This window comes from Erythrolamprus reginae, chromosome 2 (genome assembly GCF_031021105.1).
Source record: "Erythrolamprus reginae isolate rEryReg1 chromosome 2, rEryReg1.hap1, whole genome shotgun sequence".
Classification (NCBI taxonomy): domain Eukaryota; kingdom Metazoa; phylum Chordata; class Lepidosauria; order Squamata; family Dipsadidae; genus Erythrolamprus; species Erythrolamprus reginae.
In genome coordinates, this window is record NC_091951.1 from 157,652,334 (window position 1) to 157,796,512 (window position 144,179).

Below are 144,179 nucleotides of genomic sequence, written 5' to 3' on the forward strand. Positions count from 1 at the left end.
GACTGTTCTGCGGCTGGAACTGCTCACATCACCTTCATTTTCAACATTCGGTGACTGTTTTCTAGTCTCACAATCTGTTGCTCTCTTCCCCAGGTAGCAGCATTCCTGCCTGCTGAGGAAGGAAGGAAGGAAGGAAGGAAGGAAGGAAGGAAGGAAGGAAGGAAGGAAGGAAGGAAGGAAGGTTTTCTAATTCTCCCTGCCAAATTCCCATACAGAAATTCAATGGGGAAACCAGCAGGAAATCAGAAGTTGCTCCCACTCCCACTGCTTTTTGGGCTGCCCTTGGTCATTCTGTTTCTTTTTAACTAAGGAAATATCTCTGAAACGATGACCCAATAGGTCACAGGCTATCTAGCATTTTCTAGTTGTATACTTTCCAGACAGAACAAGGGGACAGGATTATATAAGTCCATTAGCCAAGTTCATTATGTTCAGTGCTTGAAGAGAAGAAAAATTAATGGAGTCCTAAGGTCTCAGCTGTGGCAGTGCCCAATTCAATGACCTGAAAATCTGTCATCAACTGCTCATGCCGCACCATGATTTTGACCTATTACTTCATGCTGCCTTTGCAAGCAAACACATGGACATCTATGAAACTTTAGGATAATTGTAACAATACAGGTGCAAAGCCAGCTCTTATCCTCATTAAGGCATTGGTTGGTTGAACAGGTCCTTCCCGTAAGACTGCAGTAAGTTCCAGACACACCACAGTCACAAATCAAAGAAGCAATCTGCTCCATGTGTCATCTTCAGCAGTTCCAGACATTTTGAATACACCAAGTGTGAAGATACCGCCTGGTCTCTCTAGCCAAGAACCATTAAATGAATGTTCTTTTTATGAATCGTATCAATCTTCTCTCAGGCAAAGCTATCATAATATTGACCAGCAATGTTCATTCAACTCGGTTATGCCGATCATGATGATCATTCTGTCTAACCTCCTGCAAACACAGAGCACAAGATTTATACTGCAATTAAGACATTTCTTTCCCAAGGAGTCAGAAAGCGGCTGCCACTCCCAGTTGCTATGCTAATTTTACTACTTCTCACAAAGGTGGTCAGGTAATTGCTCACTGGGATGGATTTGATTCTCCGTCTATTGAATTCTCGTTTTATCACATAAGCCAAACAGCCTTGCAACAAGAGTTGAGTAGAAGACTTATTTATTTATTTATTTATTTAATCCACCCATCTCAATAAATGATTCTGGATGGTGAACAATATTAAAATAAAATTAAAACCGTTATGACCCACAATACAAGATTAAAATAGAATACTGCAGAAAGAAAAGCACTGCTATTATTATTATTTTTGAAAGCAGTCTGGTATTTAATAAACATTATCTATCTATAGCCCTAAAAAGTGACAGCGTTTTAATTATGGCTGATATGTGTTGGTGGCCATAAGATTCTGCAGCAAGAATAGGCTGAAGTGGAGTCCAAGCAAGAGGCATTTGTTGATTGTTCATTGTGGTTCCCTATTCACACCAGTTTTATTTATTTATTTGTTTTGTCAAGTACGTATTGGTGGTATGCAAAGATGTAACAATATTTATATACATGATACTAGTAAAAGAGAAACATTAGGACAGGAGACGGAAGGCATTTATGCACGTCCCTTTGGAGAGAGATGCCCTACCTGAGAAGGGGCAAGTTGGTGATTTGAGGTCCTTTTAAATTCTTGGCTCCTACTTAAGTGGCAGGCAGAAGCCATGGTTGGAGACGCCTCTACTAGTGTACCAATTATGGTTTCACTTGGTGCAGGGGGACTAGATATAATGCTACGGGAATCCTAGGAAATTGGGCTGCCCTTAGACTATTCAGAAACAACAACTGGTTAAGAAGGCAGTGGCTTGTATGTCAACTGAGAAAATACTACACTAATATTGTGTACTTTCATTAATAATTGGTTTCTAGGTACAGTGATACCTCATCTTACAAACGCGTCATACAAACTTTTCGAGATACAAACCCGAGGTTTAAGATTTTTTTGCCTCTTCTTACAAACTATTTTCACCTTACAAACCCACCACCGACACTGGGATGCCCCGCCTCCGGACTTCCATTGCCAGTGAAGCACCCGTTTTTGCACTGCTGGGATTCCCCTGAGGCTCCCCTCCATGGGAAACCCCACCTCCGGACTTCCGTGTTTCTGTGATGCTGCAGGGGAATCCCAGCAGGGGAATTCCCAGCAGCACAAAAACGGGTGCTTCACTGGCAATGGAAGTCTGGAGGTGGGGTTTCCTAGCGAGGGGAGCCTCAGTGAAATTGCAGCATCACAAAAACACAGAGGTCCGGAGGTGGGTTTCGATGACTTTGGTGTTTTTGCAATGCTGCAATTTCACTGATGCTCCCTTCACTGGGAAACCCCACCTCCAGACTTCCGTTGCCAGCAAAGCGCTCATTTTTGCACTGCTGGGATTCTCCTGCAGCATCACAAAAACACGGAATCCCAGCAGCTCAAAAACCCGTGCTTCAGCTGGCAAGAGGGGTGAATTTTGGGCTTGCACACATTAATCGCTTTTCCATTGATTCCTATGGGAAACATTGTTTCGTCTTACAAACTTTTCACCTTAAGAACCTCGTCCCAGAACCAATTAAGTTTGTAAGACAAGGTATCACTGTACAATTGAAAACTCCTTTTTAACTTATAAAGCCATTTATGGCTTGGCACTTGGATACTTCCAGGACTGCCTACTTTAAATTGAAATGGCCCAATCTACTAGATCAGAGGTCCCCAACCGCCGGTCCGCGGACCGGCACCGGGCCGTTGGGAGTTTTCAGCCGGTCCGCGGCGCCAGGGCCCCCTCGGCCTTTCCGCACCACCAGCGGCGCTCCCCCCGCCAGCCAGCCAAGCCCCGCGCCCGCCGGAACCGGCTCCTTGCTCTCCCCCCGCCGCCCGCCACGTTTGCAGGAGGTGGGGAGGGTCGGGCGGCCCGCCAAGGCCAGGAGGGACGCCGCTGCCCCCCCTTCCCTCTCTCCGCCCGCCGCTGCGCCTCCTTGACGCCGAGAGGAAATGCCGGCAAAGGCTTTTCTCAGCGGAGGTCTTCAATGTCGGGGGCGCACGGGCGGTTGCACGCGCTCCCTATCTCCCTGCTAGCCCACTCGGAGTATTCAAAATAAGAAAAACCTTTGCCGGCGAAGGCTTTTCTTATTTTGAATATTCCGAGTGGGCTAGCAGGGAGATAGGGAGCGCGTGCAACCGCCTGTGCGCCCCCGACATTGAATATCACCTTCGCCGGCCCCACCTCTCCTGCAAACCCCCTTGCTGAGAGCCCGGGGCGAAAGTGCTCTCGCAAAGGTGAGGCGGGCAGGGCGTGCGCGCGTCACCGCTGAGAAGAACGGAGAACGAGAGTGAGTGATAGCAACAGACAGCAAGATAGAGAGAAAGTGAGAAAGAGAGAGTGAGAGAAGGGGGGAGAAAGAGATAGCAAGAGAGAGAACAAGAGAGAGAAAGAGCGTGAGAAAGAAAACAAGAAAGAGTGAGAGAGAGAGAAAGCAAAAGAGACAGAAAGAAAACAAGAGAGAGAAAGTGAGAAGAAGAGAGAGAAAGAGGGGGAGAGAGAGAGAAAGAGAGGGAGAGGGAGAAAGAGAGAGGGAGAGGGGGGAGAGATAGCAAGAGAGGGAGAGAGAGAAAGAGAGAGGGAAAGGGGGGAGAGATAGCAAGAGAGGGAGAGAGAGAAAGAGAGAGGGAAAGGGGAGAGAGGGGGGAGAGAAAGAGAGAGGGAGAGAGAGAGGAGATAAAGGAAGAGGAGAGAGAGAAAGGAAGAGAAAGAAAGAAAGAGGGATAGAAAGAGAGAGAGAGTGAGAGATGCTCAGTAAGCCTTTCTTTGAAGTTGCCTTTCTTTCTTTCTTTCTCTTTCTTGCTTTCTTTCTTGCTCTTTTTCTTTCTCTCTTTTACCTTCCCTTCCTCTATTTCTTCTTTTCTTTCTCCTTCCTACCTTCTTCCCTTACTCTCCCCTTTCATAAGTTTCCTTGCTTCCTTCCTCTGTTCCTGTCCCTTCCCCCCTTCTTTCTTTCTTTCCTTCCTTTCCTCCCTCCATTTCTTGCTTTCCTTTTCCTTCCTCCCTTCTTTCCTCCCTCATTCCCTTCTTTCACTCCTTCCTCTCTTACTCTCCCCTTTCACACCTTTCCTTGCTTCCTTTGCACCCTTCTTCTGTTCCTGTCCCTTCCCTCTTTCCTTCCTTCCTTCCCACCCTCCGTCCATTCATTCACCCATTCCTCTCTTGATCGCCCCTTTTACGGCGCCGCTGACAGCTAGCTCCCCCCCCCCCCACCGGGCCATGGAAAACTGGTCTAGCTTAAAGCCGGTCCTTGGTGCAAAAAAGGTTGGGGACCTCTGTATTAGATCATCTACAGAGAGGCTCCATCTAACTAGTCCCAGACTTCTCTGCTATGTAAGGAGTAAAATCAGGAACTTCAGACTAGTTCCTTCCTGAAGGCTTTTAAAAGGATTTTAAGCACTGAGATCTTTCAAAGAAGATTCCAGCTAAGTGTATAACTCTTCTTTTGTTTTTGTGTCTATTTGTTAAAATGTTGTTGATATGGTTTATTGGCTTTACATTTTAAAAACTCAATATTTAATATTTGATATTTTAATTAACCTTTTCATGCCATGCAATAGTCTGCAGTAATTATAGATCCACAAATAAACAATACATTTTTTCCCTACAACATCATATATTTTCCCCTTATTTTGCTAGACAGAGTACAATCTAACTGGTGCTATTGCTAACTATCCAAGAAAGACCCTGTTTTCTTCCAAATGTATGACTACAGTACCTGAAGAAGCCTTCTAGAGTTTCTGCAAACTTCTGTTTATTTTTAATTCCAAGGAGAATAATGAGGAAGGGTAGGGAAACTCCTTTGTTGCAAAAACAATATAATGGAATGGAACAATGAAGAGCAGCTTATCAGCACATTTATGATAAGAGCTGTTTCTAGGACTGTAGTTATTTATAGTGAAAAAATTTGCTTGTAGTGTTTCTATGTCCAAGCAAGCAGAATCACTCTTGATAGATCTTCTTCTTGAAGGAAAAAGTGAAGTTAGTTATGTACAAAGCAATTCACCTTCTCCTATTTGGAAAGAGGTGAGAAATATGCAAGATATGTTAGGGGCAAATGAGGTTGCTTGACAAGAAACTCCAGTACTCTCTTGTTACAACTGGATTTAAGGTCCAGTTTTTTAAAAAACTAAGATTCAGCCACACAAACATAACCTGTAATATTTGGATTAAATGTATATACCATATTTTTGGAGTATAAGACGCATGGGAGTATAAAACGCACCTTAGTTTTGGGGGAGGAAAATAGGGGAAAGAATCTGCTTACCAGATATTCATCTGGCTAGCATCCTTAGTCTGGTCAGTTTCAGCACCTTATTTTATCCCTTGGTTAGGGCTTTAAAAAAATCTTATTTGGAGAGAGTAACAATAAAGTAGCTTGCAAGCCAGTAAAAGCTGGGAACATTGTTAGAACCTGGTTAGGGCCGGAAAGAAAAATTGTGAGCAAGTAGAGCAATGAAAAAAAACTGCAAAGACTTGGAAAGCATTCTTAGCAGAGAGTGACAATGAAAGATCTTGCAAACCAGTAAGAGCTGGGGACATTGTTAGCACCTGATTAGGGTTGGAAAGAAACATTCGGAGCAAGTAGAAGGATAAAAAAAACTACAAAGACAGGGCTTGGGAAACATTATTCACAGAGAGTAACAGTGAAAGAGCTTGCAAGTGGGTAAGAGCTAGGAACATCATTAGCACCTGGTTAGGACTGGAAAAAAAACTTTTGGAGCAAGTTAGAGCAATGAAAAAACCCCCTGCAAAGACAGGACTTGGAAAACATTCTTAGCAGAGAATAATAATGAAAGACCTTGGAAGCCGGTAAGAGTTGGGAACATCGTTAGCACCTGGTTAGGGCTGGGGGGCGGGAGGCTTTAAAAAAAGCTGCATTGACAGTATAAGTCACACCTGAATTTTCAGCTTCTTTTAGGGAGGAAAAAGGTGCATCTTATACTCCAAAAATATGGCAATTACATCGGCATGCATTTGAGGACAACCCAGTCAAATTGTTGTGTGTGCATCACTTCACACACTGGTCTTAAGTCTATTGGGGTGCTGACGCATCCCAAATACCAGGTACAAAAGGAATTGCTGCCAGTTTCCCTTTCTTGTCTCTTCTGTTCTTGCGGTTATTCTTCCGTTCCATTTGCTGTTTGTATCTTTGTGTTTTTAGGCATATGCCGCTGTTAATGGCACTTCTGTCGTTTCATCTGCTGGCAGAGATTATGCTATCATGAGAACTCTCTCCATGTCAGAGTTGAGACCTCCAGCCTTAAATCATCAATGGGGAAAAGTCAAGCTGCTGTAGAGGGAAAACGTGGAAGACGTCAACTTTACGCTTGTCGGGTTGTATAATGACGCCTCTGGCAATTGCAATCCAGGGGTAGACCCCCAGAAACATCTGCCATGGACTGATACATTGCTCTGTGTACATATGATGGAATGAATGGCATGATGCGAAATCAAGGCTTAAAATATAGTTGGACTGACTGGTTTACTACATTCACAGTACATGTTACTGACTTATTGTAAAAACCGAAGGAAAATAAAAAGGTGTTGCATAAAAGAAAAATGGATGGATGACATTCTTAGGATGTTTGATACAACCTGTTGAAGGAAAGAGCTCATATTGGCAGTCTAAGGTTCCTTGTTGTTAGTTTAAACAGCACAACCACAAAGATGGGGCTTTCCAAGTGGAAACACTGTTATTGTAGAAGATCTACACCTTATTGAACAATCCAAAGATGCTAATCTACCATGAGAAACAGAACAGTGCAGGATCAGACCAGCATATTGGCTTCCCCCACATCGAAGTCACACTAACACCCTCTCATCCATGTTTCCAGTAATGGACACTAAGAAGAACATTGTTCCCAGTATTAAAGGCTATATGCAGCCGTTGTATCGGCGTCTTATAGCTTCATCTCCTATGAAATTGTTTAATTACCTTTTAAAGTCATAGAGGTTGGTGCCATCTTGTGGTAGCAAGTGCCTTTGTTTAATTATGCACTATGTGAAGTATTTCCATTGTATTCTTCTGCCATTTAATTTCATCAGGTAATCAAAAATTCTCATATTCCAGCAATGCATATCTAAATAGTCTTCTATCATGTCCCTCATTCATTTTTTTACAACATTTGTATAATCTGAAAGACCTGGTATATCTTTTCTAACAACGGGTATTTCTAGTCCTTTAAATCACTTTTTGCTGCTTTTTTTGGTATCTTTTAAAACACCGTAATATCCTTTTTGAATTGCAGTCATCAGAATTGCACATAATATTCCAATTGTGGTCACAGCATGCCCTTTTATAGCAGCAGCACACTGGGCTGACACTTTCATGAAAGCTATGCACCACAACACTAAGATTTCTTTCCAGCTAGTTAATGCTAGCTCAGATATTACTCTCCATTTGCATATGCATTTGCTATTTTAGTCCCCATTCCCAATCTGCAGAAATTCCTCTGGAGTTCCTTGCTATGCCCTTTTAACTTATCTCTTATTCCAACTAAACAACCTGTGTCCAACTGGGTCAACATTTCAGAGGTATTTTCCTACTTAAGCAGAGAAATATAATGACTACTGGAGGGTTTTGTGGGTTTTTAAGCAATGGGAGCAAGAGAATGTCTAACTTCCTGTAGGCTTTCCTATTGAGTTTCCTTGTGGGAAGCTGGTAAACACCAATGGAAATCCTTCCTTCCTTCCTTCCCTCCCTCCCTCCTTCCTCCCTCCTCTCTTTCCCTCCCCTCCCCTGCCTTTCCAAATAACTTTACTTGTGAGAAGCCTGCAAGAGAAAGTCAGTGGAGAAGCCAGGAGGAAGTTACAAATCAAATGCCAGAAGTTAGGCAGGAGCAAAGGATTGCCAAAGTGGCTGGGAAACTGTCACAGAATATTGAAAATTAGAATCTCATTACCTTAGCAGCAACCAGGCAATGCTGAAGCAGCTACGATTTCTCCAATTTTCATTCTCTAGGGCCTAGGCAGTAATGAGTCCTGGCATTATTAAACTAAGCCCATTTGAGGTATCTTTGTTGACTATAGTTTGCCCTATGGTACACCTTTTCACCACTCGTGGGATTCCAGTTGCTAAATTGTTGACTCCACATGCCCCATTTTGGCTCCTAAGGAGGCCTCTTAGGGCCAAAATGGGGCACGGATGGTGCATTACACCTCCCTGCAGCCCGTTTTCATTCCCAGGAGGTTTCAGGGAGGATTCCTAGGCCCAAAACGGGGCATGTGGGCAGTGCCCTCCATGGCCTGTTTTCACTTCCAGAAAGCTGAAGAGAGGCCTACTAGGCCCAAAATAGGGCGGTATATGTGTGTGTGTGTATTACAGTTCCTTCCCCCCATGGCCCAGGAGGCTGCAGAGAGGCCTCTAGGCCCAAAATGGGGCATGGGGGGCATCCCCCTGCAGCCTGTTTTTGCTCCCATGGGGGTGCATAAGGCCAAGTGCTGCCTGTCACATCCCATGGCCACACCCATGAGGGCCACACCCACCCACCTGGTCATTAGGCAGAGAACCAGTTGTTAAATTATTTGACTCCTACCACTGCTTTCCACCCCTGTTAAAGGTTACAGACACAAAAGTTTTAGCAGATAGATTTTTTAAAAACAGCATTAATATAATATATTTTTGAGGAAGCCTTTTATTTACATGTTTGCTAGGAATGGCCATTGACTTTTGTTCTTTGTTCTCTACTTTCTGTGTTTTACGTTTGTTTGTTTGTTTCTACCAGTGAGAAATTTGTTAATGGAACCTGTTTACTGTGTCTCCTCATAAGTTTTTGATGAGGGATTTTGTCTACAGCAACAACAAATCTAAAAAGTTCAAGTCAGAGGTCTTGAAAAGAAAAGTCAGAGAACTTTTCTGTTCTGATTAGGTCAGTCAGGTTTTTGACAGCATGGTATAAATACCCCTACCAAACGGTTGCCACTATTCACCTATGTATCAGAAAGGAAGCCAGGATTGTGCTTCTGGTGATCTATTTTAGACTTTTTCCTATTTTTTAAGCTGGCCTACTTTCAAATAAAGTACTGGAGAGAAGACACCCACCAGAATCTTGCCTAAATATATGCAGCCTAAACATTCTTAAATAATTAAACAAATATGGTGTTAAAGGCTATAAAAATAGGTTTTGAGGGTTGGGAGGAATCATTTGAGGGTTATGCTGAGAAAAAAAAGAGGAGGTGTATGGATATGATTACGGCAGAGAGATTATTGGCATGTATTTGACAGTTAGGAATTATTTCTGAGCACAGATCAGGATGATGAGAATCGGTCCATGTAGTCCAGCGTTTCCCAACCTTGGCAACTTGAAGATATCTGGACTTCAACTCCCAGAATTCCCCAGCCAGCAAATGCTGGCTGGGGAATTATGGGAGTTGAAGTCCAGATACCTTCAAGTTGCCAAGGTTGGGAAACACTGATGTAGTCCACAAAGTTCACACACACATACATACATGGCACCTAATTAAGAGCAGGGAGCTCCAGGAGAGTGGCTGTATTTCCGGTATCCATGAAAATCGCCCTCATCCAAATAAATACTGTTTGCTGTTTTAAATGGGCAGAACCTCTTCTCAGTTTTTAAGTCAAAAGAGCTTGTTAGGATTCGCCTGTGCTCTAGCATGGATATGATCCTGCCTTCTACATTAGAAGAAGACAAGCTACATCTGGCACTTTCAGCTGAGCATATTCGTGAGTCAGCAGAGCCGCTGCCTTTCAATTAAAATGAACTGAAACACCTCAGACGCCATCTTTGAATTTACACCCTTCCCGAGTTACCTAAAATAGAGAACCCATAACTGAGAAGAGGAGAAGTTGCTTTCTCACTCATAGCAACCAGCCCAGAATAATGATAAATAAGAGAAACAGGATTAAAAAAAACCTCCACATTTTTCAAAACAATGTGTCAACATGAAACCATGTAATCTAGTTTCATTAGGCCCGGTTGTTCCAGAAATTCTTCTGCTACTACTGGAGAATAATTTCTCACCAGCAACTCCCTGTTTCCCTCATCCTTCCACCACCAAACACTCCTAGCAGGGAGAGAGAAAGGTTTGATGCACTGAAGCAATTCCAGCTAGGACTAGCATTTCCACTGCATCCATCATTTGAGCTAGGAGCCTTCAGAGGCTACAAGAGTGATATACAGGTCTCAGTGCTGTCCTCAATGATTTATTAAAATATCACCCAGATGAAATTTAAGAGGCCAAGAGCACCAATTCACAACAGGTAAGGGACAGGAACTAAGTAGAATGATGCTGATGGAAGAAATGAGAGAGGGAGATGCTTTATTGCTCAAATACAGGGCGTATAAGATAGGGAGCAGCCCCAACTCCAAACCCCTTCTGAAGTTACAACATGCTTTAAATAGAGTACATTCATAGCTGCTGCTATATTGCTTCATGCAGAAAGCTCATACATACAAGAAACACACTACACACAAACATACAGAGAGAAGGGGTGAGGGAGAGGGAGGGAGATAGAGAGGGAGAGAGAAGAAGAAGATATATATGCAATATAAAGTCCAGAATAGAGAACCAATTATTTCTACTAAAGCTGGACAGTGATTATTCATTCTCAAATCCCCTTCAAATATCCGAGGCTTGCAATTGCATATTGTCAATGTTGAATTTATCTCCTATTTCTGAAAAGACATAGGAAGGTTCCAGCATGCATTGCAACTAAACACAGATTCTGCGGATGCTACGGGTCAAGGCTCCTATATTTCTAGAAGTTTGCTGCTAAAAGAAAAGGAGAAAGAAAATAAAGTTTTCTGCATGTGTATTTTGAATTTCAATCAACTGTGAATCATGTAGTTTAACAAAGCCACATTAAATAGTGTAAAAAGATCCCTAGATTTTTCAAACAAATATGAATCAACACCGCTGACTTCCAGAAGTAGTATTTTAGTATGTATGAAGCCAGAGAGTGCTTCAGTCAGTAAACTGAAGATCAGGATATTCACCAAATTGAAGAACACAAGATATTCACCAAATGCAGCAAGTATTTCTGCACTTTTAGGATCATTCATTCACTCCTAGGCCACCTTTATTGTTTTTATAAATGATTCATGGTGAAAAACACATACCTCCTTCTTCCTTCTCTTTTCCCCAGTACAACAACCTTCTGAGGTAGACTGGGCTGAGAAAGAATGCCTGGTCTAAAGTCACCCAGCTGTTTTCATATCTAAGGTGGGATTAGAATTTACAGTCTCCTGGCTTCTCCTGGTGTTTAACCACTAGACCAAACTTTTGAAGGTTCAGCTCTCTGAATTATTTGACCAAAGATTAATATTGTTGATAGTGCTAGACAGCCACTGTGGCCTAGATATGGAGCTCTTGCCTCATAATCAGGAGGTTGTGAGTTCAATCCTAGGTAGGGGCAGATGTTGGGTCTCCTGCTTGGGCAGGGGGTTGGACTAGATGACCTGCAAGGTCCCTTCCAACGCTGTTAATCTGTAAGATTTTTGCCATGCATAGTTTTTCTTTTCACACTTTTTCTATCCAGTCAATCTTGCAATCTCATTGCCTGCCTAGGAAGGGAGGAAGGAAGGAAGGAAGGGAGGAAGGAAGGAAGGAAGGGAGGAAGGAAGAAAGGAAGGAAGGCAGAGGGGCTGAAATGAGCCTGGGATTCTGCAACCACAAGTGTCAATCAAGTGTCATCCTTCATAATGTGCACCATGGAGCTTTGCTTAGACATTTCCTTTAAGGATGGTAAAGAAAGCCATTACTGTATTTTCTGCACGGAGATACGGAAGGTGCCTAAATAAGAATAAGAGACAGATATATTCTTTCCTGTATCCTATTAGCCCATTCAGTTCAGTACCTCAAATAACTGATGTCAGTCAGTAAGTCTGTATAACTTAATTTGTTACAAAAACGTTAGCACTTACAGGAAACAGCCTGGGGAACTGAGAGATTATTTGAGTGACTGCTCATCAACAACCAGTTATATCCTTTGCCATGTGAACATTAAGATTCTGAAAACTGAGCAGAATGTGTGAAACATGTTCCAAATTTAAGCTGTCAACTATTTTCAGAAGTCAGAGGTGAAGTCCCAAAAGTGGAAATAATAGAATCAAGGGTGACGGGACTTTTCTCCCCATTCAATGATGTCAACATGTAGACTGGAGTTCCTTCCATAGAAATATTTTCAGTCTTCCCAAATCAGCAATAAAACCTGCTTTTAATTAAGCACAGCATCCTTTGACATCCCATGAAAGTCTACTCAATTTTACCCAATACAAACTGCCAGGCAGGTAGTCTTCCACTTATAACAATTCATTTAGTGACTGTTCAAAATGGAAACAACACTGAAAAACTGACTTATGACCATTTTTCACACTTACTACCATTGCATAATTGCCATGGTCATGTGATCAAAATTCGGATGCTGGGTAACTGATTCCTATTTAGGACAGTTGCAGTATCCTGGCATTATGTGATGAGCTTTTGTGACCTTCTGACAAATGAAGTGAATGGGGAACTCAAATTCACTTAACAATTATGTTTCTCAGTCAATAACTACAGTGATCCACTTAAGGGGAAAGGTTGCAAAATAGGACAAAATTTACTTAACAACTACAGTGGTACCTCTCCCTAAAATTGCCTCTACTTACGAACTTTTCTAGATAAGAACCGGGTGTTCAAGATTTTTTTGCCTCTTCTCCAGAACCATTTTCCACTTACAAACCCGAGCCTCCGAAACTGTAACTGGAAAAGGCAGGGAGAAGCTCCATTGGGCCTCTCTAGGAATCTCCTGGGAGGATACCGGGCGAGAAAAGGCAGGGAGAAGCCTCTGTTGGGCCTCTCTAGGAATCGCCTGGGAGGAAACAGGGCCGGAAAAGGTGGGGAGAAGCCTCCGTGGGGCCTCTCTAGGAATCTCCTGGGAGAAAACAGGGCTGGAAAAGTCGGGGGGGAAGCCTCTGTGGGGCCTCTCTAGGAATCTCCTGGGAAGAAACATGGCTGGAAAAGGTGGGGAGAAGCCTCTGTGGGGCCTCTCTAGGAATCTCCTGGGAGGAAACAGGGCCTCCACCCTCCCTGTGGTTTCCCCAATCGCACACATTATTTGCTCTTACATTGATTCCTATGGGAAAAATTGCTTCTTCTTTCAAACTTTTCTACTTAAGAACCCTGGTCATGGAATGAATTAAGTTCGCAAGTAAAGGTACCACTGTATTTTGGGTCAATTATGGTTGTAAGTTGAGAACTATCTGCATCTGATGCTGCCTTGCAAGTAGTTATAAAAGGTTGACAATGAAGGCCATTGAAGGCAATGTGGGGGACATATACAATGGCTCTGTATATCCTTATTAGCTTCATCTTACACATGGCAAATTTCTACTTTCTTTTACAGTACATAGGTTTAATCTAAAACATTGGTATATTACCTCATGATGACAGACCTGAAATGGAATTCTGATTTTCAAAGAATTTATTCCTTGTAGTTGTTTTTTCCCCTTCTACAATGGAACAATTAGTGCAAATGAATGTGCACCTTTATGATTTCACCAGCAGTAAACTATGGTTGTAGCCAGGGGGTAATTTTTATTTGCTGGCTAAATTAAGCCATCAAGAATGAAGCATTTTAATTTCATTGGGTAAAGCTGTGATTAGTCTTTCCAAAGGGGTTTTTAACTTATCTTCCACATTCTATATTATAAGGTAGAAATTTGGGCTCAAAAGGAGAAAAAAGGAGGAACAGCAAGCAGGAATTACTAAGATTTTCTCAATACATTCAAAATGGTCAACCATTCTGTCTACAATAAATTCTTGTGCTTGTGAACTTGTGCTGAAATTCAAAATCTTATTTAAGGAGTTAATATGTAATTCACTTAGCTAGGTTAATTAAATTGATTTAGAAGGATACTTACATTTGTGGTTTTGGGTATGTGTGTGTGTGAATTGGGCCCTTCTCTTAGTTTCCCTCTCTATATACAGACATTTGGCTTTGAAAGGGAATTTCTTAACAAAATGTTCATTATATGTGCAAAACTACAAGGTTACACAGCTGTTCATTGTATTTTATGATTTACATGCAAATTGTTCTGTATTTCTGGGCTTCGGGCAGGAAGAAGCAAAGGAGCTTCCTTTTAATTTTCCCTAGGGCGGGACATAATAGAGAAGGGTTGTGAATTTCCTTAGGAGAAGGGCAGGGGTGCGTTCCTCCTGGTTTGGACCAGATTGCCTGAACTGTTAAGCAACCTGCTGTTGACCTGTAGATGGCATCACATATCCGCTTCTGTCTGCGCCGGTCTGTGCCTGTCACCATCATTTTTTCCAGAATTTTTGGTGGTTTTCAGTGTTTGGATGGTTTCTCCTAGTACTCTGCTTTGAAAAAAGTCCCATCACCAGCTCTTGGGTTAATACATGACCTTTATTTTTTTGCCCAAAGCACAGGTGAGCAGCTCCTCAACTGTCTTCAGGGCTGAAACCACCTTCTGAGCATGTGCGGAAGTGAATTCGCACAAGATGGCGAAGATAAGTGGAACCCATCCCTGGAGAAGGGTTAAGAATAGTTAGGAATAAGGATTAAGGAGAGTTGGAAGTTTCAGCCTAAATATTGAGAGCTCAACATATGCAACTTCTTGGGAACTTGGGAACCTCTTGTGAATCCCTGTGTGGGGGGGGGAGGAAGGTCTTCGGTAAGATTATCAGTTATTCCCTCTTGTATATTAGAACCAGGGTGGCACAGTGGTTAGAGTGCAGCACTGCAGGCTATTTCAGCTAACTGCTAGCTGTAGTTCAGCAGTTCAAATCTCACCACCGGCTCCAGGTTGACTCAGCCTTCCATCCTTCCGAGATGGGTAAAATGAGGACCCGGATTATGGGGTCAATATACTAACTCTGTAAACAGCTTAGAGAGGGCTGTAAACGAACTATGAAGTGATATGAAAGTCTAAATGCTATTGCTATTGCTATATTAGTACAGGTAGTCCTCAAATTTCAGCTATTCATTTAGTGACCAGACACTTGGCAACTGGTTCATAGTTATGACAATTGTCGTGTTCTGGGGTCATCTGATCACCATTTGCCACCTTCTGACAAGCAAAGTGAATGGGGTAGCCAGATTCACTTAACAACCATGTTACTAACTTAACAACTGTGGCAAAAGATTGTAAAATGGGGCAACATAAATTTTGGGTTTAATTGTGGTCGTTAAAGTCCACCTAATAATCAGCAATAACTACCTGCACCATTTTGTTTGAACAGAAGGGTTCTCACCCTTTGGGAGCTGATATGAGAGTCTTAAAATTTTGAGCATGTGCTCAAGGAGGATGCTTGGTCATTTACAAAAGGATTGTGATAAGGAGAGTTACAAAGCTGTAATTTGCTAGAATGCTTCTTGCCACCCTCCACAGAATCTCTCCATCCTCCCACGCTGCCAGACAGGTACACAATCTTTTAAACAAAACACCGGGGGAAGAGAAAACTCTTTTTTAAATTTTATTTTCTGAGAAAATGCATTAGACCTATTTGGAGACATTCTAGGGAATGTAGGCAATGTTGGGGGATCAGACTTTACAATTGGCTGGCTTTTCTTTTTCTTTTTTTTTAATTACAAAAGTTAAAAGTTGGGAAAGAAATGAGCTTTTATTATCCTTTTGTTGAAGTAAATAGGGCCTGAGCTCCATGCATTAGCCAGATGTCTTATGTGGCATCAGTTTAACCTCATATTCAAGTCAGCTGGGCCGATTTGGGTTGTTTATGCAACCTTCACATAAGCCTCCTTCAAAAAATCCGAAAAGCCGGCTAGGGCTGAGAAAGGGAGTATGAATTTGGGGCAAATGTTTGTTGTGTGCCAGTGGGTGGTGTGAAATTTATTTCAGTAGGACAAAACAGAGTGGGTAGAAGGACATTTGGTTGTGAAATAATTTTCATTTTTCTGGTAAAGTTTCTCTGCGGAAAATAAAATATACGGAATAGATTAGGAAAAGTCTTCATCTTCAACATCTTTATCAATGACTTGGACGAGGGGATAGATGGGGAACTCATCAAATTTGCAGATGACACTAAACCGGCAGGAATAATCAACACCCCAGAAGATAGGTTCAAGATACAGAAGGATATTGACAGATTTGAACATTGGGCGCTATCTAACAAAATGAAATCCAATGGTGAAAAAAATGAGGTTCTACAAAATGCACAGGTACAGTATATGTGGTACATTGCTCAACAGTAGAACTGTGAGAAGGATCTTGAAATCCTTGTGAACAACTATTTAAATATGAGCCAGCAGTGTGAAGCAGCTGCCAAAAAAGTCAACACTGTCCTAGGCTGCACAAACAGAGGGATAGAATCAAGATCACATGAAGTATTAATGCCACTTTATAATGCCTTGGTAAGGTCACAATTGGAAAACTGCATTCACGTTTGGTCGCGATGATGCAATAAAGATGTGGCGACTCTAGAAAGAGTACAGAGAAGAGCTACAAAGATGATTAGGGGACTGGAGGCTAAAACATAAGAACAGTTGCAGGAACTGGATATGTCTAGTTTCATGAAAAGAAGGACTAGGTGAGACATGATAGCAGTGTTCCAGTATCTCAGAGGTAGCCACAAAGAAGAGGGAGACAAATTATTCTCCAAAGTATCTGAGGGTAAAGCTTTGACATCATGAAGACGTCCTTCCTGGCTGGCCGAAATGTGGACTCCAGGAAGGACGTCTCTGTGACGTCAAAGCTCCGCCCATGGAATTCCCTATTGGGATTCCCCATCTCTGTTTGAGCCTCCCAACCGGCTGACAGCTCCATGGCTCTTCTGGCAAGGTGACAGCTGGGCGGCGGCGCTTCTTGGCATTCTCCTGAACCCGAACACTGAACCCGAACTTTTGCCGAACTTCTGGGTTCAGCATTCAGGAGAACGCCAAGAAGCCCCCCCGGCTGTTTCAAAAGGTGACAGCTGGGCAGCGGGGCTTCTCGGCGGCTTCCCGAACCTGAACTTTTGCCAAACTTTTGCCAAACTTCCGCCGAACGTTTGGCGAACTTCCGGGTTTGGCGTTCGGGAGAAAGCCGAGAAGCGCCCGGATGTTTCAAAAGGTGACAGCCGGGCGGTGGTACCCAGTGGAGCACCGTTTTTGCGATTTTTTTGCTTGCACGCATTAATCAGTTTTACATTGTTTCCTATGGGAAACATTGTTTCATCTTACGAACTTTTCACCTTACGAACCTCCTCCAGGAATCAATTAAGTTCGTAAGACGAGGTATCCCTTTATTTTATATCTTTGTATTCTACCAATACGTACTTGACAAATAAATATATTTAAAAAAGTATTCAAAAAAATCTGTCAGTTGCAAAAGGCCATTGTACTTGGATCTGCGCACATCATACAAAAATACATCACACAGTCTGAGACACTTGGAAAGTGTTCGACTTGTGATATTGTGGTACAAAATCCAGCATATAAATCTCATTTGCTGTGTATTACTATTTTTTGATCATCATCATCATCATCATCATCATCATCATCATTTAAAAAAAGATGGCAGCATCCACAGACTGGCACCAAAAGAATTGGTTCCATGATGTCACCAGTGGTTTGCTACCAGTTCTATAGAACTGGTGCGAACCAGGAGGAACCCACCTCTGCCTTAAATGTTCTAAGGGCTGACACCGATTAGAGAAAGTGATAGCCCAGTGCCAAGCCATAAAGAGCCATATCTCAAAAATAGCACCTTAAATGCTACCTGGATATCAATAGACAAATAGTGCAGGACCCACAGAATTGGAGATGGAAACCAAGTCTCCACATAGGCTGCTACATTCTGGACCAGCTGCAATTCCTGAGTAGCCTAAAAGCACAACTTCATGCAAAATGTATTGCAACAGACGGACTGGTTGACAATGAGGGCATGAGTTACTGTAGCTAAGCTCCCTGTGCACTAAATCAAGTCGCAACTGGTACACCAGCCAAACAGGAACATAGGAGCCACGAGTCCAGAATTATCCCCAAATTGCCAGCCTGCTCTTTCACTGCCCCTAAAGAAATATTATTAGTGGAAACTTAGAACCTCATGGTACTAACATTAACAACAACTTCTGCTTGTTTTCTCCCTCCCAGGCCTTTTCAGTCTCCAGACAACATGAAAGGATATCAACTACTTCTCTCTTACAGCCCCAAGTCATGATGTACAATTGGTTATGATCAGCATACTGATTGGTAGCTAAAATATGGCAAGCCCCAGGCTGGACAAACTGCTCTCTCTTTTAAACTGAATTCAACCCATACAGGGTTGCAACTTCGGGATAGTACTTCTTTCTTCATAGCAGTATGATGTGGTTTGCTATTGCCTTCTTCTGGGATTTCCCCCCTCCCAATTTCCCAGTCTACAGCTCTGGGGTTTCCTGGGGGTCTCCCATCCAAATGTATCTGATCCTATTTGGCGTTTTCCACCCGTCATGGTAGGGCAACTTATTTTTAAAATAGGCATACCATCGCAAATGTGAACAAATAAATTGAAACCATCTAGTTCATATTTCTGTCCCTGAAGGCTTGAGAGCCAATTTGATATAACGGTTAAGGTACAAGGCTAGAAACCGAGAGATTGTGAGATGCAGTCTTGCCTTAAATGCAAACCAGCTGGTGAGCTTCAGTCCTCCTAGGGCTTGGAGTCTAAGCCCTAAAAAGGAAGAGGCCAGGGGGAAGCCATCTTTGAAATATTGCCAAGAAAACTTGCAAGGACTTGTCGGGACAATTACCAGGATTCAACAAGGAAAAGAAAATGCTTCAATTCCTTCCTTCCTTCCTTCCTTCCTTCCTTCCTTCCTTCCTTCCTTCCTTCCTTCCTTCCTCTTTCTTTTTCGCTTCTTTTTTCTTTTTCTTTCTTTTCCCACTTTCTCTTTCTTTCCTTCTTTTTTCCTTTCTTCCTCCTTCCCTTCCTCCCTCCCTCCTTCCTTCCTCCCACCCCCAAAAATAGAAAGGGGAAGAAGTTTCATTGTTCATTGTGGGTTCCTTTTTTTTTCTTCCCTCTTTCCCTCCCCTAAAAGGCTTCTTCAATGCCTGCTCTGCCCTTCTTTTAGCATTATCTCCCCACTGCTCCTTCCCCAGGGAAGCCAGGGGTGGGAAGGGAGAAATCTGGCCTGACAAAGTGTGCCTGTGGTGGCAAGGCAAGGAACCAGGGTGATCTATGACGGGGATCGCGCCAGGAGAAAGGTGAGGTAGCGCAATTGGCAGGGGCTGAGTATAAATCCTGGAACTCTGACAGGGCCACAGATGAGCTGCTTAGCTTTACGGGATGAGAAAGAGAAGTCGGAGTCCGATTCCAATCTGCCAGCAGGCAGGAGAGCTCCACAGAGAGGAAGAAGGGGAGGACAAGCAGCAGTCAAACACTGAGGCTTCAATGGAAATTGGGGGAAATTGGGTTAACGATTCAAGCGGACAGCCAGTGCTATTTTTCCCAAAGTACTCTATCTATCTTAGGGCCTCTGTGGGAGTCATTTTGAAAAGGATGGGGGCTTTCTTTTCCTAAATCTCTTGATACACACAGAAGCCTGTATACCCACAGGCCTCAAGCCCTCCAGAAAAAGCCTCCCCTGACAGAACTGGGCAAGGAAACACGTAGCCTGAACACTTTTAAGGAATAATAATGGTGAATGGGAGGGGGAGTCCTTGCCTCCCATAAGGTTTCTATTAGGATGCTTGCCTTCTGCAAGCCCGTTGACCGGAAGAATGCCAGATCCAAACGGAATAAAATTAAAACCATCACATCCGCCTGGTTATTTGAGAACATCACCGATCCCCAACAGTCTGTGGCTATGTGATTCAGACAAGACACAGACTTTATGGACTTTGAAATAACTAAATTTATCAGTAAGATAGACCCATGGATTGCTCTCTGGTGCACCTTTTTACTGTGGGAAAGCTGACCCTACGTTTGAGCGCATTCTTACTGTGAGACTTTGAAAGGAAACAGAATTACCTGAACCAAGGACAAAATATTCTGTAGCAAGGCAAATAATTAACTTTGAAAATAAGTGATGTCTGGGTTAATATTACTCATATACAGTAGACACAGCACCCAAGAAGTGTGCCACATATTATGAGGTTGCAGCTTGCAAAGCAATTATCCTATATTTAAGTTTTTTTTAAAAAAAGTGGGCAGATCTCCCCATGGGGGAGGAAACATAGGTCTTATGGGATTACTAGATGCTCAACAGGATGGAGGAAGAACTTCCTCTCACATATGAAACCCCAGCGTAATCACACGATTTAGGTGAAGTTTCAAAGGGGGAAGCAGGAGGCAAGTCAATTCCACAATGAATATCTAAAGATCTCTGACCTATAACCTGTTTCTTGTTTACCAGCTATTTTGCAGAAGTTAGCCCTTTGGAAAGTACCTTGCTCACAGCATCAGTGAAGGAACATGTTGTAAGAGGCCTACCAAAAGTATTAGATGGTATAAGATAAATATTGCAGGGTGGTGCAGTGGTAGAGTGCAGTATGCAGGCAACCAAAGCTGACTGCTAGATCTGCAGGTCAACGGTTCAAATCTCATCACCGGCTCAAGGTTGACTCAGCCTTCCATCCTTCCGAGGTGGGTAAAATGAGGACCAAGATTGTGGGGGCAATATGCTGGCTCTGTTAAAAAGTGCTATTGCTAACATGCTGTTATGCCCTTCGTTGAAAGATTATATTATTATTAAATAAAACATATTATTATTATTATTATTATTATTATTATTATTATTATTATTATTATCATTATCATTATCATTATCATTATCATTATCATTATCATTATCATTATTATTATTATTATTGCAATGCATGTATGGAACAAATGATAATATGTATACAGTACTTCTTTATTTCTATATAAGAATATGTTATCTATTATGATGCATTATTGGTAGCTCAAAGTAATGCCTCGGGTGTGGCTAGGATTGTGAAAGGCATAAAAGTAACACCTTGGGTGTAGCCTGGGGTTCAGAATTTGCTATGCTAATGTTCTGGAACTTTGCGCAATTAAACCTGAGTTTCTTCTACTCTCCGTGGTTTTCTTTCCTGAATTGGTAAGCAGAATCAGCTGCAACACGTTGAATATTGCTGGTTTCACCTATAAAGATTCTTGTAGCCTAAGATCTGATTCAGTTCCTGAATTGCTTTTTCTCAGAAGAACATCCCAAAATTTTAAGATCAACTCTTGGTGGCCCTGACAGCTTCTGATATTTGAGCAACTCCTTAGTAGGGCAACCTTTTTATTATATGGTCCATCACATATGGATATATACATGGAGAGGAAGGAAAGGGATAACAAAAGAGCAACCAAAATGATTAGGGGACTTGAAACCAAGACTTACGAAGAGAGATTGCGGGAACTGGGCATGGATAGCCTAGAGAAAAGGAGGGCCAGAGGGGACATGATAGCTGTATATAGGTATATGAGGGGTTGCCACAGAGAGGAGGGGGCCACTCTATTCTCCAGAGCACCAGAGGGCCGGACGAGGAACAACGGCTGGAAGCTGACCAAGGAGAGATTCAACCTAGAAGTAAGGAAGAACTTCCTGATGGTCAGAGCGATCAACCAGTGGAACAACCTGCCTGCGGAGGTTGTGAACTCCCCAACTCTGGACACTTTCAAGAGGAGATTGGACTGCCATTTGGCTGGGGTGCTTTAGGATTCCTGCTCAGACAGGGGGTTGGACTTGATGACCTGCATGGTCCCTTTCAACTCTAACAATAAATAAATAAATAAAAACACATATACGTACACTTCAAAAAATTAGATTTTCTAGAAACCTTGCAATGGGCAATACATAATTAGAGAAAAGCACATAGTAAAAAAAATTGTATGATTCTTTTAAGGTTTTATCAACTATTTTGCTTTTAACTGATAAGCCAATATTTTTGGTAGTGTATATTTTTTATTATAAGCGTATAACATTTAGATTTTGTGTATATGTACACACACCTACACAATGTTATATATATGTGACTATATAAAGCACAAGAACCTGCCATCTTTTCCTTTTCTTCTAGGGAAGCTAAAAATACCCTGTGCAATGTTTACCTGGAAATAAATTAAGGAAATGAGTTAAACACTATCCTCCTATAAAGTTGCCATGCTGAGCTAATCTACTGCACAGCTTTTACAATAAAAAGTCATTTGTTCCATTTCTAAGTCATACTCACACGCCACATTTTCTCCCCCATTACACATTAAAACAAATCTCATGAAAACAAAAAAAAGCAAACCAGACAATAGTACAATAACAACCAGGGAGCTTTAGGACAAAATGGAGATAAGAACTCTGTCTTCACAAGTTGTGTTAAGGTGCTACATAGATCACACAGCACATTTATTCTTAGTTGTAGGGAATCCAAACTCAGAGCTGTATCTCAGCCCTTTATTCCATTCCAAAATACAAATGTGAACCACTGACAGAAATAGAGTTGATACACCTTCATGCTTATACAGGGTCTCCAGGGGGAAAGCATTTTGAAATTCCCTGACATTTCCCTGTAACTTGTGATCTAGTTAAGGCGTGGTCATAGATGACATCATACAAAATGGCTAAGCTGTGGAGAAATATCAGTTATGCTCCTTTTTGCTTGACTCTGCCAGGCAGCGCGATCCGGGTTTTTCTTTCCACATGATTTCCCCCTGGTTTTTAAACATTTTAATACAGTTTGTTTTTTTTTCACTGATTTATTCCATTTTTTTCTTAAATTCCCTGATAATTCCCTGATATTTCCCAAACCACCGATTTCCCTGATAATTCCCCGATTTCCCTGTTTTCCAGGTATGCTGGACATCCTGTTATAAAAGGAAAATTTGGGTCAAGCCCTAGGACATCAACTGAAATCCCATTTTTTACTGTGGGAACTGCCTTCAAGTAGGGGTTTCTGCTCAGGTAGGATGACTGGAAGTGGCACCTGGACAGTCCTGGATAATAATGGAAGGTGAAAAAAAGGAAGGGGCACTAAACAAATTAGGCATGGAATATAGTCCAAGTTGTATGTGGTATATTTCTTTCATTGATATGTTCTATTACTATATCTTATTTTCGATTCTTTCTTAGATATATTTTACTATGAGTATCTCCTCTATAACCATCATCTTGTATTTTACTATGTGTATATGTATGTAGATTGTTCTGAGTTCTGGTTTTGCCCCGTGTAATATTTTGAGTGTCTATGCGACGTTTCGGTGAAATCACATTCACCATCATCAGGCTGAAGTTGAAAGCTTCGTGCTGCTGTAGATATAGTTAACTATATTTAAATAACTAAATAACTATATCTACAGCAGCACGAAGCTTTCAACTTCAGCCTGATGATGGTGAATGTGATTTCACCGAAACGTCGCATAGACACTCAAAATATTACACGGGGCAAAACCCGAACTCAGAACAATCTACACACACACACACACACACACACACACGTATGTATGTATGTATATGTATATGTATATGTATATGTATGTTTTCGTAGATTTAGTGGGTATATATATATATACCCACTAAAACCCTCATTGTGTATTGGACAAAATAAATAAATAAAAATAAAATAAATATGTGTATGAAAGTGAGTACCTGTGTTTTTGTGTGGGGGAGAGATATTTGTGTTTGCACATGCGCATGTGTGTGTCTTACCCACACCTTCCCCAGTGATGTGTCAGAATGATCAAGTACAGGATGCTTGCACCGAAATGGTTTTATCAACTTAGCTCCTTTTTATGAGAAATTTGTTCTGATCGCACTGCTCTCCCTGGCCGCTGTCACCATAACGAATGCCAGTGCAGAAAGAATAATCATCACAGTAAGAAAACTTCAAAGCGGAGCAAGAGGCTCCCCTGGGAGAACGGTATGGTGGAGGAATATAAGGAAAGGATCAGAAGATTAAACTGCTCCTGCAGCAACCTCAAAGCTATTCCAAGCTTAAGTACCCAAGTGCCCCATCACTTAACTATCTAGACTTCAAAAATAATAATCAGGGCTGATCTCGTTTTGATTATGTATGGACACCTGTAAAACTCAGGAAAGAACACCTACGGCTTGGAGAACATACCGAAACTCTTTCGTTGCCCCAGGAGCACACTAGACAGAATGTCAGGTATGCTATGTTGCAGTTGCGTTGGGAGAATTGCCATAATGTTCAGCCAGGAACGTCAGTGGCTGGTTATTACTGGAGTTGTAGTTCAGTGCTTCTGAAAGACTTTACATTGGGGGAGGATGCAACTGAACAAGCCTGAGAAGAAGCACAAAGCAATCTTACTACCCAAATTTATCATTACTTTATTTTATTTATTCAATTTTTATGCCGCCCTTCTCCTTAGACTCAGGGCAGCTCATAACATGTTAGCAATAGCACTTTTTAACAGAGCCAGCCTATTGCCCCCACAATCCGGGTCCTCATTTCACCCACCTCAGAAGGATGGAAGGCTGAGTCAACCTTGAGCCAGTGATGAGATTTGAACCGCTCACCCATAGATCTACAGTCAGCTTCAGTGGCCTGCAGTACAGCACTCTACCTGTTGTGCCAACCCGATTCTCTTTGTTTGGAAAAGACTTTTTAATCCTACTTTTTTGATAGCCATGCTTGGTTCTTTCAAATTACCTTTCATACTTACGGTATTTTTCAGAGTATAAGATGCACCTTAGTTTTTGGGGAGGAAAATAGAGAAAAGAATATGCTTACCATATATTCATCTGAATAGCATCCTTAGCCAGCACATTATTTTATCCCCTGGTTAGGGCTTTAAAAAACTTTATTTGGAGAGAGTAACAATGAAAGAGCTTGCAAGCTGGTAAGAGCTGGGAACATCATTAGCACCTGGGAAAAAACCCTTCAAAGACTTAGAGCTTGGAAAACATTCTTCGTAGAGAGAAACAATGAAAGAGCTTGCAAGCTGGGAAGAGCTGGGAAGATTGTTAGCACCTGGAAAAAACCCTTCAAAGACTTAAAGCTTGGAAAACATTATTCGTAGAGAGTAACAATGAAAGAACTTGCAAGCTGGGAAGAGCTGGGAAGATTGTTAGCAGCTAGTTAGGGCTGGGGTGGGAAGCTACATTCAGAATATAAGATGCACCCAAATTATCAGTCTCTTTTAGGGAGGAAAAAGGTGCGTCTTATACTCCGAAAAATATGATACATGCAAATAATTGGATTGTTTTCAGTCTGCCAAGCCCAAAAGATCCCAGATCTTGGATTCGTGAATACTATTGGCTGATGTTATAGGATTGATAATTATTAGGTGGGGGCAGGGAGGAAGCCTCATGGGTAGATTGGGCCAAGACTGTTTGCTCATCCAGGCATTTACATCTGCATAAACCTGGGGTGGTGAACTTATAGCACGCGTGCCGGAAGTGACATGCAGAACCCTCTCTCCAGGCACCAGAACCATCACCCATTGCTCTTCCGCGTTCCAGCATGCTGGCCAGCTGGTTTTCACACACGCGGGAACAGCAGAAACTGGTCTTTGCGTGTGCGTGCATGCCAGAAACCAACACACCAGGTGACCATCGCACATGCGCGTGCCGGAAACTGAAAGATCATCTTCCCTGCACTCACACTGGCATAAATTGTCTGCCAAAAATAACATTCACAGACCTCAAACTGGCCCGTAGAAAGAAAAAGTATCTGCATCTCCACAAGGGAACCTGAGAATTGCCATCTCTCATCCAACCGCCTAAGTGATCAGGACTAATTACAAATCTAGCTTTTTCACAGCTTGACTCTGCCACGGAGATCTTGGATGTTCAGATTTACTGTTTTCAATGTTCGTTTTTAAAACCTATTTTATATTCAGAAATAGCTGGAGATCAGTAATCCACAGGCTGGCCATTTGTGATGAGATAGCATGATCTCCAGGATTCTTACCACTCCAGAAAAAAAGAGACTATTTTTAATTAGGCACCCTGTTGCAGCAGAGGGATTCTCTTAGGTTAGGTTAGGTTAGGTTTATTGGATTTATATGCCGCCCCTCTCCGCAAACTTGGGGCGGCTCACAACAATAATAAAAAACAGTACAGTACATAATACCAAATCCAATGCCCACCCATCTAGTTACAATTTAAATTAATAATCTCATAAAAACAGCCCCGAGTCTTCGGAGAGGGGCGGCATACAAATCTAAGTAATAAATAAATAAAAATAAATATATAAAAAACAGGCACACAGTCAATCAATCAACAAAACAACATGGGCAAAGAGGAGGTGTTTTAGTTCCCCCATGCCTGACGGCAAAGGTGGGTCTTAAGGAGTTTACGAAAGGCAGGGAGGGTGGGGGCAATCCTAATCTCAGGGGGGAGCTGGTTCCAGAGGGTCGGGCCCCCCACAGAGAAGGCTCTTCCCCTGGGTCCCGCCAGACGACATTGTTTAGTCGACGGGACCCGGAGAAGGCCAACTCTGTGGGACCTAACCTGTCGCTGGGATTCGTGCGGCAGGAGGCGGTCCCGAAGATATTCTGGTCTGGTGCCATGAAGGGCTTTATAGGTCATAACCAACACTTTGAATTGTGACCGGAAACTGATCAGCAGCCAATGCAGACTGCGGAGTGTTGGAGTGATATGGGCATACTTGGAGAAGCCCATAATTGCTCTCGCAGCTGCATTCTGCACGATCTGAAGTTTCCGAACACTTTTCAAAGGTAGCCCCATGTAGAGAGCGTTACAGTAGTCAAGCCTCGAGGTGATGAGGGCATGAGTGACTGTGAGCAATGACTCCCGGTCCAAATAGGGCCGCAACTGGCGCACCAGGTGAACCTGGGCAAACGCCCCCCTCGCCACAGCTGAAAGGTGTTTCTCTAATGTGAGCTGTGGATCGAGGAGGACGCCAAAGTTGCGGACCCTCTATGAGGGGGTCAATAATTCCCCCCCCCCAGGGTAATGGACGGACAGATAGAATTGTCCTTAGGAGGCAAAACCCACAGCCACTCCGTCTTGTCTGGGTTGAGTTTGAGTTTGTTGACACCCATCCAGGCCCCAACAGCCTCCAGGCACCGGCACATCACTTCCACTGCTTCGTTGACTGGAGGCAATCTATCAAGTCATTTTTCCCCCAAATCAGTAAATATTTGTTCTCTCTTTCCCCCCCATTGCTGCTGGAAGGAGCAGCAGGAACAACAGCCACCTCTACCACCTTTCCTAGGCAGCTGACACCTTGGCAAAATCTTTGGTTTTCTTGTTAAATTCTTGTTCGTGCAGGAAGAGCAGCAACCCGACAAGAACAGAAAAAGATGAAGTCAGCCTCCCTGGACTGTTTGCACATTTCATGCTACTTTTCACAGTTCTTTGCAGGTATCAGATATTGTAGATTTGCACACTTGCATCCCCGGCTGCCCTGTACATATTTGTTATGCACGTTCAGTGACCAGCATCCCTGAGAGAAAACCAGAGAGGCAACATACTAGAATAGCTCTCTGAGCCCAGACATTAAAATCTCTACAAATAAAAGCCTTTTATTTATGACAAGCATTAAATGTTGTACCCCATGATTCTTGACAAATGTATCTTTTTTTTCATTTTTGTACACTGAGAGCATATGCACCCAAGACAAATTCCTTGTGTGTCCAATCACACTTGGCCAATAAAGAATTCTATTCTATTCTTTGTTTGTTTGATTGGCCTTTGTTGAGAAGGGCGTTGATGGTGTAACCTAGTTTGGGTAATGAAACGTCTGCAAGAAAACCCAGCTCAGAGAACACCAAGGAGCCCCTCATTTCAACCATGAACTACAAATATTCTTCTTTGTTGATTTCTTTATGTTGTCTTTTTGGATTTCAATTACAGTTAGCCCTAGCCAGCATGGACAAAAAGATTGGAAGATAGGATTTCTGGCCCAAACCTCATTTGAAGCACTGCAATCTCCCCATCTATGAATATTCTTGGGGGGAGGGGGACATGGAACAAAACTACAGTGTACCCCAATAAGCACTTCCATACCATGCAACAATATTGGGATTTTCTCATAAATGAACATGCATGTTCCTTGCCCAGGATAGGGCAAGAAGCATGCCCTATTTTATTTTATATATATATTTTAAAAAGTTTTATTATTTTTCAAATATAATTGGAAACAGACAAACAAGCAAACAAACAACCAACAAGAAAAAAAATAAATGAAAAAGGACAAATAAAAAACAACAAAAAAGAAATTTTAATATCAGCAAACACCCAATATTTCTGCATTGCTACATTGGATATTTCATTAATTCCTATAATAATATACATATTAATATATATATGATTATAGGGGAAACCCTCTATTTTTATCCTGGCTAGAAATTCATCCATAAACTAGTCCTAATCATCAATAAAGAGCACATGTTGTCACCACCCCACAAGGCCATCCTCCTACCATTAGACATAGTGGTCTTGCCCTTCACTCAAAATAGGCTTTTGGACAAAAGGAATAGCAACAGAATTGTCCTCCGTTTGCTTTTTGAAGCTTCTGCCTGCCTTTAGTTAATGTGAAAACTTCCCCAGTTTGCCTTTGAGTCAAAATGTGCCAACGATGAATTTGCATGTCTTTGCCACTTCTGTTTCTACTTATCAATCTGTCTTTGTGGTTACATGGCAAGCAACAGGGAGAAGAACTCTGGGATGATATAACAGTGCAATGCAATTCAACCTCGCGGACTTATGAGTAACCAGGACAATCAAGTTTTGTTTCTTTAAAAAATATCTGGCATCTTGAGGCATCAAGTCTCCAAATTCTCCTCCAAGCGAGTATTTGCCATATTTGTTGTATGGATGCCATTAACAATGTCTAAGTCACCGTGTAAGAAATGTCTCGCAGTAAATGGTTCTCATAGTAACAATGGTTATATTTTTGAAGTCATTAAAAAAACCAAAGTAAATTAACTTTTTTTCCCTGCTGTTCAATCATGTTTGACTCTCAAGAGATTGCTTGGACAAATCCCTGCCATTTGGAGGGGCAGCATTTTTCAAAAGTGATTTGCCACTGCCTCCTTCTCAGAGCTGAGAGAAAGTGACTGGCTCAAAGTCACCCAACTGGTTTCATGCCCAATGGAGGGTAGGATCTCTCAGTTTCTACCTCAATTTGATCTTCTAATTGTTTCTTAATTTAACACCTAAAGAATATTAAACATGTCCCTCTCATGTATGGCTTTCCCTGGAATATTGGTATCATGAATGGTTGACATTATGAAGCAGAAGAGCATGTCTCCAACTCTCTTTAAACTGAGAATTTCAGCTCAAAGCATTCCATCTAATGCCGTGTTTCTCAGCTTCACCATTGCTGGCTGGGGAATTGTGGGAGTTGAAGTCCACACCTCTTAAAGTTGCCAGGTTGAGAAACACTGATTTAGTGTACAGTGTTCCCTCGATTTTCACGGGTTCAAACTTCGCGGATAGCGTATACCACGGTTTTTCAAAAAATATTAATTAAAAAATACTTCACGGGGTTTTTTCTATATCACAGTTTTTCCTGCTCAATGATGTCATACATCATCATTAAACTAATAATTTTTGCAAATAAATAACAAAAAAAAAATTATTGTTAATAAATAATTATGTTTATAAATATCAGGATCACTAAGTGTCTTATTCAATGGTGAGTACCAGTAATAATGGTGAGTAAATGGTTGTTAAGGGAATGAGAAATGGTAATTTAGAGGCTTAAAGTTTTAAGGGAAGGCTTGTGATACTGTCCATAGCCAAAAATGGTGTATTTACTTCCGCATCTCTACTTCGCAGAAATTCAGCTTTCGCGGGCAGTCTCAGAACGTATCCCCCACAAAAATCGAGGGAACACTGTACCTCTAAGCTTATTAAAATTCACTATTTTGAAATCTGCTGTAAGTGTATCTTTAAAACTATGGTCCAATATATTGTTAGCAGGCTTGATTCATGCATTGTGCTATAAGGCATAGCTTATTTCATTGTAGTTTACTGAATAAATCGTAATCTGGATTTCACACAGGGGCGGGTGACTCCCGGAGCGGTCTGGTACGGGCACTCCGGTAGCAGCCCACTGATGATGCAGTTTAGGTGTGACGGCTCCAGTGCCATCTTTCCCAGTTCATCTGTGCCACCATCATTTTTTTGTAATTTTCTGTGCTTTTTTCCTGGTTTCGGCTTGAAATGCCCTTCTGCGCATGTGTGGAAGTAGAATTACATGGTGGGATGCCTTGCGATGCCCACCGGTAGCGAAAGGTGATGGGAACCCACCGCCAATCTCACATAATGTTAAGCCATAAACGCGTTATCAATCATCCTGGCTGGATTCACTTTAAGCATTCTCTATGCTATATAATCTAGGAGGGGGGCGGGGAATTGAAGCCCATACCCAGTGAATTTTAAAGCCCAATGCAAATTCTGTTTGTCTAACTTAAATCAAACCAGATTAATCCCAATCAAATCCCGAATTCTGTTTCTGTTACTATTCAAGCTAAATGGATAATTAAGCAACAACCTGAGTGCAAACATTCTTGAAACAAGTTTTTTTAAAGAGTAATTAGTAAACAAGATGAACTCAGTTATGTTATGCTTCTGTTGCAAGACTACAAGTAAATTAGATTTTTAAATAGCTCTGCAGAAGTCATGCGTATATACATTCCAGTGTAATTAATTCATCCAAAGATCATGGGTGTCTCAATGCAGCAAGGCAACAAACACAAGCTCTGTCAAGGCATCTCACTCCTACTTGGAAAGAAATACAAAAATGTCATGCCTCAGAATTATCCAGTTCTTAGTCTTCTGTGCAAAACAGAACAAATTTCTGGTCTTAGAAACCCACACATGGCTGGTTTGAAAATTCAAGGATAAAAGCCTGAATATGTGCCCCATCTATATAGAAGGTGAACACAGCTGCCAGTTTTTGAGATGGAGAAGCAAGGCTTTTTCAGTAATGGCACCTAAATTAAGGCTAAACACCTGTGTATTTTTGAAAGGTGATACATACTGGGCAAAAAAATGTCCATTACTTTGGCTCTGTCACAAACGTATTGGTTGCTATGTTTTATGAATAGTGATTCCTCAGAGTTTGCTTTGATGTCACAGTGGCAATTTTATCTCAGCTGCCACTGGATTAACTTCTCTGATGTCACAAGGTTAGCTGAAGAACAGCTTAGTGCTTTTTTAAAAAAAATTGGTGGCTGCCTTATCTTTTTCATATTTATCATAATCTTCTTATTAAAATTTTAAATCTCTGGGATCTTTGGTGCCTGCTTTCTACAACCTATCATTCTGCTGGCCCTAAACTCATTGTTAAATCCCATCTGCTGTAATGTGTTTCTAAAGATGTCCTCTGGCTTAGCAGAAACATTTTTAGCCAGGTAAGAGGAGCAAGAATCCTTTGTGATGTGTGTGCAACCAGACTTGGAAGGTCTGATCTGTATTAAAACAGCTGGGCATTTTCATCAATCTAGCAGCTTCTAATTTTTAGACACAGTTAGGAAGAAGAAGTCTCTCTAGAACCAACTCTCAAAACCCTGAGGTTTTACCTGTGTGTATTGCATTCACAACTGAGGCTGGATTTGAACCTGGTCATAGTCCCACATCTTAACCACTCCATCACTTATTGGTTCTTGAGACAGTTTCTCGAAATACAGTCACATTAGTCTGTTGCAAGGAAAAGAAAGGAATCTCACAGGCATTAAAGGCTAGAAGCGGCATTATGGGAATAAACTTTTCACAAACAGTTTTGTTTATCTTCAAAATGTCACCATCAGACTTTTTCGCTGTCATGAGATCATAGGTTTTATGTATACTGTGCCACACTGTCTCGCCTTGCTTACTTTTCATAGCGCTCTGTTGGCTGAACCATTTTTAGTACGTTTCGACAAAAGGCAGGCAACAAGGCTGTGATGTGGGGAGGGAGACGGAATTAGGTCTCCTCTGAGGGTGGCACCACTTAGGGGGAAAAAACTGCAACCTATAATCTATCTTGGGTAATTAAATGTCTGGAAGAAAACAATCTATAGCACCAAGGATCCTTCATTTCAATCCTGAGCTACAAATATTGGTAGAGTGGTAACTCTACTTAAGAACTTAATTTGTTCTGTGACCAGGTTCTTAAGTAGAAAAGTTATTAAGTAGAAGCAATTTTTCCCATAGGAATCAATGTAAAGGCAAATAATGCATGCAAACCCATTAGGAAAGAAATAAAAGCTTGGAATTTGGGTGGGAGGAGGAGGGGGAAGAAGAGGAGGAGGACAGTTGCTGAAGGAAGAAGGTGAGGTGAGGGGAATAAAAAAAATCCAAAACTTTAAGACTTAAAAAAAAAAAAGAGGGACTCTGAGGTGAGGGACTCTGAGGTGGCGAGGAGGAGCACGCGCCTCCCATACATCTGGCACAAAGGTGCCTCCCATGCACTGCACCAGAGAGAGAAACCTGGGGGGAATGGCAGGACACTGGCTGGCCCTTCATGCCACTCTCAAATTTTCTGGGAAATTTTTCTGGGTTTGGGTTATTAAGTAAAAAATGGTTCTTAAGAAGAGGCCAAAAATCTTGAACACCCAGTTCTTATCTAGAAAAGTTCTTAAATAGAGGCGTTCTTAAGTAGAGGTACTACTGTACCTATACAGTGATCCCTCTATTATCGCGAGGGTTCCGTTCCAAGACCCCTCGCGATAATCGATTTTTCGGGATGTAGGGTTGCGGAAGTAAAAACACCATCTGCGCATGCGCGCCCTTTTTTTTTCTATGGCCGCGCATGCGTAGATGGTGGAGTTTGCGTTCCCCGCCGCCCACGCAAAGGGGCAACCCGATTCGGCTCCTCGCTGCTGCTGCGCTACCGAGCAGATCAGCTGCTGGGCGGCCGAAGGAACCTTCCCTGGGTCTTCCCCCTCTTGCTGGCGGGCGGGCGAGCGGCGGGCATCAGCGAGGAGCCGGGGTTTCCCCTTTGCGTGGGCGGCCGGGAAGACCCAGGGAAGGTTCCTTCGGCCGCCCAGCAGCTGATCTGCTCGGCGCAGCAGCAGCGAGCAGACGAAGATCAGGGTTTCCCAGCCGCCCACGCAAAGGGGAAACCCCGGCTCCTCGCTGATGCCCCCGCTCACCGCCCGCCGCCCGCCAGCAAGAGGGGGAGAGATAGAGAAAGAGAGAGAAGGAAAGAAAGAGATGAGAGAGGGAGGAAGAGAGTGTGAGAGAGGAAGAAGCAAGATAGAGAAAGAGAGAGAGAAAGAAAGATGAGGAAGGAAGAGAGTGACGTCATCGGGTGGAAAAATCGCGATATAGCGTTTCGCAAAGATCGAGATTGCGAAACTCGAGGGATCACTGTAATCTATTGGTACTTGTAATCCATTGGTACCTCTTCAACAGGGAAGACCAAAAGGGTCGCTGGGTTAGAATTAAGGATTGCACAGGCTGTGCGATCAAGAGGCGACTGCAACACCCACTGCTCTGATCGTCAATGCTGCAAAAATGAAACACACGCACAAAAAGAACAAACAACAACAACAAAAATCTCATCAATTCTACAGACTCTTGTCAATTGTATCACCATACATCACTTGCCATGCCAATAAAGTATCAGCGAAGTACACCACTTTATTCCCACACTTTGCCCTTCCTGACTCCTAAAAAAGAAAGAAAGAAAAAAATAGCAGAAAAGAGTGCTCAGCCAATTTCTAGGCAGGACCAGAATTCATAATAGTCAGGGCTTTGGGGCGCACGCAGCTCATGCCAATTGCTGCTGCCACCAATGTTTCAGGACTAAGTAAGAGGAGAAAAACAGAGAGCACACGAAAGATTGGAGTATTGATCTTGGAGCTCACTGCCTAAATTGGAAGCTCAGCTGTGTCTGGGTGGGGGAAGCGAAGTGGGCCAGTGGCACCGTCTGACTATTGAACAGGAAAAGCCATTGATTGGTGCTCCAAGTCTCTTGGCAGGCATCACAGGGAAAGAAACCAAAGGGGGAATTAGTAGAAAGCTGGAGGTATACATTCTGAAGTCATGGCCCAAGTGATACATGCACACCCCTCCTTGGAACTCGAAAAAGGTGCACAGAAGCTGAATTGACGGAGGAGGATAGAAAATTAAATTCCTGAGAGAAGAATGTTGCCTGCCCTTCAAATTTAACCTTCCAAAAGGTCTTCATGGGCTAGTTCCACTCTATCTTTCTGTCCTTAGCTCATAAGCGTTCCTCCCTGCGACCTTTGCTCTGGCAATTCCACTCTTCTCAGCCACCCGAAGGTCTCCTGTCATCTTAAGCTATTTTTCCTGTCCTGCCTGGCCAATAGCCTCCTCCCTCCCGTCTTCAAATACTTCATAAAATTGACAATTTTCAAGAAGCTTCTGGCTCTCCATCATTATTCCTAGGGGCTACCTGGGTTGAAGTACGTACTGTATAATGTGTTCTTGCATTAATCTGGTTGCGCTATTTGCATGTCACGGCTGCCCAGCTAGATTTTCAGCTTATTGGAGTAGGGACCTTGCTGGTTTTGCATATAAAACAAAGAGAAATATTTATTTCTGTCTTTCTTTCGGTCCCAATTAGAACTTTCCTTAGCATGAAAAGTCCCGCACACTGAATATTTTTGGAGAAATGTTATTTGTGTCTGCCATTGTTAAAAGAACCCATTTTAAGTCACTTTTAAGGCAACCAATCATTCCATAGGATGATCTGCGTACATGATCTGCATACACAATTCTCCGCTTGCTAAACCACATCTGGGAATGATTGAAGGTTACAACATGAAGTTCTTTTTCACATCTTCCCCTTGCCTTTTCCATTTTTTTTTTCAGTTTAAATAAACTGCTGCTGGCTATTACTTTCAAATAGAGAATATTGGTTTAGGGACTTTTACTTTAAAAATCCTGGCTGATAATTTAAGACTAAATCTCATTTTGCTATTTTGTATATAGCAGTTATGATTTAATTAAACAGAATATAAGCAGAGAAGAAGGGAGGGATGAGTGAAGATTATACAGTCACATCACTAGTTCTTGGCTGCCAAACTATGATTTAGCAAACTAAGAACTGAATGCCATATGTTGCAAGTCATTTCCCAGCTATAACTAGATACCATAGTATTCCTTTGGATCTCATTCAAGCTATAAAAATGCAATTACGGAAGGGATGGAGGGGGGGAGGGAGGGAAGGAAGGAAGGAAAGAAGGAAGGAAAGAAGAAAGGATCGTGAGTAAGAGAGATTAGGACAATTGATATCAGTTTTGGAACACATGCCAAATGCATTTTTTGTTGTTGTATATAGTAAAATAGTAAATCCGAATGCAGATTTAGAAGCTGAATAATTTGATCTTTTTCCAACAAAGTGCTTTGATACACTAGAATACAACTCCCATGTTCCTCAGCCTGCTTATAAATTAGCAATATTGGTCAGGAATTATTCACAATACAGGAAGCAACAAACCCACAAGCAGAAGGATACTGCTTGGGCATGAAAGGGTGAAAATATTAATTAATCAACCATGTTTACTACTTGGAGTGCCTTTCTCACAGGGGTATGGCAATTTGCATTGAATGAAGGCCAAACAAGGAAAATGTCTAATCTTCTACAAATAAAGTTCAGAAATATTAAAAGATAAAATAAGATTATTTCTGTTGTTAAGCAATATCTTTATACAATATTACATCAGTAAAAATTAATAAAAATAAAAAGATAGAATAAAAATACAAAGTGTTATAAACAAAGAAAACATGGAAAAATAGGAAAGAAAGAAAAAAGAAATATTTTTTAAAAGTGGCCTCCCCTTCATCATAACAAGTATGTTCTGTCGGGCTCTCGGGTAGAATCCTCCCAAAAATTCACAGGTACAAATTTCAGACACACACACGTTTGAAAATTCAAAACAATGTTCTTTATAATGAAAATTCACTTGAACCAAGCCCTCTTTTGGAATCGCAAAGAGCACTCGTCTCCAAACAAACTGGTAATTGGTACAAGTCCCTTATCAGTTCTGTGATATTAGCTTGCAGCTGTGAGGCAATTCACAGTCCTTCTTCTTTCACAAAGTGAAACACACTTTGCTCTGGTTTAGTTTCAAAGCGGGGAACAATCAGCACACAAAAAGTCAAAGTCAGTAAAATAGTCACGAAACACAACGATCAGATAATCCTCCACAATGGCCAAACCCACAGGCTGTTATTTATACCACAGCCCCACCCAACCACAGGTGGCCTCATTTTCTTTGATAATAATCTCTCAGTTGTTGTTGCCTATGCATCGCTCTGCCTGGCTGTATCATTAACTCTTGTTCCGAATCCAAGGAGAAGCTAGATAATTGATCTCCTTCTGAGCTGTCTGCCCCACTCTCCTCCTCCCTGTCACTCATGTCTTCTTGGTTAGAGGAGCCTTCATCATCAGATTCCACCGGGGGCAAAACAGGCCTGCAGCATGTGGATGTCTCCCCCACATCCACAGTCCTTGGGGCAGGAGCTGGGACAGAGCTAACCACAATGTTCATCTTCTCTTAAAATATAATTTCAATTCTCAAAATCCCCCAGCCAGTATGGCTGCTTGGGGGATTCTGGGAGTTGGCATCTGCAGGTTTTTAAGTTGCCAAGGTTGAACACCCCTGCATTACATAACAACATAACTATTTTAACCTGGATCAAATAAGACAGCTTTATATTCTTTCCCTTACTCTGAACAATCATAATCTTCAGTCCTTTCAAACAATGTCATGGGACTTGATTTCTTTTCATGTTTTTCTTTGTGTCTTCTAACACGACTCTTCTGCTTTTTTTAAAAAGGAAATTATTTTAAAAGCAGATTCAAAAAGATAGAACGGAACTGAAAAGGATTAAGAGTTCAGCAAATAGAAACTGCAAATGAGCAACATTTCCTAGCCAACTGGAACATCCTTCCCAGTCATTGTCAACACAGAAAAGAATTTGTCAGAACAGAGATATTATGAAGTCCATTTTAGCATCCTTTGGCTATACATTAACCCATCTGAGGTTTCCTTCAGTCACAAAACCCAGGAGATTCTCTCTTGCTGTGGAAAGCTTATTTTTCAAAGCAAAGAAACTTTCAAAGAAAAAAAATGCTAATAGGACCCAATGAGAAGAAAATTGCCTGTCATGGCTATCTCACTCTCCTTGTTTGAGTGCTGCATCATGAAAGTTCCACAGCAGGGAGTCACATGGTAATACCATTCCCAGAATTTTTGAAAGGAACAGGATAAAGTACTCCTACGTAATTTTTACATGACATCAAGTTATCCGGTTATGGTATCAGGACTAGACAGATGTATTTGTAGACCAGCAACTGTCCAATATATTTAGGAGGCAGTAAATTAATTAGATTTTACAATGACTGTCAGGTTTCACCAGCCTGAAAGCAAGTCACTTCAGAAAAGTACTATAATTTTTAAAAAGCCCAGTTTGCGGAACCTCTCTATCTGAAGCCCAGATATTTTTGTAGAGGTCATAAAACACAAATATTGAATGTCAAAACATTAACTGTTTCTTTCTGTTACCTACTGCTAGCCAGCTTTTAAGTTCCAAGAGTGCATCATTTTTTGTTCCTGTTTTATTGCTTTATCTTCACAAGAAAACAAATAAGTTCCCTTTCAGGGGAAAAATATGCTTCATTTTGCTTGCTAAGTGTTTGATATTGCTCATGTACTGGATTAGACACACACAAACACACACACACACACACACAATTTAAAAATGGAAAGCAGGCGCTATCAAGCAAGAAACTTTTAAAAAGCAGACCCCCGACAGGCAGTAGAAATTCCTTTCTGGTTCTCTCCCTGTGCAAGTACAGATGACCTCAGATGATAAGTATAAAGAAATAAACATGCCATCTTTGAACCTTTGCTTGTCAATAGCACTGTAAAGGATCAGAACAGGGATCACAAAAATATATGTTAGAGAGAAAGTCCTGCAACCATGGCCACAACTCATCTTGGCAAAAGGGGAATGAGATGGAGACCGAACATCATTCCTTAGAAGCTGAAAAACGATCCATCAGTCTGGTTCTCTGCCCAAACTCTTTGGGATAATGTCTTGCTGAGAGAGTTCTGCTTCCTAGACAAGATTAGGATAATGGCTCCAAATTTATATCAGCAACCTAGCTTTTAAAGAGTGCCGATAGACATGGAGCTCATGCTTTGACCTTTGTGTCAATGCCTTGAGACAGAAAATTTGCTTCTGACTGAGTAAGAAGGCAGCACTATCAAAATGGGCTGTCGGTTTGGGAAACTAGGAAGCCAAGGCACCCAAACCTGACCATTGTTTACTTCTGGCAAGTGATGGTGGTAGGGTAAATAATAACTAAAGTGTCCATCCTTATAACCTCATCCTGAACTTTTCAGCTGTTTCTGTAGACAGATGGGTTTGTTTTTGCAGCAGAGGCATGGTAACAACATGGACACAAAGAGCTGGATTTAAAATGGTTAGGTTAGGTTAGGTTTATTGGATTTATATGCCGCCCCTCTCCGCAAACTCGGGGCGGCTCACAACAATAATAAAAAACAGTACAGTACACAATACCAAATCCAATGCCTACCCATCCAGTTACAATTTAAATTAATAATCTCATAAAAACAGTATATATAAAAAACAGGCACACAGTCAATCAATCAACAAAACAACATGGGCAAGGGGGAGGTGTTTTAGTTCCCCCATGCCTGATGGCAAAGGTGGGTCTTAAGGAGTTTACAAAAGGCAGGGAGGGTGGGGGCAATCCTAATCTCAGGGGGGAGCTGGTTCCAGAGGGTCGGGGCCCCCACAGAGAAGGCTCTTCCCCTGGGTCCCGCCAGACGACATTGTTTAGTCGATGGGACCCGGAGAAGGCCAACTCTGTGGGACCTAACCGGTCGCTGGGATTCGTGCGGCAGGAGGCGGTCCCGAAGATATTCTGGTCCGGTGCCATGAAGGGCTTTATAGGTCATAACCAACACTTTGAATTGTGACCGGAAACTGATCGGCAGCCAATGCAGACTGCGGAGTGTTGGAGTGATATGGGCATACTTGGAGAAGCCCATAATTGCTCTCGCAGCTGCATTCTGCACGATCTGAAGTTTCCGAACACTTTTCAAAGGTAGCCCCATGTAGAGAGCGTTACAGTAGTCGAGCCTCGAGGTGATGAGGGCATGAGTGACTGTGAGCAATGACTCCCGGTCCAGATAGGGCCGCAACTGGCGCACCAGGCGAACCTGGGCAAACGCCCCCCTCGCCACAGCTGAAAGGTGTTTTTCTAATGTGAGCTGTTGATCGAGGAGGACGCCCAAGTTGCGGACCCTCTCTGAGGGGGTCAATAATCCCCCCCCAGGGTAATGGACGGACAGATAGAATTGTCCTTGGGAGGCAAAACCCACAGCCACTCCGTCTTGTCTGGGTTGAGTTTGAGTTTGTTGACACCCATCCAGGCCCCAACAGCCTCCAGGCACCGGCACATCACTTCCACTGCTTCGTTGACTGGACATGGGGTGGAGATGTACAACTGGGTATCATCGGCATATTGATGATACCTCACCCCATGCCCTTGGATGATCTCACCCAGCGGTTTCATGTAGATATTAAATAGCAGGGGGGAGAGGACCGACCCCTGAGGCACCCCACAAGGGAGAAACCTCGGGGTCGACCTCTGATCCCCCACTAACACCGACTGCGACCGACCGGAGAGGTAGGAGGAGAACCACTGAAGAACAGTGCCTCCCACTCCCAACCCCTCCAGCCGGCGCAGAAGGATACCATGGTCGATGGTATCGAAAGCCGCTGAGAGGTCAAGGAGCATCAGGACAGAGGACAAGCCCCTGTCCCGGGCCCGCCAGAGATCATCCATCAACGCGACCAAAGCAGTTTCCGTGCTGTAGCCGGGCCTGAATCCAGACTGCTGAGGACCTAGATAATCGGCTTCATCCAAGGACCGCTGGAGTTGAAGTGCCACCACCTTCTCGACAACCTTCCCCATGAAGGGAAGGTTGGAGACTGGACGGTAGTTATTAAGCACGGCTGGGTCCAGGGAAGGCTTCTTGAGGAGGGGGCGCACAACCGCCTCCTTATAAAGGGGCGGAAAGGACCCCCTCCCCAAGGAGGCGTTGACAATCTCCTGGACCCAGCTCCGTGTCACCCCTCGACTGGCCGAAACCAGCCAAGAGGGACACGGATCCAGTAAACAGGTGGCGGAACTCACAGCTCCAATGGCCTTGTCCACTTCATCAGGTGTCACCAAGTCAAACTCCTCCCAGACAGATGGACAAAGATGTTTAGCCCCAGTCACCTCGACTGACTCATTGTCAGTCGACTCTGTTTCACAATTGGAGTCGAGGTCCGCTCGGATCCGGGCGATTTTATGGGTAATTTTATTAATTAAATGTGCATAATTTATTCAAATAAATTAGCATAAATTAACTATAACCCTAAACAAGGACCTGCAGGGTCAAACAATTGCTTCCGGGGCGGAAAATGACGTCAGAAAAACTTCCGGGGCAACTTATGGGCGTAGCTCCATGCTGATCCAGGTGAGGGGCCACGCCCTCACCTGACTCACTGCCATGCACTTGCATGTGGGAGGTCCTACAAAGGGAAGGAAATGGGCGGGACCCAAAGACAGGTTCCCCCCAATTGCTCAGGTCGTTTCCACCATGAGCCTTTGGAGAGAACTTGTCAATCATCCCCAAAGATGTCCAACAGAGAACACGCAGTTGCTAAACACCACCCAGTTTTCTGCCCCTAACCTGCCTACCCAAATGACCAAAGGTAAGCCAATTAACCTAAGTGGGGGGCGAAGCACCCCCTAACCGCATATCCGTCACCGCAGTGTGGAATAGGAGAAAAAACGGTCGCAGGAAATCCCGAGACCGCGAAAAATTCCTATTCGGCCCCCCTAAGGGCGACCCACAGTAGCACACTGAAAGATAGGGAGGGCGGGTGGGTGTTCGCTCCATTGTCCAGGGCGAAAAGGAGGCCCTGAAGCCTGTCCAGCCCTTTTATAGGGCTGACAGGCTCCGCCCCCTGGACGACGTCATCGGCTAGGCTGAAGCCTGCCGAAGCCGGCTGAGATCTTGCGAAATCTCGTGAGATCTCGGCCTTCCAAGATGGCGCCCCCCGCCGAGGGCCGTGTCTCCCTGGTCCTGCAGCAAAACGGGCTGGGGAGTGAAGCACCGGCCGGGTATTCTGTGGAGGTAGGGGTATTGTTTTGAGTTATGGGGAAATAAGATGATTGCTAGAGTGGGGGGAAGGGAGGATAGGAACTTTGGAGTTGTATGAGAAAAGGACATTGTGACATTGATTGTCTTTGCGTGGTTTTTTTAAATTGTGGCCTAGCCATGAAAGCCATGTTATCTGCAACCTTTCAACAAAAGGATGCTGCTTCTCAAAGCCAAATCATTATTTGGAAAAATACTGCTTACACAGGACATGATTCTGAATGAATACAGTGGAACCCCGACTTACGAGTTTAATTGGTTCCGGAAGGAGGCTCGCACGTCGAACAGCTCGTATGTCGAAACATTGTTTCCCATAGGAAACAATGTAAAAGCGATTAATGCGTGCAAGCCCGAGGGCTGAGGGGAAAAGACGTCGGCTGAAGCGGGGAAGTTCGCCAGGAGTCAGCAAAGAAGCCCCGCGTGTGTTTTAAAACATCGGAGCCGGCATGGGGAGGCTTTTAATCAGCCCCCGAGCCCCCAACCCGGACTCCGGGGTTGATTAAAAGCCTCCCCATGCCGGCTCCGATGTTTTAAAAGACACGCGCGGCTTTTCTGCTGCCTCCTGGCGAACTTCCCCGCTTTAGGAGGCAGCGGAAAAGCCGCGCGTGTGTTTTAAAACATCGGAGCCGGCATGGGGAGGCTTTTAATCAGCCCCCGAGCCCCGAACCCGGACTCCGGGGTTGATTAAAAGCCTCCCCATGCCGGCTCCGATGTTTTAAAAGACACGCGCGGCTTTTCTGCTGCCTCCTGGCGAACTTCCCCGCTTTAGGAGGCAGCGGAAAAGCCGCGCGTGTGTTTTAAAACATCGGAGCCGGCATGGGGAGGCTTTTAATCAGCCCCCGAGCCCCGAACCCGGACTCCGGGGTTGATTAAAAGCCTCCCCATGCCGGCTCCGATGTTTTAAAAGACACGCGCGGCTTTTCTGCTGCCTCCTGGCGAACTTCCCCGCTTTAGGAGGCAGCGGAAAAGCCGCGCGTGTGTTTTAAAACATCGGAGCCGGCATGGGGAGGCTTTTAATCAGCCCCCGAGCCCCCAACCCGGACTCCGGGGTTGATTAAAAGCCTCCCCATGCCGGCTCCGATGTTTTAAAAGACACGCGCGGCTTTTCTGCTGCCTCCTGGCGAACTTCCCCGCTTTAGGAGGCAGCGGAAAAGCCGCTTATTTTTTCTTGCTTATTTTTTCCCGCCACTCGCAGCGAAAGTGCCCCGGTTTTTTTGCCGCCCCCCCCCCCCGCCCGCCTCTCGCAGCAAGTGCTTGTCCGGGCGTTTTTTTGCCCCCTCCCCCCCCGCCCGCCTCGCAGCAAGTGCTTGTCCGGGCGTTTTTTTTTGCCACCCCCCCCCGCCCGCTTCTGCACCCCCAGCAGAAGCCAAGGACTCACCAAGAGCTGGATACTGAGAAGAGCCGGCCTGGCTTGCTTTGCTTCCGAGCTGATGCAGAGCCGAATAAAGCGTCACGCCCCCCTGACGCTTTTGGCGGCAAAAGAGCCCAGCATCGCTTCGGAAGCCGCCGAAAGCGTCAGAGGGGCGTGACGCTTTATTCGGCTCTGCATCAGCTCGGAAGCAAAGCAAGCCAGGCCGGCTCTTCTCGGCTCGTATCCCGAATGGAAGCTCGTGAGTCGAACAAAAATTTCTCTACTCTCCCAGCTCGTATCTCGAGTAGCTCGTAAGTAGAGCTGCTCGTATGTCGGGGTTCCACTGTAATAGAATATGTTAAGAACACGATCTTTGAAATATATAGGCTTGGACCGGCCTTCCCATGGGTAACAGTTAATCCAAGCTTTTCAACGTTCTTACCCCTGAATACAATAGTAAAGCTATTGGCTGTTGGAATTTTAAAAAGGAATCTACAACAAGAAAATTTCACAATTCCACATAAGCAACTTGCTTTGTTCCTTCTTTCCTTCTATTTTGCTCCAATTTCTTCATCCCTATTTTTCTCTTTTTCCAAATATACGCATATCCTCGATTCTTATACTGTACATCTCAATTATATCTGACAAGTTTCTATTTTTTGGTACTGCACTGTTTTTCTAATCTGTACATATCTGTCTCCCACTCTCCATACATTAGTGCTCAGGTTCTCTCTCCAACACAAAACTCTGCTCTGCAAGTAAGTCCAAGCAGCTGCTGGGTCCTAAAAACACTTTCTTCTCAATTGCTCCTGATTACAAAATTGTTTTTATAATGTAAATCAGCCCCAGAGTTTTCAAGTGATAATTCTGCCTTGTGATTACTGTTCAATCCCTTTGATTCCATAAAGATCGAAAGCCCAACTCTGGACACTGTATTCAGTTTTTGGCACCAGATTTTAAAAGGAGGATTCGTTCTGACATGTCGGGGCAGATTCAGAGAAGAGCAACCAAGTTGTCTAATAGTAGCAAATACTAATTCCTGTTAACAAATTGGGATTTGCATTGAGAAGTGGAGCATATATATTAGCAATTTTCAAGCACCTAAAAAGACGTTACGCAAGTGCCTGCTTTCAGCCCAGAGGATAGGATGCAGCATGCTGGATTTATGTTAGAGACAGAATTTGGTTGACTGTAAGGGAAAATGTGCTACCGGTAACTGTAATTATGGAACCATTTCACCAATGAGATAGCAAGCTTCCCTATAGGGCAGTGTTTCCCAACCTTTTTTGAGCCGCGGCACATTATTCATATTTTCAAAATCCCGGGGAACACTGAAAGGGGGGGGCGGGGGGGGGGCAGGCTAAAGAAAAGTTTGAACAAAAAAACCCTCTCTCTTCCTCCCTTTCGCTCTATTTCTCCCTCTTTCTCTCTTTTCCTTCCTTCCCTTCTTTCTCTCTCTCCATCCCTCTTTCTTTTTCTTCCTCTCTTTTTTGCTCTCTTTCTCTCTCCCTCCTTCCCTTCCTCTATGTCTTTCTCTCTCCCTTGCTCTCTCTCTCTGTCTGTCTCTCTTGCTATCTCTTTCTTGTTTTTTTCTCTCTCTTGCTCTCTCTCTCTTTCACTGTCTTGCTATATGTCTCTTTCTTTCTCTTTGCCTCTCTTGCTATCTCTCTTTCTCTCTCTTTCTCTCTCTCTGTCTCTCTTGCTATGTCTCTCTTTCTTTCTCTTTCTCTTTCTCTCTCTCTCTGTGCCTCTCTTGCTAAGTCTCTCTTTTTCTCTTGCTATGTCTCTCTTTCTTTCTCTCTCTCTCTGCCTCTCTTGCTATGTCTCTCTTTCTCTCTCTCTTTCTCTATCTCTCTTTCTCTGCCTCTCTTTCTTGCTCTGTCTCTCTTTCTCTGCCTCTCTTGCTATGTCTCTCTTTCTCTCTCTCTCTGCCTCTCTTATATGTCTCTCTTTCTCTCTCTCTCTCTCTCTCAGCTGACTGCAAGCTGGAGCCCTGACGGCGGCAGCTGAACACCGTATATGCCAGGCCCGCAGCGCCAGCATGTACGACGTCCAGCAGCACGTCCAACCGCCACCGTCAGGGCTCCTGCTTGCAGTCAGCTGAGAGAGAGAGAGAGCGCGCTCCGTCTTGCCGCCGCCATCTCCCCGCGACTGCCTGCGGCCGCTGCGGCCACCCCCCCGCTCCCATCGCCAGTGCCCTCCCGCCGGGCCACAAAGGACACTTGCCGTCGACGCCAGAGAAGCTCCAGCTGGGTGGGGCGCTGCCGGTACTTCCGTCCTGGGGCTCCTGCTCGCAGCTGTCAACCGGCTCCTGCTCGATGCCGCGGTTTTCGGCGCTCTCCTGCTGGGCCCCGAAGAAGGAAGGCGGGAAAAGGGCGCGAAGAATTGAGCTCTCCTTCTTCCTGCCTTCCTTCTTTGGGGCCCAGCAGGAGAGCGCCAAAAACCGCGGCATCGAGCAGGAGCCGGTTGACAGCTGCGAGCGGGAGCCCCAGGACGGAAGTACCGGCAGCGCCCCGCCCAGCTGGAGCTTGGCGGCACACCTGGCCATGTCTCGCGGCACACTAGTGTGCCGCGGCACACCGGTTGGGAAACGCTGCTATAGGGGATGTATTCAAGGAGAAGCTGGCAGCCATATACAATAGATGCTTTATTTTGGGTATTGGCAGAGAACAGGAGTTTGGACTAAACAACTTAAAGATCCCCATGCAGTTCTATGATTCTTTAACCTAAAGCAATGACTCAGGGTAACACAAAGACCAAAATAATAACATATTCCCAAGAATTAACTAACTAAAGAGGAAGGAAAGGAATCCTTGCAGATTTTTATTCCGCTAGTCATAAAATGAATACAGAGGGTGGCGCTCATCTCCATTTCAAAGGCCGCTTAGCCAGTGCTGTCCGAAGACATTTCCACAGTCCTTTGAGTCATGGTGATGGCTCAGTGGTTAAAACACTGGGCTTGTCGGCTGGAAAACTGACAGCCCACATTCAAGACCTGGGCATTGTGCAAGGAGGCGAGTCCCCATCTCTGCCAACCTAGCAGTTTGAAAGCATGCAAATGCTAATAAGCAGCGGTGGGCTATGAGCCGGAACGCTAAATTGCGCTCACCGCCGTGGCTCGTAAGTTCTTGCGGGGCCTGCACAATTTTTCTTCTGCACCCGTGGAGGTAGCAGAATCGCGTACGGAGCCGCAGGTGCACCCGTGTTTCAGCGAGGTTTTACCTGCGGCTCCATGCACGATTTTGCTACCTCCCCAGGTGCAGAAGCAAAATCGCCCTGGCCCCACAAAAACTTATGAGCCACAGCGGCGAGTGCAATTTGGCGTTCCGGCTCATAGCCCACCACTGCAAATAGGTAAATATACACACCTATTTTGGTAGAGAGGAAATAGCTAATAGAGGAAAGTAGACTATGTATTCTTTACTTAAAGGGAGAGAGGGGAGCCACAGCATAGAAAAATCCTCCTTTGCTGTCATCCACATGAAGAGCATCAATCCTTCTAATAATATACAAATGGCAATAGCATTTAGACTTATATACAGCTCCAGAGTGCTTTTACAGCCCTCTCTAAGCAGTTTACAAAATCAGCATATTGCCCCTAACAATCTGGGTGCCCATTTTACCTACTTCGGAAGGATGGAAGACTGAGTCAATCTTGAGCCGGTAGTGAGATTTGAACTGCTGAAATACAGCAGTTAGCTGAAGTATCCTGCAGTGCTGCACCCTAACCACTGTGCAACTCTGGTTCTTTGTAAGTGCCATTAAAAATGTAGTCAGTGCAAACAAAATGATGATATAATGTATGGCTTTTATGGCTTCACAGAATTAAAAAGATAAATATATACTTTTAAAAAATCCTTAGCTTCAACACGCCCTGAGGACATTTAATAAGGATTAAGCCATCTCAATATCTTTTTTTTCTTTTCTCTAGCGTTAGCTGGAGAAAAAAATGGAACATTGGCAGTGGTGTGGGGGAGTGGAATGACCTGCCTTCGGTTCTTTATACTGTCCTGGAGGAGGGCAGAGCTGGCAGGCAGAAACACAGAACATTGTGTATCAAACCTTCCATGTTCCCTCTGATCTTGAATTCAAATGACCGGTTACTTATCCATTTGGAAATGAAAGGCGACTACTGACAAAGAAGACAGTGGCTGATATACCTCGGCTTAGAACTTTGAAAATTAAAGGGGGGGGGGGGGGAGAGAATAAAAGAAACACCACAGGAACAAAGATCCTTAAGGATCTGGAAATTATAAGTTCACAATGAACATCAAACTTCAGTTTTGATTATTCCTCTCTCTATTTGGACAGGGAGTCTTTGCTCACAGTCACTCATGTCCTTACCACCTCGAGGTTTGACTACTGCAATGCTCTCTACATGGGGCTACTTTTGAAGAGTGTTCAGAAACTTCAAGTTGTCCAAAATGCAGCCGCGCGAGCAGTCTTGGGCCTTCCAAGAAATGCCCACATCTCACCATCACTCCGCGGACTGCATTGGCTACCGATTAGTTTCCGGGCACAATTCAAAGTGTTGGTTATGACCTATAAAGCCCTACATGGCACAGGACCAGATTATCTCTGAGACCGCCTTCTGCCGCACGAATCCCAGCGACCGTGAGGTCCCACAGAGTTGGCCTCCTTAGCGTCCCATCGACCAAACAATGTCGGTTGGTGGGACCTAGGTGTAGAGCCTTCTCTGTGGGAGCCCCGGCCCTCTGGAATCAACTCCCCCCAGAGATTCGCACTGCCCCCTCCCTCCTTGCCTTCCGAAAGAGCTTAAAAACTCATCTTTGCTGCCAGGCTTGGGACTTTTAGATCTTCCCCTGACCACTGAATGCCTTAAGTATGACTGCTGAATGTTTGGTTAATAAGTTAATTTTTTGGTTAATTTTTTTCTTTTAATTGTTTTTTAAATTGTAGTATTAATTGGATTACATTATTGTCCTGTTTTTATATATGCTGTGAGCCGCCCCGAGTCCTTGGAGAGGGTCAGCATACAAATCCAATTAAATAAATAAATAAATATTAGTTGATGCACGCTGCCCAATCACAGGCAGATGAAAACTGCCTTTTGCTGTTCTTTTCTGTGGGTAGCTCTCATCTGGAAATGGGCTCTAAAGTAGTAAAAGAAAGGGTACTTCTGCCTCTTCTTCCTGGCCCTCCCTCTTTCCCACTATCCTATGTACCTCAAGCTACAGTATCTTCCCAATAGCCATGGTCAGAATTGAAGGAGACTGTGAAGTGGGGAAAATACAGTCTCCATCACAGTCTCCTGATGGAGATAAGTGGTGCAGTTAGACAGGCAGAGGGAATCCAGGAAAGGGCCACAGATGATGAGGATGACAATGATGATGGTGGTGGCAAAGCTTGAAGTGTCTTGCAGTCTTCATCCTGCCTCCAGGACTAGCTGTCCTAAGGACCTCAATTTTCTCATGTACAATGCAAACTGCCCAATAGATGGCTAGAAAACCAACAACTGAGTGAAAATTCAGAGAGAAGGGGGGGAGGGGGGAGAGACAGAGAGACAGAGAGAACACACAGACAGCAAGAAACTTGGCCTCATCTGAGCATTCTTTCAATTACTTTTCCCAAAGAGAACACAACCCAGCAAATTGCAATTTACCACCCTATATCCAAAGAAAGCCTATGAAGTAAATCTATAGTTGGGATACAGACTATTAACTTTTAACCTCTCTCATGTACAGTAATCCCTCGCTACTTCGTGGTTCATCTTTCACGGATTTGCTACTTCACGGGTTTTCAAAGGGGTTTTAAATCCATTAAATCCATTGAAAATTTTAAATCCATAAAAAATTCATAAATTTCTTCTACAGTACTACTGTACTCTATTAAAGAAACATGTAGTTCCAGCTGAGAAACATTATAGAATGACTGTTTAATGCAGATGGTGGGTTTTTAAAGTCCGAATACTTGTTAAATGCATTAAAAAATATCTTTCCTTTACTTCACGGAAATTCGTTTTTCACGGGTGGCCTTGGAACGCATCCCCCGCGAAAAACAAGGGATCACTGTATATCTAAAAAACCTATGAAGCAAATCTATAGTTGAGATACAGAATATTAACTATTAACCTCTCCTATGTACTCAGTGATGTAGCAATAGCAGGTATTCAATTCAATTCAATTCAATTTATTAAGATTTGTACCCCAACCCTCTCTGCAGACTCAGGGTGGTATGGGCAATAGTGGGTTCTAAAGCCCTTTACTGCCAGTTGGCATGTGTGCACATGATGCTCTTGCGCTAGCGCAGAAGTGTCCTGGGTGGATGGACAGAGCCTCCCCTTACTGGTGCTACTGGTTCTAAGAACTGTTCCGAACTGGGAGCAACCTACCGCTGCGTACGGGGCAGGGGCAGATTCCCAATTCCGCCACTACCTGTGTGCTGTGCGCGCAGCTTTGCTTCTGCTGCAGACATGATGCGCATCCCAGAGAGATTTTGCCTCTGTGCATGCGCAGGAAGCCAAATGTCACAAGGGGAAGTGCACATGTGCAAGTTTTCAGGGGATTTTTTGCTTCTGTGCATGCGCAGATGCAAAAAATTCCCAAAATCTCTCTTTTGTGAGCATCCACTCACGAAATTTTGTTTCCTGCGCAGAAGCAGAGGCAAAATCTTGCTGGGATGTGTCCACTCACCCGCAGCAGAAGTGAAGCTGTGTGCGCAACTCAATTTTTGCTACTGGTACGCCGTCCTTATCCGTACCGGTAGCAACCTGATACTGGTACGGGGGTGAGATGACTAGCTTTACAAATGACAAAAAGACCTGGAAGGAGCAAAAAGGATATGATTTCCTGTTTTTCCCCATTCTCCCGGAAGGAACAGATATCAATCATCATTTTTGTGGGTCCACTTAATCAAATTCACATCAGCCCTATCTTCCATTATCCTGGCAGTTCTGTATTAGCAAAAACTTCAGAAGAGAAGGATTTAGGGGTAGTGATTTCAAAACGGGTGAGCAGTGCGGTCAGGTGGTAGGGAAAGCAAGTAGAATGCTTGGCTGCATAGCTAGAGGTATAACAAGCAGGAAGAGGGAGATTGTTATCCCGCTGTATAGAGGTGAGACCCCATTTGGAATACTGTGTCCAGTTCTGGAGACCTCACCTACAGAGATATTGATAAAATTGAACATATTGAAAAAATTGAAGGGGTCCAAAGACGGGCTACAAAAATAGTGGACGGTCTTAAGCATAAAACTTATCAGAAAAGACTTCATGAACTCAATATGTATAGTCTTGGAAGACAGAAGGGAAAGGGGGGACATGATCGAAACATTTAAATATGTTAAAGGCTTAAATAAGGTTCAGAAGGGAAGTGTTTTTAATAGGAAAGTGAACACAAGGACAAGGGGGCACAATCTGAGGTTAGTTGAGGGAAAGATCAGAAGCAACATGAGAAAATATTATTTTACTGAAAGAGTAATAAATGCTTGGAACAAACTTCCAGCAGACATGGTTGGTAAATCCACAGCAATTGAATTTAAACATGCCTGGGATAAACATATATCCATCCTAAGATAAAATACAGGAAATAGTATAAGGGCAGATTAGATGGGCCATGAGATCTTTTTCTGCTGTTAATCTTCTATGTTTCTATCCTGCCAACCCCCTTCCTGTTCCTTTCGATTGAACCATACTGTTTGCCATCAGTATTTCTGATGGCAGACTTCCAGAGGTCAGCTGTAGTGTATGAGAAAATGTTTTTCTCTTGTTTGTTTTAGGCCACCTACTTGTCCTTTCCTTTGGGTGCTTTCCAACTCAGGTATACTATGGCAGGAGAAAAACGAGCTTCCTAATCACTTCTCATTTCTTTATAATTTTAATCCGATTTATTATTTGGGAGGGGGGAAATCCTAATCCCCCAAACACTATTCTATACATATGATCCTATAAAGAAAGGAATGGGTAATTCATAGGTATAGCTGATATAGCACCCCAATTTTTGATCATGCTTGCCAAGCGGAGTAACAAAATTATAAATTGTTTGTGGTATGATTGGCAGAATGTAAGAAGGCTTCTTGGATTAAACCCAAGTTGATATAGTGGCCAATCATTTGTTCCCTGCTCATGGCTCCTGTAACTGTTAACAGAGATACAGGTCAGTGGTGAAATCTAAAAATTTCCCTACCTTTTCTGTGGGCTTGGCGATCATGTGACTGGGTGGGCATGGTGCTAAAACCAACTATCACACTTTTCACAAAAATAACACAAAAGCCACACAATTGATTCACACACAATGCAAAAGCAGCTGAACTTCATACAAAGTGGCCCTTGCAAGAAGCAGGAATCTCACAGACAGTCCCAAAACCAACTATCACACTTTATACAAAAATAACACAAAAGCCTCACAACTGACTCACACACAATGCAGGAACAGCTGGATTTGACACGAAATGGCTGCTGGAACAGGCAGCAAACTCACTGAGTCACTGTTCTGGTCAAATAGGTAGTAAAATGTTTTTTTAAAATATTTTTTTAAAAGGTTCATCTTCTGTGACAATCAGTTATGCTGATCATTGGAACCTTTTTCTTTTTTCTTTTTAAAAGCATTTTTACCACCGGTTCTGTGAACTGGAAGAACATGTTACCACCGGTACCAGCAAACTGGCCCGAAACGATAGAATTTCATCCCTGGTACAAATATACATCTTGCCTGCAAAGCAAGTAGTACTACTTAACAATTCTTAGCATTTCATCATCACAAGCTTTTCTTTTCTTGGTAACCGATTATAATGAGCAGATTGTCAGATTTTCTTTTTGGTTAATCTGTTACTCAGTTCTGCATATGCATATAACGTTAGAACCTCTTTGTTTGCATTTAGCAACATTCTGTAGGAGCTAAAAGGTCTTTCTGAAATTTTTCACAGGCTAATTTGGATACAACTGTCTCAGTTTGTCATCCATAAATCAATCAAGTTCAATCAATCAAAGGGATTAAATTAAAACCCAAGATTTCCCCACTTTTTATCTGAAGGCAATTTAACGGTATACTGATTGATGCCAATGCAATATTGTGGATTCTTAGTCACTGGGGCATGAACAGTGGTATGGAATCTATATTAGCTAGCCATTTAAATTAGTATGTTTCAATAGAAATGGTGAGAGTTCTGATACTTTTTGGTAGTCATAACTTACTTCATGATATAAAAGTACACAATTAAAAAATACACACACACATCCCAAAGAGTAGCAGCAACTGATCGGGTGAGTAGCCTTAAAAGTATGGGTCAAATATACACTGCCCCCCAAAATAAGGGGAATGCTTAAACAACACAATATAACTCCAAGTAAATCAAACTTCTGTTAAATCAAACTGTCCACTTAGGAAGCAACACTGGTTGACAATCAAGCAATTGTGCACATTCAACTTTGTACAGAACAAAGTATTCAATGAGAATATTTCATTCATTCAGATCTAGGATGTGTTCTTTGAGTGTTCCCTTTATTTTTTTGAGCAGCATATATCCCTACCCACATAAGGGGAAAGTCAATACTGTGCATTTGGTATGGATTTCTCAGTAGTTGCTGAGCAAAGAGTTATAAAATACAAATTTTCAAGAGAAAGACCTCAATTCTCTAAGACATTGTTTCCCAACCTTGGCAACTTGAAGATATCTGGACTTCAACTCCCAGAATTCCCCAGCCAGCATTTGCTGGCTGGGGAATTCCGGGAGTTGAAGTCCAAATATCTTCAAGTTGCCACGGTTGGGAAGCACTGCTCTAAGATACCATGACCAGCATTAATAACCTCCGAAGTATCTTTAATCTTGATTATTCTTCAAAGGGAAAAAAACAACAGCAACAATACATTAAGTCGGGACTGTTCAGCAGACCACAACAAGGACTCCTCAGATACATTTATAACACAGTGATAACACAGATTCCCATGGCAATGCCCAGTGGAACAGATGGTGGCGTGGGCATTAGGTACCAGCCTCCTGGCAATTTGAACATCTGTTCCCTTTAGAAAATGCTAATTGCCATCAATCAGGACAGCACCTACCCACATTTACATGCTAATACACACTCACTCACACAAAAATTACATCGACTTTTCTCTGGGCACAATGCTTGCTGCATGTTAAGTAACTATCATTGCTCAGACACCGCAAACCTTCCTGATGCCAGATATATATCCCGTCAGCCAGCTCACAGGAAAGCATTATTAGCTGAAGGGATAATTCGTTCCATTCCTTTTCCTTCTTTTTCCCCTTAAAAAGTAAACTCTTAAATGGGATGGACTTTTCTCGGGTGAAACTGGCATTTTTCATCGCGATTAAAACTGAGATCAGTCACCAAGCCCAGTCTAGATGTTTTATAACAAAACATTTCCCGGAATCCAGAATGGGAGCCAGATTTGGGACCTCCTGTACCGTGGAGAGGGAAAACCAGAAACAAATGGCTCTGAACTGAGTAATATATTAGAGCAGTGTTTTTCAACCAGTGTGCCGCGAGACATGGTCAGGTGTGCCGTGGGGAAATTAAACATGGGTCCCCAAACTATGGCCCGCATGCCGGATATGGCCCACGGAGGCCATTTATCCGGCCCACCGCCAGCCGCCTCCATCCAAACATAAACATTCCCCTCATAATCCCTCCAGCTAGAGTGGAGGCACAGGGAACGTTCACTGACCAATCACCTTCTAGGATTCATCCCTACCACTAGGGATGAACCAATAGCAGGCCGCCTCTCATCCACACCCAGGAAGGTCCCCGCTTGTGCTGCCGCGCATTTGTCATTGTGTGGCCGCGGTGAGTAGTTGAAGCTGCTACTCCTCCCCATGGTCCCGATTTCTAATCCTGGTCAGGACTGGAGGTAAATGTTGCCACCACTAGATGAAGCCTCAGCCTCAGCTGGTTATGTCTATCCTGATGATGAATATAGATATTTGACATTTTTCTTTTTATAAGAGGTCCCCGCAGAGGGTGATATACAATGCATCACAATGATATCTATATTGTATATTATAAACTATATGTATAATATGTCCGGTGTTAGAGTGTCATTTTGTGTTATTTTGGTTGGTCGTTTGCCCCAGGATTTTGTAAATGTAAAAAATATGTCGCGGCTCAAAAAAGGTTGAAAATCACTGTATTAGAGCCTAGTAATGTAGACATGGAATATGCTAGAACTATTCATTGAGACATTCCAGTCCATCAATGAGTAGCAAAGCATAATATATTTAAATATATTTAAATCACAGGCATAATAAACAAATTCTATTCTTAGAGTCCCTCTAGGAGGGAGCTGGGAGGTCTCTAAATATGATGAGTGAAATATATTTAATACAATATTTATTAAATATATTTAAATCCTATGGTAAAGTGGCATGCAAACTAATAGAAACAAATGAAACACAATTTTAACAAGCATCCCATAATAGCGGTTAAGCTCCCGACTCCCTGCGATGCTGCTACTTCAACCATTATTTTGGCACTGGTGACATCTTGGCAGCAAACACCGATTGTCATTCCATGGCTGGTTTCCAGCCATAGCCCATGTGTCTTTACTCAGTAGCCGAGGGAATCGCTGGGCACAACAAGGTCATGGCAGGGGGAGGGGGGAAAGCATGCACGCCATCTGTCCAAGAGACACAGGTCTTCCCTCCAGAGAACATCTCATAAGTTTTGAATTAGAGCAGCTTGACTGACCAAACTATCCATATGCATAAGGGAGGAGGCCTATTTCTTGCCTGTATTTGAACAAAGAATATCTGTTCCTTGTTAAACAAAAAACCTGTTTATAGCAGTGCTAGCCAATATGGCAGAACTAGATTCACATAACATGCTAAGTCATAATGTGATTTGTTTGGTTTTGGCTTAGCATGCTTGCTAACTACGTCTATTTACGGGTAGTTTCAGGAAGACGTGATCAAATACAATACTGTATATGCACAGTGATTATTTCTAGCACCAAACTACATCATAAAGTTTTAGGTTTGAGAGCTCTGAGCAAACCCAAGGTCAGCTAAAGATAGTTCTTCTATTCATGAATAAGACCTTACTTGTCAACAGAACCAAAATAATGATTTCCTGCTTTTGGCTTTTCAAATAGGCAGTCCCCCCTTTTCCTAAAGACTATACTACCTGAGATTCGGAACAGTGGACTACTTAGAAAAGTGTGACATTCGTCCAGATGTTATTGACAAATGCTGCGGAAAGAAAACCATGGCATTAGGATAAGATACTTCTGGATGCAGTGCCAAAGAAAAGACTCCAGTTCAAATAGTCACTGCAGTGCCAGGTGGTCAACTGAACCTATTTTTCTTTTGACATTGGCATTCTTTCGACATCTGACACTCCACCAAATTAGGTCTGAATTCAATTTCCTTCTTGGAATTAGGGGAATATTCTCTACATCCTGAGGAAACACTCCCAAAGGAAGACACAACTTTGTAAACTCCAACACTTTTGTAACAAGATGGTCTTCTGGAATTCTTTAAAATTTCAAAATCTTGCCCTTTCTAATCCCCAAAAATTCAAACAGACATGAAGTTATTTATGTCAAAGAAACCTTACCATCTTTGAATTATCAGTCAAGTTGTTCTCAGATCATAATGTGATGCCTGGTGACTATATAGACACATCCCTGCTGTTTTCTTGACAATTATAGAAATGGTTTGCTGTGACTGTTTTCTAAGATTGTTGTTTTGATTTCTTTTGTTTCCCTTCTCAGTCTATATCAAGACCTGTGATTTCTTGATGGTGTTCTACTTAACTCCTAATCATACTTGATTCCACTTTGAGAACAGCCAAGTTTGTTTGAGTACAACCACCTGCTGAGTTGATGTAAACTAAACAATCCTGATTTAATGGATTTTTATACCACTTCTTTGGTTTACTGCTATTTGTTCCCTAATTTTCCAGATTGTCAAGACCTTTCACCACTACAGTATATAATATGGAATCGGTCTAGAAACAGTTTCAAAAGGCCACTGGATTTTGTCCACTATGGACTGTGACAAGGTAGGCAAGAGAAAACGCATATATCTCTCAGCAACCTCAAATCTGGCAGCAACCCCCCCCCCCCCAATCAAGCTTAAGTCCCTCACCTCCCACCTCCACAAGCCAGGAAAATGGTCTGAAGTCATGATTTCCAAATTTAACCATCTGGGCACTGAAATTGGACATCAGGGTTTGGGATTACTTTCTGCATTTGGGGAGGTTTAAGGGTGGATTGGAAGCCATTTGCCTTCTTAACTACCCAAATGGGCAATTACCCTGTTTTCTGTATCAAAACCACCTGCAAATAAATCCGCCAGAAAACTAGCAGCAGAGACCAGATTGCAGCTCCCAGCCCCTCAAACGTTGCCTGCCTTCAACTCCAGGAATGACAGTCATTCTCAATTGAAGGTTAGAGCTTCCCTATTTTGCAAGCATTTGGGGCTCCTGGCTTTAGCTTCTGTTGTGTGCTCTCTCTCGCCTTCCCAACTGCACATGGGATCGTGCCGCCTGCCAGCAGTTGTACTTAACACCGCATCTGAAAACTCTTTGCACCCTTAATTGTTCTTAATTCTTTAACACACTGAGCGATTACTAGACACTAATTGGGCAGATTTAAAGCAGGAGCAAGATGTACAGAACTGGTCTGTACCCCTCCCCATCAGATCCAAATCCTTATCATAGCAAAAATACAAAAAAAACCAACAACAACCAACCCTTCTGTTGTGGTTAGCTCTGGCCCAGTTCCTGCCCCAAGGACTGTGGATGTGGGGGAGACATCCACATGCTGCAGGCCTGTTTTGCCCCCGGTGGAATCTGCTGATGAAGGCTCCTCTGACCAAGAAGACATGAGTGACAGGGAGGAGGAGAGTGTGGCAGACAGCTCAGAAGGAGATCAATTATCTAGCTCCTCCTTGGATTCAGAACAAGAGTTAATGATACAGCCACGCATGCGGAGAGCGATGCATAGGCTGCAACAACTGAGAGATTATTATCAAAGAAAATGAGGCCACCTGTGGTTGGGTGGGGCTGTGGTAATTAGTGAGGCTGCTATAAATAGCAGCCTGTGGGTTTGGCCATTGTGGAGGATTATCTGATCCTTGTGTTTCGTGACTGCTTTACTGACTTTGACTTTTTGTGTGCTGATTGTTCCCCGCTTTGAAACTAAACCAGAGCAAAGTGTGTTTCACTTTGTGAAAGAAGAAGGACTGTGAATTACCTCAGAGCTGCAAGCTAAGTATCACAGAACTGATAAGGGACTTGTACAAATTACCATTTGGTTTGGAGACGAGTGCTCTTTACTATACCAAAAGAGGGCTTGGTTTAGGTGAATTTTCATTATAAAGAACATTGTTTTGAATTTTCAAACGTGTGTGTGTCTGAAATTTGTTGTACCTGTGAATTTTTGGGAGGAGTCTACCCGAGAGCCTGACAGAACACCTTCCAAGGGAAGATAAATATTGAAATCGAGGCTGTCATTTGAGAAGGAGCAATGTAATGCTAAAACGATAATTTCTTTAAGGTGATGCTAGATGAAGTTTACCGATAAGATGCTTAGCAGCAACATATTCTGAATAGGCCAAATCTTCCGTATAGTTATGATCTCAATAATCCCATCAATGTCCCATTACAGTATATAGTCAGACACGTCTCAACACTCTCAACATCTTGATCACCTTCACTCTTTCCTGCCAAAGTGCCCTGAAGTAGAGTCTCTTACACTGCTGTTAAAAAAAAATAACAACACAGCTTATCCTAACGCTGCTGTTTTCTTTCACATCTGCTTTGGAAACGTTTGCTAATAACGGGAAGAATGCTGCCCATTTCGAGATGACCTGCTGGCCTGAATCAGTGTCTCAGCCAATTTAATCCACGAGAACGGCTTTGGGAGGGCGGGGCTGTGTAACCAGAGGCTGATAGTTATCTGTAATGGGTTTGCTGATTCTAGATCAGCAGGTAATAGTATGCTCATATCTTCTCTTTCCCCTTCTGATTTCCTACTGCAGTTGTTTTAAGGCTTCCTTTATCTGAAAAATAAATAAATAACCCACCATAGAGATATGTCGGTTTTACACTACACAGAACTTTGCACCTCTCTGGATAGCTGAAGGATTGATGCAAAATGAGTGGCCTCTTTTATTCCACCCTGTCCTGGGTGCAGGGTTCTAGGAACACATGGTTGTTTATTGAAAACAGACCATCCTAGGAAATAGACACATATCTTGTTACATGACAGATAAGCCTCACTGGGCATGTTTCCTAAAAATCCACGGGTGCTTATGATGCAAAACGCTCATCTGCAAGAGCTAAAATTAAATCCACCATGAAGAAACGCCACTTTCAAGCCTGACCCAATTTATTTCCTGGGGGTGGAATTGGGAGGGTAAAGAAAAGAGAAATAGCCTTCATGGTTTGTAGCCATCACTTTATTTATGACCTCCTTCTCTTTGCAGGCACATTTCCCGCTCCCCTCCTTCAGCTGAGACTTTGAAAACGAAGGTAGGCTCCTTTTTATATCTAAGGCAATCTAAAGGCTTCTGTTCGCTGGAACAAAATTACCTTCAGGGATCCCTTCTTCTCTGCTGTTTTCTTCAGGGTTTCCTTTAAAAAGTGCTTCCCCTCCCAAAAGGATTTCTGGATGACAGGAAACATGTCTGCAGGCAGCGAATTTCATGGTGTTCTCTCTGTCACTGTAAACCTCTCGGTTTTCTGTAATACAGGCCCCAAAGTGTCCTCATTTCTTAAAATTAGCACAGCTGTGACGCAATAATGACAGATATCTTCATGGCAACAGGGGAAGTGTGACCAGAGAGACCCAGAGCTAAGGAAGAACACCAAACCCTGAACTTTCACTGGAAAGGCAAAGAAATTAAGACTAATCAATCTGTCTAGTAAAACTGGATAAGCTTGTTTTCCTCCCATTTTCAAGAAACATTATTCATTGCTTTTATGTGGGCAGAGAACTTTGGACATCTTCCAAAATATATATATGGAGAAACAAAATTTGTCAGGTTTACAAACAAAGGCAAGCCAATGATTTAGACATCATCAACAAGCAATAACAGATGAGCAATTGTCATGGGTGATGAGCATACACCGATTCACCTAAAGCAACCCGTGGCTGGGGTGGTTTTCCTTTTTCATAATACCATATAACTGCCCATGCAGAAAAATAATAACATAATTATGGTGCAGAATTGCACTTCTCTATTATGTAGACACACACACAAGCAAATGTGAGAATGGCTCACACGTTTCTTTCAAAAGCTTGTTCTGGACACTTGTTCTGCTAGCTTAGAAGCATCATAAACAAAGCATCCACTCTTGGGTTTTGAAACAGAGGATCATCCCTGGAGAACCCAGGCATTTATTTCTTGCACTCCTGTGCTGATACATTTGCTAATGGTTAGAGCTGTCTTCTAGCATCAGGCTGCAGAGCCATCTATCCAAAGGAGCTCTAAAAGAATGTCTCTCGTACAGCAGGGAACAAGGAACATAAACAGCCAAGAGAGACATCTCCACACACCAGCCAATCACCACTAGTTTAGGTCTCCAGGTTGTACACCTCAGTGGCTCAGGAGGAAACGGAGTGGTAAGTCTTAAGTACCTGATGAGATTCCAATCTCAGCAAAAAAAAACAAACTATGATTCTAATGATACTGGGCATTTGGTACAATAAGTACAAGACAATGGATTCTTATAACATTTAAAATGGGGAAGAAGACAATCCCAATAAAGTTGAGTCAACTGATAAGATCTCTTGCAGCGATTGAGTTTATACATCACAGTAAGCCATGGCTTGCTACAAATATAGTTTATTAATAACTTTATTTATTTATTTATTTATTTATTTATTCATTCATTCATTCATTCATTCATTCATTCATTCATTCATTTATTGGATTTGTATGCTGACCCTCTCCATGGACTCGGGGCGGCTAACAACAGTGATAAAAACAATATGTAGCAATCCAATAATAAAACAACTAAAAAACCCTTATTATAAAAACTAGACATACATACTAACATACCATGCATAAACTGTAGAGGTCCAGGGGGAAAGAATATCTCAGTTCCCCCATGCCTGACGGCAGAGGTGGATTTTAAGAAGCTTACGAAAGGCGAGGAGGGTGGGGGCAATTCTGATCTCTGGGGGGAAGTTGGTTCCAGAGGGCCGGGGCTGCCACAGAGAAGGCTCTTCCCCTGGGTCCCGCAAAATGACATTGTTTAGTTGACGGGACCCGGAGAAGGCCCACTCTGTGGGACCGAATCGGTCGCTGGGATTTGTGCAGCAGAACATTATGTGGAAATAAGCTAAACCATAAATACTGAGTTACAAACTATAGTGCTTAAATGCATGCATCACACCGAGCCAAAACAGCTCAACGTATTAGCATACTAAGCAACCTTAACCATTTTTTAAATGAGTAACTGCTTCCTTTTCTTTGAAGGGCAATATGCAAAATTCTGTTTAGGATAATAAATAATTCACCATCATCACCTCCTGCATTTCCGAGAAAGTGGCTACTCCTCCTTGGCCCAGAAGCATTAAGCTGTATTTGATACGAACTTAACTCATTATTTGAAATCATGGGCAACCTCAAGTGGGCAGAAGCTGTGATCGTCATGTTCCAATATCAAGGTGCTAAAACGCTCATAAAATATTAACCAATGTAGCTTGGAGTTTTACAATGTTTTTAATCAGTTGTCTTCAAAACAAAATCAATTATCCAAGTCTAAAACAATTTCAGACTGTGTATATATATTGTGCCAACCCCCTCCCCCCCCCCCAAAAAAAAATCCAGGTTTACAAACCAGGTTGTTCTGCATAGCATTCAAATGATAAGATAAACTTAGTCATCTTCCAAATGCTACCCTACAACAGTGATGGCAACCCTTTTTCTCCTCGGGTGCCGAAAGTACGTATGCACAGGCTATTGCGCCTGTGTGAGTGCCCACACCCATAATTCAATGCCCAGAGAGGGCAAAAACTGCTCCCCTGCCCCTCCGGAGGCCCTCTGCAGGCTAAAAACAGCCCATTTCCCAATTTCTGTTGGGTTTGGTAGGCCTATTTTTCACCCTCCCCAGGCTCCAGAGGCTTCCCTGGCACCTGGGGAGGGCGAAAAAGCCCTCTCGCGTCCCCTCGGAGGCCCTCCAGAAGTCAAAAATGCCCTCCCAGAGCTTCCATGTGAGTGTACATACGTGCTGGAGCTGAGCGAGGGCCACAGCTCACGTGCCAGCAGATATGGCTCTGCATGCCACCTGTGGCACCCGTGCCATAGGTTCGCCATCACTGCCCTATAATTTGTAATACACGTGAACACTGATGTGCTTGCTGCTACCCTACCTGTGTAAACCTTTTGAAAAGGGTATATGCAAAAGGGCCTTTTTTTGAACTAATAAAGCAGTTCCATTTTTTTCCATTCTTGTGCTGCTGTTCTCTAAACTGCTTTCAACCGCGCCTGTGTGCCTGTGAGGCGAAGTAAGGTGGCTCGGGGCACCCACGCATGCAGAAACAGAGAGGACCAGTTAACGAAGTAGCCACACAAGAGTAGAAAAAGATGCTGCTGCTTGTTTTATCGATGGGAAAATGGTGCTTATTTTTAAAAAGATGCTTTCCAAAAGATAGGGAAGAATCCCATTTCAAGTCTGTAAGCAAAAGATAAGATGAGGCGTAAGAGACATTGAAAAATCTGATCAATAAACGGCTCAAGACAATAAATCAGGTAACAAAATACAGGAAGGTCTAAAGCAGTGTTTCCCAACCTTGGCAACTTGAAGATATTTGGACTTCAACTCCCAGAATTCCCCAGCCCGCGAATGCTGGCTGGGGAATTCTGGGAGTTGAAGTCCAGATATCTTCAAGCTGCCAAGGTTGGGAAACACTGGTCTAAAGAATACTCATGCACTGACAAGATGCGTGGACAAACAGGTGGGAAGTTCGCCTAATACCTGCCCAGGTAATCACTGCCGAAACCCAACGGGACTGGCTCTTTCACTGGCTTTCCTCTTCTCTCCTCGTGAGCAGTGCAATTCTCCGTGAATTTTTGGAAGGATCGCAAAGCTTCTAGATGATACAGCAAGTTTGGCTTCCTTGAGACTCATTATAATGCAACGGAGAAAATATGGCCAGGCTGCCTTTTCAGAAAGAGGGAGATGCTCTTTAATTTTTCTCTCAGGATGACCTCTGGTCTCGACGGAGAAATGAAAATTTCTGAGGAAGGGGAGGGAGGGCGGAGAAACCAACAACTTTTCTTATTTTATCCTCTTAGGGTATGCATCCGCACACTTGGGAGCAATGAAAGAATAGGGGAAGCAATCATTCCTTGGTGGTGTGTGTGCGGGTATGTGTGTGAGCGTATTCAGTTGTAGAGTTTTCTTCAGCTTGTGATGCAGCTGCAGGCTTTGGTTCCCCTAAACATAAGCTGTAATCTCTTGCTGTTACCCCAAGGGAGCAGAGTGAGAAGTCGTACATACCACAGACTGGCTCACATTTCAAGAGCATCTCTATTTGTGGTCTCTCCATCTATCCTTCAGAGAATGGAGTCAGCTTCGTTAAAACAACCAAAAAAGCACCCAAAAACAAAGTACATTTCTGCCCTTCCATTGAGAGAAAACTATTGTTACATAGCCTTGGAAATTTAAATTTATAAAACTAAATTTATAAAAATTGAACGGGTCCAAAGACGGGCTACAAGAATGGTGGAAGGTCTTAAGCATAAAACGTATCAGGAAAGACTTCATGAACTCAATCTGTGTAGTCTGGAGGACAGAAGGAAAAGGGGGGACATGATCGAAACATTTAAATATGTCAAAGGGTTAAATAAGGTCCAGGAGGGAAGTGTTTTTAATAGGAAAGTGAACACAAGAACAAGGGGACACAATCTGAAGTTAGTTGGGGGAAAGATCAAAGGCAACATGAGAAAATATTATTTTACTGAAAGAGTAGTAGATCTTTGGAACAAACTTCCAGCAGACGTGGTTGGTAAATCCACAGTAACTGAATTTAAACATGCCTGGGATAAACATATATCCATTGTAAGATAAAATACAGGAAATAGTATAAGGGCAGACTAGATGGACCATGAGGTCTTTTTCTGCCTTCTATGTTTCTATGTAAGGATCCCCCCCCTCTCAATAGCATCCTCTAGCCTTCAGTTTGTTTTCCCTCATTTTTTTTTAAAAGGAAGCAATGTCAGATCAAGAACGCATGATTAAGAAGTATATATCTTTGTCATCTTTCCATGGTCCTTTTTATTTCCTCGTCGCCCTTGATCTTTGCTGTTTACTATCCCTTCTGATTTATATGGTCTATACCAGTGATGGTGAACCTTTTTTCCCCTTGATAATGCATGCACACTATCGCACATGGGTGAGTGCCCACACCCATAATTCAATGCCTGGGGAGGGCGAAAATAGCTTATCTCACCCCCGAGGCCCTTTGGAGGCCAGAAATGGCCTGTTTCCCAACTTCTGGTGGGCCCAGTGCGCACGTGTTTAGATTCCATGGGCTCCAAAGGTTTCCCTGGAGCCAGGGGAGGGTAAAATCGCCCTCCCCTATCCCTCCGGAGGCTCCCTGGAAGCCAAAAATGCCCTCCCAGAGCCTCTGTGTGAGCCAAAAACCAGATGGCCCGCACACACAAGCACATTGGAGCTGAGCTACAGCAATGGCTCATGTGCCAGCAGATATGGCTCCGTGTGCCACCTGTGGCAGCCATGCCATAGGTTCACCATCACTGGTCTATACGATTGTATATTTTCTCTCCGATTAAATTTTTCAGGATCCGTGTTTCTTTAAAGATATAGTCTCCTCCTTATTTGGATACTTGGAAGCTGTTGTTTTTATCTCTTTTTTTCATTTAATAGGTTTTTATTGTAATTTTCTTATTTTGATTGCTGTGAGACATCCTAAGTCACTAGGAGCTGGTTAGTATACAATTAATAATCAAACAAGAAATGAGGGGAGAAATATTGCTTAAGCCCAAACAATGAAGTAAGTATGCATATACATATTAAATTGAGAGGGAGGGGAATTAATTTTTCCAGGGGACACATGGAAATCTAACACTGTTGTGTAGAGCCAAAAGCCAATTGAGCTGTGAAGGTTCTTGGCAGGCATACACATGTGCAAACTGAAAAAAAAAAGTTGCCTTTAAAATAAAAGCAATGTGTTGCATGCATGATGTACACTTATTTAGATTTTATTTCTAATTTCTAGTTGACCTTCTGCAGGCCAGAAAGAGACAGTCAGAGGGCTGAATGTGGCCCAGGTCTGTCTTAGATAAACAGTCCCCAAATTTAGGCAGGTGATAAAGCCTACTCCTGTGATGGCAAACCTTTTTTTGCCTAGGTGCCAAAAGGGCATGTACACACGCGATAGTGCATGCTATGCCCACACCCATAATGCAATGCCCTCCCTCCACGCAGACGTATTTCTGAACTTCCGGTAGGCCTGTTGGGTCCATTTTGTATCATCCACAGACTCTGGAGCCTTTCCTGAAGCCTGGGGAGTGTGAAAAATGGCCCAGTGGCCCAACTGGAAGTTCGTTTCCAAACTTCTGGTAGGCCCATTGGCTCCGTTTTCTGCCATCCAAGGCTCCACCCACTCTCCGGAGGGCCGAAAATCAGCTGGCCAGCGTGCAAATGTGCACTGGAATTAACATAGGGCAACACCTCCCGTGCGCCCAGATATGGCTCCATTACGGGCCTACTCTAATCAGACTTGCAAGATTCATAACCAATCTTAATAATATTCATTTTAATTTTAATGTGAAGTTTCATTCTTCGAGTGATGTACATGTGGGGGCTGGCAGATGATGACAGGGAGACTCTGCTGCTAATTGAAGTCAGTGTCCCATTGTGAAGCAGAGTTGGTAGTATTGCAGAATTTATTTTTGTTTACCAGCCTGCCTGTTGCATAACATCACCCTACCTGAGCGACACAACCCAGTTGCAGGGTTGGTATTGGGCTACTTTAGCCCTACATGGCATCGGACCAGAATACCTCTGGGACCGTCTTCTGCCGCACGAATCCCAGCAGCCTATTAGGTCCCACAGAGTGGGCCTTCTTCAGGTCCTGTCGACTAAGCAATGTCGTCTGGCGGGGCCCAGGGGAAGAGCCTTTTCTGTGGCGGCCCCAGCCTTCTGGAACCAACTCCCCCCGGAGATCAGAACCGCCCACACCCTCCTTGCCTTTCGTAAGTTGTTGAAAACTCACTTTTGCCACCAGGCATGGGGAAATTGACACCTCCCCTAATTACTGTTTTATATATGGTTTGATTGGGTTATGTGATTATTTTATTAATAAGGGCTTTTAAATTGTGTTTTTAGATATTGGATTTGTACTTTGTTATTATTGTTGTGAGCCGCTTTGAGTTCTCCGAGAGGGGCGGCATACAAATCTAATAAATTACTATTACTATTACTATTACTATTACTATTTAGATTGGAGGACTTCAACTCACCTGCCAGGAGGAGAAGCAGTGAAAGGCTACCAAAAATTTTACTACCACACTGTGGGTTTGGCTTATGCAGGACGCCCTGCATTTTCTTTCAACATCTTTCAGTGCAAATTGGGTGTCTGGGGTGGGGCTCCATTTTTGCTACCCCACTGCGTTCCCAACCATCCGGGCAGTAGCCCACCCCTGAGGAGAAGACAAGAAACCTATGAATTCCTGGTCACTATGGCCACGATTGACTTATCCCAAGTGTTTATACCATGGAGGAAAGCTTTCTTCAGACACTATGGGCTCATTCTCCCTCAGCTGATTGTTTACCACTGTAGTTTATGCATATCAGCCCACAACTTCCTTACTGCATTTGCACAGAATTGTGAAAGCATTTTCAAAAGGACAAATAAGGTCACGCTACCTCAAATGGCGGCACATCAGAAACTGGTTAAAAGAGCATTACTTAATTCTTGTTTTTAATCTTCTGACACGAATCCTGTAGGCTGGTGAAAGTCTCTAGAAATAGCACAGCATATATGTTGTGGGAACAAACAGACTAGGCAGTCCAATGTAACTAGATGGCACAAAACTGGGGGAAATTAAACTTAATTCTGTTTTAATCAAAAGGGCTGGACCCGTGCAGCCCAGGTCTATGCCTATTTACTTTACTCAGCAAAATTCATTTCCAAATAAGCTAAGAGTGTAGTCTTAGCTTTTAGGTATTTAAACTTGCTCTGCAGCTTTGTGTATTTATTAAGAAAGTCAAAAGAAACAACAAGCTGGTCTCAAGTCCTCCGGATGCCATAGAATGATCAAAGGCTAGGGGTAGGCAAAAGTTGGCTCTTCTATGACGTGTGGACTTCAATTCCCAGAATTCCTGAGCCAATTATGCTAGTTCAGGAGTTGAAGTCCACATGTCATAGAAGAGCCAACTTTGCCTACCCCAGTACTAGGCTTTTAGTTGGTGCAAAAGACCTTATTTTGTTCAAAGTTGCTTTGGATAGTAAGATGTGCCAGCACATCAAATTAATAAACAAATATATAAAATTGCTTAGTTGAAGACTAGTTATATTTTGGAGAAGTATTAGCATGGTTTTGTATTCAAGAAATATATGCATAATAAGAAGTATTATTTGTATCAATAATGTAAAGTAGGGATTCCCAACCCCTGGACCACAGACCGGCAGTGGTGTGCGGTACATCAGAAACATCTCCATCCGCACATGTGTGGTATGCAGGCAGCATGATAAACCATGTTCCCTCTAGTCCACGGAAAAGCCTCTCTCCACGGCACCCAAAAGATTGGGGACCACTGATGTAAAGCACTTGTTTTCTTGGTGATATATGTTATTTATTTATTTTTGTTTACATGCGTACAATAGTTGAAAGAACCTAAAGTAAGTCTATGGTCTTGTCTGTAATGCTAAGCTTCTTAATGGTAACCAACTTACAAAAGTTAGAAACACCCTTTTAATAGGAGTACAATTCACCAGAAAATTACATGCTTCACCTGCATAGATTCAGCTCCAGTTAAAAATCTACCACAGCAGGTGACATACAGCTTTCATATCCAATTCCCCAGAGAACTGCAGAACTGCCAGTGTAGACAACATTGTTAGTCTCAAAATAATATGTTTTAAGCTCATTCCAAGGGACTTCCTCTAGCCAAAGGTATACAGTGGTACCTCTACTTAAGAACTTAATTCGTTCCGTGACCAGGTTCTTAAGTAGAAACATTCTTAAGTAGAAGCAATTTTTCCCATAGGAATCAATGTAAAACCTAATAATGCATGCAAACCCATTAGGAAAGAAATAAAAGCTCGGAATTTGGGTGGGAAGAGGAGGAGGAAGAAGAGGAGGAGGAGAGTCGCTGCTGAAGGAAGAAGGTGAAGTGAGGGGAATCAAACAAATCCAAAACTTTAAGGCTTAAAAAAAAAAAAGAGGGACTCTGAGGCGGCGAGGAGGAGCACGTGCCTCTCATATACCTGGCGCGAGGCCGCCTCCCATGCACTGCCTCCTATACACTGGCTGCTGCTGCTGCTACCTGCTGCCTCTTCCTTCCCATGCTGAAGGGCTCCCCTCTCCTCTCGCTCGCTCGCTCGCTTTGTAGCCGGCGCCTTTCTTTCGCTATGGTGACTTCTCGGCTGCCCAGAGAGAAGGGAGCATTTCTTTTCTCTGGGCACTGGAAGAGGTTTATTCCCTGTCCAAGTGCCCAGAGACAGGAAAATGCTTTGTTCGTTCTGGACTGCCAAAAACTCCTTAAGCGCCACCAAAAGGCTCCTCTGGCAGCCCAGATGGCTGGGATTAAAGGGGGAATGGCAGGAAATTGGCCGGGCCTTCGTGCCGCTCTCAAATTTCCTGGGAAATTTTTCCGGGCTCAGGTTCTTAAGTAGAAAGTGGTTCTTAAGTAGAGGCAAAAAAATCTTGAACACCTGGTTCTTATCTAGAAACGTTCTTAAGTAGAGGTATCACTGTATAATATCTTTCCTTTGCTTTCGTCTCAAATACCCTTTAACTCATTGCTAAATACTCTCTTCAGGTCTGTCCTTTAAAGTTGGCTTTTTCAGATCTGGGATGGCAGAAAAGCATTATTGGGAAGAAAATGTGCTTCTCTCCTTTCAAACAACATGTGAAAGGGATGAGCCCTTCTTCTTGCCATCAATGTTCCAATCCATTCCAATCCCATCAACTTTTAGTTTTAAAAAGTTGGCAACTGCTATATAAACATATCTAGCTTGCTCTTTGAGACAACTTAAGCCAGTAAAAAAACAAAAATAGTTTCCTGATAAATTAATGCTTTAAACAACAGAAGCCTCTCTGCATTTAAAGGAATAATACTAAGGAACTGAAGGTGGGAATTTTGATGGAGAAATTGGATGCAATACATGTCTTTTTGTGGGTGAAGTACAAAGGATTCTTGCTAAGGGTTATAAGTTTATTTCTTCAAATATTTAAAAATATTCTTGTTATGCAATCTAAATAGCTTGCATCCAGACCATATTCAATGAAATAGATGGACTTAGGTTACTATCAAGCCAATAACCACCACAGTCGTAATAATGAAAAATTAATACCATCAGACAACATCATTTGCCTACCCCAAGTCCAAGGACTTGATAGGTGAATAAAGATGCCAAATCCAGTCTAAACACCTGGCTGACTTTGTGACCAACCATAAGAATAATATAATATAATATAATAAACCCAAATTCCCAATGGACAGAAATAGCCTTTGAACACTTTCAGTATCATTTCCTTTCATGTCTCTCAAAAATCTTTATTGAGGAAATATGTGTATATTGCTGTTAGGCTGACCTACACAGCTAGCAAAGGCTAGAATAACGTTGGCTTCAATAAGGTACAGAAAACGGTGCAATTTACTTCTCTGTTTCAACATAAAATAAGAAAAAAATAAAGCAGCAATTAAAACAGATACATTTATCCCTTCTTAAAAGTGTAAATGAATTGTGTAGTTAAATCACCAAAAGGTTTAAAGAGTGCACGACACATTCATCATGATTTATGGTTTGACACATGAATGGGGCCCCTTTTGTTTCTTCTCATTGCCCCATATGGCTCATTACTGGCTACCACTGGATTGTTATGGCTTGTATGTCACCTCCAAAGGACTTCTGCCTGTCGTTAAGAAAATAAGCACACCTAAACTGATCTATATATTCTTGTTGGTTTGCCTTTTGAAGATTCTTCAGCAGATAAAGCAGTGTAACCATAAACAAGCCAGTGGCAGCCATTGGCAAACTATGCCAAAAAATGAGAGAAGAGTGAGCTGGACCACTGTGGCTTGAACCAGGATGAAGATTAATTGCCGTATACAGTGTTCCCTCAATTTTCGCGGGGGATGCATTCTGAGACCGCCTGCGAAAGTCGAATTTCCGCGAAGTAGAGATGCGGAAGTAAATGCACTATTTTTGGCTGTGATCAGTATCACAAGCCTTCCTATAACACTTTAAACCCCTAAATTACAATTTCCCCTTCCCTTAGCAACCATTTAGATTATTACTCACCATGTTTATTTATTAAAGTTTATTAAAAATATATTTATTAAAGACGGATGAAAGTTTGGCGATGACATATGACGTCATCGGGCGGGGAAAAATCGTGGTATAGGGAAAAAAACACAAAGTATTTTTTAATTAATATTTTTGAAAAACCGTGGTATAGGCTTTTCGCGAAGTTCAAACCCGCGAAAATCAAGGGGACACTGTAAAATCTAAGCTAGGGAACAAAAATCATCACATTTAATTTCCAAGTGGATCCAATTAAGAGAAATGACACTTTGTGCTCATTCCCCGCACATTTAACTAAGAGCAAAAGAGAATATTGTTTTGGCTGGCCTCTATTTTCCTCAGAGATTTCCCCCTACGCTGCTTTTCCTCCTTCGCTGCAGTCACACGATTTCACTTCTCCCTCCTCCAGACCATGTTCAATATGGATTACTTTGTGGCTGTTCCCTGAAAAGGTCAGTTGGGCAGCCAGTTCTTTTGAGTGTGTAGGCATGTCCTCCCACCAATTCCTGAACTTGAATTCTCCAGGACCTGCACCTGCCATTTCTTGAGACCTTCAGTAGATATACTATCCATCTCTGACAGAATCCATGGCTGAATTACATTAGAGCAATGTTTCCCGACCTTGGCAACTTGAAGATATCTGGACTTCAACTCCCAGAATTCCCCAGCCAGCATTTGCTGGCTGGGGAATTCTGGGAGTTGAAGTCCAAATATCTTCAAGTTGCCAAGGTCGGGAAACACTGCATTAGAGAACAAGGCAAGGCAGATCAGTGTCACAACGTAGGGAGGGATTTCACTAGGCAGTAACAAAACTGATATCCAAAACTGCAGGTTCTGCCCTTTCGTAGTAAACAGAAGGTGCCAAATAAAGAGCAGAAGCACCACTATATTCAGCAGTCTGAAATACCCACAAGGGAGCTTGCAAGACTCTTAGCTAGGCAAGCTTTTTTTGGGATGATTGACCCAAATCTCAGCTCCGTATTCGAACTTTCCTGCTTTAAGGATTGCCAGACATTTTCATCAGATTTGGATAGTCTGCTCATTCCCCAGAGCCTTAATATCACCTATAAAGATGTACACCTCAAAAACCAGCATATGTTTCATTCAGAAAAACAAATGTTTCAATTGCAGCTATTTCCCCTTCTTGGTCCCACTGGAAACTCTCACCTGGAATACCAAAGGGCTGCGTCACTTCTGGTGGAGATTCAGAAAATCTAGTGCAGCTATAAACACTGTATGGTGGAAAGCAAAGCCATCGGGTTCTTTATACCAACTTTAGCTCCTTAGTCTGAAAGAAAGAAAGAAAAGAGAACAGGAAATAAGTTATATCCTGACATGAACATCAGACATCACAATGGGTTGTCGATGCAGGTGGCAAACCTCTTCCCCCTTTAGAATTGTCCATAGGGAAGCCCATAGGAGCTGATTTGGAAGCATTGGTTTACCCAAATGTTCTAGAATTAGATAAAATAGTTACATACAATGAATTATTAGATGAACAAATCAAATCAGGAATTAACACAAGGAATTAAAATAGATTGGTGGCCCTATATACAGATCCAAACAAAATATAAAAAGGACTCGGAGCAATATGGTTTTCAAAATGAACAACAGAAATTAATAAAATATTAACAGGTATGGATGAAAAAATGATTACTAAGATATATAATTGTTTGTTAAAGTGTAAAATGGAGGATGAAACCGTAAAAGAAACAATGATTGTGTGTAAAAAACCTTTGGGTATAATATCGGCATCTACCACCAGTGAGATGAGCCAAAATATTCAACTATACCACCCAATTGTTGGAAATGAAATCATATACAAGGGACAATCTACAAATGTGGTGGACATGCCCCAGTACAAATAATTTTTGGAGGAAAATTTAAAAATGGATTGAGGAAATAACAGAGCACAAAATTGAAATGAGGCCAGAACTATTTCTTCCAGGAATAATAAAAGAAAACATGAGAAATTAACTATTCAATATATAATTATTGTAGTGAGAATTACATTCACCCAAAATTGGAAAAAAGAGAAAATACCCTCAAACGCAATGATTATTTAAAAGGTGCTAGAATGTGCAGAGATGAGCAAACTAACAATGGAAGAGAGAGAGAGGGAGAGAGGGAGAGAGAGAGAGAGAGAGAGAGAGGAAGCAATGCATTACAAAATATGGAATAGATGGTATAATTGGCTTGATAGAATAAGTAAAATTAATGTGTAAAGTAATATAAAATGATGTAACAAAATTAAATAAATGTAATTGAAAAATGTAAATAGATTCAATGTAATATACAATAAATATAAAACTGTACTTAGAAATAAGAATTTTTAAGTTAAAAACAATAGCCTAAGATATGGTAAATGTAGAATGAAGAACAAACTTCCAATAGCGACAAGCTGTATTAGTGGAACTATGTTTTGTCTTTTTAATGTGGGAAAAAAAATCAATAACAAGTATTTTTTTTAAAACGAATTGTCTAAATGAAGGAATTTCAGAGATCACATCCTCTGGAAGGAAGCAGAAAGGAATTGTATTCCAAGCCAAACCTCAACAAAACAGCACAAGCCCATTTTCTGACTGCATATTTAAATGTTCTGCCTAGCCTGTTTCCCTCCAAATAAGACATCCCCTGATAATAAGCCCAATCGGGCTTTTGAGTGCATGGCAATAAGTCCAAGCGCTTATTTCACGGTTCAAAAAAATATAACACAGGATCTTATTTTGGGGTTATTTCACAACAAAAAGAATCAGTGGCTTTCATTATGTCTTTCGAAAATTCAAAACAACCTGGTTAAAATTTAAAACTTTTCTTATAGTACTTGGACCAGATCAATAGCGAACATGAAGAACTGATAACTCTAAAATTAAGCTCCAAGTGGCTATGCCCAGCTCTTTCCAGTTTAACCTTTGTGAAGTGTGAAATGTAGCAGCAGGGAATATGAGTAATCTTTCAAGAGACATATCCCTTTGATGTCTTCTTTTTCTGCTTCTGCAGGGATCAATTCTTTATGTTCCTGGGCAAAACGGCAAAGGTAGCTAAATAAATAATCCTCCATAGATACAGAGACTCCCCCTCCCTTCAAAGAGGCTACCAGGTCATCATTTATAGGAACTTAGCTATAATAGTAGCTTGCTCCTTCTAACAGATATTGCTGTTTCTCTCCTTACTTTGCACTCGCACACCTATCAATCGTGATAGTGAACGGTCACATTTTCCACTTATAGGTCTATGAGTCTGAAATACTTTAGTATGTATCAAAACATATGCTCTTTCAGAAACAAAGATTTATCCAAAGACAAAACAGAGATAAAGTCTCTAAGTGATACAGTATGTACTATAGAAGGAACTCCAGCAAGATTGGATTGCTTTAGAAATGGATGTGGGAGGCACAGGAAAGATAAATACCGTAAATAAGACTGCTAGTCAGTTTCATTTTCAGCAAACATATATTGTTTTCCAAGCCAAGATTTGCAAAAGCGTTGTTGAATGGTACATGCATATTTTACCACATGAATGAGGAATTAATGTGGCGTTCCTTGAAAAATTGGACTTAACAGTTCTATGGCTCTTTGATTCCACCTAGCCCCAAATCCCATTGACACAGAAAAATAAAGTATACTGATCAACCAATATAAAGATTGATATGTTACGACTTTGAAAGTCGGTCACAAGTAATTCCCAAGGCCCAAGCAAGAGGTAAAGAGCCACAGATACTATATCAGGATGTCTAACTTAAATTTTAAAAGTTCTAGTACAACAGTTATTCACTCAGTAGAAGTAAACTAGAATGTGTTTCAAAGGAAATAGCTAAAAGACTTCACACATATTTTCCATCGGAAACTGGTTTACTCTCTGTTTGTTCTCCTTTTCCATGGCTTACTAAAATTGCATAGCTTTTGCACTTACCTTTAGAAAGGGTTGTTTTATGTGCAGAGGTTTCTAGCAGATGTCCCTTCCGTAGACCAGGTAAATTAATTAATACTGTAATTATTTGCATTAAAATTTAGAGCAGTCAGTTGTCGGCACTTCTGGATATAAATTATGAATCAGAAATTATTGGCATCAAATATATGGGTTAAACTAAAGAGAGCAGCTGTTCCAGATTTAAACCTAGAGGACATATAGTTGTGATACAGGATTAATACAAGGAACAGATTCAATACTCTCTTATGCAAAAGAATATCTGAGCTATGGGAATAGATAAGAGGCATTGTGAAGGCTGAAGCAGATATAAATATTCCCAAAATTTCAAAGTCAAAGAGATCCAAGTGGCTTTGAATAAGCTATCAGGATAGCAAAGAAAGATGGAAAATAAAAGCATTAGTTCTTCCAAAGTCATGCAAGAAAGGACAAGGAACTACACTGTCAATAAGTATGTGATAATAAAAAAAAATTAAAAGAAAGATGAAAGATGTTTTTAAGAAGATTGGAGAAATCAAAAGCTAAGAGAGGACCATTCACAGAGGAAATCCATTACAGGACAATAAGATTTAAAAAAAGAAGCAGAAACCCATTACATATGAGATTGTAGAAATTATTATGAAGAAAGAATATATATATGAATCAAATCAGGCAGATAATAGGTCAGCTGTTAAATAGGATAGCCCAGAGTTGGGTGAAATAGCCTTTCAACTCTTTAAATTTTCATATTGCTCTTTGTCAATAAATATGGAGCAAGGCTATCTGGCTTTGAGATTAGACAGGAGGATTGTACATACCTATAACTGAAGTTGGAAGAGAATATATGAATTATTGAACCATTGTACTAATTACTTACTCAAGCAAAGTTTTACTTAAGAACTTACAAGGAAGAACCCACATGGAACAAGGAATGCAACATGAACAAGGAGGTTACAGAACAGGCAGATATCAGATAGTTAAGGTAAGGATGGATAACAGAGCAAGTGAATTTAAAGAGGAAGTTAATCTTCTTTACTGACTGTAGCAAAGCTTTGATGGTGTAGATCAGGGGTGTCTAATTCAAAGCCCAGTGCCTGGATCCGGCCCAAAGTGTGCTTAGATCTAGTCCATGGGCCAACCCTGAAAACCATGAAGAACTGGCCCACAGTGCCTCTGACAGCAAAAATGGAGCTCGGGGTGGCTGCACACGACCCTCCTGAGCTCTGATTTTGCTGGCAGATGGCTTCAGGAGGTCACTGTGGTCGAAAACAGAGCCTTGAGTTGATGAGTGACATTGTGATGGTTACATCCCCTGGTCATGCACACACACACGCTCTCCCGAAGTGAAACACAACCCTGATGTGGCCTGCAATGAAATAGCGTTTGACACCACTGGTGTAGATTGTGTCAGAATATAAAATGTATATTACAATTAATGGGTGTGCTACAATATTTGAGCATTCTTCTCAGGGGTCCTTACAATGAACAAGAAGCTACTATAATAAAAACAGACTAGGAGAAACAGCGATTCAGAATAGGAAAGGGAATCAAACAAAAATGCTTGTTAGCCTTCTATCCACTTAATTTATATAGCATACATTATAAGAAAGGAAGAACTAGAGGAAATGACAGTAGGAATCACACTAGGAAGCTGAAAGACTAACTATTTAAAATATCTAGACACCGCTTCATTAGGGGGAAGTAAAAGACTTTGAGGAGCTCATTATGAAACTAAAAAAGAAACTGAAAAACCTGGGTTAATCTGATTTAGAAAGGACACAGTTTGCTGGAGAACTGAAGAAGAGATTGTTCCCAGGGCAGTGGCAAACAGGATAATGGAAGATAAATATATAAATATCAGAACTGCGATGTTTGTAACATAGAGCTCAAAAAAGTAAGAGGAAAAAAGACAAATGCTTTTAAGCACTGGAAGTTTTAAAGAAGAGATTGGATAACCATTTGTCTGAAGTGGTGTAGGCCATAATGGCACTATACCATAGGTGGCACATAGACTCACATGGGAGGGCATGCAACACTTTTCCATGTTTCAGCTCCAGCGCGCTAGCTGATTTTTGGCCTTGGGGAAGGCCACTTCATCCTCCAGACAAGAGATCTTCAAACTTGGCAACTTTAAGACTTGTGGACTTCAACTTCCAGAATTCTCCAGCCAGCATAACTGGCTGGAGAATTCTGGGAGTTGAAGTCCACAAGTCTTAAAGTTGCCAAGTTTGAGGACCTCTGCGTCCAGACCCTTCAGGGAAGTTTCCTTGAAGCACCGGAAGCAAAAAAAATCCCCCAAAGGACAAACAGGAAGTTGGGAAAAACGCACTTCTGGTTTGCCCATTTGGGCATATTTTTTTCACCTCTCAGCAGTGGTGGGTTCATACCTGTGTGTTCTGGAGTGCCGTACCAGTAGGAACCCATTGATGCAATTTTCAGCTATTTTTTCCTCAGTGTCTCCTGAAAAGGAGCTTCTCAGCTGTGCTTCGGATGAAGGCATTAAGATGGTGGCGGGCTGGAGAGCTTCTTCCGACACGCAGATGTCAGAAAACGATCCCAAAAAAATTATTTTATTTATTTTATTTATTTATTGGACTTGTTTGCCTCCTCTCTCCGTGGACTCGGGGCGGCTCACAACATATAGCAAAACACAACAGTACAGTTGTCCAATTAATATACTAAAAAGTTCTTAACATTCTAACTTTAAAAACATTCATTTTCATTCATTCAGCAATCACACTAACAACATTTGCTGGACAGGGAAGGTCTAATGTTCCCAGGCCTGGCAACAAAGATGTGTTTTTAAACTGTTGCGGAAGGCAAGGAGAGTGGAGGCAGTGCGAATCTCTGGGGAGAGCTGATTCCAGAGGGCTGGGGCCCCACAGAGAAGGCTCTTCCCCTGGGTCCGACCAGCCGACATTGTTTGGTCAACAGGACCCTAAGGAGACCAAGTCTGTGGGACCTCACCGGTCACTGGGATTCGTGCGGCAGAAGGCGGTCTCAGAGATAATCTGGCCCCATGCCATGTAGGGCTTTATAGGTCATAACCAACACTTTGAATTGTGTCTGGAAACCAATCAGCAGCCAATGCAGTCCGCGGAGTGATGACGAAATATGGGCATGCATTTTGGACAATTTGAACTTTCCGAACACTCTTCAAAGGTAGCCCCATGTAGAGAGCATTGCAGTAGTCGAACTTCGAGGTGATAAGGGCATGAGCAAAGACTCCCTGTCCAAATAGGGACTTGCTACTAGTGTGGCACTCTGGACCACACCAGTAGGAACCCACCACGGCCTGGCAGGCTTCAGAAAGGCCTGTGCGTATGCTTGGGGGGGAGCGGTGTGGGCATATGCATGCATTCTAGCACACCCAAACACACCCCTTTTGGCATGCAAACCAAAAAAAGTTTGCCATCACTAATGTAGGGTATCTTACCTAAACGGGGGTTGGACTAGAAGCCCTCCAAGGTCCCTTCTAACTCTATCACTCTATTCTATTCTAAATTTCAGATTTGGAGGTGGCTCTTAGAGATTTATGGATTGAAGGTATCTTTACTCTAACCCAGGGGTAGGCAAAGTTAGCTCTTTTATGACTTGTGGACTTCAACTTCCAGAATTCCTGAGCCAATCATGCTAGCTGAGGAATTCTGGGAGTTGAAGTCCACATGTCATAGAACAGCCAACTTTGCCTACCCCTGCTCTAACCATACTGTACCAGATAAATGCTGACTGCTTCCTAGGAGGATAATTATAGATACTCCTCAATTTATGACTATCATTGAACTGCAAATTTATGTTGCTAAGCAAAACAGTTTTGGGACAGTTTTCCCTATTTTTCAGCCTAGCTTGGAACAGTTGTTAAGTGAATCACTAAAGTTGTTAATTAAGTAACACGATTGTTAAGTGAATCTGGCTTCCCTATTGATTTTGCTTGTCCGGAGGTCACAAAAGGGGATCCACAGGATACTGTAATCATCATAAATATATACTGGTTGCCAAGTGCCATGTGATTATGGAGAATGCTGCAATGGTCATAAGTGTGGAAAAAACAGTCATAAGTCACTTTTCTCAGTGGTGTTGTAATTCAGTTGCTAAATGAATGCTTGTAAATCATGGACCACCTATATTACAAAGAAACACACATATTTTGGGCCACAATACAAGTGAACCAGAAACAAAATGCTATACTTTTTGAGGTTAAGGTTAAAAAGGAGGAGGGGTAGAATGGGCAAGTTGCAGATAGGAATGGAAGAGCTATTGTAATAATTTGCAATGCTATGTTATTCATCTATGCAGTTACCAGGAGTCCACCCAATTAGATGGTTTTCAGAATATGCATGAAGTAAAAAAAACCCATGCTTTTGGTTCAGTAGTGGGTTTCTCTTACCTTTGCTACCAATTCGGGTATGGGAGCGCATGGGCACACATACATGCTTTGTGCATGTCTAATGTTTTTGTACATGCGCAGAAGCTTCTGCACATGTGCAGAATGCTTTTGATACTGTCTGGGCAGGTGGATGGAGCCTCCCGCTGCCGCTGCTACTGGTTCACCCAAACTGGTGCCAACTGGCCGCAATCCACCACTGTTTGGGTCCAGTGTGGGTGAACTCAGGAGCTCTTTAAGAAAACTGTGCCTTTTCCTGCCTTTGCACAATAGACCCGTGATTACAACATAGTACACACTTAAGTTAAGGAAACATTGCTTACCCAAATGCATATTTTCCTTGTGATACATGGCTGCCATACAAAACCAATTAAAGGGTTTTGTATGCCTTTTTTGTGGAAGTACAAGCACATACAACACATATGCCCATGCCAGATCCAGAACATATTTCTTTTTAAATCATTTCCCTCATTCCCCCCACCACTGTAGATATAGCTAGCTGAGAGCATGTTTTTTTTCAAAATAAACTTATTTTTATCAATTTCCAAACAATATAGATGAAATAAAATGTATAAAAGAAAAGAAAAGGAGTAAACCCCCCCCCCCCACAAAAAAGGAGCCAGGAAGGCCAACATCTTGCAAACAGTCCCTTTAGCCTACTCCAAGTAGCTGGAATTCCCTTTCTACCTAATTATACCCATTCATTAGCCTCTTTTGAAATGCACAGCTGGGTAACAGCTTAGCATGAGTCAGTTTGTTGCCAAAAGGCCTCCTGGTTTCACAGCCAGCTCTTTCTCTCAGTCCCCATCAAGGTAATATGTCATAACTCAATTCCTAAATCCTTTTGCTAACCCTCTCCAACAGAACTCTCAGGAGTAGCTCATTTCAGTTTCTACAGTATAGGTGGGTGCAAGAACCCTGCCTTCTCTCTACCGCAAGATTTTTAATTTTGTACGATTCATCTAGTTCAGTTCTCCAAAGCTGGTAAGCAGACTGCTGGTTAGAGTTTGGTTTCAGGTTTGAATGCTTTGGTGACAAATCTTTAAAAGACTACACCCACTGCCAGTCTGCTCCAAAACCATAAATAGCTTTGCTTCAAATAAGGACTCTTAATATTGTGACACTTTTTCTCACAAGCCCAGAGAAGTTGCTATCCTAGATGACGTGCTCCAAGGTTTCAAGATCAAAAATAGGCAATTTTGTTTGTGTTTCCTTTCAATGGCCTGGACCTTGGTTCTCCTCTTATAAAATCCTTTTTTAATATTTGCTACCATTTTGTCTTGCATTATCTGCCCCTGTGGCACGAAAGATTTTACCTTGCTTTCACGCAAGGCAGCCTTTGGGGAGACTCATAACCAACCAATATTTGACAAGATAAGTAGCAGCAGCCGCCTTAGGTCATTGCCATATGGGAACATTAAAGGCGGACCTTGAACAGCAGACAAAAACTGAGTGAGATGATTGAAAGAGAAGCAGAGTCTTTAATCAAAACCTGCCCATCACTTATTAAAAAAAAAACCTTGATAAAGATGTTGAGCCTGATGGGAGACATAATACCGTAGTTCACTCATTCATCTAGCTAGAGTCTTTAAACCTGCTGTTCTGTTTAGAAAAAATCCCTAATCTTATGTTCCCGGGTCTATTTGACCCGGACTGCAAATTGATCATTTTAGGTACTTATATTTGGTCTTTTTGAAAGCTTTTTTCACCTGGAAACAAGTTTGAACATTTCTGCACACAATGGAATGAAAATTGAACTGAAAAAAATAATCCTTATTGGTTTATTTTGCACATAAACGTGCCTCCCCCCCCGTTTTTGTGAAATGTTTTTCAATTTATGGATAGTTTTGCTTGCAAAATGCATTCTATTTTACTGAAGTTGGTGTGGGATTGGTAGCTTGAATATTTCTGCACACAATGATATGAAAATTGAAATGAAAAAAGTAAATCTTATTGGTTTATTTGGTGATATAATGCATGCCCCCCCCGTTTCTGTGAAATAGTCTTCACTTTATGGATAGTTTTGTTATCAAAATGCATTCTATTTTACTAAAGTTGGTGTGGGATTTGTAGCTTGAACATTTCTGAACATAATGATATGAAAATTGAACTGGAAAAATGGATGCATATTGGTTTATTTTGCACATAAAGTTATTTCAATTTATACAAAAATATGCTGTTAATTTCAAACTTACATACTTTTTTTTAGTAAAATGGATTTCTTTCATAAAATTAGTTCTCTGGCTACAATGTGGTTGATTTTCAAAAGGATATTCCAAATATTTCTAGCCAAATATGTATAACAAGTTACAATAATGGCACACAGCAAGGCCGAGGGGGGTGGCCCTTTTGTGGCAAAAATAAACCAATAAGAACCATTTTTTTCAGTTCATTTATATTTTTCTTATGTTCAGGATTGTTCAATTTAGTATATCAAACCTTTTGGGGGGAAATTCCTTAGGGATTTGTAGCCTTAAAAAATATAAATTGACACGAAATTCAGAAAGGATGGGGGGAGGGGCTTTTTGATCAAAATAGAAATATAAGTCTCAATTTTTCCAGTTCAATTTTCATATCATTATGTTCATAAATGTTCAAACTAGTTTTCCAGTTGAAAAAGTTTTCTAAAAGACCAAATTCAAGTACCTAAAAAAAATCATTTTGGTCCGGGTCTATATGACCCGAACAGACTAAACGTGACTTTTTTTTTGCCCAGAAAAAAAAATTTTCCCCCACCCCCACAAATATTTTTTTGATGATCAGCATTGTTAAATTGAGTAAATGAATGCCTAAGATTTTAAAAAATATTTCGGATTTGGAGCATAAAAAAATAAAAAGTGAAAATGGTTGCAAGCAGCCGAGGGGGAGGGGGAGGCCTTATTTCTGATGTTAAAAAACCAGTAAGAATCATTTTTTTCAGTTCCTTTATATTTTTCCTATATTCAGAAATGTTCAAGCTACCAATCCCACACCAACTTCAGTAAAATAGAATGCATTTTGCAAGCAAAACTATCCATAAATTGAAAAACATTTCACAAAAACGGAGGGGAGGCACATTTATGTGCAAAATAAACCAATAAGGATTAATTTTTTCAGTTCAATTTTCATTCCATTGTGTGCAGAAATGTTCAGACTACTTTCCAAGTGAAAAAAGCTTTCAAAAAGACCAAACATAAGCACTGCAAATGAAGAGTTTTCAGTCCGGGTCAGGGTGACCCAGGAACAGAAGATTTGTAACTTTTTTAGCCCAGCAAAACCTAAGCCCCCCACCCCCCAAAAAAAATTCTCATAGAGAGAACCCCTGAAATGATGAACAGTCATGAAATTTCAAGTTTCAGATATGCAGGGAAATTTTTTTACAGGGACTCAAACTTGGCTTCGGGTCACATACGACCCGAACAGAACAGCATTTCTTATACAATTAACCAATATCAACAACCAGCAAGCCTTCAAGGTACTAATTTGAATTACAGGTAGTCCTTGAGTGGCAACTATTCCTTCAGTGAGAATTCAAAGTTACAACAGCACTGAAAAAAAGTGACTTGTGATAGTTTTTCACACAGCTGTAGCAGTATCCTCATATTATGTGATCTGTAATTATCTCTGATCCCATTGCAACTACTATCTGTTGTGAAAGCCGCCCCTCCAGAGTCACTGGTTGCTACCCTCCATGGCCACATCATCTTGAGCTGCTTAGACTAGGGGTGTCCAACCTTGGCAAACTTAATTTCAATTCCCAGAATTCTCCAGCCGGCTATGCTATGCTATACTACAGTGATGGCGAACCTATGGCAGGGGTGCCAGAGGTGGCACCATATCGGCTGGCACACGAGCCATTGCCCTAGCTCAGCTCCAGCATGCATGTGTGCTGATTTTTGGCTCATACATAGGCTCTGGAAGGGCATTTGTGGCTTCCAGAGAGCCCCCGGGGTGACGGGGGAGGCATTTTTACCCTGCCCCATCTCCAGGGAAGCCTTTGGAACCTTGGGAGGGCAAAACACGAGCCTACTGGGCCCACCAGAAGTTGGGAAACAGGCAATTTCCGGCCTCCAGAAGGCCTCTGGGAGGATGGGGAAAGCTGTTTTTGCCCTCCCCAGGCATTGAATTATGGGTGTGAGCACTCACGCATGCACGTTAGCACACACCCACGCATTTTCGGCACCCAAGGGAAAAAAGGTTCACCATCACTGCTATACTATGTGGGCTGAGGAGGGGGATTCTGGGAGTTTAAGTCCACAGGTCTTAAAATTACCAAGATTGGATACCCCTAACTTAAACCATTTCTCTTGTTTCTTTTGAAACCCACTGACGAAACAATATGTCTTCTTTCATTTTCATTTTTTTAGCCTTTCCCTTGGTGGAACTGGTGAAATAGTGCATGTTTCTTTTGTTGCTATTGTTTCTTTTTTTTTCCAAAAAAAAATTAACTCTATGTTCCATGAATAGATTTAAATAAGGTCTAATCTAAATTCTGGGAGATCATGGAGGAAAGGAGGATTTGAATAGATGATAGAAGGGAATGGAAAGGATAGTTGTAAGGAGAAAGAGTGGGAAAAGTGGGAATTGTGTATGGATACATGTGTATGCACGCATACACACATTCATGCAGGCAGACACAGCAAAGAAGTTCCTGTAGTTTTCCTGAACTACAACCCACTGGCTGTAACTCTCAGTTGCCTTGAACTACTACTAACATTTCTGGGCTTGTGAAGGTCTTCTAATAAGCTTATTTATTTATTTATTCAATTTTTTTAATGCCGCCCTTCTCCTTAAGACTCAGGGCGGCTTACAACATGTTAGCAATAGCACTTTTTTAACAGAGCTAGCATATTGCCCCCACAATCCGGGTCCTCATTTTACCCACCTCGGAAGGATAACAATAATAATAATAATAATAATAATAATAATAATAATAATAATAATTTATTAGATTTGCATGCCGCCCCTCTCTAAAAACTCAGAGCGGTTGGATGAAAGACTGAGTCAACCTTGAACCGGTGATGAGATTTGAACCGCTGACCTGCAGATTTACAGTCAGCTTTAGTGGCCTGCAGTACTGCACCCTACCCACTGCGCCACCTCAGCTCATTAATTGTATGAGCAAGTGCTAAAAACAGGTATATCTTTGAACGGAATGCAAAGCCTGGAGTGAAATTCGCAATAATTGATCAGCTTCTCCTTCTAGCTTGAATGAAAGCAAGATGAAATGGTGGCATTCCATCAACCTATCCATTGACTAATGAAATGAGCATTGTGTGCAAGCAACAGGTAGCTAGAGAATATCACTTCTATGATTCTATGACTGTTGGATCTTCTTACTGACACAAATAGAAAACACATACCCTGAAAGACCTGCTCACAGGAAGAAAAGATATTTGCTTTCCCAGAACAGGTTGGAGGGTAAAGAATCATGGGGATCCACCAATTAGGACCAGAACAGAATACCTGGCCAACATCTTTGCCACATCTTAAAATCCAGACAGTGGTTTCTTAAACTTCATTTGCAGTTATTATCAACACAGGAAAATAGCAACTTAAGTTTGCTGTATGCTGATATTTCCTATCCTATGTGAAATCTTACTCATGATGATATGAAAGGCCTAGCACCTAGTGAACAAGGTCTCCACAATATATAGCAATGTTTCCACTTCTGGGAGGACAATACGTTAAGAACATAAGAAGAGCCATGCTGAATCAGGCCAAAGCCCATGGAGTCCAGCATTCTGTGTCACACAGTGGCCCACCAATTGTCCATGGGGATCTTGAGCATAAAGAGAAGGCAAGACCCTCCCTTTCCCTTGACCCCCAACAAATGGTACCCAAGGGCATCCTGCCTGCCTCAACCAACATAGAGGCGGCACTAGGACATCCGTTTCAATAACCACCGATACACTTGACATCCATGAATCTGCATAATCCTGCCTTGAATCTATCAAGGCTGACAGCTGTCACGACCTCTTCTGGAAGTAAATTCCATAAACCAACGACCCTCTGGGTGAAGAAATATTTCCCTTTATTTGTCCTCACTTTCTTACCTATGAGCTTTAGGGAGTGCCCCCTCCTCCTAGTATTGTGTGATAGAGAAAAGAATTTTTCTCTATCCACCTTTTCTATCCCATGCATGATTTTACACACTTTGATCAAGTCACCTCTTAAACACCGCCTTTCAAGGCTGAAGAGACCAAGGCCTTGCAACCTGGTTTCATAAGGGAGGTGCTCCATTTCCTTTATCATACTTCTTGCCCTTTTTTGCACCTTTTCCAGTTCCATTAGATCCTTCTTGAGGTGAGGTGACCAGAACTGTACACAGTACTCCAAGTGTGGTCTCATGTTGATTAGGTAAGTACGTTCTCTTCAATCATAGCTTGTTATACGAAATATTCTAGACTTCTGTTTCCCTCTTTCTGTAGCCACAAAAGCGCACGCAGCAGAAAATGAGAGAGATCATGTAATCATTTATTTTTGTAGAATTCTCTTAGTCATCCATGCAGGCTGCTGTTGGCTGAGAGCACCCCGAGAACTGTGGGAGTCTTTCCATTAAACAGGAGTCTGCTGCTGCTGCTACGGCGGAACACATTCCCCAAGTGCAGCCCCACCACATCAACATCGCCTAAGAAACAAAACAGCTCCCTGTTCATACAGAAAAGGAAGGAGCTGCAGAGACGGCTTAGCTGAGCTGAGGTACATCCTGCCAATAGAGAAGTCAAGGGGATTTATCATTGCTGACAGGGACACAGGCAAGAGACCAGAAGATTAGAGAAGCACCACAACTTTCCCTTCAGCTTATCTGGCACATGCCATTCATAGGGGGGGGGGAGAGAACCATCACATTTTGGACATCCAGTTTCTCAACAACAATACCTAAGAATATGAAGGCAGACACTGTAAACTCTCTGCACTAAGGAAAGGCCAAGCTGACTTTGTCAAACATACATTGTACCATCAAACACATAACTGGGCTTGATCTGTTCCGATTTGCTTGTTTGACTGAAGTTATGATGCTGCTATGGTCAGACTGCTTGGCTATATCCTGATGACTGGGGAGTCTTTGGAAGAAAGCTGAAACGGCCTAGGGAAGGCTAGAGTAACAATTACTTTTACTTTCCCATTCCTCCATAAGGGAGCAGGGAACAATTTAGTTTTCTTTGCACAACATGCATCACAATAAGCTATGGTTTAATACCAGACCAGACAAACCACACCATGTCTTAGTATGTTCTGTAAATCAGGCCATCATCACATTAATATACCACATACTATGTTAATACCAGTTTAAAGGCTTTTTTTTTTACACTTGATTCCTGGTGACTCTCACAATTTTCTCGGCAAAGGTTCCCCCCTTATCCAGAAATGGTTTGCCCTTGCCTCTTTCGTAGGGCTGAGAAAGTCACTGGCTCAAGGTCACTCTGTTGACTGGTCTAAAACAAGACTATAACTAACAATTTCTATGTTTCTAGATTAATGCCTCAACTACTACACAAAACTGGCTCTTATATTTACTTAGCATGCTACATAAATAATTTCTCCTCAAGGAAATCAGAAACCATTCCAATTTCCATTTGTCTTAAGCCAGTAAGAAGCAAGGAGGCCATATCTAATATGGGGTGGGGCAGAAAGGCCAAGCAATAGAATAGAATAGAATAGAATAGAATAGAATACTTTATTGGCCAAGTGCAATTGGACACACAAAGAATTTATCTTTGGTGCATAATATGCTCTCACTGTACATAAAAGAAAAGATACATTTGTCAAGAATCATGAGGTACAACATAGAATAGAATACTTTATTGACCAAGTGTGATTGAACACACAAGGAATTTGTCTCAGTGTACATAAAAGAAAAGATACATTTGTCAAGAACACATTAATGTACAACACTTAATGATTGTCATAGGGTAGAAATATGAATATCTCAAAGGTGCTTTTCAAAACTTCCTTTGTTTTTTCTTTGAAGATAGTTTGCTTCTCATCCAAGAAGCTTCTTCAGATTTCAGTAAACTGGGGAAGCCTCCTGGATGAGAAGTGAAATGTCTTCAAGGAAAATACAAAGTCTAGTTGAAAACACCTTTGAGACAACCATGACCTGGATGACTGAGAATCTCAACATAAATAAAGTGAATATAGTTTCATCGCACAGGTGGATGAAAAAAGCATTACTTGGTTTTTGGCAAGAAACAGCTGTAAAGCAACACTTTACTTCCAAGTGGCTGGAATGCACACTGGGTTTTTTGGTAAATATACTAAGATTTGGTGACACAGTTGAAGGGGGTTTGAGTCTGCTCAGTTGCTATAGCTTGTCCAACTCTGATTTGAACACAAAATTAGAATGATGAACAGACAGCAGATATGTACATTTAGCAATCAATGATGACTGCAACATGTTACATGTTCTGGTTTATAAATTAGTAATCTTTTTTATAGCCTGCAATCCTATATTTATGAGTTACATCATAGACGGCTTACTTATAGCCCTCTTGATTTATTTTTGTTATACCGAGAGCAGGAAACAAATTACTGCTTAATTGCACATTTGATAAAGTTCAGGAAAAAAGTTTAAAACAGCAATTCCAGAAAACATGGTTCACATAAAAGTTGATTGGTGCAACAGTACCATAACAGAAGGCAGTTCTACACACTCTTTCAATCTCAATCAATGTTGTTGTGTAACAGAAAACAACCTATAAAGTGCTACCCCTTCTGTTGACCATTTTATAGGTTCAAGATTCTCTTTCATATTGTTTAAGCCTTTTTATATGTGAAAAGTGTAAGCAGGACCATGACAAAATGATCATGGAATGAATATAAATAAAAGGAAGAGGAAATATTTTCTTCCTTTTTCAAATAGCAGAATCCAGAGTCAGACATTGACATTGAATAGTGGAGGTTTCATGACAAATAAAAGCAAAATACTGTAAATCCATTTTAGCAGACCTCTGTTTAGTAGAGTTTGTATACAATGGCACATTTTTCATTCAGATTCCATCCTGATTTAGCAAACAGCATCTGATACATTGAAGATTTGTCCATTAAATTAAGTCTTTGAGTTTGACTGACAGGCAAGTCATTAGAATATAAACTGACAGCAAACTGCACTCCTTACTAGGACCGATGATGTTACCTAGTTTGGGGAATGAAAAATCTACAAGAATCCAACTCAGACAACACCCAGGATCCCTCAATAAAGTCTTTGCCCACTAGAGTCTTACTATAAATGACACAATTTGGTATAAGTGACACCATAAATTGTTGCTAGATTTAAATTCAAAGTTAATGGCCATTCGGATTTAATGGACATTCCCCCTTTCCACTACCCACCATAGTCAATTACTACAGCCCTTATTTCTCCAGTCAACATTTAATGTAACAATTTCCAGTTTGGATAACTTTAGAAAAAGCTGGATGATCCATGTTGTGTTTGGGCCTGGGCCAGCCGTTGCTCCCACAGATGGGAGAGACGTGGCACAAAGTGAATGTGAAAACCTGGCTGACAACCAGGAAGATGTAGCAGACAGCCAGGAAGACGTGGCAGACAGCCAGAAGGACGAGGCCACTGGGACGCAGGATTCAGCAGACAGCCCAGGGGATTTGGCATGCAGTCCCTCAAACAGTCTTTCGTCCCTGGGTGCTTCAGCAGATCAATATATTGATCTGCGTAGCTGAAGAGCTATGCAAAGAAGGGATCGCTTTAAGGAGTATTACAAGTCATTATAGGAGCACCTGGACTGGGTGTGGTTCTTATACTGAGGGCTGGGTGTGGTTCCCTTAATGAGGGCTAAAGGGATAAAAGAGAACAAAGGCCAAGGCAAACTGTGGCTGTTTATCTGTGTTATTTTGTGGTTCCTGCTCTGAAGTTTCTGTTCCGTGCCGTTGGAGTTTTCAACCCAGCTTTTTCAGACAAGTGGGAGGTGAAAACTCTGGGACTTGCTGTTTGCTCCAAAGATTCAAAAGGACTCCTGAAATGTCTTTGCTCATTCCAGGTTGTCTTTGTTTTTTGTTTTTCCTGTGTTTTTGTATGCGGCTGAAGTAAGCCTTGCATTGTTTTCGGACACTAAGAACTGTTTTGAGTAATCCTTTTTTGTTTATTTAATACAAGTTTGCTGATTAGCAGAGCACGTGTGTGTTTGATTTCTTTTCCTTGGACAGTTACGCATTGCCTGAGCCAGTCAGGCAGAACAGATCCATAAAGGATAAGACCATCATCCATGGTTGCAAATTACAATAGCCCTTGGCCATTTCCAGGACTAAAAGCAGCATCCTTTCATAGAAATGCTGTGGGGTACAAGCAAGAGAGAGGGCTTTCCCATTATTTCCCTACTTGATGGCTTCTGATGGGCACTCGGTTGTCCACTCTTGAAACATGTTGAGTTTTTCATATGATCTTTTTTTTATTCAACAGATCAACGTAAAGGATTTCTCATCACTTTCCAAAATATTTATCTTCCAACAAAAAATATTCAATGCTCCATATTTTACAATATATACTGCTCAAAAAAATAAAGGAACACTCAAATAACACATCCTAGATCTGAATGAATGAAATATTATCATTGACTACTTTGTTCTGTACAAAGTTGAATGTGCACAACAGCATGGGAAATTGATTGTCAATCAGTGTTCCTTCCTAAGTAGATAGTTTGATTTCACAGAAGTTTTTACTTGGAGTTATATTGTGTTGTTTAAGTGTTCCCTTTATTTTTTTTGAGCAGTGTATATTTGAAAAGATACACCAATATGGGAATCCACAAATCTGACTGTGATGTCCAATTTAGCCAAGTCAGTGAAAATGAATACAATTACTGGTGGGAAGCAAGGAACATCCCCTACAAAAAGAATAAACCACCCTCCTACTCCATTATACTTTTGCTCCTTTGATAAGGATGAAATTTCCACCTCCCAATCTATTTCTTCACTTTCCTTTTTGAATCTTGTTTCCCTTTAACATTTGGCAGAGATGTATCTGTTTTGACACTTTTATGCAGTAATTAGTAACAACAATGGCAGCATTTGCTTCGTCCTCTGAGATTAACAAGTTTTCAACACAGAATAGATTTTCTACTGTTAAAAATGCGAACTCTTGCTCACTTCAGTTACCTTCAGATTCTTATAGAGCAGTGGGTCCATCAAAGTGAGAAATGAGGGATGAGCACCAAATAGCAATAGCACTTAGAGTTATATGCTGCTTTATAGAGCTTTACAGCATCCTCTAAGCAGCTTTCAGAGTCAGCATATTGCTTCCAACAATCTGGGTCCTCATTTTACCGTCCTCGGAAGGGTGGAAGGCTGAGTTAACCTTGAGCCCCATCAGGATTGAATTCCATGCTTTGGGCAAGCTTAGCCTGCAATATAGCATTCAAACCACTGCACCACCACAGCTCAAAGATATAAGCATGATAACTTTATCCTTTCATTCCTGTGTGGTTTCATCATAATTAGGATTTAAATGAAGGTCAACTGGACTTGCGAAATCATTTGAAAACAGAATTTCTTGCTTATATTCCCCAAGTCAAGTTCAGATCAAACTCTACTCAAACATATCAAGGCAAGCATTGAAGAACATTTTGGTTTTGATCTTCCTTTAGGGAGGCATCAGAGAATCTGTCCTGCTCTTACATTAATGCGTACAGCTGATGCCCTAACTTGCAGAACTAGTTACAACAAGGTTGCGTTTGTATTGCCTGGCTTATGTCTTGTACGTGGTTGGCTCCTGCTGTGTATTGAGAGAATCTCTCATTTTTCTAAACACTTCCCTTGAATTGCCCTTGCTGCAGCTTGTGCAGGCAGGGAAAGGTGTCTTCGTCTCCTAAAAGGGAGAGGGAGAAATACAGGTGCTCTATTTACAGAAAACTCCATAAAAGAAGTAGCTCCCCTTTGTAGCAAGAACTTGAAAAATAGATTGGTATCTTTCCTGGAATATTTCCATTTGTTCCCCAGAACAGACTGATCCAAATATTTTGGGCATCTATTTATATATATTTATAGTGTTATGTGATCATATAAACTCATCTCAACCAACCCTAGTTGGCATGTAATAAAAGTAAAAATGGTAGCCAATTAAAAATCCAGTTGAGGCATCCTAAAAAAAAACCCTTTTCAATAGCCCGAGACCAAAAATTCTCAAACAGCATAAGTCAATCAACACACACACATACACACACACACACACAGCTCTATTAACATTTTGGCCTCAATGCCTGGTGGGACATACATTTAAGGCCTTCTGGAAGGCTAACAGGTTTGGAGCTGTCCAAATCTCAATGGAAAATTTATTCCATAAAACAGGTGCCACAATAAAGAAGAGATACCACCTGAGCCTTGCCATTTGACACTTCTTCACAGAAGGGACCTGCAGCATGCTGGGTCTGATAGGACAGATGAAAACCATTGGACATTCCCACAAGTAACCTAGTCCATTACCATGTGATGTTTAAAGCTGACAACCAGCATCTTGAATTGTACACAGAATGTACTGGAAGTACATTGTGTGGCATTGATGTTACTATTGGTATACCATGACACATCCAAAATTTCATGTGCCACCATACTTTGAACCACCTGAAATTTCCAAATACTGTTCAGCGGCAGGTCCGTGTTGACTGCATTGCAACATTACAAATGGAAAGTGATCAAGGCACGGGTGAAAGTGAGCAGTGCCTCCCGATCTAGGAATGAGCATAAGTGTGATGAGCAAAAGCCATCTTGGCCAGAGTTGTCACTTGTGTGAGTTACATACAATATAAATTTGTGCAAAAAGCTTTCCTGGCCATGGCTATCTCCTGACTGTGTTACTCAGTTATTCAGACTTAACAATGGGAAAATTCCAGACCTAAATACTAAAATATATGAAGAACAGTTGCAGGAATTGGATATGTCTAGTTTAATGGAAAGGAGGACAATGGGTGACATGATAGCAGTGTTCCCGTATCTCAGGGGTTGCTACAAATAAGAGATCAATCTATTCTCCAAAACACCAGAAGGCAGGATAAGAAGCAATGAATAAAAACGAATCAAGGAGAGAAGAAATAAGGATAAATTTCCTTACAGTTATAACAATTAACCACTGGAATGATTTACATTCAAAAGTTGTGAGTAATCAATCACTGGAGGTTTTTATGGAGAGACTGGGCAACCATTTGTCTGAAATAGTATAGTCTCCTACTTGAGTAGAGAGTTGAACTAGACCTGCAAGACCTGCAATCCTTTCCAACTCTGTGGTTCTGTTTTTCTATTGTGACTTGGGGGAGGGAACTAAGACCCATAGCAACTCAGTCTTGCTAGGGTTGAGTTGAAGCATTCCAGAATACATTCAATGTCTCCTGGGACAAGAAATAGCAGCTGACTTTCGGAAATGGACGCTCCATCTGTAGAAGCTTCAATCTGCCTTTCTGAGGAGAAGGAAGAGTTCTAGGGCTTGTTTTAAACACACCAGGTTTTAAGCTACTTTCAAGTCACGTAACTATGTAATTGACTGTAGTATAAATTTCCCTCCACCTGAGCCCATATCTTCGTATTTATCTGAGGAGGTTGATCGGTTCCATGAAAGCGTATTCCATATTATTAAATAATGAAGTGTTTATTTTTTAAGATGCACATGATTCTTATATCTCCAGTAAGAAAATAATACAGCTGCTCTATTTAGAAGGAATTTCATTGTTGTCCCACATAAGTGAATAGTGAGAGGCTTTCTTAAACATGCGGCATTTTAAAATAACCTTATTTATTAAAGAACAGATATTACATTTACTTTGCTCTTTAAAGTTTAGTGTTCTTTCCAGAATGAATCAAGTAGGCTTGCAATTAGTTGCCATCAAAACACAGCATACATTACAAATTTTTTAAGAGAGTGTACTATAAATGGTAGCCATTTATTTATAGTAGAGAAAGCTTTTTAAAAATGTATTCTGGGGCATCATTGAAAATTCTTTTGATGTTTCTGTGACTGTGTCCACTTGTGCCTAAACAATTAGTTTTGACTCAACGTATTGAAATCAGGCACTGTGGTTTGTACAAGGTTTGCAATTTACTGAAATGTATGCAAGTCTTTGCGGCTGGGTCAACAAACCATTCTTAAAAATAAAACATTGCTTGGCTGTGTTTGAACCTAATCTATATTAATGGCTAGAGATCAATTTTGTTCTTCCCTGACCCAAAATGCAGCCTCTTTTACCCATTTTTACACAGCAATTTCTCTTCTTGGCATGGCCAGGAGAGATACACATGTAAAAGCGATAGTAGCTTCAGCATTTCCTCAATTGCAGATGGCAATTAATCTGCTGCGGTCCTTTTCTGCATAAGCATGATAAATATTCCAAGTGGCACACTTGCTTTAAATCACTTCCATTCAGGCTCACTGCTGAGGGTCTCAAAGGTCAATTTGCCATAGTTAAAACAACAACAACAAAACCCCGACATTTGGGTCGAATCCAAAAGGTTTTATTGTTTTCTAAGCTTCTAAATGCAGAGTAGAAATAAGATTGGTTAAGCAATACATTCAAAGATTAGGATTTTTTTTAAAAAATGCTCCGAAAGTGCATTAGCTAATCAAGTAAGAATATGTAATGAGAATGCTTATTTTCCTCATCAACAGAGGTCTAAAGCCCTGGTAGAAGGAGAATATTGCAATACACTGAAAAGCCATAGGCCTTGGACTTTCCAGTGTAGTGTATATTGAGAACGCACAAGGCTGTGCATTACAATTACTTGAAAGAACCCTTTTAAATTCCCACTTACTCCCCAATTTTGAGCATCCCAAAAGGTACTTGAGACTAATCCTTAACATAAAACACCCACAAATAGCCAATGTGCTATTATAAGTCCCATAGGGACTGTAGAGGAAAAGAAAGTAGCCCTTCCTGCATTTCAGAAATCTCTTTAAAACAGGAACTTGCAAGACTAGAAAAGCACTGGCTATTTATGAACATGTTCTACCAGTGATCTTCTGCTCAAGTACATCACTTGCTTCCGATCAATGGGCCTTACGTCTCCACAGCTATTAGTTCCAACAATGGATAGGCTCTTATTGATGAAGGAATATTCGTATAATAGTCAAGGCCCAAAGTTAATATAGTTGAAACAAACAGCCCCTAAAAGCCACCTCTAGTGATGGGTGAACCCAATGGTGTTCAAGTTCGGCAAGTTCGGACGAACTTTACGCAAAATTCGGACGACCCCGACCCTGAATGGGGAATCCCACCAAGAGATTCCGGGGGCGGAGCTTTGACATCACATATACTGGCAGGTTGCTAAGGACGCCAAGGTGATCACTTCCTGGATTCCATGGAATCCAGGAAGTGATCACCTTGGCGTCCTTAGAAACCTGCCGGTGACGTCAAAGCTCCGAATGCCGAATGCGACCCCGAACTTTGCCCAAAGTTTCAAAAAAATTCGTGTTCGTGTTCGGCATACTGAACACTGCAAAATTCAGTATGGACCCGAATTGTGCGGGTTCGGTTCGCCCATCACTAGCCACCTCCAATTAAAAATACTCCAATTAAAAATACTTCAGTCAAGCAGCCCCCTGAACACTAAAGACATCATGATGCCAACTGTCACAGTAAATGCCAACAACAACATTAATAATTTTTGCATAAAGTTGTGGCCCTCTTCCTTTTTCCTTCTTAAGAACAAAATTACTAAGTATTAGATGTCTTTTTTTCTGGAGAGTTGGTACAGCAGAATAAAACCAGTGTTTGGAGCTTATGCACAGTTTCTGTATCAGCAGGAAGAAGACAGTGAAAGAAAATGTTTTGCTTAACTACCAAGCCAGATGTCTGGAAGAATTAAAAGATAAGACACGCTGTTCCAACAGATCACACGTGTTGACAATGCTGGCCAACAGCACATACCAGTCAGTAGACAAGTTCCATTGTTGAGTGTTTTGCTTCTTCAAGAAAGCCTCGATTCTCAGCAGATGATTAATAAACCTCATGGCCTTAATTTGAAATCTACAGAACTGCCATCCTGTGCCTATGCTGCCTTCACAGCAAAGAGCCCGCATAATAGAAAAACCATAGCAGGCCCTGGGAATGGCAACATAATGGCCATTCAGTCAATCAGAACAATATTTATGGGTGCAGATGTGGGGTTTTCTACAACTAAAAGAGATGAGAAAGACAACTTTGTCCTCAGGCAATTCCCAAATCTCTGAATGCTGGAAATAGGAATAACAGATTTTCCTTCTTTTTTTTTGGATGAGTATTTATAAAATACCTCTTGAACCATGAACAATTGATCTGCAGCAGTCTAGCAGAATAAACTCCATCTTCTAATGGGGCATAAACTATTTTCCCAAACTTTTCCTGAGGCTTTTACCACAAAAGGGCCTTTGCATTTTTATATTATCTTGGTTCTTGCAAACTTTGCTTGTATTAAATTATACACCTATCAACAATGTAAAATAGGAGAGATTATCATAGTTCTAGGAAAAAATTAACAACAAAGCAGAAGACGAAAATTAAAGTTGAATTCACACATAGATGCTGACAATGACTTGCACATGTGAACATCAAAGCCTTTAATTTCCAAATGATCTCACACATTGATGGGAGTCATCAATGGCTGAGATGAAGGAAAGCATGAAAAATTAAATGATGTGTGTGAACCAACTATAACAGAACATGAAAAGGGAGGCTGATAACATTTCTGTGAGTAATCCTACTCACTCTAGGCTCTTGTGCAATAATTAAACTTGCAATGCTGCTTTATTGTTCAGCATGTTCAACTGTTTTAGAAGAAAAATGCCCATTTAAGCAAGGAACCAAGCTATCTGCATTACCAATACAATGCAGAAGAGCCCCGAAGCCCACATAATTGCAGGTTATATACCCTGTGAAATAACACATTGGACTTACCAATGCACTTAGACTTATATGCCACTTCACAGCCCTCTCTAAGCAGTTTACAGAGTCAGCATGTTGCCCCCCACAATCTGGATCCTCATTTTAGCAACCTCAGAAGGATGGAAGGCTGAATCAACGTTGACCTGGTGAGATTCGATCTGCCAAACTGCAGTCAGCAGTCAGACAGCAGAAGTAGCCTGCCGTACTGCATTCTAGCCACTGCACCACCATGGCTCATACGCAATACAAATTATAACTTGACCTTTACTTCAGGAATGTGAGCTCTGACAACAACATAGGTTGGCCTTAATATGGACTGATCCAGCAGTTCTACATTTTTCCCAGCAAATTCCAAACCTCCCCTTTTTTTACTGATACCAGCAAAGTCTAGCATTTATTATACCCAAACATTGAATCCATTCACATCATGGAAAATACAGCAACTTGTTTTTTTGTTATCTCTTTCCCCTCCAGAGTCATCAGGGAGTTTAGTTTTACTTGCTTAAACATACACTTCAGCATCTGCATGAAGCATAGAATATTATTTGAATGAAATGCTGGAAGAATTAAAAGATAAGACACGCTGTTCCAACAGATCACATATGTTGACAATGCTGGCCAGCAGCACATACCAGTCAATAGACAAGTTCCATTGTTGAGTGAACAATGGTGAAATGTTCTTAAATGGTTTCTTTATTTTCTATTATTCTCTGTGATTATCTACCAATTTCATACTCACAAGATCTGCTAAAAATTGAGGAACATTTCTTTAAGGAGCAGCTCTCTGTAATTTCATCCTCACCTGGAGGAGATTCTAACACAGGAGCAAGCTAATTCCCTTGAACTATGGATCACCAAAAGCAAAGGCAGATGGCAGAGAGGAAGAGGTAAAAGGGCGGGAATTTTAAATAGACTCAGGAATAAGGGAATTAAAAATCTTTCTTACCAATTTATGTTCACTTGCTAATAAGATGGATGAAATACTCCTTTTAAACAGAGGCAATTCTGATTTTTACAATGCATCTGACCTATGCTTTATTGAATCCTGGCTAAACAAAGAAATTGATGACAGTAGAATGCATATACCTGGGTTTCAGATACTTAGAGCAGACAGGATTGTAAAACTATCAGGAGAGGAAAAGGGGGGAGGCTTATGTATATACATCAACAACAGTTGGTCTCAGGACTTATACTACAAAAATTATGTGATAAAACTTAAGAGTCTTCACTTATGAACTGCAACCCTTTTTATTCTCCATGTGAGTTCACATCATTTCTACTAATTGCAGTGTATATTTCACCACAAGCCTGTGTAAACAAGGCATTACCAACTCTTGCTGATCAGATTATGGAGGATGAAGTCAAATATCCAGATTCACTGACCATTATTCTAGGTCAGGGGTAGGCAAAGCTGGCTCTTTTATGACTTGTGGACTTCAAATCCCAGAATTCCTGAGCCAATCATGCTAGCTCAGGAATTCTGGGAGTTGAAGTCCACATGTCATAGAAGAGCCAGCTTTGCCTACTCCTGTTCTAGGTGATTTTAACAAAGGTAACTTAAGAACTTCCAAAATATTTTCAGCATGTCAATTATCCCACCAGAGACAAGAATACTTTAGGCCACGGCTACACAACACTAAAAGATGCTTATCAGTCCTGATCACCAGCAGCTGTGGAACACTTGATCATTGCATGATTCACCTTGTACCTGCTTACAGACAAAGATTTAAAGCAACAAAACCAACAATTAAATTAGTGAGGACTTGGACTGAAGAGGCAAAGTTAAAGCTACAATCTTGCTTTGACTGCTCAAACTGGCATATTTTTGAAGATACCTTTGCAGACCTGGATGAACTCACAGATGCTGTAACATCATTATGTCAGCTTCTGTGAAGACCTATGTGTACTGACCAAGAGCTTGTGAATATACAGTAACAATAAACTTTGGTTCACAGCTAAACTTAAGCAGCTACGCAGTTCCAAAGAGGAAGCCTGCAAAAAAGGTGATAGAATGCTGTACTATCAGGCCAGAAATGTATTAACAAGGGAGATCAGAGCAGCAAAAAGAAGCTACTCTGAAAAGCTAAGGAATCAGTTCTTAACAAATGAACCAGCAAACATGGGAAAACTCTTAAAAACATCACCAGTTACGGCAAACCTTCTTCCCAAGCTGAAGGAAATCAGCAATGGCAGATGACCTGAATGTGTTCTACTGCAGGTTTGAAAGGAAACTACAGCCACCTATTTCCACAACTTCCCTACCAGATGCACCAACAACAGTCAAACATCCAAAACTGACCCCATCCCATTGGGTTCACAATCCCTGGTGATCACAGAAGAGGAAGTGCAAGATCTATTTCACAGACAGAAGCTAGGAAAAGCACCAGGCCCAGACAAGATAACTCCTGCTTGCTTAAAAGTCTGTGCTGACTGATTGGCCCCCTCCTTCACCCAAATCTTTAACAAATCACTAGAGGTATGCCATGTTCCTTCTTGCTTCAAACACTCTACTATCATCCCAGTGCCAAGGAAGCCCTCCATCAAGGAGCTGAATGACTACAGACCAATAGCTTTAACATCTGTAGTTATGAAAACCTTTGAAAGGCTAGTTATGTTTCACTTGAAAACCATCACGGATCCACTGTTAGACTCCCTGCAATTTGCATACCGAGCAAATAGATCGACAGATAATGTGTTAATATGGCACTATACCACATCCTACAACATCTTGAATCTCCAAAGATGTACGCAAGGATCCTTCCTCTTTGTAGACTTTAGTTCAGCTGGAGCATGTAACAGGAGCTCACCCCATCCAGCGGCAGCAACGGGTCTCAAACACTGCCGATTGTTCTAAGCTTGTGAACCACTGTGCTCCTTGGGGAAAGTGGCTATGATACAAACAGGAGAGTTTGAAATATGAAAGAACCTAACATGTCTTGAAAGTTTCTTTGATCTGAACATCTTAAGCTCCACAGCCCATTTTAGTCTTCTTTAAGTGTATTGAGGCTGTAGCTTACAGTATTCTAGGTAACATTGTTTTAGGAATGATGGAAACCATAGTCATGTTCTCTTAAAAATCAGGACAAAGGTTTTCTGTATTATTGGTTTGAAAGTGTACAATTGGAGTAACTATTGTGTGAATGCCCCCTTACCCAATTATTTTCCTTTTTAACATAACCCTGGCCCAATCCATTTTTACTTGGATGTACAATACATTCAGGCATGAGCAGAAGCCGGAATGCCCAGAACCGTCATTCCACCAGTGAAAACAGAGCGCGTAAGCTCGTTCCGGTAGAACGGCAGATGGGCGGGCGGGCCACTCGCAGCGCAGGAGGTGGGACTGGGCAGTCGGGGGAAAGCCACCGCGTGGGATGAATAGTGGCAAGCGGGCAGTGGGGGGGGCAAATGGCAGCTGGCAGCCACTTACCTTTTTGCCTGTTTCCAGGTTCTTTTCGCTTCTGTGTATGCGCAGAAGCAAAAAAAAGCCCGGAAACCTCTCTCGCATTGAGGTTGTGTGAGATTTCTGGGGTTCTTTTTGCTTCTGTGCATGCACAGAAGTGAAAACCCTGGAAATCTCACAATTGCACGAGCTTGCATGAGATTCAGCTTCTGCGCATGCACAGAAGCTGAATCCCATGCGGCGGTGCACTCCTGGCCCATTCCATTAGGGCCAGGAATGGTGGCCCGCCCATGAATACATTGTATTCAGTGAGTTTCACCATAAGTGTTCATCAGACTGTAGCTTGAAACATCAGTTTTTCCAAGTTGGCCCAGACCAGTTGTGGGTTCTAAAACCCATTTCTACCAGTTTGCCCGCATGCACAGAAGTGTCCTGGGCAGGTGGATAAAGCCTCCTGCTAGCGGTGTTATTGTTTTGCAGAACTGGGCCAAAGTAATAGCAACCCATCACTGGCCCAGGCTCAAAATACAAGGACTTTTAAAATAAATATTGAACCATCTTCATATATTGTAATATTTATAAATATTCCAAGGTAAATTGAAATAATTGAAAAAAACCTTAATGATGGGTCGTGAGAACATTAAGACACAAATTACGACTCTTGACATACATACATACATATACGTATATACATTCAATCCACTAGCACCTATGATACAGAATGTAAAATCAAAATGGTTACAAAATTAATAGGCATCTAAGATAACATTTCATTAATTATATCATAGAAACCCTTTGAGGAAGTTCCTCACTCATAAAGATTGAGCTAGATTAGCAAAGTGTGGAAAATAATCTGAACAGTGTCTGGGTTCAAGCATTATTCTAATTACAGTATTTGGCTTTACACAGAATTCTGCTTCTAGCTTTCTCATGAATAAAGCTAAAGGATCTACCTGGGTTTTTGAAGTGGGTTCTAACTCGAAGGCAGAACAAAATAAGAAACAATATAATTATGCTGCCTATATCAGTTCTCCATTCACTGTTGTAACATACAATTAGACAAAAATCCAATGATACATTTTAAAATGAGGAATCACATAACCTCAACTTCATTCCCACAAAGCAATGATACCACTGGGCCTTATCTATGTCATAAAAGAAGCAACTGCATAGATTCACAGCTGGTTCTAATGATTTTTCACTGTTAAAACATTGGGTATATTTTTCAGGAAGAAGAGTCGAATAAGGAGGCTCTTGACCATCTTCAGGCAAGTTATGGTGTGTCTCTTAATAAACCAATATTTCACTTAATAAAAATCTCCTAATATTCTCTTAATGGAGGTTGTGGATAGGGGATAATAACTGTCCATGTGGATCAAAGCATCCATAATTATTTCAACAGTATTTATATTTGTCTCAGTTGGCAACATCTGTTCATTCTTCAGCCATGAACAACAAATTACCCTTTTCAAGGAGGAGATAAACCACATAAACTAAAACAGCAAGGTGAAATAGCTAAAGGAAAGAATGCAAGAATTATCCTGCAAAATGGCAAGCAGAACAAGTACATTAAAAAAAAAAATTAAATTAATTTTTAAAATATAAGACAGGACAAGACATACAACATTTAACACAAAAAGGAGCTACAATTTCTCCGCTCAGAATAGAAGTCTTCTTAATACAGAAAGAAAAACTAATTCTACTTTGGATCAATACAGAAAAGTCAACTTATCAATAAAACATCTCTATATAATATATGGTAACATAAAAATCTTAACTTTTCAATACTTTCCAGTTATATAATTATAATTAAAATACTTAAAATCAATTTGAAATAAAATAAACGTATCTATCAAATATCGTGATGTAATATATTCAATCTAGTAAATTTAACTATTCCATACTTTGTTTTGATATCTTTAAAAATCTTTTTTTGTGTTCCACCAGTTGTAAACCTTCTGCCAAGTTTTATAAAATTCTGTTTCAGCTTGGTTATTTAACCGTCTCGTCATCATATCTAATTCTGCACATTCCATAATCTTCCTAAAAACCTCTTAATCTTTTGGAATTTCCTTTTCTTTCCACTTTTGTGCAAAAACGATCCTTGCAGCTACTAAAATATGGATTATTAAGTAATATGTTTCTTTTTTATACCTGATATCTGTAATACCTAATAAGAAAAATTCTGGGATCTTCCTAATTTCTTTGTTTGTAATTTCCTTTAGCCACTTTCCTACCTTATTCCAATAAATCTTTGTTTTTGGATATGTCCACCATATATGAAAATATGTGCCAATTTCTTTTTTACATTTCCAACAAATAGGTGAAGTACTTGGAAACATCTTTGAAATCCTATTGAGTGGCAAGTGCCATCTATAAAACATCTTGATTTGGTTTTCTTTAAAAGAAACTGATTTAGTTATTTTCCAATTATATATCCAAACCTTTTCCCATGTATCTAGGTCTATTTCTTTTCCTAGGTTTTTACACCAACTGATCATATTATCTTTTAATATCCAGCCTATTGTCTTGTAGTTTATTAAATATTTATATACCTTCCCAATCAGTTTTCCTTGATTTTGGATTAATAATTTCCCTAATATATTATTATCTTTCTTAAATATAAATATTCTTACATCTTTTTGAAATCTGGAATTGATCTGGGCGTATTGCCACATTAAGTACATTTTTATTCAGCGTTACAGTATCTCCTCATACCCAAAGCTTTTCATTACATTCATTGCCGATCTAGCCAGAATTCAAGACAAGGAAAGAAACAGTCTTTCTGAGACCGCCATCCACATCTTTATCTATGCAAGCTCATTTCAAGGCCAAACAAGACATCATTCAAAAAATTAGCACCTGCACAAATGCTTTTTAAAGAGTAAACTGCAGGTGTGAGAGATTCTACTTGAATAAGGAGAGTACAGCTGGCTTTTGTATTCACAAATCCTATGCTATTATTTGCATGGAGTAAAAATGATCCATTTGCTCCAATAAAAATAGCAGATAGTAACCAGACTCTGCTACATATGAAAATCTAAAGGCCGGCTTGTGGGAGGAGAATATACTTACTTTTTTATTAAGAAGATATAACACCTGAGTTTGAATAACGAAGAATTCCAAGTTTGCTAACATATTAATATTCTTACCCAATTTTTCAGAGTAAAAGTCACTTCAACCATATATAGAAAGTGTTATTTTGATTTATATGTATCGTGTGAGGATTTTAAACCATTGAGGTAAGAAGAATGAAAACTGAGATTAGGATGTCCAGTAATGAAAGACACAGACAGGGATTGGCAATACCTATCCACAAAAGGCATCTTACACTGGCGAATGGATTAGTACATACCACACACTAATTATTTTTTTTAATATTCCCTTCAAGTTACAAGATACAAAACCGAACTTCTGGTGACTGTTGCATCACTACCAACTCAAGATAGTGGTAAGAGGAGGATACATCTTAAACCCAAGTTCTTAGTAGGGAGTACTGTAATCACTGAAGTATCAAGAAGATACTATTCTTTTCATACTCCTGATGCTACACAAAGGAAAAGAATGGCAGGGTTTTCCAATAATAAGTATAAATTTTGGAGGTTCCCATGTGCTCCTCATCTCAAGAGACTGAAGCAATGGGACCTCCATTCCCCATTTTTAAACTATATTTAGGCATCAGAAAGCGAACAGGCTCAGAAAGTGTGTCTCAATTCTATACACACATGCCTCTCTCTTTCGCACACACACACACCTCCACCTGTCTCTCAAGGTGACATCTTATAACACAGGGATGTATTCATTAGCCCCCTCCCACTCATTCTCTTATTATTAGATCTTAAACTCTTCTCTTCACCATCTGTCATTCACAAGTCATATTTTAAAGGCGGCAATGACAGCTTCACTTTGATCAGCTTGCAGAAGACCCATCAGTGTCAAGTACCAGGAAATGAGGAGAATTCATAATTCTGACTTGGGATGGCCCCTTGACCCCTGGTGCTCCCCAAGGGATTGCGACTGTGCTTAGAACTGGCTGCTGAAGCCAACGGATGCTCAATCCTCTTTCTATGGCTGGCTGTAATTCATCTCTCTCTCCCCCACCCCTCTTTTTTTTAAAAGGAAAGCTAATTTTTGAATTAACTTCAGAATTGTACATTGGTCATTAGTGAGACCATTTGTGCAGGCCTTTCTTCCCTAGCAAGTTGCTCATTCAGTTTTTCATGATCTGGAGGCAAGAATGATATGCTCTCTTGCTGTAGCCAAAGGATGCTCTTTGTGCTAACTTGACAGTCACAGATGCTTCTATCGCTGCTGTCTTCTGTGCCACAAGCCAATAAGGTGGCACATACAATGCATATTGCCAAAACATGCTACAGGCAGACAGAAAGAAAAGAGGGAAAGAGAAGATGACTGAAATAAATGATCAGCTATACATTTCCTTCTATCCCTGCCGCTGGTTGTGTTTGGGTTGAGAACTGACCGCGTTCACCTTTGAATGCTAAGAGTTGCATTCTTCAAAGGCGAATGGGGTCATAACAATTAATTTCACATTCAATTTTTACTATTTATATCTGCCAGTGCCACGGCATGCATTGCGCTCCTTTCACATGTCCATAACTCTGCCCCTCAAAACCCCCCAAATCATTTTTGCTGTTTTAAGTCCTTTCTCATACCACAAAGTATCAACTTAACTAACATCAGCAAAAATTGCTACCTCCTATAAACATTCTTCTCCCAAGTACAAAGGCAATGTTTTCTACCACATCGCTAATATAAATTGATCTCTTGACTTTAAAATAGATAAATTACGAAGGCCTGCCTATGCTTGCGCATTCTGAAAACAAATAAATTATTTGTCCAGTTCTTTCATATCTTGGTTGCTTCACTGGTTAAATAAGTGATCAGGAGTATTTGCTCCGATGGATACTCAGACACACAGTTACAAGTCATTAAATAGGAAATTGAGAGCTAGTTTGGTGAATAGTTGAGGCATCAGGCTAGAAACTGGGAGACTGTGATTCTTGTCCCGCCTTGGACACGAAGGCAGCTGGGTGACCTTGGGCCAGTCATGTTTTCTCAGCCACAGGAAGAAGGCAATGGTAAACTGTTGCAGCATAGCAAATTATGTTAGAATAGGATTGTATTAAAAATCTGGATTTCTAGCATAGAAAAAACTGATTCTATAAAACCAGGACAGGAGGACACTAATCTGCATTCCTGGCAATCACTACAGGGCTCAAATAAAACATCTCACAATAAACAAAGTTTTCACCACTCCAGACAGGACATTATAGGATCAAAGGGGGGAATTTTCATTGCCTGGAGCACACAATAGCAGGGCAATTAAGGAAGATTAGCAAGATAGGAATAAGACTTCAGAGAAATTAGGTGTGAATAAACATCTGCTCTTAGGAAGTTCCAAGGAAATTGTTTCTTGATATCTATGGGAGAGGAAGAACTCAAAAGATACGTTTGAAGTTGTATGGTTGATGTATCATTTGACATGTATATGTAATTATACCCCATTTCCTTATGTTCCCAAATAAAAAGGAGCACATGGCTCTACACCATGTCACTCCACCCAGAGAGAGAATGTATCCAGGTTCTTCTTTCTAGGATTTGCATTCGTGGGTGACCCCACACACGGCTGGGTTGCACTTAGCCTCTTTTGAAGGCATTGCTTTCATTAGGGACTCAGCAGCATCCACAGTAAACCACTTCTGAAAAACCTTGCCAAGAAAACTGCAGAGCCATGTCTCAGGCAATCTCCCAGAAATGGACATAATTAAACAGAAGAAGAAAAAAATAGCTTGGACAGGTCAACAGAAGGCATGGTGTCAATTCTCGGGAAAAAAAAGTAGCAGATCTCTCTCTCTCTCTCTCTCTCTCTCTCTCTCTCTCTCTCTCTCCCTCTTTCCCTCCCTCCCTCCCACACACACACAAGATGGGAAAGAGAGACCAAGGAGTCTCCACTTTTTCCTTCTCTATTTAACATGGAACAGCTGCAATGAGACATTGGGCCCCACTGTAGTTTGCTCCTGGACACCCAGCAACTGAGCAGAGAAAACAGAGAAATACAGAACAGCACAGAGGTATCTCCACTTCCTCTCTCATGAATCCAGCAGTTAGAAGGGAGGATAGATAAATAGGTAGTAGAAGTGTTTGAAATCTCATAAAAATTCCATTTGAGTGCAAAACTGCTGACTGGAGACTAAAATGGATTGTTCTGAGATTTCTGTAGGTGCATTGTGCTCAAAACAGCTCTGTTTGACCACAAAACCCCAAACATCCAATTTTGCACTTGGAATAATAGGAGTCACACTCAAAATGAGGCATTTCACAAATTCCCATGCTAGAAATCTTTCAAAACAAATGTTATTTATTTCTATTGGGTAGACAGTTTTCTGACTAACTGGTTTGCTCCTTTCCAATGTGAAAATATAAAGTTTGCTGGATTGTAATAATATGATATGGGGGCATACATGAATAGAATAGTATAGAATAGAATTCTTTATTGGCCAAGTGTGATTGGACACACAAGGAATTTGTCTTGGCGCATATGCTCTCAGTGTACATAAAAGAAAAGATACACGTGTCAAGAATGTGTCAACACTTAACAATTGTCATAGGGGTCAAATAAGCAATGAAGAAACAATATTAATAAAAATCTTAGGATACAAACAACAAGTTACAGTCACATAGTCCTAAGTGTGAGGAAAAGGATGATAGGAATGATGAGAAAAAAACTAGTAGAAATAGAAGTGCAGACTTAGTAAAAAGTTTGACAGTGTTGAGGGAATTGTTTGTTTAGTAGAGTGATGGCATGCGGGGAAAAACTGTTCTTGTGTCTAGTTCTCTTGGTGTGCAGTGCTCTGTACAGTGGGGATACCAGTGCTTACAAAATGATTAGGCAAAGGGCTTTGGGTTTTTCACCTTTGCTTTAGAGCAAAGTTTCCAGTAGTCAGTCACATACCATTGAGTTTGTTGGTTTGTTTTGACTAGCCAAGATAATAATTGGATGGTAAATGTTTTGATTTTGCTACTGGGTTAATTTCTGGATGTCACTGCATCTATACAACCGTATGTATAGTAACAGTACTGCTCATAGATGCTGGCAGTTCCCAGTTACAGAATATACAGTTTTCTCTTATTTATTTATTTATTTATTTATTTGTTTGTTTGTTTGTTTGTTTGTTTGTTTATTTGTCTATCTATCTGTCTGTCTGTCTATCTGGCTGTCTGTCTGTCTGTCTGTCTATCTATCTGATTTGATTTGATTTGATTTGTATGCCGCCCTACTCTTAATTTCAGGGATTGGGGGGGAAAGGTAAAAGACACGATATAAACAGAAGACACTGAGAAATTATATATAATTTGCTTTCAAACATCCATTTATCTTTTCTTAAAGGGATCATCCAATTTTTGTGTTACTGAGCCAATTTCTCTATAGTTAAAATTAGTATATTTTTGACTATATGTACATGTGTAGTTCAGTTTGGGGCAAGGATTTCTTGACTCACAACTTAAATAAATTCCTTCTGAACATGACTGAGATTGCTTGGAAGTGGGGCAAGTCTTCGGAGAGGGGCGGCATACAAATCTAATAAATTATTATTATTATTATTATTATTATTATTATTATTATTATTATTAAGTCCAAAGACAAGAAACGTTGAACCACAGATATATGAAGAGGAAAAGGAAAATCTTTAGCAAAACCTATTTAAGAACTCACTGGGAAAGAAGGCACAGATTGATGGATTGAAGACTGAATGGGAGTTGCCACTTGGGTAGCACTTGAGGAATGAACAACGGAAAATCTGTTTCAGGCAGAAATGAAGAACAAATAGCCAAGACTCAAAATAAGCAGATGCCACTTCACATGTTCAGGAAACACAGCCCAAGAGCAGCAAGTTAATCAGGTTCGGAAGGCAAATGATCAGGGTGAAAAAGAAGGAGCACAAGGTGCTGGCAGGAAATAGAAAAGAATGATGGCCCAGATGGGAAAGGGGGCAAACGCTTCAAAGTGATGGCTGCATACTTGATTTTAGTCAACAGAAGAGAGGAAGCTGCACCGAGCAAGGTTAATTGAAGACCAGGTGCATTTCAAGACAGAAGCTGATCCTCCAACTAGTTCCACTTCTCCCGGAGTTTAATATTAAATGTCCTTCAATCTGCTCTTTGTTATCCACCTCTGCTCAGCTGTCACCCTGTTTCTGTATTAAAAACTACGTAATTCTAGAGATTGCTTGGTGATCTTTTTCAAGGAGGACTTTTCCCCCCAACATGCATGGTTAAGTAGTCCGCTCCTCCCCACTGGAATTTTATTCTTCATAGCAAATATTTATTTCAAAGGAAGACAGGGAGTTGTCACTTGAGCATGCTGCATTTCTAAATATAATGCTCTTCTTAGTAGAAGGTGGATGGATTTAGCATGCCTGGTATATGTAGGCTTGGTGAATGGTTAATACAGAGGCCAAGCTATAGACCAGGAACTAACAGCTGGAGCAATATGACTTGTACAATACAGGTACACTTTGACTTACAACCACAATTAACCCCAACATTTCTGCAAGAGAGTTTTTTCATCAGTTTCGCCCCATTTTGTAATGTTTCCTGGCACAATTGTTAAGTGAATCACTGCGGTTGTTAAGCCAGTAACATATTTGTTAAGTGAAACTGACTTCCCAATTCACTTGTCAGAAGGTCTTAAAAGATGATCGCATGGCCCAAAGACACTTCAATCCTCATGAATACAGGCCAGTTACCAAGTGTCTGCATTTTGATCATGTGACCATGAGGATGTTGCAACAGCTGTGTGAAAAATAAACCACTTTGAACAGTAACTTTGAACAGTCACTAAAGGAATGATTGTAAGTTGAGGACTACCTATACCAAAACTTCAAACATACCTTCAAATGGTACTTAATAGAAGTCTTTGGGGTAAGTACTCACATATAACAGCTAGCTTTTCTCACATTTTATAGTGAAGTATATTATCCTTAAGGAAACATCTGGTTCTTCCCTAGAATGATTTTTTCTCCAGCAATGTCTTGAAGTCAGCTTTCTACAAAATCATAAACATCTTTAAATCTAAATAAATCTGCCTTCTCTCAGAGGAATAATCTTAATAGAAACATAGAAGACTGATGGCAGAAAAAGACCTCATGGTCCATCTAGTCTGCCCTTATACTATTTTCTGTATTTTATCTTAGGATGGATATATGTTTATCCCAGGCATGTTTAAATTCAGTTACTGTGGATTTATCTACCACGTCTGCTGGAAGTTTGTTCCAAGGATCTACTACTCTTTCAGTAAAATAATATTTTCTCACGTTACTTTTGATCTTTCCCCCAACTAACTTCAGATAGTGTCCCCTTGTTCTTGTGTTCACTTTCCTATTAAAAACACTTCCCTCCTGGACCTTATTTAACCCTTTGACATATTTAAATGTTTCGATCATGTCCCCCCTTTTCTTTCTGTCCTCCAGACTATACAGATGGAGTTCATTAAGTCTTTCCTGATCCGTTTTATGCTTAAGACCTTCCACCATTCTTGTAGCCCGTCTTTGGACCCGTTCAATTTTGTCATTATCTTTTTGTAGGTGAGGTCTCCAGAACTGAACACAGTATTCCAAATGTGGTCTCACCAGCACTCTATATAAGGGGATCACAATCTCCCTCTTCCTGCTTGTTATACCTCTAGCTATGCAGCCAAGCATTCTACTTGCTTTCCCTACCGCCTGACTGCACTGTTCACCCATTTTGAGACTGTCAGAAATCACTACCCCTAAATCCTTCTGAAGTTTTTGCTAACACAGAACTGCCAATACAATACTCAGATTGAGGATTCTTTTTCCCTAATCCACACAACCTAAGAAATACATCATTTCGCCAGCACTGGTTGATTCTAAACAGGAACAGCCTTTGGCATTTTAACACCCTAGTTACAAAAAAATAGGAAAGCTGCTCTACCACCATCAAGATTTCTTCAATAATTAGGCTAGTTAGCCTTCTTCTGCTGTCCTGCTGGGGCTTTAATTTGCTCTGCAATTCCACAGGAAGCATTATGAGTTGTCCAAATCTCTGTTTATATTATCATTCCAGTTCTTCACAATTTAAAATATTCGCAAGGCATTTAAAATGAAATGACTTGAAAAAAAAAAAGTTTCCTCCAAGGGAAGAACTGTTCAAATATTTTTGCCCAACTGTTTTTGGATGTAAGATAACTCATAACTCGGTTGTTTGCTCATGATCATTTATTTGATTCGCACTGTTTCCTTGAGCTCCCAGTTCCCACAAATCATTCTCTCAATTAGGCTAGATGAATAATCATTGACCAAAAAAGGGGCAAAAGGCACTAACTTCGTAAAATTTGCATATATTATGTTATATAGAAAAATGCACAATTGGAAAATTATTGTAATTTAGTCTTAACAGAAAATAAACTAATAAATTTCCCACCCGGCTTACTTCCAAAACTTTTAAATTATTTTGCATCTCACACTAAAGTCAACCAAATGAGTTCTCTTAATTAATTTATCCCCATGATTATGAAGATCTTGTTTCAAAATCAATTTCAATAAATTAACTGTATTCAGTTCAATCATTCACAATATTATCTTATTTAAATCAAGTTTAGTTAATGATAAACAGCTATGGAATTGCAAATTCTTTCTGATAGAGGTAGGAATGGGATTCTGACTGAGAGAAAGAGAAAAAATAGGCAGATGCATAGCAAATCTTTCTCTAAGCTAAAGAAGGTAAGACAGCCGAACGAAAGAAGCTTGTACAGTAGTTAGAATCAGTTCTTTTTCCTTTGTATAACTGACCTTGGAAAGCAAATGGAAGGAGCATTGGCCTACCTGATATGCTTCTTCTCATCGTAAGCAACCATCAGTCAGGATGGGTGTTCTCACCCATCAGCAGAGAGGGCCAAGCCTATTATTTAAAACAGGGTCTGCCCACTGGATTCCCAGTTCTGATAAATCCGATGCAAAGACTGGATGTGGCGAACACAGGTCAAGCTCTAACTCAAGTAAGCCTCATCCCCCCTCAAAATGTTCATTGGTTCAAAGAAATTCCAAATGTGAAAGGCATGTTCAGAGGTCACTGTTGTTGATGCTGCCGAGGTGATAGGCTAAGTTCCATTGCATTATCCAGGTATAGACTAACAGTGAGTTGTATACATCCAAGGGAGGGGACTGACTGCTGGCTCCTCTCAATGAGAAGAAGCATATTAGGTAGGCCAACATTCCTTCTCCACTGTGGGAGGAGCCAGTAGCCAGGATGGGACCTATCAAAGCTACCGTCCTAATGACCCTCCTCCACTACTCGCTGTAGGACACGACGGCCAAAGGCAGCGTCGACTGATGCATATTTGTCGATCTTGTAATGCCTAATAAAAGGTATTGGAGAGGTCCAAGTGGCGGCCCAACAAGAGTTCCTCTAGAGAGCATTGAGTAGACCAAGTGGCTGAGGCAACTGCACTGCAGGTAGAATGAGCCGTGATACCCACCAGACATGGGGTAGAGTCCAGTTCTTATTCCTTGGGGATAGTTCCATGTATCCATTGACCAATCATCATGGAAGTTGTCCTGAGGCCCAACCAAGAGCGATTCTGTTCGTCAGAAGGGCTGAGTGTGCTTGATGTAAATGTGCAGGGTTCTCTGAACATCCAGGCTATGCCAGAGGCATTCGGAAGGATGCCAACTCCCCCCGGAGATTAGAACTGCCCCTACTCTTCCTGCCTTCCGTAAACTCCTTAAAACCCACCTTTGCCGTCAGGCATGGGGGAACTGAAACATCTCCCCCTGGGCACGTTTAATTTATGCATGGTATGTCTGTGTGTGTGTCTGTTAGCATACGGGGTTTTTAAATGTTTAAATATTTTTAAATTTGTCTGATTGCTTATGATTTGTTTCTACATGTTGTGAGCCGCCCCGAGTCTTCGGAGAGGGGCGGCATACAAATCTAAGTAATAAATAAATAATAAATAAATAAATAAATAAATAAATAAATGAGAGGGAAGGGCACAGAAGAATGGCAGTATCAGTTCCCATGTGCAATGTAATGACAAGTTGACCTTTGGGATGAATGAAGGGTCGAGCCGTAGGACAACGCATTCATGTTGGAACAAGCAAAGATCATCCCAAACGGAGAGAGCTGAAAGCTCCAAAGTGCTGATAGCAATTAGAAATGCCACCTTGAAGGAGAGGTGTCTCAGGGAATGCTTTCAGGGCTAGTGAGATGGCATGCAGTTCTAACCAGTTAATGGAGACCTGGCTTGTGTCTGTGACCATATTCCCTAGACCATGTGACAATGCCCCTCCGCCCATCCTGAAAGGTTTACATTATTGAGGGCTGCACTTTGAAGTAAGTGCCTGGTGATTGCCAGGGACTGCCACAGGTGAGGGATCGCCTGACAGGAGGAGGTAGCTGCACCCTTTGCAGAGATGTTCTGTGTCCAGCTTTCTGAAGGGAAATGGAAGTTCCCGCAAATGGAGTCTAGCCCAAGGGGTAATGGACATGCTAGACACCATCTTGCCTAACAGGGTGAACAAAATCGATAAGGAGGAAGTGGGATCCCTTTGTACCTGAGTAGCTAGGAGTTGCAGGCTACCCTGCCTCTCAGTAGAGAGGGAGATGAGGCCTTCCTGGGAATCAATAATTGTTCCTAAATGAAAGATGGACTTTGAGGGGGTCAGATGGCTTTTCTGATATTTGATAGAAAATCTATGGTCCATCAACACCTCGGAGGTAATCCCTAAGTGTTGATGAGCAGGGTGCTCAGACGACGCCAGCACCAGGATATTGTCTAAGTAACACCAGGACTGAAAGTACCTTCATAAACACTCTGGGGGGCAGACGAAAAGCCAAATGGGAGTGCTCTGTACCTACCTGCAAAGCAAAACCGATGGTATTTGCAATACTTGTGAGATATGGGGGATATGCAGGTAAGCTTTGTTCAGGTCAAGGGAGGCCATAAGGTCCCCCTGGCAAATGCAAGCTAGGATTGTCTTGAGAGAATGCATCTTGAACTTCTTGAAGGTTATGAAGAAATTCAGGCATTTTAAATCTAAACTTTGCTACATGAACAGAATGGAATAAAATCCCTGATATTGTTGATCAGAGGGCATCTTTTGGATGTTAGATGGCTTGAATGTCCAGCAGATGCTGGACTGCTTCTTCCATAAGAGTTCATTTTGATGCATCTCTGGAGGAGGTACAAGCAACAAAGAATGTCACGGAAGGGGGAGAAAGAAATTCTAGACGTAGACTGTGTCGAATTGTGTTCAGCACCCAGGAATCGTTGATGGTCAAGGCAAATGCTGCTAAATGACCTCCAATGGGCACGGAAGGGAGCAAATCCAATCTATCATCTACCTCTCCTGGTGGATTGATCCCCCAATGGTCGCTTGAATTGCTTCCCCCACCTGGCCTGGTCCTGAAGGGGATGGGACTGGTACCCATATTGACCTGGATCCCAGGGGTAACTGGAGACTTGGTCAGCTTGGCGAAAGGGCCATTGGAAGTAGGGTGATTGGCGTGGAAGTCCTTTACATGATAAAGTAGGCAAGATTTTTCTCTTGTCATGGGATTCAACTAATATTGGGTCGAGGGAATCTCTGAAAAGCTGTTTCCCCTTGAAGGCTCCGGCTGCTAGGTGCCATTTGTGGCGGGTCTCAACTGGCCATTGGTTCAGCCAATGCATTTGCCTCACAACCATGGTTGAGGCCGTTGCTTTAGCGGCAAATCTAGAGGCGTACAAAGTGGAGTCCGACAGGAATTGACATGTTGCCACCGCCACCGCCGTTACCAGTTTACCTGATCTGAGGCAAACTGGTAGCAACCCACCACTGACTGTTGTAACTTTGAACAGTGGTGTTGATATCCATTTTGATGAAACAAAATGAACGATCATAAGTCAAGGACTACTTGCATTGTTGTCTTTTCTAGCCACATCTATGCTTCTCTCTGATCAAAAGTCAATCTGTTCTTTGGATCAGGACTAATAAATAACTCTGCTGTCAATCTCCACAAGGTGCCCAGCCAGACACTTCACTTGTTTTGATTTTTTTTTAATGATGGAAGGCAAGTTTATTAGGATAGGTTCTGATTTCATCTGCATTCCAACTAGATAAATTTACATTTTCTCACTTTTTGAAATGTGCTGAAAAATCTTAAATTTTCTTATTTATACAACAGTTACAGTTAAGAGTTTTCAGTATCAATGGCCAACTTGGTAATATTTGTGACAATTTCCCTATAAAACAAAATGCAATTGAATAGCATTTTGTGAGTGTGCCTTTTTAACATCTTTTATCTCCCAACAAAATTGATATCCACGCCACTTTATCAAAAAGTGCCTGGCCATTCAGCTGTCTACAGCACAACCAACTACCACATCAAAAACATCTAAGAAACAATCAAATACTACAACCATTATAGCACACAAATCACCTAAAGCCTTCCAAAACATTTTAAATAAACTAGAAGACCCATCAGCCCAAGAATTTAAAATAGGAGTCACCTACAACATACAATGTAAAGACTGTTCTAGCTGCTACTACCAGTATGTAGGCAACAAACAGAAAACTAGCAATGCACATCCATGAACAACAACTAACAATCAGAAGACACAATGAAGACTCGTTAATCTCACAACACATATACAGATTCAACCATACTTTCAAATAGGAAACTGTGAGTATCCTAGATCGGGTGTCGGCAACATGTGGCTCCAGAGCCTCATGCAGCTCTTTCATCCCTCTACTGTGGCTCCCTGTCATCTGAATCCACCACTGGCTAGCCCCACTCCTTGCCCCTCTCTTCCCAGTCACTCCTCACCTGGCCTTAGAACATAAGGGTAGTGGCAGGAATGGAGACTCGCTCCATATTTCAGAATGGGAGCAAAGCACTTCCGTATTTGCTGGATCTCATGGGTGCTTCTTCCTTCTTCCTTTGGTGTATGCTATGCACACCTTGGTTACTCAGGGAAATGCGCGACTTGCTCTCCACCCCAAGACACTGGCCCAGCCTGGCTGCAGCCAACACCAATGCTCATCACCTACATAGCCTGCCCGCTGCTCTCACATTTAAATTTAGTGTGCTTCACAATTATGACATGGAGAATCGGCCATAGCCAGAGGAGGCCAGGCTCAGGGCAAAGAGCTTCTCAGATGAGTCGAGGAGTGACTGGGAGGGGAGGGCAAGGGGCAGGGCCAACCAAGGGTGGGTTCAGCAACAGGGAGATACAGCAAGGAATGAAAGAGGTTCATTTATCTGGGAACATGAAATGATTCTTGATTTAAATCATATGATAAAAAGCACCCACCCAAAGAAGAAGAAAGAACAACATTGGCAAAAAAAAAACCCCTCCAAACCTTGCCTGGAAATGGTTCAAGAAGGAACACACACACACACACACACACACACAAGAGAGAGACAGAGAGAGGGAGACAGATGAGCGAAAGAGACAGAGATGAGAAAGACACAGAGAGAGAGAAAAGGAGAAAGATTAGAGAAAGAGAGAGAGAGAGACAGAAAAACAGAGAGAGAAAGGGAGAGAGATATGGAATAGACAGATAGAAAGGAAGAAAAGGAGAGAAATGAGAGAGAGATATGAGAGAGAAAGAGAGGAAGAAAGATGAGATGAGAGAGAGAGACAAAGAGAGAGGGAGAGAGAAACACACACACACACACATACACACGCGCACACACACACACACACACACACACACACAGAGCGCTGTTTCCCCAAAGAAAATAAAATACCAGAACCCACCACAAAACCTGGGTAGGAGTGGCCCAACATGACTGGGTGGGAGTGAGTAATGTGGAGTTGGCCACTCCAACCCAGTTTTGTGGCTCCCAGTGTTTTCTTTTCTGTGGGAGTCAGGCCCAAATGACTCTTCGAGTGTTTAAGGTTGCAGATCCCTGTCCTAGACCAAACAAATCAGCCATCAACAGGCAAACAGAGATAAACCACATTTACACACCATCCAAAAGGCAAAATAAAAAAGCTGCAAAAGAAACTAAAAGATCAGGATACAGAATATCATTGATATTACCTGATCCGGCAATGAAATGTCTGCAAGCAAGCAACCAAACTTGGAGCACTAAGGTCTCCACTAATTCATTCCTACTCTACTCTCTTACCTACTCTTCAAAGTAGATAATGTATGGGTGGTGTTTCTTTTCTCCCCCACTCTTCTCCTTCTCTTGAGATTATCTAGGACTATTATTGGAAATTAATCACAGAGAAAGGCAATGAATGTGATCTATCGTTCCTTAAAAGTGCACCGTAGTGATTATATAAAAATCTATTAAGAGTACAGAAAATTTAAGAGCAATGTTGTTTTCAAAGGGAAATTCAGCCTCAGCCTTTGATGCCGGAAGAGATGAAGAGAAGTAGGGAAAGAGAAAGAATCAATTCTTTAAACAGATTGAAATGAAGGCCCACAGAGCACAAAGTTATAGTAAGCTGGTTTATCAGCTGGAGGTCACCCTATAAGAAAGCCATCCCACTGTTTGCAATCTCTCTAGGGCAACATCCTGTATATCAGCAAAAATTGCAAACATAAAACTCATTGACAGATTTATGGACATGGCAGCCTAACAGCAATAGGAGGAAAAGAGGGATTTTTAATTCCAACAGGACTCTGATCTTGGTATCCATACCACCCTCTTATGAATGCGTTGAGAGAAAGTTAGTTGAATGAAATGACTGTTTTATGGTTTGGAGGTTTTTAGATCTTAAATTTAATTAATTGGATTCAGATGTTTCTTACTGTTTTATTATATGTTGTAAGCCGCCCCGAGTCCTCGGAGAAGGGCGGCATAAAAGTCCAATTGATAAATAAATAATAAATAAATCTCATCAGGTAAGCACAGCAACTTCTTTTCATCATCCCCCTTGTCATGTCTGCAAAATCGTTTGGAATTATTATGACAAACTCTATGGATCCTGTATCAAAATGCAATGGTTTCTGAAATGCCTGGACAGGTTCTGATTGATTAGCCGGACTGCATGAAAAGTGTAAAATCGCATTCCAGAATTATATTTCAAATGAATAATGTATTCACAAAGAGTCATAAAAAGCCTACTAAAGTGGAAACTTGCTACCTTTTCCTGGATCGGAGGAAGAAACGGGTGTGATTCACCTTCAGTAAAACAATGCTTGTTAAATGTAGATCAATAATAACAACAAAAATCATACTTCACCAGAAGAGCCCTTCACTCCTCCACTCGAAACAGAATACCCTACGAAACTAGACTTACAATCCTGGGTCTAGAAAGCTTAGAACTACGACGCCTTAAACACGATCTAAGTATTGCCCACAAGATCATATGCTGCAATGTCCTGCCTGTCAACAACTACTTCAGCTTCAACCACAAAAACACAAGAGCACACAACAGATTCAAACTTAATATTAACCGCTCCAAACGGTTAAAAAATACAACTTTAGTAATCGATTTGTCGAAGCGTGGAACTCATTACCGGACTCTGTAGTGTCATCCCCTAACCCCCAACATTTTACCCTTAGATTATCTATGGTTGACCTCACCAGATTCCTAAGAGGTCAGTAAGGGGCGAGTACAAGTGCACCAGAGTGCCTTTCGTCCCCTGTCCTATTGTCTCTCCTATATCTCCTATATCTTTTCTTTTATTCCTATATTCTTTCTCTATTCTTTCATTGATATATTTTATTCCTATATCTTATTCCTATATTTCATTCCTATATCTCTTCTATTCTTTCTTTGATATATTTTACTATGAGTATATCCTCTATAACCTTCATTGTGTATTGGACAAAATAAATAATTACATGTAGAATGGGGTCTCCTGCAAAATGCCTATGGAAGTAAGCAGTAGTTTATAAGTAGTCTACCACTTTTCTACTATATTTCAGTATTTGCTAAGAACATTTGATGAGTTGCTTTGAATAATTTTTCTGATATATATATCATAGTATTGGAACAGAGTTCCCCAACCTTTCTAGATTTGCGGACAGCAGTTGGGTGGAGAGGAAAGAGAAGAAAGGGGGTAGTTTGCATGAGTGGCAAGCACGCAGCAAGCATACGCATAGCTTCATTTCTGTGAGTGGCGGGCAAGCACGCACACTGCTTGTGCAAATGAAGCCTGCATGGACACGCTCACTCATTACTCGTGCAACTAGAGATGCGTGCGCATGCATGCTCATCCTCCACTTCCAAGGCCTGGTTCTGAAAGGCTCAAGGCCCAGTACTGGACCGCAGCCCCGTATTGGGTACTCCTGTATTAGGACAAACCAACAGTATACCAGTAGTCTTCAATGTATGACCACAATTGAGCCAAAACTTTCCATTGCCAACTAAGACAGTGTAAAGGGAGTTTTGCCCAATTGTATTATTTTTTTCCCCAGTTGTTAAGTGAATCACTGCAGTTGTTAAGTTGGTAACACGGTTGTTAAATGAATCCGACTTCCCCACTGACCCTGCTTATCAGGTCACATGTCCTCAGGACATTGAAACCATCATAATTTTGATCACATGATCATGGGGATACCACAACAGTCATGTGGGGGAAAACGGTCATAACTCATTTTTTCCAGTGCCCTTGTAACTTCAGATGGTCACTAAGAAATGGTTAAGTCGAGGACTAACTGTGCTAAATGTGAGGAGACTTATTTTAAGTGAAATAAGGTCTTATATGAAGGATGTGGGTGGAGGTTAGGGTGCTATTCTTTTCCCCCTGACTTCATAATTGACAGTATTATACAGATAATATTACCCTTACAAGAGTAACAAAATTCAGAATTCACCCACTCCTGCTTTGGGATCGAGATATAGACATTTAGAAATATAGAAATTTCACAAAGGAGACTTCTAACTCCTCAGATCACTATGCCACTACAGTGTAATTACAGAAAGGTATTACATGTTCTTCCACACACTTAAAAAAATATGCTACAAAGCTAGCTGAATTGAGAACAGATCAAATCTTACAATTTTTAATCCGCTTCAAATCCATAACTCTTCTCACCGAGCGGAACCCCAGAGGGTCAAACTAGGGTATCGGGGAATTAACATTGCTTATTTGTCTTTACTGCGGATTCTAAAGTTGGTGACTTGTCAAGGACATAGATAAAAGGGAATAAAAGGCATAGATGCTCAGAATTTGAGATGGCCACTTTATTTCATGAATCTCGGGTTTCACTTCCTCTTCCTTTCTCTTGCTTAAGGGGTATTTGAGTAAGCCCCCTGGTCCTAAATCGCCAGTGAGGATGGGCCTTTGGCCTGCTTCTGTCTTCCTGATCACAAAGGAATACATCAACCTGTCTCATGTTAAAGAAGAAAGAAGGCAATTAACTAGAATTCATCTTCCTGGTTGTCTCAAGTCCAGTCTTCACAGAAAACAGATGAAAAGGTTTTCAAGGAGAGGACTTGGAATTTCAGATCAAAATTGGAAAAAAACACCAGGGATTATTTCAGAGAAGATTCCTACACAATCACAGAGTACGCTTCTATGGAAACCAATCCCTGCATGCAGCTCTTACAGCAAAGAAATCTATTCACAGGGCCATGGTAGACGACCTTAATTAATCACCGTCATTTTTTCCCTATTTCTCAAATATTACCGCAACTCCCTCCAAATTTCTTGCCATGCTCTCCTGATTGGCTCTTTTAAGGAACAAGACAGCTGGTACAGCCAGGCCCTGGAGGACTTATCCAGCTCCATTTAAAGCCTGCGATAAAACCTTCACCAAGGCAGTTTCTACCATAAATCCTCATTCGTGATAGAACCATCCGTGGACTGGCTTGACACTTTAACGAGATCATCAATTCCAGAGCAGCCCAAGTACGTTTTGGCCTGGGGAAAAAGGGAGGGGGGATTATAAGGGAAGGCAGATGCTTCATTCAGAATGATAAGGAAAGGATGCTGAAGTCAGGCTTTCAAGAAAACTGGTTGTACCCCTCTGTAATGAAAAGTTTTAAAGGCCACAGCAAGATTTTGGAGAGGAGACAATACAGAGCATTCTCTAAGTAGATCCCTTTACCTCTTTGCTGGATTTTTCACGTGTTTTAGGAATACAAAGGGTACAGCATAATTTAATTCTGCAGAATTCCAGGGAAACCTCATTATCCAGAGAAACCTCTCTATGACTATATTTATGTCTTTATTCAAAATTCCAATTCTATCTCATTTCAACTTAATAAAAGTTGTAAAAATTGTGCCTGCATATATTCTCCCTCTCCTCCACAAACTCCATCAGTTAATCTAGTATACAGTAGTTAGATAACTATACCAAGTTAACTGATGGAGGTTGTGAGGGAGAGGGAGAGAAAGAGAGAGGGGGAGAGAGAAAGAAAGAAAGAAAGAAAGAGAAAGAAAGAAAAAGAAAGAAAGAAAGAAAGAAAGAAAGAAAGAAAGAAAGAAAGAAAGAAAGAAAGAGTATATGCAAGCTCTGGAATCAGAAGCCAAGTAAAATTAGCAAATAAAATTAACCAATTGTATTATGCAAAAGATGTATGGGTGGGATTATGCAAATGAACCACAGAAGAAGGAAGGAAGAAACAGATAATAACAGGACAGTTGCTAGAAATGATGGCAGTAATATCCAAATGATATTCAAATCCCAAATCAGTAACCATTGGTGTGGGAAAATAACTGGAATCAGATAACTGAGTTAACCATAAAGACAATCATTTTTCTGTTTGTGTGTATCTTCCTAAATCCTGACACTGCTGTCTAAAGAATAGGGTCTTCTTCCCTAGTTTTTGTGTTGTCTGCAAATATGGTACTTTCGAAGATCTGACTTGGCATTTATATACAGTGTTGAACAACAAAACGTCCGGCTAAATCTGGAGTAGCCGTTCAACCCTTCCTTCCAGCCTGGTCCAGAATCATAGCTGAGTATGTAATGGTTCAATCAGTTCTAAATCTGCTACTAATAACATGGTCCAGTCCAACTTTTTTTTATCTTTCCTACCAGAATCTCATAAGAGAGTCTGTGGAATGTTTTCCAGAGCAATGGGTTGCTTTATTAATGCTCAAAAGCTGATTAATAATCTTTTCCAGAATTTTGCATGGCATCAGTATCAAAACTAATTGACCTGTTTTTTTCTCCCAGGTAATCTTTCCCCCCTTTTAGAAGATAAGAGCAACATTTGTCTTTCTCCAGTCCTCTGTTACTCTATGATTTCCTATCACAGAAAGGTACAGTACTCTCATATGATATCTGAAGGATCATTCATGACTCTGGGATGAAATGGTCTTGATCCTTGAGAGATTAAAATTGTTCCTTAAGCCAATTCCTTATTCAACCCAGGCTCTCATCCCTTTCCTTTCCAACTTGTTCAGCTTAGATCCATTTGAACACAATTTCCATTATGAAAGACAGTCAAAACAAAGGACTTGAGCTCTGTTTCACTGCTACATATTATTGTTATTTATTTATTAAACTTGTTTGCTTCCCATTTTACCCCAAGGATTCCTATAATCTTCTGCCACCCCTGTGGACCCACCCCTCCTTTTTCTTCTTGTGAATGAGGCTATTTCATTGCTAGATAGAATTTATTTGAATTTATGTAATATTTACAAATGTTGTTTTATGTTAACATATACACAGTGTAATGGGTGCCTTTCTCCTCCCCTCTCAGCTTGGCTAATGGAAAAAAAGGGGGAAAGCATTTTGCTCTCCCTTTCCATCAAACACAGCCTTTCAAGCAGCTTTTAAGAAGTCATCTGTGTGTGTGTTTGTGTATGTAACATTTTTGAACTCAGCAGCCCTTTTGTTTAGTCCCACACCAGGATTTAATTGAGAAGGAATGTCCTTGAACAAATGCAGAAACATCCTCAGTGTAATTTCTGAAAAAGGAAGGAAGGAAGGAAGGAAGAAAGAAGGAAGGATAAGGAACAGAAAATAATTGTGTATATATGGAAGAGTAGAAAATAAAAACATTTATATGTATTAGACAGATGTAGAAATAAGAAAGATGTGTAATATTAACGAACCAATTTTCAATTATAATAGTGATAATAATATATGTTTCTATATTGTATGTTTGTATGTTGTGTTATGTTTTAATGTAAAAGAAAGGAAAGGAAGGAAGGAAGGAAGGAAGGAAGGAAGGAAGGAAGAAGGATAAGGAACAGAAAATAATTGTGTATATATGGAAGAGTAGAAAATAAAAACATTTATATGCATTAGACAGATGTAGAAATAAGAAAGATGTGTAATATTAATGAACCAATCTTCAATTATAATAGTGATAATAATATATGTTTCTATATTGTATGTTTGTATGTTGTGTTATGTTTTAATGTAAAAGAAAGGAAAGGAAGGAAGGAAGGAAGAAGGAAGAAAGAAAGAAAGAAAGAAAGAAAGAAAGAAAGAAAGAAAGAAAGAAAGAAGGGTTATGGCACCTGGTGTACATATTTCCTTTCTGTTAACTTTTGCTTATCTCATCAACTTGAAACATTACTACAAACAAAATATACTGTGGTGTGTATAAATAAGTAAAGCAGCAAACCTGGATATAAACAAGTAAGCCAGGCTAAATTGCCAAAGCAAAAGGGAGCAAGAAGATCACTCTCAAAATCATCAAAAGAATAGAGCGTAAGATTTCCCCCCATATCATCTAAGTCTCCAATTTCAGGTCCTTTATGCCTTATGTCAAAATGAGTTGTTATTTCTGTTCAAGGCTATAAAGAGTGCAATGAGGTGGGGTGGGCAGAATTGCTGAATTATAAACAATATCTATTCTGACTCTGAACGTAAGAAAACACCATGTCTATGGAATAAGAATTTGATCCACTTCAGCTTCCTTCTTGATCTCTTTCCCAATTGCTACAACAGTCTCGCAGAGATGGGACGTTTTGTTTTCCTTGGAGGAAAAACAGCAGTATCAGAAAACAAACAATGTAACATTTCCCCCATGTCATCCACATTCCTTCTAATTCACCCCCTCCTAGGAAGTGACCTTTCTGAAACTAACATGCATGGAAAGCCCCACTGGACCTTATTTATTTATTCATTACATAAAATTATATATCTCCCTATCGCTGATCTACAGGCAGTTCACAAACAATAAAGCACACAATATAATAAATCAACTCAATTAAGTCTCCTAAAACTCACAGTAGCAGTAACCAAATTCTACAATAACATTAGATTTAAAAAAATGAGTTATTAAAAATCCAACTAAAAGATAGCCAAAAGATCAGGCCTCAAATTTCCAGAGAATCAAAAACATCCCCAATTTGGTGGTGGGGTGTGAATGTTTGTCTGGTGGTGGGCATCAATCACAGAGCCTGTTGTATGTTGTGTATGTGACCATATTTTATAAAATCAATAAAAAAATTAATTAAAAAAAGAGAATCAAAAACATCTTTAATGCCTTCCTAAAGATGAACAATAGGGAGGCCAATCAGATTCTAGGTGGAAAGCAAACTCACACTACTCACAAGAGCCTACAAAACTTTTGCCAGACCCATCCTGGACTACTGCTCATCTGTCTGGAACCCATACCACATCTCAGACATCAACACCCTTGAAAATGTCCAAAGATATTTCACCAGAAGAGCCTTTCACTCCTCCACTCGAAACAGAATATTCTACTAAAATAGACTAACAATCCTGGGCCTAGAAAGCCTAGAACTGCGGCGCCTAAAACATGATTTGAGTATTGCCCACAAGATCATATTCTGCAACGTCCTACCGGTCAATGACTACTTCAGCTTCAACAGCAACAACACAAGAGCACGCAACATATTCAAACTTAATACGAACCACTCCAAACTTGACTGTAAAAAATATGATTTCAACAATTGAGTTATCGAAGCGTGGAACTCATTACCGGACTTAATCGGATTTGAGCATTTGGATCCAAGATGGCGATCCGGGTGATGCATCTCTTTTTTCTTCTACGCAATTTACTTTTAGAATTTCTTCACCTTTGTTAACATTTGGGAAGAAATTATCCTGATGCCTATGATATTTATTTATTTTATTTATTTATTTATTTGTTTGTTTGTTTGTTTGTTTGTTTGTTTGTTTATTTATTTATTCATTACTGTAGTCCAATACATAAATACATAGGAAGTAAAATAGACATGTAGTAATATAAATAAGAGTAAAAGTGAACTTATAGGAGAGGATATATGAAAGGAAGAAAATATATATGAAAAGCGAGAGAAAGGAAAGACAATTGGACTGGGGACAAAAGGCACACCGGTGCACTTATGTATGCCCCTTACTGGCCTCTTAGGAACCTGGAGAGGTCAATCGTGGATAGTCTAAGGGAGAAATGTTGGGGGTTAGGGGTTAGAAACATAGAAACATAGGGCAGACTAGATGGACCAGGAGGTCTTTTTCTGCCGTCAGACTTCTATGTTTCTATGTTTCTAACCCCTAACCCCCAACATTTCTCCCTTAGACTATCCACGATTGACCTCTCCAGGTTCCTAAGAGGCCAGTAAGGGGCATACATAAGTGCACCTTATTTATATTACTACATGTCTATTTTACTTCCTATGTATTTATGTATTGGACTAATGAATGAATGAATGAATGAATGAATGAATGAATGAATAAATAAATAAATAAATAAATAAATAAATAAAAATAAATTAAAATAAAATAAAATAAATATCATAGGCATCAGGATAATTTCTTCCCAAATGTTAACAGAGGTGAAGAAATTCTAAAAGGAAATTGCGTAGAAGAAAAAAGAGATGAATCATCCGGATCGCCATCTTGGATCCAAATGCTCAAATCCTATGGCATCTCAGGATTCCTCCACAGCTGGATTACAGCATTCCTGTCAAACAGGCAAGTTGTCAAAATTGGAAGTGCCATTTCCACCCCCGTCCCAGTTAAAAGTGGTGTCCCCCAAGGCAGTGTACTAGGATCTACTCTCTTCATTCTCTACATCAACAAGCTCTGCGATCATATCTCAAGCAACTGTGTTATTTTCGCCGACGATGTAAAACTCTTCAACACCACGGACAACACAACTACTCTCCAAAAAGACCTCGACTTTGTCTCAGATTGGTCTAACACCTGGCAACTTCAAATATCAATCAACAAATGCTCTGTCCTCCACATCGGCAAAAAGAATCCGAACCTCATATATAAACTGAATAAACAAAATCTCACAAACAACCCCCTCTCAGTAAAAGACCTTGGAATACTAATATCAAAGGACTTAAGTGCTAAAGCCCCTGCAACAATATCGCCAAAAAGGCTTCTAGAGTTGTCAACCTGATCCTATGTAGCTTCTCCTCCGGCAATCTCACACTACTCACCAGAGCCTACAAAACTTTCACCAGACCCATCCTCGAATACAGCTCATCTGTCTGGAACCAACACCGCATTTCTGACATCAACACCCTCGAAAATGTCCAAAGATACTTCACCAGAAGAGCCCTTCACTCCTCCACTCGAAACAGAATACCCTACAAAACTAGACTTACAATCCTGGGTCTTGAAAGCTTAGAACTACGACACCTAAAACATGATCTAAGTATTGCCCGCAAGATCATATGCTGCAACGCCCTGCCTGTCATCGACTACTTCAGTTTCAACCAATACAATACAAGAGCACACAACAGATTCAAACTTAATATTAATCGCTCCAAACTTGACTGTAAAAAATATGACTTTAGCAATCGAGTTGTCGAAGCGTGGAACTCATTACCGGACTCCGTAGTGTCAACCCCTAACACCCAACATTTTTCCCTTAGACTATCCACGATTGACCTCTCCAGGTTCCTAAGAGGTCAGTAAGGGGCATACATAAGTGCACTAGTGTGCTTTCCATCCCCTGTCCAATTGTCTCTCCTTATCTCATATATCTTTTCTTCCTTTTATATATCTTCATCTCTATTCTTCATTCATGCATTTTATTCTTACATCTTTTCTTCTATTCTTTCCTTGGTATATATTACTATATGTTTATTCTCTTCAATGTGTATTGTGTATTGGACAAAATAAATAAAATAAATAAATAAATATGGAAAAGGAAAGGTTCTCCTCTAATTCCTACAGTATCATGTCTACTTCCTTGTTCTTGCAAAGATACAAGGATCATGCATCACTCGTTTTGTTCACATTCTCTAAGGCTTATGTCCACCAATAGACAAGGAGATCAATGGTTCCTAAATCCATACTTTCCTTTTGTACAGAGATTAGTATGCCCGTTCCTCTTTCCTCAAAAGAGATTGCTTTTCTATAGGGTTATAAAACTTGCATTCAATTGGCCCTTGGAGAAAGCAAAAGCAGTTGCTTGGTTATCATCCTATCTCCAGGAGCATCAATCACAGAGAAAAAGTAGAGAGACAATGACCCAAGAGATGAGGGTTTCATAATTGCTGGCAGCTAGACTGTAAGCAAAGTTTTCATTTTATCCTTCCACCTTCGATTCCTGACTTCATATTCCGATACTCCCAGTGAACGAAAACCTTCAACAGACATTTATAGATGCTGTTTTATATGCATTTCTTTTTTTTAAAAAAAAAATACTGATGTCTATATCTGCAGACAGGGCTCGTTTTACCCCAAAATATTTTTCCTACAGCTTGTTCTTTTAATCAGATACAGATTTGTTAGAGATTTAAGACTGCAAAGAGAGAAACGTATTCATTCACATAATAGAGATTAATGTATTTTGTGTTACATTAGATCTAATGTAAAACTAGGCTTAGTGTCATTTTTCATGAAATCATTTCAAAGCTGGTGGGTTGGGTCTCAAATATATGAAAGAAACATAAGATCAAGAGATTTCTAGAACTCAATTACCTCATTATCCCTGTTTAAACACATACCTTTTAACACAATTCTATTTTACTATTTCCCTCTCATATTAGATTTGTGCAGTGTGAAATATATATTGATTATATAAAAGCATTAGGTCTTCTTGGGGAGATACTCCGTTGAATATCTATTTTTCTCTATTTCTCCCCAATTGCTGCTTCATCTGCACTGGTACCTAAGCAGCCACCCAAAGACGAACCATTTAACTGAGGAGACAGAAACTGTGACTGACATGAAAAGAAACAACAGCAGGATATATCCACATCAAAGGCTTCAGCTGTGTTTAGGACACCACCTGCAGTTCTCCCATTCACAGCTCTGCTTGCGTAGAGCAGATTGAGGAAATGCCCTCTTAATACAGGAGATTGCAGTTACAAAGCTGCCAGCCCATAACCACTTCTACCCTAAGGAAGTTGCCTTCATTCTATACAACGGGACATTTTTATTTATAGCAAAGTAGCAGTGCACTGTGTAACAAGAGTGTAGGATTGCGGAAAAAGCAGCTGTGAGGGGACATTTGCTGTTATTTCTAGAAGGATATTCACTAGACCACAGGTCCCCAACCGCCGGTCCGCGGACCGGCACCGGGCCGTTGGGGGTTTTCAGCCGGTCCGCGGCGCCAGGGCCCCCTCGGCCTTTCCGCACCACCAGCGGCGCTCCCCCCGCCAGCCAGCCAAGCCCCGCGGCCGCCGGAACCGGCTCCTCGCTCTCCCCCCGCCGCCCGCCACGTTTGCAGGAGGTGGGGAGGGTTGGGCGGCCCGCCAAGGCCAGGAGGGACGCCGCTGCCCCCCCCTTCCCTCTCTCCGCCCGCCGCTGCGCCTCCTTGACGCCGGGAGGAAATGCCGGCAAAGGCTTTCCTCAGCGGAGGCCGGCGAAGGTGATATTGAATGTCGGGGGAGAACGGGCGGCACGCGCTCCCTATCTCCCTGCTAGCCCACTCGGGATATTCAAAATAAGAAAAACCTTTGCCAGCGAAGGCTTTTCTTATTTTGAATATTCCGAGTGGGCTAGCAGGGGGATAGGGAGCGCGTGCAGCCGCTCGTTCTCCCCCGACATTCAATATCACCTTCGCCGGCCCCGCCTCTCCTCCAAACCCCCTTGCTGAGAGCCCGGGGCGAAAGTGCTCTCGCAAAGGTGAGGCGGGCAGGGCGTGCGCGCGTCATCGCTGAGAAGAACGGAGAGAGAACGAGAGTGAGTGAGAGCAACAGACAGCAAGATAGAGAGAAAGTGAGAAAGAGAGAGTGAGAAAGGGGGGGGAGAGAAAGAGATAGCAAGAGAGAGAACAAGAGAGAGAAAGAGCGTGAGAAAGAAAACAAGAAAGAGTGAGAGAGAGAGAAAGCAAAAGAGACAGAAAGAAAACAAGAGAGAGAAAGTGAGAAGAAGAGAGAGAAAGAGGGGGAGAGAGAGAGAAAGAGAGAGGGGGGAGAGAGAGAAAGAGAGGGAGAGGGAGAAAGAGAGGGGGAGAGGGGGGAGAGATAGCAAGAGAGGGAGAGAGGGAAAGGGGGAGAGAGGGGGGAGAGAAAGAGAGAGGGAGAGAGAGAAGAGATAAAGGAAGAAGAGAGAAAGAAAGGAAGAGAAAGAAAGAAAGAGGGATAGAAAGAGAGAGAGTGAGAGATGCTCAGTGAGCCTTTCTTTGAAGTTGCCTTTCTTTCTTTCTTTCTCTTTCTTGCTTTCTTTCTTGCTCTTTTTCTTTCTCTCTTTTACCTTCCCTTCCTCTATTTCTTCTTTTCTTTCTCCTTCCTACCTTCTTCCCTTACTCTCCCCTTTCATAAGTTTCCTTGCTTCCTTCCTCTGTTCCTGTCCCTTCCCCCCTTCTTTCTTTCTTTCTTTCTTTCCTTCCTTCCTTTCCTCCCTCCATTTCTTGCTTTCCTTTTCCTTCCTCCCTTCTTTCCTCCCTCATTCCCTTCTTTCACTCCTTCCTCTCTTACTCTCCCCTTTCACACCTTTCCTTGCTTCCTTTGCACCCTTCTTTTGTTCCTGTCCCTTCCCTCTTTCCTTCCTTCCTTCCCACCCTCCGTCCATTCATTCACCCATTCCTCTCTTGATCACCCCTTTTACGGCGCCGCTGACAGCTAGCTCCCCCCCCCCCCACCGGGCCATGGAAAACTGGTCTAGCTTAAAGCCGGTCCCTGGTGCAAAAAAGGTTGGGGACCTCTGCACTAGACAACCAAAGCCTGAAAGCAACATTTTAAACAAAGCATTACGTCTTGGTCATGTGGAATAATATGAAAACACAATCTCCATTACATACATCTAGGTCGCCAGGCATGGAGGAATTGATATATCCTTAGCTGTCTTGACTTTATGTATGGTGTGTTTGGGTTGTATGGTTGTTTTTAATAGGGGGTTTTAAAACTGTTTTAAAATTGGAATTATATATGATGTTTTTACTTGTTGTGAGCCGCTCCGAGTCATCGGAGAGGGGCGGCATACAAATGTAATAAATTATTATTGTTATTATTATTATTATTATTATTATTATTATCATCATCATCATCATCATCATCATTAAGAACTGGTTTATACATTTAAAAACAAATTATCAAACCAATATCCATGGTAGCACTGTTTTTTTCATTCTAAAAATACAGGTAGTTCACATTTAGTAAGCCTGATTAGGACAGGCAACTTGGTCATTAAACCACGTGGTCTGTAGGCAGTGAAGGGCTACCAAAATGTTTACTACCACACTGTGGGCATGGCTTATGCAGGAAGCATCAACATCTTTCAGTACAAATTGGGTGTTCTGGGATGGAGCTCCATTTTTACTACCCCACTGCGTTCTCTCCTGTCCAGGCAATAGCCCACCCTTGTCTATAGGTGATAGGTCTGTAAAGCATAGGTCCTTTGCTTTACAGAATGGGGAAAGTTTTAAATGTGAAAATTTGTCATCAGATTCCATTTTTATCACTGCTGTAACTTCAAATGGTCACTAAAGAAGATAGTTACTAGAGGAGGATTACTTGCAATCTTCTTCTATGTCCGTATCAAATCAAAATTCTTCACATATTGATATTTTCAATATTAATATATGAAGCCTGTATATGGGGCTACCTTTAAAGAACATTTGGAGACTGCAGTTCGTGCAAAATGCAGCCGCGTGAGCTGTTATGTGCTTTTCAAGGTAATCCAATGCGAGCTGCATTGGTTGTTGATTGGTCTCCGAACACAATTTAAAGTGTTGGTCATGACCTATAAAGCCCTACATGGCTTAGGACAAGGTTACTTACAGCAGTGTTTCCCAACCTTGGCAACTTGAAGATATTTGGACTTCAACTCCCAGAATTCCCCAGCCAGCATTCACTGGCTGGGGAATTCTGGAAGTTGAAGTCTAAATATCTTCAAGTTGCCAAGGTTGGGAAACACTGACTTACAGGACCGTCTCCTGCCTCATGACTAGTCAGGTCCCACAGAGTTGGCCTTCTCCAGGTCCCGTCAGCTAAGCAATGCTGCCTGGGGGGACCTAGGGGTAGAGCCTTCTTTGTGGCAGCTCTGGCCCTTTGGAATCAACTTCCTCCAGAGATTAATACCGCCCCACCTTCCTGGTATTTCATAAAGTTTTAAAAACTCATCTCTGCCTGCAGGCTTGGTGCCATTGAGCATCAGCAACCTGCACTGACCACATGTGTGATTGTAATGCAATGAATGTGGATGATTGCTTTTTTTACAATTGGGGTGTTTTAGATTAGATTTAGATTAGTTTTAACGTTTCAGTTTCTTATATATGTTCTGTTTGTATTTATTCCTGTTTTGTAAGCTGCCCTGAGTCTATGGAGTCTACGGAGAAGGCCTAGAAAATAAAATAAAATAATAAAATAAAATCAAAAATAATGTTTTGGTTTGTAAGTACTATAAGTACATTTTTGTACTTACAACTACATTAAAGATCAAAAGAAATTCTTGGTAACTTTTTCTTTCTTTCCTATTTTGCTTTTGCTTTTTCCTTTTTTGTGTGTATTTTAGCTTTCTCTTTGGTTTCCTTCTCCTTGCCTTATATATCAATTTGTGTTAATTTCTATCTTCCTTTTTAAAACTTTTAATAAAATTATGTTTAAAAATTAATAAGAATATTAAAGATACTACTCTTGTCTATTTCAAATGATCCTAGTTGAGTAAAAATATTACGCAGCCTATTTTCATACAGGGTACAGTGGTACCTCTACCTAAGAACACCTCTACTTAAGAACTTTTCTAGATAAGAACCGGGTGTTCAAGATTTTTTTGCCTCTACTTAAGAACCATTTTCTACTTAAGAACCCGAGCCCAGGAAATTTGAGAGCAGCATGAAGGCCCGGCCAGTTTCCTGCCATTCCCCCTGGGTTTCTCTCTCTGGTGCAGTGTATGGGAGGCAGCCTCGCACCGGATCTATGGGAGGCGCATGCTCCTCCTTGCCGTCTCAGAGTCCCTCTTTTTTTTTTTAAGCCTTAAAGTTTTGGATTTTTGATTCCCCTCACCTCACCATCTTCCTTCGGTAGCGACAGTCCTCCTCCTCTTCCCACCCAAATTCTGAGCTTTTATTTTTTTTCCTAATGGGTTTGCACACATTATTTGCTTTTACATTGATTCCTATGGGAAAAATTGCTTCTACTTACAAACTTTTCTACTTAAGAACCTGGTCACAGAACAAATTACGTTCTTAAGTATAGGTACCACTGTATTGGGCAAATGTGGTGAAGTGGCAGGTCTAAAGATAAACAGGAAAAAAATTAAAATGCTTGTTAAGAAGATGACCAAAGCACAGGAAAGTGAATTAGTGGACAGATTAAACATTCAGTCTACAAAGAAAATAAAATATCTAGGGATATCTAGTTCTTAAGTAGAGGTACCCATAGTTCCCTCTAAGCTGAGCAGTGAGCAATCGCTCACTTAAAAATCATCATCAACTCAGAGTTTTCCAAACCTGCCCAGAAGCCAAGAGGGAAAGAGTGAGAGGGAAGGAGAGAGAGAGGAAGAGAGGAAGAGAGAGAAACAGATAGAAAAAAAGAGAGGAAGGAAAAGAGAAAGAAAAAGAATGGGAGTAAGGAAGAGAGAAGGAAAATCAAAATCTAATTTGAAACTAGCTTAACTATTTAAGTGGCATTTTGATATTGATAGAGTTGCCCTATTATGAGCTCACTGTTATAGACACACAGTACAGTATTTTATTTTGAAATTCTCTGAGGCAAAACAGGGTGGGTTTTTTATTTGTTTGTTTGTTTATTTATTATTTCTGTGCCGCCCAGTCCCGAAGGGACTGCCGCTCAGACACTATACTTTTCTGCCCACCCCCCAAAAAAATTAGAGGGAACACTGGAGGTACCACTGTATTATAATCTTATTTTGACCAACAAAATCAAGAATGTTTAAAAATTATAAATTATCTCTGTGAAGTAGACTCTGTAAATGGGTCACTTCAGCTTGAATATTTATTTCAACACCATTTCAACATCTTTGGCAGACAGCTTATCAGAATTCTCAAGCTGAGTGAGGTTTTTGTCACAAGTTAATTATTCCTGCCATTCTCTGAACTCTGCTTCTCTCCAAAAAGTTCTGTTTCACCTCATCCACCTGATTTCTATGAATCTGGTTGTTCTAAATGACTGTAATTCATGAGTTTTTAAAGACATAAACAATCAGTGATATGTTTATTGTTGTCTTTCTTTTGCTGCAGCATTCTTTTGTAGGCGGGAAATAAATTAATATCCCCACCCTCCCATTCTTCAAATCCAAGTGGCTGCAAGCTCCCCATCGGATGAAAAGATATGGGGTAATTCCTGTTTTTTGTGTTTGGGCCTGTAATTTACAGGGCAGTAATTAAAATTAAGACAAAATGGGGTTTTTTGGCTTACCAATTAAATAATAGCACAGTAATTATGGAGATAGCCCTTAATTTGGCAAGGACTGAGACTGTGAATTCAGCACATTGCCATCAATAACCAGGAACTCCTGAATATTCTTCTTTTATTGCATCTGTTCATCTATATTCCTATTCTTACCTTGTAGATGTGAGAAGGACAAAAACTCAATAGAAAGCCATGCCAAATCTTCCATAAGAACGTTCTTGTATATGCACATCAGTTATACAATCGGTAGATTCTTATATATGCACATCTGTTTTCATGCAATCTTGGCCAACTCTAGCCATTCCTTGAGAGGAGCTATGCCACCTGTGTCTCTCTGAGAAAATCAGAGGCTCAAGTAACTATATAAGCAGCAGTTTTAAAGGGCAAATAGTGGGGATTATATCCATAAACTGCTTGAATGAGAGACATGCCAATCAAAGAATGAAGAGAGTTGTTATATGCAAATTCTGCAAATGACAACAAATCAGACCCATTGTCCTGTTGCTAGGAAATGTAACAATGCATTTTTTCCAGCATAATGTTAGTCTTCTCTAATTACCCATTCAATGGCGGGTGACGAGGTGATGACAAAAGAACATGTATATTCAGCAACAGGACTTTCCAAAACCTGCCATAAATTTAATATTAAATCAAGATAGCATGATTGGCCCAGTACTAAAAACAGCCTAGATACGAAAAGTCCTTCATAGATGGAGGGCTACCAATGAAATCCAAGAAAAAATTTGTTCCATGGTTCTGCAGGAAAAAGGATCAGCTTAGCAATAGACATGACAGGATGATATATAGTATTTGATATCCACCTTCACCGTTGGATAGAAGGCTGGGAATAAAACATGTAGCATTTTGAACCCATATCCTACAATGTAATTGTATGGCAAAGTTGCAAAATACCTTCTCTGTTAAGGAGCAAAGCATATAATTTATTTGAATTGTCCTTGAGCAACAGGGAAAGGGGAAAAAATGGTCAGCGGATCTATCGGGTTATTAATTGTCAGCTCTGCAAGGCAAACCACACTAGGACACCAGAATTATGAATGTTAACACCACTTTTGTATCGCCACTGTTGTAAGCAAATTAAATTCAACAAACATACTACTGGCTCTAGCCCTCTAGAGTGTTCTAGGGAGAAGAAGCAAAATTATTAGGGCTGGGGAAACAGCAGGAAATAACAAATTCAGGATTGTATGATACTGCCACTGGAATGTACGTAACAAAAAAATTGAAGTGGGAGAAAATTTATGTCCATCTGAACTGACATTAAATGAACAGTAAATTGCCTTCTACAGATGCGCTAAATTGTTGTGATGTATATGTAACTACCCTGGATAGGTTGCTTCCTCTAACACAGGGGATCTCAACCTTTTCTTCACCATGGACCTCCTTTAAATGCCTTCTGTGGTCACGGACCCAAGATTTAAATCATAACATTTCTACAAGACTCCATGGACAAACTGTGATGACACTGTGGCCATAGGTTAAGAACGACTGCTCTAACATATGTCTCCATTGCTGAAATTTTACTTTTATTGCCAAGCAATTCTTCATTAAAGTTGTTCTTCCAGGGCGCATGCCATGATCTAACATCTTTCTGCTAACCTAGTATATGCCTCCCCTTCTGACCATTAAATGTTATGTGTGGATGTGATTGAGTAAATTGACTGTTTTTTAAATTAATGGGTTTTTAGCATACAAATCCCTCGAACTGTTGTAGGGCTGGACTATAAAAAAAACTATGAACAAATCCCTATGCACACTGCACATACCTTATTTTAACGTAAAAAACAAAATGGGAACATACTATTTAGAGGGGGGGAAGAAATCTGAAATTCATATATGTTTATGTTTTGTTTTTAATTTTCTTTTGTTAACATCTGATTGGCTATACATTTTCTTGGTTTATAGAAAAATGTATAAAGAAAGAAGGAAGCACTTTGGCATAATGATTAATAAGTTAGAAATATAATTGATGTTGTACTTTTTGAAGGAACATTAAGGAGGGAATTTAATTAAAAGAAAAGTATGTACCTGTGCTCCTGTCACTCACCCATGGGCCGGATAAATGGCCTCAGCGGGCCGCATGCGGCCCACGGGCCGTAGTTTGGGGACCACTGCCCTATATCATGGAGGCATTCATGGACCGAAAATTCAGTTTCTCTTTCCCTTCCTATTTTATAGGGAGGTACACCAAATCTTATAAAAATAAACTGAATCACACATTATTTTTAAAAGAAAAGAGAATATAAAAAAAATTTCAATTTGAAATATTTACATATAAACTGCTAATTGTAGAAGAAATGAAAACAGAGTTCCAGTTAAGTCACAGACTCACAGGCATCATCTTAGAAGAACCTCCAATAGAAAAACATACAGGAAAAAGAAAGATTGCAACAGACCCGAAGATGATGCTAATCTGCTTCTATTTAGAGAGGGAACAATCTGCATAAAACACATGAGGACTGAGCTTGTTCAGAGGCGACACCAGAGACAATAAATTAGGTTGGAATACATAGCGGAAATAAATACATCTTAGGATAAATGTTAAGTATTTTTTCCTCTTCCTGTACAGAGTAGGTAGCCCTTGGAACAGATATTATATTTGTCAAAATTTGTGTGCCCAAAATCCTTGTCCTGTGAACTTTAATAAGGATGTTGGAGGATAATTTTAAGGTTCTGTTTCTCTCTTCCCACTTCCAGCCCACAGCTTTTTGCTAGTTTCCTCCTGCTAGAGAACTGCCTACAATTTCTAAAAGAAAAAAAGCTTTTCCACTTGGAAAGAGAGGTTTATAGAGGTTCTCTCCTTTGGCTATATGCTAAAAGCAAGCTGCTTAACCCACAAGGATTCTCTTTGAAACAAGAGGATATATATTTTTTGTCTGGGAAGCAGTTATCAATATTGTGAATGCCGGATGGCATCAGAACATAGACCTATGTCTGATTAGTTTACTACCATAAATTATAAGGAAAGCTGACATACTTTCTTCACATCAAAACTGTAACTCACACATACACAAAAAAAGAAATAGAGCAAGCACATTTCAGGTTTCAGATGTGGCAAAGCAGATTAGCTGGATAATAAATTAGAGCTGTGTAGTTGGCAGGGGCATACTTTTTTTAAAGAGAGATTCTTTTGACTGGAACCTCATGAGGTGGTATGAGCATAATGAAAAGACACAAAGATGATAAATTAGAGTAAATGTGATAGAAACTCAATGTGCCTTTTAGATTTGCATTTAGGGAAGAGCTGAATTGGAGATTTAATCCATACAAGTCACTTTGGAGTATACCAATCAAAACAACAGACTACATTCAAACAGACTCCAATATACTACAGGGCAATATTTTTTTCTGTGGATACTTATAAAATTAAGATGAAGATATGGGTAATATGGAGAGAGATTGTCCATAAACATCACATCAAGCCTGCTTCTACATTATTGATCAATGCCTATCTGGCAGTATTAAACACAAGGAAATATTCAGTGAAGCTAAAGGGATCCAAAAAGTGCACATACAATTTCTAGCCCAAAGATAATCATTGACTCTGAACATGCATGGGCTTAGCTGGTGCATATGCAAAGTGAAGTCTGAAAAGCAACAGTCAGATTTAAGCATAAGCCACCCTGCCAACCTGACAGTCTAACAAACAAAAAACCTAGACAAGTAACACAAATTTGATGAGGGGTCCTTGGTGCTTTCTGAGCTTGATTGTTTTCTTGCAAACATTTCATTACCCAAACTAGGTAATTTATTCAGTGCTAGTGCTAATATTACTAGCACTGATGATGTTAACTACTTAGAGTAAGGAAATTTATGCAAGAAAATAACCAAGCTTAGAGAAAACCAAGGACCCCTTATCTACAAATATTCTCCTTTATTAGAAACACAAATTTTATATTTTATATCTGAGAGGGTTATTTTTGATACGTATCTGTACCTAGAAAAAATTTGGTACTGAGATATTCAAGGATTTAACTCACATGCTATCACACCAACAGTTTGGGACAGATAAACAGATCCTTATATATAGGGGCTAATATTCCTAAACTGCTATGAGTGAACTTTAGTTGCTTCATACATGTTTTTTTCACTGTACAGATGTATGTGCTTGTATGCATGTGTGTTGCTATGCAGCATGTATGCACAAATTGGGAACCATCTAATTTGTGGAATACTCAAGCATAACAAACTCAGGTATACTGTCATGGTGGTTCTTCCTTTACATTACATCTGGCACAGACCATAACAGAGACTGCCTCCTGGGTTGCATGGTGATTAAATTTGATTTGTAACTCTACTCATAAATTCTACTTAACCAAGTCAAAGAAAATCTTGGTTTTTATTTAAAAATAACCATAAATGTGGAAATGCCACTTTAAGTTAAATAACATTAATTTCATTAATATTCAAAGTCCTTCTCAGATTCTTCACTTTCTGAAGTTAAATGGCTGATAACCAAAGAAGAAGGTGTCTCAGTTATGAAACTTCCCGCAGAAATATACTTAACACCACACTACTTCTTTTTCAACTCATTCTTTCAAATAGTACCTGAGTTAAAAGATTATTTTATCTTCTGCTTTTACATTTTTTTACTATCTTTGTTTAATGCCATATTTACTGTATCATTGTGAGCTGTCTTGAGATCAGCCAAGAAGAAAGTTTTTTAAAAATATAGACAAGCTTCACTCACTAAAGAATAAAAAAAAAAAGTGTGGTTTGAGTGCTTCTAAAGATTACATATATTAATACATTTATGATGGTGCTGGATTAATGTTGAAAAAACAGGAACCATTTAAAATATAACTGGCTGAGAGTTATAACTCTTCTTAACTCTGGAACCTGAATAGCCTACACCAAATATTCAATTTGCTTTTATTCAGAAATAGCATCCACTGTAAAGAATGATCGTTAGGTATATAACCTGCAATACTGGCCAGAACACTATTGCAGGAAGGGCAAAGAGTTAAATAAATTCTGCTATCTTAGACAACAGTTGTGGCAAATAGCAAAAGAAGCCGCAGAACAGACGGCCAAAAAGACTGCTGAGCTTTTAATAACCGTGTGAGTTCAGTATCCATGGAATAAGTGTATTAGTGGAGAAAGCATAGCATATGGGTATCTCTCCATGGATTGCCTATGGTGTTTGTACATCTGTCTCTCACCCTCTGTAGGGAGAACTTCACAGGCACTATTGCTTTCACAGAAGGAAAAAATATGTCATTACAAGGTACACAGATTCTAGTCCTGCATGGCCCGAAGAAGAAAAACAGAAAATATCCTCCTATGATTTGAAATGAATATCAAGTTAGTGGTGACTTTTACAGCGTGTGTCAAATCTGCACTGAAATTCGGACTTCCAAGACAGGTATGGCAAAATGAGGATTGCTCTGAGAAAGTGGAGCAGTTGATCACAGCAAAAAACAAGGACTGGTTCCTTGGAACCTCTCTGGATAAAGAGGATAGAAGATCGCCCGCAATGTCCTCTAGACAGGTGCTCCTCACAAGGAGACTGCAGGACAGTGGTTTTACATGAGTGTGAACACTGGAGATAACAGGATTAGCCATCTTGCTCAGCAAAAAGTTTTAAAGGCCACTAAGTTTGCAAACCTCACTTTCTAATCACTTTCAGAAATTGCTCATTAACTATTTCTAACCTACTTAGAAGGGCAAATTTGAAAACACCAGGTGAGTCTGCCCTTAATCCTGAATGAAATTTTTTGAATGATGAGATTAAGAATTTAAAGAATCTGAAATAAGCAGAAAAAAGAGAAATAAAAGTTTCATCCTAGAACATTATAACGGACTAAGGGTCTAGATAAAATGGGCACATTGGAACTTTTATAATAAAATTTTGGCCTGAATTATAAAATACGAAGAGCTTTCTACAGGAAACATTTTTAGTTTTTAATCAGAAATAATAACATGGATAAAGAATGTCATGATTTCAAAAATTGGACACTAGAGGGGACTAAAGATTTTAGGTAGAGGAAAGATATATAGGTTTGCAAGATGGTGCAAAATGTTTTGATAATAAAAATACTGAAGGACACTTCTGGTGAATGGAATTAGAAAATAGTAGCCACTATACCAACAATATTAATAAAGATATCTCTGAACAGATCATGCCCAAAAAATGTTAATGAGGAAATGAGTGATGTAGTGCGAATTTCATCTAAGAAAACGAAGTATCGAACATGGATAGATTTCAACCGAGAAGCTATGAGAATCATTTGCAACAGGATTTTTAAATTCATTGAATTTAAAAAAGAAATTGGCTAAAATTTAAAAATTTAAAATAGCAATACAAATGGCAAATCAAAATAATTCTTTCCTACTGAATTTAAAAAAGAAGCACTCTTTTGTAACACCTTGAAGAACTCTATATAAGGAGAAATGAAAATAAATCAAATCCTATGACAGTATTTGAACAAACTAAATAATAAGAATTTAGAAATAAAAGGAAGAAATATAAAGTTAGCTTATTTGATGAAGGTTAAAACAAACTGCTGTTAATTTTGGCAGACAGCTGGTAATCTGCATCTTTTTAGAGCAGAATTGAGTTCTTGCTGGTTCGGGCTGGTTCCATAATACTGGTAGTAACTTGGCAGCCTGGGTTGCTGGAACCAGCAGCGACCCAGGCCTGCCCTGCCCCTGTGCCAGTTCTCGCTGTGGCAGCATAGACACCGCCATTTTGTTTTTTGCTTTTATGCATGTGCAGAAGCTTTTCTAAAAAGTCCTGTGATGCATGCGTGCCCACAGGGCATGTCCCTGAGCGAACCAGCAGTAGAAGAATTCAGAACCCACCACTCTTTTAGAGGGTCGTTGAAGCACTTGGAGGTTAATCTGTGTCTTCGGGGTCATCCGAATATTGCTCCTGGTTCCTGTAATCTGCAATTTTTTTCCTCGGGAAATCCACTCCTACTCCCACATCATTCAAAGGGTGTTCATCCCAAATTGCATTTCTAAAAGTCTACAGAGATTCTCAGTCATCCAAGTCATGATTGTTCCAAAGGTGCTTTTTCAGGAGGCAATGGACTTTGTGTTCTGTTTTTAAAAAAAAGACTTTTAGCGATACAATTTGGGATGGACTCCTTTTGAATGATGCGGGAGTTGGAATTGATTTCCAGAGGAAAAAATTGCAGACTATAGGAACCAGGAGCATTACTCAGGTGACCCTAAAGACATAGATTCACCTCCAAGTATTTCAATGACCCTCTAAAACAGTGGTGTCAAACTCATGGTGTCACAGTGGTTCCCATGATGCATTGGGACTTTCCCCGCCTTCACTAAAGTGGATGTGAGTATGGCCAGTGTATGATGCATCCAGCCCGCAAGCAGGAAGTTTGACAGCCTTGGTCTAAAAGGATGCAGATGACCAGCGGTCTGCAAGGAATATACAAATCCTTCCATTCCCCACTATCCCATCAGAGCTGAAGAAGCTTCTTGGATGAGAAGCGAAACGTTTTCAAAAGAAAAAACAAGAAACTGCAGCTGCCTCCTGAAAAAGCACCTTTGGGACAAGCATGACTTGGATGACTGAGAATCTTTAAAGATTTTTGAAATCTTTTATTCATCTATAACAGTGTTTCCTAACCTTGGCAATTTGAAGATATCTGGACTTCAACTCCCAGAAGTCCAAATATCTTCAAGTTGCCAAGGTTGGGAAACACTGATCTATAATACCCCAAATGGTTGCTGCCATTTTGGTCCTTAAGGCACTAAATCGGGAAATTAAAAAAATGTTTCACCCTCCCTAGAGTTGGCAATAAAACAATTAGCAACTGTCCTTGGTGATTAAAAAAAAAACCCTTTATGGTTTATCTATTTATTTAATTTATATGTCTGTCCTTTTCAAACTATACAGTACTCCAAGCAGTTAATGGGGGAGGGGAGATATAAACCATTCTTATACACATTCAATTGTATCTCTGCTAGTATGAATTAGAAGCCTTCTTAAAAGTGAACACCAAAGCAATAAACAGAAATTTTCTCATTACCATATTCTGTGAAGTTGAGGTAAAGTTTCATTACAATAATCTAGGTTGCTTCTATAATCTACTATAGGAACTGAATCATTATAATTATATCACACAATGCTTTTCACCTTGTTTACTTATCACCCAAAAATTAAAACACTGGGAATTCCAATGACAAACCTCTGTTGTTTATACTATGTTTTATTAGGATTTTTTTTCTTCAAAAGAAGAAAGCATCTTTCAGCTTGAGAAGATAATTTTCAGGGTTTTTTAAAGGAGTGTTCCCTTTCCATATTTGCTTAAAATAGTGGAAATGTCAACCATGCACAGTCATCATTGTTAAAAATAAGGCATATTGTCTACTCTCTTTGCAAGTGCCCTGGCTCCATTTGAGAAGCATTTTCCCCACACAGAGATCAAACAATGCTATTTATTATGCTTGAGGCACAGTACAGGTGAGCAGAAACAGATGTCATATAGGGGAATTATCTATCCCAGCACAGTCCTGCAGCAGCTACAAAAGCCTATTCCTTCCTGAGCAGATAAACAGCGGCTTCTATTAAAGTTAATATTTCCTTCTGTTCTTGAGAACGGGAGAAATACTAACAAGCTCTACCAAGTGGCAAGTCTCATAATCTCTTAAGAAAGAAAAATCTGCCCTGTCTCTTAAGGGTGTAACAGGATTTTTTTTATTTAAAAAACCCCATCAAAACCCTAAAGTTTTTCACTTACTTTCAAAGAAAGCCATTTGCAGGCTTTCAATAATTAATCCTCACAAGCACTCCAGTGGTTAAGTGAAGCAAATATTAACCTCATTTCATTGAGCGCCAAAAAAACAAAGATGATAAGCAGAGAGAGCATGTCTTGGGACCCAATTATCCTCGTCACAGCTAGCGCAAGATCTTTATAGAAGAAGTTCAGGCCAAAGAGAAAGCAGCTTTGTTTTTTGTTTTTCAAGATATGTTCAGAAGGTGGCATCTATTGCTTCACATAAATAAGGAGCAAAGGGAAGTCATTAGCACAGCACTGCGTTTAGTGAATGCGGATCCAGAAGGCTAATGGTTCCTTTCAGGTCTTTACAAAGATCCATGCAGCTCAAATAGGGTGGATCCCTCTCAAACTCCCATGGCAATCTGATCCATTCCATGCCCTTTCTAGTTCAAGATGCCTTCTACAGTTGTTTTCCCATGAGAATTATTTAATCTGATTCATTGGCTGGAATGTATTTGCTCAGTTTGGCAACATAACCCTGGAAATCTCAGGGTTATTTGTAACTGTCCAAGTAACCCACTACACAACATTCCTTTTTTAAGAAGAATAAAATCTCTGTAGTTTACTAAAGACAGTTCTCTAAAACTCACTCTACATCATATCACATCTCAGACATTAACACCCTTGAAAATGACCAAAGATACTTCACCAGAAGAGCCCTTCACTCCTCCACTCGAAATACCCTACGAGACTAGACTTTCAATCTTGGGCCTAGAAAGTTTAGAACTAAGACGCCTTAAACAAGATCTAAGTATTGCCCACAAGATCATATGCTGCAACGTCCTGCCTGTCGGTGACTACTTCAGCTTCAGCCACAACAACACAAGAGCACACAACAGATTTAAACTTAATATTAACCGCTCCAAACTTGACTGTAAAAATATGACTTCAGTAACCGAGTTGTCGAAGCGTGGAACTCATTACCGGACTCCATAGTGTCATCCCCAAACCCCCAACACTTTACCCTTAGATTATCTACGGTTGACCTATCCAGATTCCTAAGAGGTCAGTAAGGGGCGAGTACAAGTGCACTAGAGTGCCTTCCGTTCCCTGTCCTATTGCTATCCTATCTCTCCTATACCTTTCTCCTATTCCTATATCTCTTCTTCTATTCTTTCATTGATATGTTCTATTACTATACCTTCTTTTCTATTATTTCTTAGATATATTTTACTATGAGTATCTCCTCTATAACCTTCATCATGTATTTTACTATGTGTATATAGATAGATACCCACTAAAACCCTCATTGTGTATTGGACAAAATAAATAAAATAAATAAATAAATAAATAAAATAAATCATTACCTAAATAACCATCATTAGGGCTCTATCTATGTTTGTTTTATAAATGCTTTATCGAGAGTATTTAGTAATTTTGCAGGCAATGTTAAGATAGGATTTTCCAAAATTCCCACTGACCTTGTAATGAGCAACATGCAGGAGCACAATACTTGATCCCATCCTCTTGGCTCTTTTACCATTGGGCACAAACAATGCACATGGATGGCTCCATCTATCATTATAAGTGAACCAGAAAATCTGGCTTTTTCTCTCCAAACATGCCAGATTCAAAAGCCAAAAACGAGCCTGCCAGAATCCTTGTTTTGCACATAATAATACACAGATAGGTTTCTATTTATTTATTAACTATGCCTGTTATTAGAAGAAATCAAACAGGAACTATTGTGTTCATTAACACATTGCTTAATTTTATATATGACAATATTCTGAAAATTTTCTGAATTTTGGTAAACCATTGTATGCAAGCAATGTATTTAAAATATGTTTACGTTTTGAGTTGCTAAGATATTGAAAAGACGGTATTTCAAATCATAAGGCCTTCTAACAATGAGTGCCTATTTTCAAAAGCAGCCATAGTTTCCAGTTCAAGCTATGCCAGTAATTCAAGAGATATTTTACACAATACATTTAGAGTTATTGAATGCAAGCAAACAAGGTCTTTTCTTCTGATTATTCTTTTGAGATATGGGGTTGCACAGAGCTTCTGTATAAATCAGGCCATCTAGGGAAAGTTCCAGTAACTATATTTTTTCTGTTGCCACTGTATGTCCTAATCATTATCAACTAGATTCCTAAACATCTTTCTATAAGTGAAAGAGATAAACTAGACCTTTGGAGAAATGGAGATTCTCAGTCATCCAGGTCATGGTTGTCTCAAAGATGCTTTTTAAAAAGCCAAGTAGCTTTGTTTTTTTTCTTAGCCAAGACTTTGAAGACTTCTTAGCCAAGATGCTCCTTCGATGAGAAGCAAAATGTCTTCAAGGAGCAGAAGAAGAAGAATAAAAAAGGAAAGTCCAGTTGCCTTTTGAAAAAGCACCTTTGAAAAAATGATAAAATAATTTGGTTTCAGGATTACCACATCTGGAATGCAGCATTCAGAAATACCACTAGATGCCAGCAGAGACAGCATTTCCAGTACGGTTTTGCTGCCCCCTGAGGAATACACAGATACAGTGGTACCTCGACATACGAGTTTAATTAGTGCCTGAGCCGACCTCGTATGTCGATCAATTCGTATCTCGAACGAATGCATTTAGATTTGGCTTTTCGCGCCAAGATAACTGGAAAAAATGGAATTCTTGCACCGCCTAGTGGACGCTCGGCTCATATCCCAAATTTGAGCTCGGGTGTCGAACAGAAATTTTGCTCGCGTCTCAGCTCGTAACTTGGAATACTCGCATGTGGAGCAGCTCGTATCTAGAGGTACTACTCTATTTGCAACTCAGTTCTGATAGGTTATTCAAATTTTTTGATGTGGGAAAAGGTAACTATGGTATACATTTGCAAATTCTTTTTAAATTTGTTCTCTCATGCAGAACTTGTATGCCGGATTTGTATGCCGCCCCAAGTCCTCGGAGCGGGGCGGCATACAAATCCTATTAAATAAATTAAATAAACTTTTATGCAAGAAGCAGCAGAAGAATATGGATGAGTGCTGTTTAGACTTGCACACACAATCTCTCATACCCCTATATACCGTTAGTTATGTTGCTTTTTTTTTGCATGTATATGTATATAGATAATATATATTCTTATTCATATCCCACATACACTCCATATCAAAGAAGATTCAGTGGTAATCGATTTACCTTTTGGTTTCTCATCAAGCAAGCAGAATACCAAAGGTCCAGTTACTCTTATAAAGCAGTTACTACACTGTTCCCTTGGCGAGCCACAGCCAAGACATTAGCATTACAACCCACACTGATCTTTGTCAATTACACGGCAGTATCTGCGCTCTAACCAGCTTTAAATTGAATCAGGGTGGAATCATCTGTACAAAAAGAGCCGGCATACTTGCCTTCCAATTCTAACACTGGAAAAGGATGAGGGGGAAAAAAAGTTATACACTTCATAATGGCCTTCTCCCCCATAATGAACAGGGAAAATAAATTAGATTCCCTAGCTAAGGGTATATTTATGCAATTTCATTATGTGCCTGCCCATGAGCAAGCCTGGTTTTCACCAAGATAAAAATTGAGCTCTGAGCAACATGTGCACTAAATAAATGGAGTGAATTAACAATTTAACAAGCAGCGTGAAAAGAGAAGCTGTGGAACAATGTCAAAACCGGAGGGGGGAATAATTACATGCATAAACACATGTACATACTTACATATATCCCTCTGTGTGTATTTTATGTATGTGTACATACACATGCACACATGTAGAGAGAAACTATAGAAGATTTTGGCTCCTTAAGGTAGTGTTTCCCAACCTTGGCAACTTGAAGATATCTGGACTTCAACTCCCAGAATTCCCCAGCCAGCATTTGCTGGCTGGGGAATTCTGGGAGTTGAAGTCCAAATTTCTTCAAGTTGCCAAGGTTGGGAAACACTGCCTCAAGGGACACTGTTACTCTAGTGCCAACCTCCCAGAGAGGGCTTTTCCAGGTCCCGTTGACTAAGCAATCCAGATTGATGGGACCACGGGGGAAGGCCTTCTTTGTGGCAGCCCCGGCTCTATGGAACCAACTCCCTCTCCCCGGTGTCTGTACTGCTCCCACCCTACTGGCCTTCCGAAAGGCTGTGAAGACCTGGCTTTGCTGGCAGGCCTGGGGGCCGTGATTGCCACCATCCTGTCACGTACGAATCGTGTTTGATTGGATTGGACAGTTTTATTGGGTTTTATTGTTTTTTAATATTTATTATTTGACTTTATTACCATTGTATTGTTCTGTATTTTCTATTGTTGTTAGTCGCCCTGAGTCCCATGGGATTGGGCAGCATAGAAATCAAATAGATTAAATTAAATTAAATATCATGGCTGTTACTTCTGTGGGTAACAAAAGTGCTGCTTTTAAACAAATGGTGGCAGAAGAGCAAAGTGGCAGCAGATCCAAAAAGAAACCTGACATGAAGCCCTTTCTCGTCCACATTGCTTGCAAGTCACAGCATATTGTGATCTTCCTTCAACTTCCTTTTCCGCCTCGTCCCAAGAGTGACATTTTGCCATTCTTATCACAAGGTGTGTCTAGTGGCCTGCCTTGTTAGTGGCACTAACCAATATTTAATTGCATTTCTTTGTTTTTCTCCTGTGGTGGTCTATCTGTCTCTTGGCTCTTTTCAACACCCTCAACTCCTCAAAGTTTTGAATCCACGCCGTTGAGGTGAATTGCCCTATTTTAACATAGCAACAAACATTTGGACCATTTTGGAAGTCTCCTGTGAGTTCGAAATACTGTTTCAACTGAGGCATTTTTAATGTGAAATGTTTTGCACACATTTTGTTTCAATGTGGCAAATGATTAAGAAGTGACTCAGTCTAACAGATTTGCCACCTGGTTCTACCCCTTCATTTTTACCAACTCGCCCAATGGTTTAACACTGACTTTAATAATGATCACTATGCTTGCTTTTAATAATAGGGTTTTCAGTGTTTTTTAAATTATTAGATTTGTTCTTACATTGTCTTTGTTATTGTTGTTAGCTGCCCCGAGTCTACGGAGAGGGGTGGCATACAAATCTAAATAATAATAATAATAATAATAATAATAATAATAATAATAATATATTAGATTTGTATGCCACCCCTCTCCAAAGACTTTCCATGAGAGAAGATATAAAACTCTTACTTAGTGAAAATATGAACCGACAAACCATTAATTAATTTTTCCTTCCAGAGTTTTTTTTTACTTACCTCAGCTCTAAAAGACAAGAGATTCTCACACTGTTCTAGTTGCTCCTTGTCATTATCTCAAAGGTAAAAAACAAAGTGAGCAAAAGGAATTATGTGATTGGACTTTGGATCCATCTCTTGGGCAGTAGGAGATAAAGAAAGCAAGAACTGACTGAATAAGTCAGCCGGCTTTCTTTCACATTCCAGGAGGCAAAAGTGAAGGATTGGGCATATGGATTAAAGTTTAGAGCA